The 134,623-nt window shown below is 47.7% G+C and overlaps 4 protein-coding genes and 1 long non-coding RNA gene across 8 annotated transcripts; 1 reads left to right on the forward strand and 4 right to left on the reverse strand.

Annotated features, from left to right (window-relative positions):
- Window positions 1-410: 410 nt before the first annotated feature.
- Window positions 411-21,471, reverse strand: LOC8030408. 2 transcript variants are annotated; one of them, XM_029976407.4, is made up of 7 exons: window positions 21,267-21,470; window positions 19,131-19,285; window positions 17,756-17,829; window positions 15,233-15,344; window positions 7,623-7,685; window positions 5,874-5,983; window positions 411-901 (listed from the first exon to the last, which is right to left on the reverse strand). In XM_029976407.4, exons 1-7 carry the CDS (start codon window positions 21,436-21,438, stop codon window positions 817-819), a joined length of 771 nt encoding a protein of 256 aa, XP_029832267.4. In that variant the 5' UTR covers window positions 21,439-21,470; the 3' UTR covers window positions 411-816. The 2 variants fall into 2 exon arrangements, with proteins under 2 accessions (XP_029832267.4, XP_029832268.4); XM_029976408.4 differs by having other exon boundaries at window positions 594-901; window positions 5,874-5,972; window positions 21,267-21,471.
- Window positions 21,472-21,730: 259 nt separating this feature from the next.
- LOC8030407 (cyclin-dependent kinase 2-like) lies at window positions 21,731-23,454 on the reverse strand. The gene has a single exon (XM_002400976.5). The coding sequence runs from the start codon at window positions 23,213-23,215 to the stop codon at window positions 22,304-22,306; it is 912 nt and encodes a 303-aa protein (XP_002401020.1). The 5' UTR covers window positions 23,216-23,454; the 3' UTR covers window positions 21,731-22,303.
- A 5,928-nt stretch (window positions 23,455-29,382) lies between these two features.
- LOC8030412 (solute carrier family 66 member 2) lies at window positions 29,383-58,252 on the reverse strand. 3 transcript variants are annotated; one of them, XM_042292004.1, is made up of 6 exons: window positions 58,035-58,252; window positions 51,620-51,863; window positions 48,904-49,040; window positions 45,937-46,029; window positions 34,308-34,524; window positions 29,383-33,990 (listed from the first exon to the last, which is right to left on the reverse strand). In XM_042292004.1, the coding sequence occupies exons 2-6, from the start codon at window positions 51,826-51,828 to the stop codon at window positions 33,822-33,824; spliced, it is 825 nt and encodes a 274-aa protein (XP_042147938.1). In that variant the 5' UTR covers window positions 51,829-51,863; window positions 58,035-58,252; the 3' UTR covers window positions 29,383-33,821. The 3 variants fall into 3 exon arrangements, with proteins under 3 accessions (XP_042147938.1, XP_040071590.2, XP_042147939.1); XM_042292005.1 differs by having other exon boundaries at window positions 31,317-33,990; window positions 45,937-45,984; window positions 58,035-58,231; XM_040215656.3 differs by lacking the exon at window positions 45,937-46,029 and having other exon boundaries at window positions 58,035-58,231.
- Window positions 58,201-103,245, forward strand: LOC8030411 (zinc finger protein 64). The gene is made up of 9 exons (XM_040215658.3): window positions 58,201-58,840; window positions 65,162-65,303; window positions 68,185-68,348; window positions 73,054-73,266; window positions 82,168-82,240; window positions 85,727-85,929; window positions 90,948-91,211; window positions 99,954-100,168; window positions 101,344-103,245. Exons 1-9 carry the CDS (start codon window positions 58,822-58,824, stop codon window positions 101,623-101,625), a joined length of 1,575 nt encoding a protein of 524 aa, XP_040071592.2. The 5' UTR covers window positions 58,201-58,821; the 3' UTR covers window positions 101,626-103,245.
- A 1,305-nt stretch (window positions 103,246-104,550) lies between these two features.
- On the reverse strand, window positions 104,551-111,207 carry LOC115330435. Its single transcript, XR_005716323.2, has 3 exons — window positions 111,063-111,207; window positions 108,165-108,307; window positions 104,551-104,911 (listed from the first exon to the last, which is right to left on the reverse strand). It is a non-coding gene; the product is annotated as an uncharacterized LOC115330435 (long non-coding RNA).
- Window positions 111,208-134,623: the final 23,416 nt, after the last annotated feature.

Below are 134,623 nucleotides of genomic sequence, written 5' to 3' on the forward strand. Positions count from 1 at the left end.
CAAGTAGGTAATTGTGATACTAGACAGGATAGACACAAAAACAAACAGCCTAATAACATAATACCCCCTCCCCCATCCTGCTGACACACACCTTGCGAACTTCCCAGACTTTCTAATAAATTCCACTTCATTGCCCACCAGCGCTACTTTTTTTTTTTTTTCACTTCCGTCTGTCTTATGAGTCTATCTTCAACATAGCTGTCGCTAGATCCAGGAAATAACTTCAAGTTCCACTTACGAAGAACACTGGGACAAACACTAAAGGCAACCCGTTGATGACCAGTTGGGATACTGACGAAATTGGGCTGCACCTTGAGAGGTCGGAAATTGACGACGACAATAGAAATGATGAACAGTATGAATGTTGCCACGACGATGGTGCCGGTAACACTGAAACGAGACGAGTTTGTAACAATGATAAATATACCATTTATTTTAAAAGGACCAATAGACCATTTGCTGTACTAGCCAAGCATCAAGGAGAATGCAGGGATAGGTGTTCCACGTGCCACATGCGCACGCCTTCCCAGTATAAAAGATTCGAAGTAAATAATCAAAATAAAGCATTGACGAACGCGCGTGCAAGATGCCATTTGTTTTAGGTTTTCGCTTTAGAAAAGTTACTACTGCTAAGGCCAGCACGTGTGGCACGTGGAACACCAATCCCTGCATTCTCCTTGATGCTTGGGTAATATAGCAATAGGTCTATAGCTAGTTATAAAGACAATAGGTAGTTATCAGCGTGCTTGTGCCACTGGGGCCGTTCTTGTAGTGCAGCTCTCGAATGTTTTGCGCCCCTCGGTAGAGGGGGAGACTTCAGGAGACCTCTTCTTGGACCTTGGACAGGCTTGCGACCAGCGATGAATACAAGCGGAGCTGATCCACGCCTTTGAGCAGGGACCTTGAAAGAGTAGAATACAGTCATACTTCTGTGACTGCTTATGACTGTCTGCCTAAAGGCCAATTCACACTGGGCCATTTTTTGCGTTACTCTACGTACAACGCATTCAAGGCCCGTTCGCACAGGGGCGTCTCCTTACGCTAAGAGCAATTACAATGAGCTATGATGGTGAGTTACCGTGGCAACCGAGGACACGAAGCTCGTCATAACATAACCTAAGGAGTTGAGCTCGGCTAAATTTTTAAAGACTGGTTACGTTGCGTCTAATACCCTAGTTACATGGGCGCTCTCAACTGCCATTGAGTCAATGACAGTTGAGTCAATCGCGATCGGCCAGAGTTGCACGGTGGGACCAACTGTCATCGAGCCGCTAATGACAGTTGAGTTCAACAGAGCTCCCCTACCTCAGTTAAACTGAACAAACTTCCCCAACGGAGGTAAAATGGCGCCTGTCTGCGGGACCGCTGCTGCCGACCATCGTTTGCGAGGTGCTTACTGTTTCGGAATGCAGGGGGAGGGGGAGGTGTCAACAAAGAATCGTAGCAGCAAAATATCCTTAAAGAAATAGGATCATGCATCCGAGCTGCTGCTAAAACGATCCCGGCTAGCCGGCAAGCCACCAAACGAGCGGAGATAACGGAGGGACCAGGTGTATAAAAAGACAATAGTAATGGGTGGACTCATCGTAGCAGGCGGTAGCTTGCACCACCAAGACTAAAATATGCGCAATCTAGCCCTGTATCCGCTTCGGTACTCGTGTAAACGCCGCTAGGAAGCAACAAGGTATTGAACATACTGTATGATATACTTGTAATAAATAAAAGGCAGGTTACGTAAGCTTATGTAACCTAAGGAATCTGGGCTCTGTGAACCAGCCATTACAATTTCTTGTGGTCTCTTGCGACCAGAACATATAGGGGAGAGTTTAGTCAGCTGGCGTGGCCTCATTGGCAGCTCGTCAATTGTATGTCGCTGAGACGACACGTGAATGCCGTGGCCACTCCCATTTCGCCATGTTCGATCCCAATTGATGTTTGAGACCTGCCGTTTTGTTTGGTTCTTGGTTTCCTCCAATGTATTACTGTTTTAAGTCATCTGCTAGCAATATTTGGGCTGTGTCGGGTTTATTCAGGAGACACATATATTAGGTTAGTTCCCGGTTACGTTGTCTATTCTCCCTTCATGTGTGCCGTAACACCAGCCCGTTGGTACGCTTTGCGGACGTTCGGTGCGTCACGCAAATTACGTTTGCATAATTTCGCAATTTTCAGTTCTAGTTGACACCTTATTTTAGCGGTGCACGACAATAACTTCCAGTTCACAGCTAAGGGGCTTTCCGTAGAGCGTTCTGATAAGTGAGCGCAGAGAATGCCATCATTGCCTGTGTTCTCGAAGAAAATTTTAAATTGTAAAGTAAGATGAAGCCTTTCGTCGGAACGTTTCCCAGAGTTTTGTTTCTTCCTAATTCCGTTTGCTCTTGACTACGCATCAGCATGTCAAATGAGATGGCTTGATCGAAGCAATCGCTACTCCTGATATGGGATGGTCACGCCGTGCATGCTTATGCCCGAGTCCCACTAGAGCGACAAACAGATACAACAGACACCGACAAGCCTCAAACCTATGCATCATACACGCAAAAGTGTCTTTGGCAGGCTTGCAACCACTCCTGCTCACTTCACGAGCACCGAGACTGCAAGCCTGCGAAAGGTACCGTCGCGTGCATGCTGCACGTGTTTAAGCTATGGTTTGAGGCTTGTCGGCATTGTTTGTTTCTGTTTGTCGCTCTAGTGGAACTCGGGCAATATCATTTGCCTTCACCAAACTATCTCAGCAATGAAACAGAAATCTTTCTCCGAACATCTAGGAAGCCGGAAGGATTTGAGGAGAGAAATAAAATGAATGCAGATTGTGAGAGTTTGATGTCATTAAAATTGGCGCCGGCACTAACGTCTATTTCGTAACGGAAGGTTAGGAAATAAACATGGAGCGACTCAGCATAGGGCGGCTCTTTGAGAATGGTAAGGTTGCTTGTTCCAACAATATGTTGCCGAGAGCCGCGCAGTGCAAACGCAAGTCCTTTCTGATCTGCTGACTTGCTCGCTTCAACGCGATGCGCTGCTGTCTAACTAAAATGGCGATAGACGCTGCTCTGGCAGCCGTGATTCCGCAATCTTCGCTCATCGCTCGGCTGGACAGCAGCCGGGCTGGCACGCTCTGCGGCACGGGCAGTTTGCGCAACTATGGCGCACAACTCGGCGACGTGTTATAAACAATTGCATGCATTTCCGCATATGCGCCTCGGACACGGCGGTGTGGGGGCTGCACGTTTGCCTCTACCGGACTCCGAGCCACGAGCATTCGCTTCTTGCGCTCCTGACATCGTCATGTGGCAGAGACCCGTGGACGTTTCTTCAGCTGTGGTTGTAGTTTTACAGATATTTATGGCAGCGTAGTAAACCTATGTCCCAACCACTTTTTTTTTCTCAGTTACATTGTACGGACGGCGGAGACGCCGTCAGCTGAGGCTACTCGGGCGCGCGCGATGAGGTCTATATAATGGTCGATCACGCCGCAGCATCCTCCATGCTGTGTGTCATAACCTTATATATCTTGCAATGTGCTCCAGGGTCACCGCATAGATGACGCCAGTATGCCGGAGTGTTGTCTGGTCATAAGAGATCGCAAGAGCTCTGTCCTAAGCAAACTTAAGTGTCTGAACGGGCCTTAAAGGGGCACTGACACATCGAAATCATATTTTTTTTATTATCCGAAACGATTGAAAACGATGCCGGAACATTACCCTCAAAATCTGAAATTTGGGAATTCGGTATTTGTGAAGTAAAAAAACAATTTCCAAATGTCGAATTTGAAGTTCCCGCGCGATCCGCGCCGGTGCGTTGACGTCAAATATTGCGGACTCCTGAGAGTCCACTTTTTTTCACGAGTCCCTGCTATTGCCATGGCGACCCAAAGCAAGGAGGAAAGGAGCGAGCGCCGGCGTTGCGGCGGACCGGTTTTGAGCGGTGTCGCCTGTTTTCCGTGGGGGGATACAAATCCAGGAGACGGCACCACAACGAACTCCCGATTTTTGGTATTTCAAAAAGAAGGGCCGTAGTGCGTTCACAATTGCATTAAAAAACATGTTTTAGGATTGCCGTTATAAAATGTTATAGAGATGTTGCCTACGAAGCTTCTAAATTTCCTGATTTTTGACGTCACCGATCAAAAGAAGCGAGGAGGCGAGAAGCGGGAAAATCAAACGCCAAAAATTAAAAAGGCGCGCGCGCGCGCAAGAAAATGTTTTTTCGAGATGCGTTTTTTTTTGTGTGTCTATGACTGCAACTTGCATTGTTTTAGACAATAAAAAAAAATATGACCTTTGGGGTGTCAGTGCCCCTTTAAAACTGTATGGCACGAGACACCAGGAATGCATAACTGCTATAGAGCATAGTGAACAAGCTTACATCGTATACCATAGTTTTTTTCTAAAGTCCACACAGTTGCATCTCGTTCATATGGACCTTGTTAATATGAACATCCTGCTATATAGAAAAATGTTTTTGGGGACGAAGTAGGTAAATATGTGCACTATTCTCTCATTATTATGGAAAACACGAATTATGTGTGATTTTTGGGGGGAATGCAAGTATCCATATTAACGAGACGTGGCTGTATGACGCATAAGCTTTTCAGGTTCCTACAGACAATAGTATTGCTTGGTGCTTGATTATGGAAGTTTCGAAGAGTAAAGCCACTACACCTAACAGTAAAAACAAGCTGTTCTCAACCAGAAAAATAAACAAAATAACATGTAGGCCGCTGCAGTGAAAAGTTACCATTTCTACTGGGTAGAACGTGAATATTATAAATTTTTTTATTGCAAAAGTAATATTTTCAGATACAAATATTTTACATTTAAGTGGAATTGTTTTCAGATACAAGTATTTTACATTTGACTTGAATCGAGCGTGGATAATTTAAGAAGTCACGGCCAGAGATCTTTCCTAGAAAGCATGCCTATTAAAGGAAACAGTCTATTTCATAAGAAACATTTTAGATAACTCGTATTAGAAGACATGGGTTCTCGTGGAATGAGTTTGGTAAAACATAATATAACATAGTAAGCAAAGCAATTTACAGCTTTTTTTTTTTTTTAAATTGCCAGAGGTTTTCTCTTTTGGTACTGTCCTTTCGAATCGAGTGTCGAAGTATAATGATTCAAGAGTGCTGACGTACAAAAGTGAGCAAAAAATTGTGGTGGCTTAGCTCCGCTATGCCAGGATATACGTAGCGTGAGCTTATGCGCACAAAATGAGAGGCGCTATGAAGCGGCTCTGGTGCAGCGTTAGACTTGGCTACTGTGCAACGGAGGCGCACAGCTGGGCACGTGGCGGCGCCAATGCGTCTGTTGCGGCTATGACGTCGCTCCTCTGGAATGCGCAGACCGGCGAGGCGCGTTTTGCGGCGGCGGCGGCGGCTCTGGCGCGCCAGCTGTGCGCCGTGTGACGTCACTGCTCCTCGCGCATGCGCAGCACGGCTCTTTGGGGGCCACGCGAAACTGCTCAACCTCGGCCAGTGTAGCTCACGCAACAAAAATGCTGGAGACCATTCGGCCAATAGCAATACACCGACACGTCAGTCATTTCTCCTGGTACACCAGTGCATAACAATGAAGCTTCACATGTGCACACAGGTGAAAAATACAGCGAAAGCTGCCATATATATCGTGGCTCCCATGCAAAGTGGTGAAGTTTGATTCGAGAAACTGGAGAATTCTCAAGACATTATAATTGTAATTTTCCAATTTTCTAAAAACGTGAACACTCCTAACTGTACAAATGCCACAAATAAAATAGAATGGGAAATGCTGTTTGCAAATCATTCGAAATTTTGAATATTCACGCACCTCTAGTTCAAGAAACAAAAAGGTAAGTTTCAAATTAGCGCTTCTGTGTGCCCACCAACCTACCTAAGCGACATTTCAGCGTCGTCTGCCGCAGTCCGGAGCTTAGCCGAGATGTCCGTCGTAGCTTGGGACAGGTTGGAATGAGAATCCGTTTCCAGCTGCCTGCAGCGTGCCTGGGACAGTTTGCGCAAATTAGCCGTACAGAGCGACACGACGGAATTGTGTCGAACGCATGTTTAGACGGCGGCTAGCTTTAATAGGCCCCACTGGGTGTCTGGGCTGTAGACCAGAAATTTAGCCAGTGCAACCCTGAGTCTTTAACGTGCACTACACAGCGGCAATGCACGATCGCACACAGGTATGATGCTCGTGACTGAAACGAGCAAGGGTGGGAATTGAACCCAGGATCTCTGGGTTATGTAGCACGAGAGCTTTCGCTCCACTTGCCCCGAGCTGTGGCATGTCAACACGCTCGGCCACTGATACCCCGATTCGAACAGTGCAGTGCCTCCACTGCACTGATGGAAAGCGTTCAAACGCCGAACGGTAGAAGCCGGCATCCTTCATTTCATCGCATTTAACGAGTGAAGAGGACAGTTGAGACGACGGCAGCTAGCTTTGCCTCTAACCATGAACAGTGATGGAAGTGCTGCGCCATTTGCACCAAAGTGCGCCATGAACGAAAGTCCACTACGTCTTGCGCCAAGGTGCCATTTTTGCTAAGAACTGCACCACACCTGCGCTGAAATGGGCTTAAGAGCAAAAAATATAAAATATTTTAATATTGATTGACCCTCATATTTAGTGAAGTAGGACGAAAGAAAAACGGTACAAATATGTAGGTATTTCACAGCACGAAGTCACGAAGAATTATTTCCCAGTGTCTGTAATTCACGGCATCTGGTGTGGCTGGCATGCATTTCACAGAAGTTATATTTACAGGCTAAATAAAATACCGGATGTAAAAGTGGGAGAGAAGGGAGGCTTCATTCCAACTGAAGTGGTGCGCTTCGATTCATTTTTGAACATTTTTATGTACCCATTGCAAATGAAACTTACTCTGTCTGGAGTCTTATTTCTAAAAAAAAGGTTCCGTGTTTCCTGTGTGCTTTTTATCTACTCTTATTACAAAAGGTAATACCTAATATGCTCCAGTATCAAAGAGGAACCCTCATTCATTACCAAAGGTGAACTCGTTTAGCGATGCAATCACTTTTTCGCTTTCGGGCGACCTCTAAACAGATGCTGGCATCTGCTCGAAAAGCATCAGTGGCTGCTCCGAACAAATTTTTTGCCTGCTACAGAACCTGCTACAAATGGTCAAATGCCACTTCCGTCACTGCACAAATAGTTCCAGTCAGAGCTCGGTGTTCTGGCATCCCCGTGCACTCTTGTTTCCTCCTCTTTCTCCGTTCCTGCCCGCGTGGTCGCTGACCCAAAGAGAACAGAAGGGCGTGTCTTTTGAATGCTCGGCCTCCAGCAGAAGGCTCCATGCCTCCCGCCGTGCTTTGGCTGTGCATGTGCTGGAGGCGGGACAGTTGAAGCTCCTCCCTGCCATTCTCACCTTGGCAGTGATTGTAGCTTGGCCTCGCTCTGAGCCAAGCATCGGTGGCATGAGCTACCAAGCCACTCTGCTAACCTGACAGCACTGCAGAAAGCCAGCAAACTATGTGTCGCCACGCTTCGGCACACCAACATTATGCCGCGTAAGCATCCGACGTCGAATTTGCTTGTTCCAGGGTACACCCGCGCGACATCCACGAGGACATCCGTCCTGTCTGGGTCTCGGTTTTACGAGCCACGGGGCATCACCTGGAGTGTCTTGACTTGCTGCTTGAGTCGAGCAGAAGCCAGTTCCGCACTTGAGGCTCGCTCCTGGAAAGAGGCTCAAATCAGGTCGAAGCTCCACCAACAATGGGGTACTTTACGTAAATTACTAAGAAATTATCCGAGGTGGCAGCAGCAAGGGAGACGCCGGCAGCAACGTTGGTAGTTGTGCGTGAGTATGCTGTATATTAGATACAAAAAACAATGAAAGACGTTTACAATTCTCTGTAACGGCGAATTGGAGCGCAGCTCTTGAGGAGAAGAAGGGGAGGGTACGGAAGGGAGGGTATTGCCATCCTCCTCCTCCATACCCTCTCCTCCTCGTCTTCTCCTTCTCCATCCTCTCCTCTCCCCTCCTCCTCCAATTCAGTTTCCACGCTAAATTTAGCGGGAAAAATGACGTCACATGACTTGGTGTCAGGTCACCTATGAACAAATTCAGTTTCTCCGCTAGATTTAGCAGGAAAACTGACGTCACGTGATGTCAATTTTCCCACTAAATTTGGCGCGGTTACCCCGATGCCACTCAACCCATAGCGGGCGCAAGAGCCGCGCTCTAGAAGTGGATAACGGTAGAGAAGGGTTAGCCAAGCTTTGCCTCAAGAGGCGCATGCAGCTCTTTGCGTGTTAAAGTGTGGATGCCAGCTTTCTAGAAAACCTAACCCCCCCCCCCCCCCCCCCCTTTCTTGCCTCCCTCCGGTGACCTGAGCACTTCCCCAAAAAGAGAAATGGAGCACATTTTAAATTCGAAAGCATTAACTGTCCCATGGAGCGAAGCCAGCATTATCTGGTGTCTGTAGCAGCAATAAACAGAACCTAAATACCCGTTGGCTGAGCGAAACGGCACCTTAAGTCCCATTGGCTGAGCAAAATGGCACGTAAACTCCCAGTGGCTGAGCGAAACAGCACATAAATTCCCATTAGCTGTAAAGCGGGCGCGCCTCAGAAAACATAAAACACAAAGAAATGTACAGCAACGCAGATGCTTTGTCACGGAAGCCGGCTGGTGCGCTCAAGTTGAAAGCGAACACGCTTCAAAAATAAAACACAAAGGAAAGCACAGCAACGCAATGCTTCGTCACGGAAGCTGTCGTGAAGCTGGTAGAGTTCGCCGCGCCTGCGCAGTGGGGAAGCGTGATGTCACCGCCGAAGCGCCGTGTGCAATAGAAAGACGAGGTGCACTACTTGTAGGAATGCGCTGCATGTAGGGCGCATTCCTACACGTAAGCAATTTTAAGTGTCTCAGCCAAATTTTTTATGTTGAAAGGCAGGTTGCAGTTTGCTGTGTTTTTTCCACAACCATCTCGGCATGACCCTGGGTGCTACACTCGTATTCACCCTGTTCCCGAGCCCATCGGCTTGGATTCCCCGTTCACCCTCCACGAAGTCGAGGCCGCCCTGGATAGGTCAAACACACACAGTGCACCAGGCCCTGACAACATCACCGTCGGGCAACTTCGCAACCTTCCCACCGCCCTAAAAGAGACCATACTGACGGAGATCAACCTGGTGTGGGATTCTGGGTGCGTCCCTTCCGAGTGGCGTCACTCGACGGTATGTCCTATTCCGAAGCCCGGCAAACCACCTACGTCTCTCACAAATCTACGCCCAGTATCCCTCACATCATGTCTCTGCAAAACGGTTGAGAGCATGCTGAACGCCCGTCTGCAGTGGTGGCTTGAGTCCAACCAGCTGCTCAGCCCATCGCAATACGGGTTCCGCCCTGGACTCTCCACTCAGGACGTCATGAGCCGCCTCCAGCACGATACGCTATCTACATCATCACCGCATCTTCGTATTGTGGCAGGGTTCGACGTGCGCAAGGCGTTTGACAGCGTCCCGCACTCCTCCGTCCTCTCAATGGCACAACAGCTAGGCATCACCGGTCGGGCATACAACTTCATTGCGGCGTTCCTCGAAGATCGCACTTTCATTGTTCACGTCGGCACATCCAACGGAATCACCCATACAAACCGAGTGGGCGTTCCACAAGGGTCCGTTCTTTCTCCAGTACTTTTCAAGATCGTCCTTGCTGGCCTTCCTCCCCGCCTTAGTGAGGTGCCTAACCTCGAACATGCGATCTACGCCGACGATATTACGTTATGGACCCACTCTGGCTCACCCGGTTACCAACAGGATGCCATTCAAGCTGGGCTCGACATCATTCACGACTACATCCAGTCTGTTGGCCTCGCTCCCGCTCCCGACAAGACGGAGTTCGTCGTTATTCATGGCAGTCGTCGCACACCAGCAAAAGAAGCAGAAAAACAGTGCATTCAGCTCACGCTCGCAGGTACTGCCATCTCACGCCGCACGAGCATCCGGATTCTTGGTTTTCACCTCGACCAAGACAGCCGGGCGGCGACTTGGTTTCAGCGTACCATCAGCACCTCGAAACAGCTGAACCACCTGTTATACAGGGTAGCTCACCGCTCCCGCGGGGTGCACGAACATGATCTCCGTATCTTTGCTAGGGCCTTCGTGGTGTCCCGCATTATGTACGGCTACCCGTACTACCACCTTACCCGCACCCAACAACTTCGGCTTGAAATAATTAATCGGGAACTGCAACGAATTGTCACCGGCCTTCCGAGATACACGCGAATCGATGCGCTTACCAGCTGCAGCCAGATGAACAGCCTTGACGACCTGGCCTCCACCCAGATCGCAACTCAAGAAACTCGACTCCGAGCCACTCTAGCGGGGCGCTTCACACTGCGTAAGCTAGGTTACAACATCGACCACCTCCTACCTTTACCCACCCCACCCCCGCCATGGGAGCTCTGCCCTCTCACAGCACCCCGTCCCCTCCCTCGGAACATGGGTAAAAAAGCGCAAGCCCGCCGCAGCGACTTTGCTCGCCGACATCTCCACTCTCTCCTTGTTCGCTCTTCATCGGCTCTAGTTTTCTACGCGGACGCGACTGTGGACAATAACTCCACGCCAATCTTCAGCACGGCATGGTGCGATGTCGACGGTCATCGACACGGTACACAAGTTTTCATGACCCCCTGCTCCTCTAGTCACGCTAAACTTTGTGCTATACTGCACTGCTTAACCTCCGTTAACACTTTCACCCTGGTACCCTCCTCCAGAATCGTAATATATACAGATTCTCAGGAAGCCATCCGTGCTCTCCGCCACTCATCTCCATCATCTGCCATCGCTATTCAGATTCATCGGGCAGCCATTTCTATCCGGACAGCCGGCCACCATCCCCTCATCGACTGGGTGCCTGCCCACAGCGGCATACCCGGCAATGAAAGGGCTCACCGACTTGCGCGCGCTAAACTTCTCTCCGCGCGAGCCGGGGCCCCTACTTTTCCTACGCCACCGGAGCTCACACCTGGCTCCTTTCACGATTCACACGAAGCCCGGCAGGAGCACGCCAGCCAATGGCGTCATTACCTGACTACTCAGTCTAACCCCCTTGACTTCCCCTCTCTTTCCCACCTTCCTCTCACTCGCCACGAGACCTCCCTTCTACAGCAAGCCAGGTCAGGAGCGCTCCTCGCTCCCTCCCTGCTTGCAAAGATGTATCCCCAGGTCCACATCAACCCTCAGTGTACCCACTGCCACATTCCTGCTAGTCTCCCCCATCTTTTGTGGGACTGCCCGCTCCACTCAACAGCCCGCGTTCGCGCGCTCTCAACCCTCTCACCTCCCCCCTCCACTCTTACTGAGTGGCTCAACCCCCCATCCGCTCCTGACCCTGGTCGTGTCCTGGCGGCATTCCAGGCGATCCTCCGATATTTAGAGGACCCGCAGGCGCCCCCACTCGGCTCCAGGCTGCTCAAGCAATACGAGCCAATCATCGCCGCCGCCCGACGTCTCTCTGCCCCTGGTAACACCAGGGACACATAAGACGACGAGATAAAAGACCATCCAGCAGAGCGCATAGGGCGCTCATTCATTTGGTCTGTAAATAAAGACGTTTGAAAGAAGAAGAAGAACAAAAGTTTGCCCCCCCCCCAGTTTCTGCCTTTCCTCTTCCAGTCAGCTCTTGCAAGTTTCGTGGTTTTGTTTGTGGCTCTTAGGCCGGATCAGCCTGGCCACCCTTCCTCTAGAGTATAACTATAACTCATCTGAAACTAGTGTCCAAAACTGAAGATGTCCTGAAATATTAGATGTTACACAGACTTCCACGGACTTAAATGCACAATGTGGCTATATATATTCCCTAGAACATTCCTACCCAAATTGATGAAAAGAAAGCCTCATCAATGGAGAAGGTGCCAAAATATTTTCCAAGGGTGCAACAGCACATGCTGTGTGGAAATCCTTAATTCCTACATGATTTCCATCTGAAAAGACTAATTTCGACTTTAGTACTCAACGTCCCACAACATACACATTTTTTAGAGCCACGGTAACAGCACATTGCAAATGACATGCCCTTGCCCGAAGACAGAAATAGTCACAAATTCTTTCTTCATTTAACCAACCGAAGATTAGAACTGTCTTTTTAATCACACAGTGCAACTGGGAGACTTGGGCCATACCAAAGAAGACATAGCTTCAGAAACCCTTCAGAGCTATTGTCAAATGCCTCATCTCAAGCCCCATTTTCCTTGCAGAAGTAAAATCCAAACAAGCTTTTCCAACATCTTTTTATTATAAACAGGTTCTAGAAACTAATTGCCTTCAATGTGGCTATGGTACTGTAATTACTTGCATAATGAACACACTTTTTTTTTCCAAAAATTTAGACATATTTGAGGGGTGCATTCATTATGCGGAGTAAAATGTTTGCATTTACATACTTTGCGCAAATGTCATATTAGGTGTCAATATGACACGGCAGTTTACTGTGGCATGTCCCCAATGACGGATGTGCACCCATGACTGGTCGTGGGCGTGCCCAAAGTAACCATGTTCTATAAATTGCGAACCTTTTTAGGGTGCTTTCGGCGTGCCTTTTGCTAAATGAAAAGCGCCCAATGAAGCTCACTCAGTATGGAGAACAACGAAACTGTTCTTAGGCCTAACTACTTTCACGATTTCTGTTTGAAAGCAGACCACACACGACGGTGTGTTTGTTGACATCAATGCATCCGATAGGCGAATCATGTCCGGGGCTGGACAATTCCTCGACCCCAGCTTTGTTAGGTCTGCGCGTCGCTCGGTTCCACAATTGATCACTTCTGCAACTACGCACTTAAAGGGGCGGTGCAACGATATTCAATTGGAATGTTTTTTTACTTTACACAAGCTTACTGGCACCAGTGGGGCTCAAGGATACTCGCACGCAATGCTACTGACCAAGAAACTCCTTTGTTGCGCTGTAATTTCGAGGACAAAACCGAGTGTTTTCATTCAACCTCTCCTTCGCAAAACCTGATGACGTAGCTGGGCGGTAGCAGTACCGCCCAGTGACGACATTTGAATGCGGCTCATAGATTGGACACGAGCATTTCGTCGGCACTCGATTTGGGCTCGTGATAATTACTAGCTCGAGAAACATTCGGGTAGTGTCCTGTGTCCAATCGCTGCAATGACGACAACAGCCGAGCCATAACAATGTCTGGAACTCAGCGCGTGTCCTGTGCCTTGCCAACCCCAGCGCAAGGCTATCATCAACTTTGGCGGCATATAATCGGCTCCCGATCACGTGGCCACTTGTTCTGGCTGCGAGTTGAGGGGGCGAACTCTGCTCGTTTTTCTTTATTTTTTTCTGCGACTTCGATTGCGTGTGGTGAAAAACGACCAGGTATTTCACAGGTCATCAAAGTCAGGGATCCGTTCTAAGCGGTATTTGCGCAAAATACAAAAATCGTTGCATTGCCCCTTTAAAGCCATTACGAGAGCGGCTTGGCTTGGCTTGGCTTAGCTTGGCTTGGCCTGGCCTGGCCACTTGGCGGCCAGGCCAGGTCGAGTCAAGCCAGCCAAGTCAAGTCAAGCCAAGCCAAGCCTGGCAACTTGGCGGCAAAAAAGACTTTCAGTCTTTCCACTCGTGTGAAGAAGGAAGACCAGCGAAGCTGTACTATGATGGGACGACCTCAAGCACAACTTCTTAGACGACCTCAAGGATGACGCCTAGAGGACGTCTAGACGACCTCGGGAACGACGTCTAGGACGACGTCAAGGACGACGCCTAGGACGACCTCAGGGACGAAGTCTAGGACGACATCAAGGACAACCTCAAGGACAACTTCTAGGACGACCTCGAGGATAACGTCTACGACGACCTTAGGCACAACTTCTAGGATGACCATAAGGATGACTTCTAGGACGACCTCAAGGAAAAGCTCTTGGACAACCTCAAGGACGACTTCTAGGACGCCCTCAAGGACGGCATCTAAGACGACGCCTAGAGGGATTCAGCCTTTCCACTCTGGTGAAAACCAGAGTGGAAAGGCTCCAAAGTTGCCGCTATCTATGAGCGAGGCTTGCAAGCCGGTTGTCTGGTTGCCGCCGTCGCTCATAGATGGCGGTAGCTGTCCAGAGTTTTATGTCGACATTTCTTTGCGGGGGACATAATCCTCGGGAAACTAGCCCTTAACAGCTCTGCTGTAAAAATTGGCTTGGTGGGCTTGGTGGCTAGCACGAGACTCGCAGAGCCGAAAATTGTAGGTGCGTTCATTACGTGAGGGAAAAAAAAAGTTCAAATATTGATGCCCATTTTGGGGGGTGCGTTCATTATGCAAGCGCGTTTATTGTGCGAGTAGATACGGTATTTGTGCTTTATTTACTTTCAGAAAGGGGTTACAACTTGACATACATACTACTAAGTTTATCTGGATCCACAGTCATTATGAAAGTAAAAAAACAAGTATATGAAAGTAAAAAAGCAGAGCTTGCACCACTTCAAACTCTTTAGAATCTTAATTTATTTTCCCCATCTCTTTCTATAAAGCAGGATACACAACAAGTAAGTTACGAAGAAATGAGCAATGGCACAAGCAACGTAAAGAGTGAATTGGTAACAGAATGATGCAAACCCATATTCCTTTCTCACATACCCAGAAATTCTGGCAAGTCGGAAGCCTTGAGAAAAGCGACAGCATGCCCGAAATTGCCGCCCAAAGAGTTAATCAGCATGAGACCTCACCAGGGGGACCGCATCATTTCGGTGAAAATTGTTTCATAAAAACATGTTTCGAAGACCACATTTCATGGACACACATTTTGTTGACACCGCAATGTTTTGTGGAAAATCATTTCATGGACGCAGGCTCCTGTGACAATTCGTCCTGTAACATATTTATTTTTTTACTACCTACTTAAGTGGATATGATTGAATTACTGGCTTAATTTCGTCCACTAGAAGCATACCAGAACTAAAGCAGGCTCGTCCAGCCGACTCCAGTAGGGTGAAAATAAACTCTCGAGCCCTAATGCTAGGCTTCCAAACGGTTTGTGCCCTGCCCGGGGAAACTTGAATGTAATTTCATGGCCAAACTTGCACCACGCCTCGTCGGAACAGCCAAGGGTTTGCCAAGCTAGGCCACCGTCCGGGTGCCAGCAACTGAGGTAACACGCAGAGAAAGACGCTTTTGACGAAACATTGAAAGGTACCTCGATGAGACTTTGCAGTGTCAACGAAACAATACGTCGATAAGACGTCGTTCTACGAACTGGCTGCCACTGCTCACCAGGGCCGCCTTGAGGCTGCACTCGACCTGCCGCACGACCTGCTCGAGAGCTGCCGTCTCCTCACGCTCCTTGTGCCGCTGGGCCTCCTGCTCCTCCTCCAGGGCCTCCAGCCTGCAGAAATGTCGGTCAACGACAGGGTAAGAACAGCAGGGAGGTCTCTCAGTTGTCCCGCCTCCAGTGCGAGCCTCCCAAGCTTGATAACACCTTTGCGTATTGCAAGCTTTGAGCGTGTATCAGGGGCAAGGTGGACCAAACTGGTTTGGGGAGCATTTTTGGGAGCAGAAAAATCCGGAATTTGGAGCTGCATAAAAGGAAAAAAATTTGTGTGTTTGGAGCAACTTGGGAATAACTGTGACATTATTTTAAGGATAGTCTTAGCCAGCTATACCATGAGTTACAATTCAAGCAAACCAGGCTTGTACTACAAGTGTTAGAAAGTATTGACCGTATTTTCGCGATTCTAAGCACCCTCCCCCCCACTTTCAAACATGAACACCTGAAAAAAAGTTTGCGTGCGAATGTAAGCACCCCCCTCCCACCAAGACATTTGAGATCGGAGACGCCGGTATCGCCGAGCGCCAAAGTCGCAAACGGCCGCTGGCGCTTGGTTTCAACGTCAGTTAATAGATGGCAGCACATACCACCATTTTCCACTTTCGCATCCGTGCAGGTTGAGAAAGCGTTGCCGTACCTTCTATCGAAGATGTTTTGTCTGTTTGCTCTCCTTGCACTTGTTGCAGTCGGTTTTTTAGTCTGTTAAGCCTATTCATCCGCGTTGGCCTCGCAACCGTATTCCGTTCACTGTGTGCAGATGGTTTGTGGAAGTCGTCCATCATGAGTGCGAAGAAAACTTCATACACAATGAAGTTCAAGAGAACGGTTATTACTTACGCTGAAGACAACAGAAATCACGGCGCTGCTGAACAGTTTGAAATGCGGCATTCCGCGCAAGCTGAGGCTTGAGTGGGACGATTTCTCTTTGAGACGTCGCACCACTATCTGCCAGAAGCTACCGGTGGACTTCGAGGACAAGCTTGTCAACTTCCAACTTTATGTGATGAAGCTGCGTCGCGAATCTCGCTACGGACTCGGGCAGATCGGCAATGCCGATGAGACCTCTGTGTACATCGACATGCCAAGGACGTGCACCATAAACGAAGTAAGCGCCCGAGAAGTAAAAGTGCGTACGACTGGCTGTGAGAAGCAAAGGGTGACCATAATGCTGTGCATCACAGCCGACGGTCGGAAACTTGCGCCCTACATGATCCTCAAAAGACTAGTCGCGAGAGCGACTAGTCGACCCTGGTGCAAACTGATGGCGAGCGGGCTACTCTCCAGTCTTTACTTATTTCCTTTAGAACACTTATTCTTTTATTTTGATTATAATAAATTCATACTTCTAATGAAAATTTCGTATTTTCGGGCCATTTTCCGAATCTAAGCACCCCCACCCCCTCTTTGAACATCGTGGGTGTGAAAAAAAGGGGGTGCTTAGAATTGAGTAAATACGGTGAATAGAACTTTACAGTGAAATATCTGAAAATGCACGCCTAAAATAAAAGATATTTTATTTCAGGAACAAATTTCAACAAAAAGTGAAGGGGCACGACTCGGGAACGAGGATGTATGGATGTATACATCAAACCCTTCGGGTAGATGGACGAATTTACAGATCTGGCTGAACCAAGGAATCTGGCGGCGGCTTGCGCCATCTGGCGATGGAATAGCCAAGGTTTTCAACGGAGCTTTAACTTTCTGCTAAATCTAGCATCTCCGTGATCTTTGGCGCAGCGCGGCACAATTTTGGTCGATTTCAGGCTTCTGGCACCGGCGCAGAAATTTGTGAATGCACCAAATTGGCGCAATTGGCGCAGCTGTTTGACCCCTGGTGCATTCGCAGCCAAGGCACTGCAGAAGGTAACAAGCGTCTGCTGGAGTTTAGACATTCCAAAGAGACGCCTCATTGTTCTTATCCTGCCAGTGACTATAAAGGGTCCATATCATTATATAGAAACATGTTTCGTCGAGAGCGTTTCGTCTACATACTTTTAGCCAACACTGACCTTTCGTGGAAGCTTGTTTCGTGAACCTCATTTCGCCCGCCCCGACACAATTCGACACGGCAATAGAATAAATATAAATGTATCTTAATCCCACGAATAGAGTCGCGAGACACATTATACGTATGCAGCGTGTCTTCGGCACTTAGAAAAGCTTGTAGACAGCCAGTGCAACTCGAAACGTGCTGCACAGTCTGTCTCCCAACTTTATCTGTAGGAATAAGTTGCATCTTTTTAAGTAAACTTGAGAAAAACACGTAATTCCTGTGCAGGCATTTCAAGTATACTAATATTGTAAAACTGCCATTAAAGTAAAGCTGTCTTTCTTTGCAAAGTTAACTGGACTACAAAAAAGGTTTACCATCTTAAAAAAAAAAGATTAGTGCAAGATTCGTGATATTCAATTCCATCTCAAAGTTTTTAAAACAGCATTCAGCACATGCTAAAGTGAGTGATCCTTGCCTCGCCAGCTGGAGCCGATTGGTCTCGAGCGCCTCCAGACACTGCCGTTTGAGTCGTGCATTTTCCTCTTCCAGCTGCAAGCAAATGAAGAACCGTTCAAAAACCTGAGGACGAACCAACCACGTGGGGTAACAAGACCAGTGGCATCACTAGAGGGGGGGGGGGGGGGGGTGGCAGACTGCCCAGGGTGCAGTGCTCGGGGGGCGTCGCAGCAGGCCATGAGAGCGAATGTGGGGTGGGAGGGGGTGAGGGGGGGTGTTGCAGGGGGCCACTGCCCCGGGTGTCGCTGACCCTAGTGACGCCACTGAACATGCCTCCAACTTGGCACAATATACGAGGTGCAGCGGCACCTTGAATACACAGCTCAAGCACTGATTCTCAACGGAACTCCATTTGAAAAAGAAAACCTTAGTACAGAGCACAAGTGCACAAACGATAGAATAAAGGCCAGCACATCACTGGTCTGTGAAATAGAGGACGATGAAATCAGAACGGCTGCACAGATGTTAGCCGGTCTGGAGGTTGAGGGTCACCTTCATCCTCGGAGCCTCCTAATCAAAATAGGAAGGGTGCCATATGACCGTTTTTGTACCAAGCTTATCTTTTTTGTGTCTTTGCTTTTGTTCTGATAGATAAATGGATGTTAATGGATATACCCTTTGTAAAGGGTGGTAGCTTGTGCCACCCAGCTTAAGTCTAAACAAACAAACATGATTCCTCTCGCCTTTCTAAGCCAATTTTCTCCCCCTATCACAGTCCACTCTGCAAAAATTATATACTTTGAGGAAGTTGGTAACACCTAGCAGTTGCTTGCTTAGTAAGGATGCTATACAAATGACCAATTATTCGGGAGAAATATTCACTGAACGACTTATGGGTTAAATATAATGAAGCAGTTAGTTCACTGTCAACATTATTGGTCATTTATATAGCTTGCACAATGCCCTACTTTTATTCAGCCTACTAAACATGTGCCAGCAATGATGGACTGCAAAAGATGCATGCATCTTGCAAAAGGTGTGGCAAACTATATAGACATTGCTTGATTCTCCTGACTGTTAAGTTCAAGTGTAAAAAAAATTGTTTTAATTTTTTTACCCTCAATTTTATATTTTATTGATAGAATCCAGAAAGTATGCCGTCCAAGTGCACTTTGTTTCGAGAAAAGTGCTATGGCACTCAAATGAGACATTAGGCAACAGACATGATGGGGTTATGAAGAGCATCCTTCCCTAAAAGGTATGTCATTCCTAGCACATGTTTCTTTGAATTTCTTGTCCGTAAAACTTAAAAATCTCCAGCTTAGCCATGCATAGTCCTACGATAAACCATGCCAAGGGCACTTGAAGTTTCCCAACCGGACGTCGCCACCTACCCTACTGATGGAGCTTCTGTGCTCGCAGGAACATTGCTCCTCTGCGGGGTTCGGAAGCTCGACATCCCTCCGGTCCCAGCAAGGCACTGGTTCTGGGCTGCATTGGCCAATCGCGTCTGGACGCTGCTCTAAGACACGCTCACATTCCACTGTCACTGCAACCAACATGGGGACATGGTCACAGTGAGGTCAAAAACAACTCCACAAGCCCTCACATAAGTGGAGCACGTAGATTGTATGCTAAGCGACATGCTGGACATGATGGAGCATGCACTTTGCATTTGAAAGCAATCGAAAAAATTTGCCCCCGTCTAGCACTATCGGGGCAAAAGCACTGGTAACACAGAATGCATCGTGCATTGATTCATGACGATGTTGCACCGATAGACTTAGAGGAATTTCGTGCCTCGAGTGTGCAGACATTCTTAAGTGCAGCATTCTTCAAAAAAATATCTGTCAAAGCTAGTGCTCTAGCGGGGCTGGAATGCAAAGTTCACGTCTTGTGTAGTCACATTTGCCAACTGTGATCTTGCTATTTCGCTTCTCCCTTCTGAGGCACATGCTTGTTCTCTTCTGCCTTGCCCCCTGCACACTCTCCCATTATATGTGCAAGCACACTCGCTCAACAGCTCCTAGACGACAAGGTCATGGTGCCGGATTGCCTATTTCACTTAGTGGACGCCGGCATGGGGCAGATTGACACGAGTGCCGTCACCAGAAACTGCTAGGAGCCAGTCATAGAACACATTATGTCTTAAAGCTATTCATTTGTTCACTGTTTCATCGAAGCTAGCCATGCACAGTATTGGAGCCTTTGGGAAGGCGACACTTCACTATGAACAAGTGCATAAAGCTTTGGGTGAGTACAAAATCTGAATCAAGGATACCAACCTCACACTCCAAATAATTATACATAGTACAAGCAAATGGTGCCATTGAGATAGCCAATGATATTTGGCAATGTTCTGTAATAAAGAGGTGACAAAATGTTTGCTCCACATGTGGTGCCAACAGCCAGTGCCGTGACGCTGGACACACGCAGTGAATGTCACCGGACAGAATTTGTGGCTTGTTCGTAGCATATTTTCTGCATGGAGGCTAGCCTTTATGCAGTGCAAAAAATGTGTATACCACTCGCACATTTGCAACAGGTACATGGCAGTTAAAATGTAAGAGGTAAAGAAAAGAAGACACAAAAATATTCACCCTGAAATGATTGCTTAATCCTTGCAGGAGGAAGCAGGAAGACCCTGTATAATAAACATACTGTATGAAACTGTGGACGTCGTCTGCAAAGAGTACCGTAATATTCCTAGTGATAGCCCACCTAAAATCGAAAGCAAATAGGGTGAAAATAAGGAGTGGGCTAACCTTCACTGTGCTATAAAGAAGTTAAAAAAATGCTCGTTTTAGATTCTGTGATCTGAAAAACTTGTGATTGCAGGGAAAGGCGATGAACCGAAGACGACTGTCCATCCCAGTCAGAAATGTGTGTTTATCTCCCGTTGTCGCTAAGTAACACCATTTCTGCTGAGGTCACCATTGGCCAGGACACTGCAATTACTAAAAGTGGGCGATCTTTCAATGTTTCTGGCATATCCCGCCAAAAATAGGGACGGGTTATCTTTCGGGGGTGGGGCGTCTTTTGGTACATTACAGTAGTAGTTCTTCCACAATTTCTGTGGTATCGAAGCAAAGTGACAGCGACCAAAAAGGCTTCCAGCAAAGACTCCTGCAATTCGACAGGGCCTTACTGCGACATAGCCACTGTGCAGCTGGAAATTTTGATGCACATTAAGGATCCTCAAGTTGTCTAAATCAATGCTCAATCTTTTGCTATACTCTGTTCACCCTTAAGCTGACCAGCTGCTGGCCCTTCAATAACAAATACCGTAGCAATCTGGCTGGCACTCAGTCCCTATCGGACGAGTTGACAGTGTTTGCCCCCAAGAAGCAAGATCTGAATGCTTGATGCTAGGTTCTGGATTTTTAAACATTGGAGCGGTGTTTTTGCACCCAATCTCCCGACTTTTGCGACCATGTTTGCACCCGGACATGCCCGGGAACTGCATGGTTCATTTCTTCCCGTGCAAAAAAGGCTCCTCGGAGCAGTCCGGGGTGCGTTCCCGTACGGACCTGTGGATGCGTCCATCAGCCGTAGACTGCCCACGGTCGTCGGGGAGAGACGACAGCGTCCCTTCGCAGGTGGCTGGGAGTGGTCGATAGCATTCTGGCCGCTCACGAAGCGTTGGAACGAAAACGGGTTGACGCAGGCATCCTCTTCAACCTCGTCGATGGGAGCCGCCATTGTGAACGCCCATCCCACTAATGCGGCCGCCGAGAGAACAGCCGCATCAGCGTCCTTGTCAAACATAGCATTTTGCAGGTCCCGGAAAGTTATTCCACCGTATATGCTGTTCTATTAAAAAATTATATATATATTATCCACTTTGTCAGAGCACCTGCCACTTGCGGAGAGTGGCAGACTCGCGCCTAAAGCCTGCGAAACCCAACCAAGTGTGGCAGCTCGGCCGACTCATCGTTACCAACTCCAAGATGGCGCGCGTCGAGAAAAAGCAGACGACAACAAAACGGCTGTCAAAATTTCCAAACTCGACTGACAACTTTAATTGGAGACTGCAGAAGCAGAAGCAGAAGCAGCGGCGACAGGGTTCGGTAACCGCCTCAGCTCCCGATGTCGGCACTGTGGACAATGAGCAGCCGCCCCGGATGAAACTCTCAACGTCGTTGGAGCCAACTGTAGCCCCTTCGGAGCTGCCGTCCGCCGCGAGTAAGGAGAATGAACGAGGACTACAGATTGCTACAGATGGGCTGCTGGCGACACGACCGGGTGGCAATTACTCAAAAAATAACTTACCGCGAAAAGGCTGTCACTGGATCTGTCAGAGCTCGCGCAGCGCGTGTTCAACAAACGGCTGACAAAAAAGAGCGAGTTCCCCGCTGTCGTCGCGGGAATCGGTTCGAGCGCATCGCGCACATAAACATAAACCAAATAGCTTGGAAGAGCTCGTCCACAACGGCGGATGCCAGGAGACACGAGCCGTTGCAGCTTTGTACTATTCGGATATCTGTTGCAGGAGGCACTTTGGCTGTGCATGGGGAATAGGTTGTCTTGTCCACGATAACTTAGTAAATTGGCAAGATGGGCTCGTTCACTGGGCAGGTCTCTGCATGGACACGTCTCTGAAGTATCTGTGCTTGAGCGCCTGGATGGCCGGTATCCGAGCCTCAGGGTCGGCGATGAGCAGCTTCAGGATGAGGTCTTCGCCGTCGGGGTCCAGCCCCGGGACCAGCTTGGTCAGGCTCTGGGGCTCCCAGCGCGGGAAGCTGGGCTTGTAGTCCGGCAGCTGGGTGACCCCAGGCCAGGAGTCCTCGTCGGGCGTGCCCAGGGTCCGAAAGATGCGGAACAGCTGGTCGATCTCCGAGTCGCCCGGAAAGAGCGCCTTGAGAGTGTGCATCTCGGCGAAGATGCAGCCGATGCTCCAGACGTCCACGGGCGTGGAGTAGAACTTGGCGCCCAGCAGAATTTCGGGGGCCCTGTACCAGAGCGTGACCACTTCGTGTGTGTACGTGCGCAGCGGGAGTCCGAACGCCCTGGCCAGCCCGAAGTCGGCCAGCTTTATGTTCCCATTCGGGTCAATGAGCAGGTTCTGCGGCTTCAGGTCCCGGTGCAGGATGCGGTGAGCGTGGCAGTACGCGATGCCCTGCAGCAGCTGCCATAAGTAGCTCTTGACCAGTTTGGGCCCCAGGAGGGCCTTGCCGTGGGCCGCCTTGTCCATGTGCTTCTTGAGGTCATCGGTCATGTACTCGAAGACCAAGTAGAGCTTCTTCTCGCACGGCACAACGTCCAGAAGCCGCACAACATTCGGGTGCTGGAGCTCCTTGAGCAGGGCAATCTCCCGGATAGCTGTGCTCGGCACCCCTTCGGACTCGCTCTCGAGCCGGAACTTCTTGAGCGCGATGGGGCGCCCGCTCCCCTTCTCTTTGGCCTTGTACACGACGCCGTACGTGCCTTCGCCGATTTTTTCCAGCTTGTGGAATTTCTCGGTTAACATGCCGGCCATCGAGGGCGATGCACCGCAATTTTCGCGCGAAACCAGCGTCAGGGTGGCCAGCTGGAGATGTGCTTCTGCCCAGAACGACGGAAAGACAGTCACTGGTCACGTGATCGCCCGAAACCGAAACGGCCGTACGAAGCGCGGCACTAAGAAAATAGTTTATTTTCACAACTTTGACTGAATTGCATTATAAAGCAGTCCCGAAGAACACTGTTCCTCGTAAACAGAAATTATAAACGAAGAGACAAAACATTTAACGATTTCTTTCTCGTGGTTGTGCACGTGCACTGAATCACCGGGTCATCAGGTGCAAGTACTGCGTGCACAGGGGATAATGTGATCCGAAAAATGCCGCTCCCGCTTCCTGCCTAGGAATCTAATCCCGCCTCTCCACGAGCTACTTGTAGCCATTCACATAAACTATACTCTATTTCAAGTATTCTAGTACACTGTATTATGATGTACTGCAGGAAAGGCAACAAGCACGAGCTCCTTGTTCTAGGGCACCTCTCGGCGGCACAAGGTCTCGTGCACTAAGGGCTGATGCCAATGCTACGAGCTCGCGCTTCTAGCCTTCGCTGCGGTACAACATAAGGTGAAACGGAGTATAGTAATCTATACAGATGATGAACCTAGGGAGCCTTCATGTGCGCTTTGCTAGGGTGATGCCTCCCTTTGAAATACCACTCGCCTCGCTGACAAACCAGCAGCCATTTTGTTCCTCGGCGATAATCCGTGAGGCTTATAACCCTCCCGGAAACAAGCACCTTATCTCAGAAGTTCGGAGCAGCGTTGTGGAACCCACGGAGGGAGGATTAGCATTTTCCCCCTCGGATGGGATTACCGATGAACACAAAGGCCACTTTCCGGCGCACGGGGTAACAATGAGAGAAACAAAGTGGCGGTGGAAGAGGGTGTGAGAAAGGGAAACAGGCAGTTGGCATCACTCTATGCGAAGCGCACATGAAGGCACTCTAGATGAACCCAGTTGAAGCGCTTTTTCAAAGCGTTCCGATGCACGATAAGTACTCCTTCAGTTTTGTTTTCAAGATATCACCAAATCTTTTAACTGGAACTCTCTTTGCTTTAGCTTATTGGAGGGATACTTTGCCGTGAACACATAAATATTAGGTAAATTTATTTCATCATTCTTGAATGCAACTCCTGCATCACGAAAACGTGGTTTTAAAAAGTTTGCTCGACCAAAAAGGGGGCAAAATGCAAAGTAAAAAAAAAGGCCTCGCGCGAGTTATGCTCTTTAACCAAGTTATACCTCCAGTGAAAAAGATAATTCTCAAATAACCTGATACCCAAGTAAAAATATATGGCAAGCTCGTAGGTCGATGCAAGGAAAACAACTGTGCATGGACACAATGGGATGAGATATGGCAGAGAAATTAAATGGAGTTTCAAAGGGAGTTCGAAGTCATTGCTTCCAACATCAATGGAAGAGCAGGTTTATTTCATTCAGATGACGTGACTAGAAAACAGTACAGGCACTCTAGACTTCAGCTTTCGAGTCGGGTCGAAAGAGCTGCTGTGGGAGAAACATGAGAAGTCATTCAATCGCTGCGCTACTTTGAATGGGTCGATCTTTGGCAAATTCTCACAAATCTCACATCCTCTGCCAAGTTTAAATTTGAATGGGTCCTGTTGCAAGCACATGCACATTCTTTTCGACGAGCGGGTCCCACTGGCTACCGACACGTAAGCTTGAACAGGCTTGCGGTGGTTCTTGAAGCAAAATCCTGCGTGGTTGAAGAGTAGACTTCCGAATGAAGCCCTTCCTTCACGCTTGATGCAAGCCTTCATCAAGAATGAGGAGGTAAAACTATGGCAAGACCCTCAGTGACACGCACTACAACATACTTCACAGCAATGAAGTTAACTGAAAGCACAAACCATGTTTAGTGGGTTACATGTCTGCATCAGTTCTTGATCTAATAAATATAAAGTAAAACACAATTCATGCCACTCAGAGAAAACTGCTACAATGGCATGTCTCACATGTTGAACAAAATAAATGACAGCATCACTCAGAAGGCTGTATAAACTGAAAGACTCGCACAATTAAGGTGTAAAAATAGAATATATTAAAAATTTTGGGGCTTCCAAGCCATACCAACGAAAAACATGCGCATGCCCCAACATATGCCTGCCCCAACAGAAACCACCTGGGGATTGGTTTGAGAAACACTGCACCAACCCTCGCTACGATTTGAACCTGCCGACTGGAAATCCATAGCATAAATAACATGTTCAGAAATTAATCCATCATTCATCTAAGCACCAAATGAACAAAGAGTGATCTCCGTTCAACTTCATAGCAGCATACTTTCAGGAGACTACATACACACCTCATTCATCTGACATTTGGTAAAGCGAAATATCTGGTTAGCCCAACTGCTCGGTTCAAAAAGGAAGGGGCTAAACCATTCTGTCAATCTGGTCAACTAAATATTCGGTCACACGGACAGTCTAAGCAAGAGTTCAGAGCCATCTTTAGTCGCACATTCCTGAAGCAGCAGCAGTTGAAGCGGACATTGTGCATTCAAATGTAACAAGTGGTAAAAGGTGTATACACTCTTAAACATAGTCCCACAATCTGAGACGTCTAGGCACTTTTTCCACGGCGTAGAACAAGCTGGGACCTGAACGTGTACATTCGACAGGGATCTGTCAGGTTGGGTGGAATAATAAAAAGGAGGAGGTCCAACCAAGCCCTAATTGAAAATGTTTCGTGTCCTACTACTCGGCCTCTTCTTCGGGGGCCACTGTCGCTGCACCTTGACGGCCGTCACCAAAGTCGCCCCTTAAGAGACAGGGTTGGAATTAGAAACACTGGGCTTCATATTAGGGCTTGGTTGGACGTCTTCCTTTCTTAACGAACAAGCTGGAAGCGTGCCAAAACTGAGGTCCTTACCCTCTCAGTCTTTTACAGAATCAATAGCTCAAAAGCAGTAATCATTACGACAGACCCTTTTCAGAAGTGCATCGAGCAACATCGATGGTCACCATTTTTTGGGGCACGAAGCACGCGATTGGATCCCAGTCCTCGCCGAATGCCGACGCAGCGCTCGCTTTCAATAAGAGACGAGCCGAGTTCACGCCGAACGCTGACGCAATCCTCGTATCCGATGCATGCTCAGAGTACATGAACAAGCAATTGTGGACAGGCGATGGCACGGACTTTTGAAAAGGGTTCATTGGAGCAGAAAAGAGGGCATTATGGTTCGTTCAACGTACAAGGGAGTGAGCCAAATAAGGAAACACACACTGGGGGATGCACTGGCTCATGACGATCAATTGCGACACACCAATGGGAACGTTGGCAAGTAAAAAATGCAGCCTCCAAGACCTGAGCCAGAAACAGGCAAACGTAGCCAGCCGGGGATTCTCGCGAGAATTCTTTGCGTAGTTAAAGGGGCAGTCAATTGCACAACTCGAGAACAAGGGCCCTGAAACCTCGTCAAACTTAGCATCTTCTTAGATGCTGGCGAATAAATAATGACGCATAAATCGCTACATGTCCCGCCAAAGAAAGCGAGTGCTACTCGACAAGAAGTTATGAACGAGACCCCTACGACGTAATTTCTACGAAATCGGACTGTCGAAGAAATAAGACGGGTATTCAGGTCTGCATTCCCTCGTCAAGTGCATGAGGCACGGCAGGGCGTTCCAAACAATGGTTCAGAAAGAAAGAACACACGGATGGGAAGACCACTGCGAGAGGCTCGTGAGAATTAATGAAACAGGAACCAAAACTTGGGCACGTAGGCACTTGGCAGTGCAATAGGCATGACGGGTGGACTAGGTATGGCACATTCCACTTGCAGCAGTTTCACATACAACGAATTGCCTTCACAGACTATAAAGAAACCGTTAAATATGGAGCAAGCGTGCAAATGATATTTCGCTGAAAACAAATCTAGAGGTATGACACATTTCAAAGAACCTTTCTTATACCGTGGGTTCCACTCTACATTGTTGGCTATAGATGAAACAAGCGTGGGTGGAAGGGTAACATAAAAGAACACTGAAAGTGTTGTCTTCATTTGCACAAATCAATTACACAACAAAAAAACTACTTCCTATACTAGTGGTTGACGGTTCTTTTTGGGTACTGTATCTTGCTCAAAAATATCCCCCTAAAAATTCTGAAAAACACTGGAAAGTACACTGAACCCATTAGAAAGCATAGAGCACAATTTTTTTAAAACCATTTTTCAATAGGCCCTTTTAGTCAGGCATGCCCCCCATCCCTCCAAACATCAACAAAAGAGCTGGTGCAAACACCCAACCAATGCTCTCTCAATCACACTTCAAGAGTACCTAATCCCGTAAACAATGGTAAAAAGCATTAAACCCAGTAATTAAGGCCCTATGTCGCGTCGTTCCACAAAACATGAATTTGCACAGTTGCCTCATTTTGGCCACTAATATATGTTTGTGACAACTGCTTAATTTAACATGAGACCATGCAAACAACAGCAGCGAAAACAGGACAATGCACTCTCGGTGGTCATTGCACTCTCTGGTGTACTAAATAAATTATAAAAACTGCGGCACACCAGGATTGCACATTCACCTTGTGCAACCTTTCTATGGAGAGATGAAAAAAATTACATGTCACAAGCGTAATTTGTTTTTTGGTCTTTGTTAAACTAGTCGGGTACAACTTGAGAGCACCTAAAACAAGCGGCAATGGTGGTGTAGAGAAAAGCGAAAGTCACCTCACTGAACTGTTGGGTTTTCAGCAGAAGCGCAACGTCAAATGGCTATGGAAATAACCGCAATACCTGCAGCTTTTGACGAAGGAATGTGACCGTTAAAATGCAGAACAACAAACAACTGTAAAGCACATTTCTATGGCTGGCCTCCAGAATCTTCGAAATGATGCACTCAAGTAATAACACTTGCCATGTGGTAGCAAGTCCGCCTTTCCTGCCAACAAATGCAAACATCGCTCGTGCAAGTAAGAAAATAAATCTAGGAAAATTGCACCAGATTTTCCATATATTTTGCCCCTTGCTGAAGCTCAGGGCACCAACAAGGTGGCAACTGGCTTGGAATAGAGCCACTAAATAAGCGATGCTTAGACCAGGCCTTCTCAAACTGCCCACCTATGTCTCCTGAACACAGGTGGTCAGTTTGAGAAGGCGTAGGTGGTCAAACTTACCCCCTTCGTGTCTCAAACGCTAGAGGAGGGACCCCTCTCGGCCTTGGCACTGATGCAACGAGGCAGTGCAGAAGGGAACAGCCCTTGTAAACAATGACGTGCATGGTTCTCAAACTGGGCTCCCATATAACGAGGGATTCCACAGAGTGACCTCAAGGCTCCCCCATGCTGCATTCCTGCCCTTGAGTAAAGTTTTCTTTAAATCGTTTAGAAGATTGGAGTCGTGCATTAATGCGTAACTATATATGAGTCAAGCAATTCCTAGTATGTGCACTACGATTTAAGGGGGGACACTGGCTAGAGGTTAAACTTTTGAACTACTCAAGTGATCAAAGTGAAATTTTCAGGGGAGATTTAGCTTCAGATGTAGCTGTACTGTGCAAACTTTCAGCTCCCTAGGACAAATTTACATACCAGCATAAGATGATGTGTCACTTTTCATTAAGAAATCTATGATATTCAAATGAAGCAAATAAGCATCACTTTGACTGCTTGAATATAAAGTGGGGGATATGGGACCTTGGGCTATCTAGTTTTAATAACTTAAATGTAAATATTTCAGGAAGAGTTATTACCTCAAAATATGAGATGCATATCTGTCCTATGTCAATTTTTGAAAACTTAGTTTTTTATCACTGAGGACTTCAACTTAAAACAAAATAAAGTAGATAGCCCGATTCCCCAGTAAATTTCAGTTCAGAAACATCTTGATTGTGGTATCCAAATACTTTTACCTTCGAACAAAAGATTCCTTTGTATGAATTTTGCAGCAAAAAGTGGAACTGAGAAAAATGCATTCAAACATTGAACTCCTTTACTTTGTTACTGCCTCACAATGTGTTGAAAATATTTTATATCAACGTAACTATTTGGCATATAGTTATCAAATTTGGTGTAAGGGTGTATAATAAGTTTATAAAACTGAAAACCTTAAAATTGAAAAATGAATTTTTTCAATAAAATTTAAAATTTAGGCCCATGTCCCCCCTTAAAAAGTCTGTGGGCTTCTGCACTGTATTGTTGCGTCGATGCCCAGACGGGGAGGGGTCCCTTGGCAACCAATGAAGACTGCCGGCCGCGTGCTTGATCAAGCTCGCTTCACTAACCAGACGACGTGCGGGGGGACATGTGGGCTTAGTGCTCTGGTCCGAAGGTGCATTTCCCTTTTTGCTTGCCTGGAACGGAACAAGCTTACAGGAGTGCTTCATTTCATCCCCCCATGGCCGAGGTTTCCTTCTCAACCAATTCAAAACCTGCTTTGTCGGAGTTAAATCGGCAGTGCATCGAGCAATGAACCAGCACCGCACTGTACGTGGGAACAGGCCTCCGAGCACCTCAAGACTCTTGCGCGTGGTCTACCTACCTCGATATTGTCCCTAGGTTATTTCGAGCCTAACTAGAATGCGTGGCAAACACGCATCTGGTTCTTTGGTGATCTGCTGCCATATCTAAAGCTCAGTTTCACTATTTCAAGTTCGGTAAGCAGAGTGCCTGAGCAACTCCTCCGGAAAAATTATGCAAAGCACAAGCCTGTCCAAAAAAAGAGGGGCTCTAAAATAAGGGACCTTGATAGAGCACCAAACTTCCCCTCTCATCTCAGTCTGCTGTCAACAGGTGTCCATTGACTGTAATGGAATCTACAAACGTGTTTAAAAAATATCTCTTCCCAACTTCTCTTTGAAACCCATCTCCCCCACATAAACTACAATAAATCACAACCAGGTAGGCACCCATGAAAAGGAAGTGAGAAACGTTCACAATTAACCCGAGAGAAGAAAACGTAAAACATGGCAAGCACGAGCCATTGCAAGTACCATAAGCAACAATGTTACTGCAGGCTTAATGTCGTCATTAATTCTAAGAAGTACTACCTTTAGAATATTTTACAGGAGCAAGATTTTGAGACGGGTAAATTAGTGTGCCTTCACGTGCACTTTGTTTAGGACAGACCTTTCTTGATACCAGCCGTGGGTATTTCTCTATTTTCGTTGGCCATGATGTTTCATGGCCAGAGTACCCAAAAGTGCCAGGCAATGGCATTGATAACCTTGTCAAAAGATTGTGGGTCGCCAGTCACACGGGCACGTAGCCGACCACTGTAGCCATGCAAGTAGGTAATGTTAGGTTATGTGTTTGTCATTAAAGACACAATATTTTTAAAGCATTTGCTCACTTTGATTCTCATAGCTTGCAAGATGAATGGCCAAAACACAAATGACAGCTAAATAAAAATTCAAAGTATAGTTAATATTACTTGCGTTATGCTAGAAGCTATGATTACCTCTAGCTTTCAACATAAACATATGAGGTAGCAGAGTAATGAAAGTATGAAGCATTGAAATGAACACAACTGTACCCACTGAACTGCCTGAAATCGGTCGATTCTATGGAAACCATAGTAGCCGCGTAGCGTTGCCAGAGCTTACAGGCTGGCACGAACTCAATGTTGCTAATGGCCTCGCGAAAATATCCAAAAAACAAGATGGTGGTGGGAGAAAGGAACGGGCAGTTGGCACCGCCCTAAGCAAGGCCTGCATGAAGGCACCCTGGGGTAAATTACAGTCAAACCCGTTTATAACGAACAGCAGGAAACACTACGATCAGTTCAATATAGCAAGTAGTTCGATATAGCAAAAACCATTAACAACGAACTTCTACGATGCGTTTGCTGTAAGGCGATAGGTTCTTTTTCTTTCTCATCTCTTCGCTTCCGCCTTGTAACAAAATGCTGGAAAATTTGATTTTTTTTTTTTTTTAATGCAAGCAGAGTTTGTTTTTTTAGCTTATATCCACTTTTGAATCGCTTTTCTTCGTGAACAACTGCTTTGGGATGGTGTTTCTAGAGCTTTCTCCCCTTCTAAATCGCTTCTCTTCGCTCAATTTTGTTCGCGGTTAGCTTATAAACTTTTCTTTCTTTCCTACTTTTTTTTTTTTGGGGGGGGGGGGGGGGGAAAGGGGGGGGGGGGGAGGGCCTAGGCTAGAAGACGATTGTTTTGGGGTTTTTGGAAGTCTTCCCGGTAGGTAAAATGTTTGATATAGCCAATATGTTGTTCGTTATAAAAAGTACATTTTACATGCATTTTTATTTAAATTTTCCGTGAGTTCGATATCGACAATAATTCGCTGTACGTGGGTTAGTTCTAAACAGGTTTCACTCTAAAGTCGCTACATCCTGAGAAAGTAGTGCCAAGTTATGGTCGCCGTTTTGATCCATGGAATTAGCTAATTCTGCTCAACAACTCTAGTTTTGGTGAGCCAATCCAAAATTGCGGCATCAGGTCACTTCATGAAGACATTTGTTGCGATTCGATATTTATTTAGGTCTGAAATCAACTGAGTTGTCGAGTCTCCGGTCATTGTGTAATCATCTCTAGTAACCCTAACTCTTTTTTACGTTTTGATCCTCGGTGGCCACGGAACAAGTGCACAGCATTGTGCCGCCACAAAGCGCAATGGCGGTGCTCAGCAGCATTTAAAAATTATTCCACCCTCATAAAATATGCACGAAGGACAATATCGCTTTAAAGGATAGGTGGAGATAACCTAAGTTGATTGCATATATGGTGCAAAAGATGCTGAGATGTGGCCATGAACACTTTCAGTACAATTACACGTCATCCAGATCTAGGCATGGCTGGTTCAGAATGACCACCTCGAAGCTTTGAATTATTGGAAGGGCCAAGATGGCGACCGCCACGGCAACAGATACTGTTTTGCGAGGTTCCTTTTTGTCAGTGTGTATCTGTTTCTGTCCTGGTGGCGGGGGGGAAGGCAGAGTTCAGTGTAAATCAGCTCACATGGCAAGCACATATAGGTACCACATTTGCGGGTATGTTTTGCGATTATCCTCGCTTTACAAAGTTGGAAACTACCGCAGTATATGAGCAATTTTCAGTGTCTTTCTTTCCGTTTCTTTTGTCCCGGGTTCACTGTGGACATTGCTCGCCAGCTCGGCGGTGCTTTATCGCTCATTTGTCTGCCTTGGCGCCCACACTATGGACCAGGGGGTCTCTGTCTGCGCTGGGAGGACTAGGCACAAAGCATGCGGCAGACATTCCAGGGCAGTAGTCGGCTTCTACGCTGCATTATCACTGGCATCGATCGAGGATGACCATATAGCGCACGTCGACGTAACAACCACACAGTTCTCGCAAAAAAAAAAAAAAAGCTTTGTTAGTTCGTTGCAGCTTAGCGCGATTGGAGAAATCTTTCTCTCATAATTTCCCGATGCACTAAGACGGTGCTCCCTAGAAAATAGCGTCCCAACTATAGTAATTCTGCTGGCTCCGAGGTAAGCGTACGAGAACAAAACTTCGCCAATCGCGTGAGCATGCAGTGGCAAACACAAGCGGCTGGGCAATGCAGCGGAGCCGTTCGGTGCGATCGCAGACGCGTTTGCGAGTTTCGTTCGTCCGTGGCTCGGGGTTGGCTCAAGAGTTCACGTTTGAGCGACCCTTAGTGCGTAGAGCCCACTTGCGACCGATATGATGTGCCGGCGCCGTTTATCATGCAGCCCAAGGATGGCACCAGTCCACACATTCATTTTCCAATCTTTCATGCGTCGTCATTTCGCCATGGGCTCCGAGTAACTCGGACGACGCTACGAGCGACCGTTTCTCGCAGATGGTGCGTTGATTTTGTCCTGCAAATGTGCCACGGAACGTTGTTGCCATTTATTTTGGGGCGAAAGGAACGATGGAAGCCGGGACAGGCCTCCGGTCAGGGGCAGGTTGCCGCCTAGTAAGTTACACGCAGGTTGCAAGTGTCCCGGGGCTGCTTGATAGATAGCGCCCGCTGCTACGTCGTACGGCTAGGTGGTGCGCGCCGCCACCTGGTGTGAAGGGTTCAACGGTATTCCTTTATGCATCCGTATTAACCTGCAGTGGCTACGCTCGGTGTGCACCACTGTGTTTGATTTATAAGTGCGGTCTATACCACAATACAACCGAAAGTACATTGCTCCACACTTTTCTGCATCAGTGCAGCGGGTGCAAGTAAATGAATCGAGCCTACATTCACTGACAAAACGAGAATGGCGAGGAGGTCCTTCGATAATCCCACCTCCGGCGCATGCTTCCTACCTTCGACGATGCTGCCGATTCTTGCAAGCCTCCAGCGCGCATGCGCGGCCAAAGTGCTGCGGAGGGTAGCGTGCGCTTGCTGGAGGCATTCTAAAGAGCCACTCCACCGTACTCGCTATGTCGGCGACTACGGTTAGATGCAAATCTAAGAGTTTCAAGGGCTGCTCAATAGATGGCCCCGGCATGACACCGTGTCCTCTCGTCGTAAGCGGCCCAGGGTGGTTCCGACGCTTCCGGTCGAGTGCAAACGTGCGGCAACCGGACGACGACGCAGAGCGGGTCCCCGGGCTCAGTTGCCGGCGACACAGGAGAGAAAGGGTGGCCCTGCCCCTTGCCCCGCCGGGGTGCCGGGTCAGCTGGTGCTGCACTTGCGCCAGTACCAGACGACCTGCAGCAGGATGGCGACGTCCAGCGCCACCTGGAGGCCGCCGCACACCCAGAACTGTGTCGGGGCGGAGCGCACCACGAAGTAGACCGTCTTGAACACGTCCCCCAGGGTCCACAGGAGCACCATCTGGTTGCTGAGTGGTCCGCGGAAGAGGGAAGGCACGCGTTTTTGACTGGGGGCTCTCAAATTCTCGAATGTAGAGTTTAAGAAGCAATTTCTAAATTTGTTTAGAAAACATTAAACAGTTTTTTTATGGAGCGAAAAACAGCCCATATTTTCGTTAATTTCCCTCCTAAATTTAGCGGGTAAACTAAATTTGTTATGGGTCATGTGACGCCAATTTACTTTAGAGGGAAAGGGACAGACAGACGGACAAAGTTCTGGGATTAGGGGGGTTTCATTAAAAAGCATTCGATGCTTCAATACACAAAAGGCAGAAACAAAAGGCACCTCATGCCCCGTGTGGAGCGGTTGCGCAGGTTCCTCCAGAACTGGGGCAGCCCCAGCAGGGCCTCGGTGAGCAGGGCCAGGAAGCCCAGGGCCTCCACCAGAGGGGCGCAGTCCAGGAACAGGTACAGAAGGGCCCCCGTGCACAGGGCAAAGCTGGCCATGAACTCCAGGTAGCTCAGGAAGTCCGTCCAGGCCCAGAACTGCCGCCAGGGGTGCTCTGCCGGGCACGTTGGGCAGACGAACCACGCAAACCCTCACGGAGTCAGGACGGGCGTCGGCTACCACGCTTTCCGACTACGAACACGGCTCGACCGACTCCGTTTATTGTCGCCGACGAGGTAACAAAAACGGAGAGTGCCTTCGGACATCCCGCCTCCAGCGCGAGCTTGCTACCTTTGACGACGCTTCAACGTCTCGTGCAGCTCGAGTGTGAGTACCCGGCCAAAGCACGGCTGGAAGGCACGGAGATCGTGCTGGAGGCTGGGCGTTCGAAAGTCGCGCCCTGCCCTTCTCACTCTGTCAGCGATCATAAAATGACCGATGCCCATGAACTAGAATTTCAATGTCGTCTCAGCGAGTGCGCGTGCAGACTCGACACGAGTGCTGCGCCAGTGCTCGGCCGGGCCTCGTGTTCGGTCAGCGCGTTCGAGGACGCTTGGCGTCGGGCCTGATTGCTGAGTTGGCACGGATGACGTTACATGGAGGAGGCTGTTCACAGGATTTGATTATTATGCGGAGCGCAAATTTGTCCGCCTCTTGCGCAGGGTCGCAGCGCTGTCAGTATGCAGAGCTCAGATTGGCTCCGATTGGAAGGCTAGTGGGTAGAATTTGAGGCAGCTAGCATTGAGGTCTACCCACTGCTCTTCCAACAGAGCCAATCCGGGCTTGGCGTCCTGATGGCACTGCAACCCCTGTGCAAGAAGCTGACGAACTTGCACTCCGCAGAGGCAGTGTTGGCTCAGTTAAGGGCAAGCAAATACTGTTTTCATCATTTATATGTTTTACTCTCAAAGCCAAAACAACTACAGAGGGGAGCGGTAAAAAAAAATGATAACAATGGTTAGTACAATGTGTCCCAAAAAAATTTACAGCCTTTTTTTCTTTTGTTTGGCCAAAATAAATAATGCATCACCGAACACTCATTCTTCGGCCAAATGTAGGCCTAGCGGTCTAAACCTGCCAAGGTGTCAGAACTAACCGTTATCCTTGTGGCCGACAGGGCCGGCCTTAGAGCAGCAAGCGCCCTGGGCAAACTGCGGCCGTGGCGCCCCCCCCCCCCCTCCCCTTATTTTCGCACCCAACAGAAGTAAACATGCCAGAGTGACCCAGCGCGAATGGTCGCGATTTTTTTTGTTGTCAATCGAGAACCATATTCTAAAAACAAACGACGTTCGTGAGTATTGAGAGTTTTGTCGGCACCGTGATCAAATGGTTCAAAATACATTTATTTCTCAGATTAACCAAATTTCAGCTGTGGGTCTCCCACAGCAAGCTAACGTCTGATAGAAAGAGAAAACAAAAGCACAAATTAACCATGTCAAATACCCTAGAAAGCAACCTTCCGAGCCTTCAACATCGCAAATTGGGCGACGGCAAATTGGGCGACATATCCAGGCTAGACGCTATCCTGTTATCAATGGACAAAATTCCCAGTGACGATAACCTGTCATCTTCCATGGTTGATCTTAGGTATGTCTTTGTAAGCTTTAATTTTGAGAAACTCCTCTCAGCGGTGGCCACTGAATTAAAATTAACTGTTGGGCTAGTTGGTCACACACCTTTATTACAAAAGCGCTTGGCGCTTTTGTAATTAAGGTGGCCACTGACACAGGCAAAGTGAGGAGGATCCTCAATGACATAAGGGAAGTTGCCACGTAGATGGTTGTGCAGAATGAAGTAGAGGATGTCCTGGGGATCACTGCATCCAGTGGGCAGCAGGCTGCATGGGTAGATCAGCTCTTCGCAGAGATCTGTACCGTCGATGTCTGCACTTTTTAGGTGTCTCAGTGCATGGTCAAGGTCTTGGCACAGTTTAAGAAGTTCTGCTTTGTCGGGAAGTCGGGTGAGTTCCTAAAGAAACCTCCAGAGGCTCACGTGCTGCTCCATCCGCGTGAAGCCCTCTTCAATCGATATCTTTACGGTGCCAATCATCTCTTAGAAGAACTCCCGTTTGAATTTTGTCTCGACATCATCAACCTCCTCTTGGCACTCATAACTGAATAGACCGATCTCACCAGGTAGTTTGAGAACGCCACCGCTGCCGCCAAGCATCCTGGGAGCTGTAGTCTTTCTGCACGCGCGACAACCCCACTGGCGGTCTGCGCGCGCAGAGCACGAGGCGGCATGAGCTCTCTCGTGAACTGGCATGTGACTCCTATGAACTACAGTTATGGTGGCGTCGCGCATGCGTGGAACGCTTGGTGAGATCGGTATATTGGCGCTTTTTACGTCGCAGTCAAGGGGCCGGTTTCATCACTCTGTCAACACCCATGCTCTCGGCAAGACCGTTCGCAGTTGCCAGTGCAGTTTCGTACCCGACTTCGGGATGATTGTCGATGTAATCGCTGCATGCTTTCAGCAGCTGGGTGGTTGCTACGTATAAGGTCCGTGGGCTGCCCTGCAAGAGTTCAAGCTTCATGTTGGACGCCAGGGTCTGCCTGCGGTGATTCGGCCACTCCTATGCAACATTATTCATTTAGCGGTTTTCGGGATTCTTGCGGCGTGTTTCTGAATTTTTGAGTTGGCAACACTAATCGGCATTGCGAGTCCGGGGTCGTCACTGGTCGCTCACACAAAAAAGAGAGAGCTGCGGATCCAAAGTTCTTCACACATTATTTTCAGTCGGGTTGAAGCCTCTGGGCACAGAGGCTCACCGGATGCCGAGGAGGCATTGGTTCGTTTATAGCCTACTTCCAAAGACTCCAGAGCGAGTGTTGCCCAAAGCGCAGCTCGAATGCTGGGAGAAATCGGGTTCAATTTACCCCCGGTCAGACCTCCTGAGCGAAGGCATGCTTCAGCTCAGAATAACTTGGCAAAGGGGCGAAGCTTACATTTTCTGCGAGCCAATCAGAGCCTCTGAGCGAAGCACGGGATAACTAAGAGCAAAAATCCGTTCCAATAGTATTTTGTCACGTGACACGGGACGTTTCTTTTTTTTATTTTTTTTTATTTTATGTTGGATTAAACCTGTTATACCGTCGGGTGGTGCAGGTGGAGAGGAACAGTTTATTTCCTTTTCTTTTAGCTTCCACTTAAAAATTGAGTATTTTGTCACGTGACTCGCTCCGACACACTGATTTGCTCGCCGATGAGCTTGGCGCCACCGTTTGGTAAGTATCGCTAAGATTGCGGCATGCTGGCTCCATCGCTTTTTTCGAGTCAGGTTTTGCTCCGCTCGTAATTCGAGAGCTGTGCGGAGGTGATCGCTTGCCGTTCACGATTCATTCCCTGACGCTTTGAATCTCACGGAGGAGAGGTTCTCTATAGTAAAACATCTGCAAGTGGCTGTGAGTCGATGGACGCCAGTTATAACAATAGCCTATACTTGGTTACAGCTTAGGTCCGAGCGTGGCCGTTGTTATGAGCCGAAGGTCCAATCAAAGAGCGCAAAAAGTTCAACGTCATGGCGTTCTTCGCTCTTGACAGGATGAGCTGGTGGAGGAGCACGATCTGAAAGACCGCGAACACCACTGGTCCTATCAACTGCGGAGAGCACGCCATGACGGTGTGCCTTTTTCGACGTTAGATTGGCCCTTCCGCTCGTAACATCGGCCACGCTCGGAGCTAAGGTGAAACAAAGTATAGTCGCTGGTTTTGCGGCCGCAATGCCAAAGAGCGAGCGCCAACAACTTTTTCTACATGTAGGGGGGAGGGGGCGCACTCAGCGAACCGATCGTGTTTTTTGTTTTTTTATCCCCTCGAGATACGGGTCCTGCATGAGCTGGCGGCCCTTTCCGCGCCCCCCTATGAATGGCGCCCTGTGCGGCTGCGCAGGTCGCCCACCCCAAAGGCCGGCCCTGGTGGCCGATGAACCTCTTATAATACATGCAGGTGAATGGCACCAGTTACCAAAACAATCCCCATTTTCCAATTGAAATTTTCAGAAAATCACCTGTAACTTTTGACTGAGATAACGGTTAGTTCTGAAAGTTTAGCATCCAATTCGGACCGCTAGGGCTACATTTCGGCAGAGAATGAGCGTTCAATGATGCATAGAATATTTTTGCACTAAAAAAATGTCCGTAAATATTTTTGGGGACACCTTTTACATAATGACTAAACAATAGAAAAAAAGGGTTTGAAACACTGAACGGAAGAAAGCGCAATCAACATTCCATGCAAGTGGTGCAGGCAGGTGGTTCCGCAAGCTCTAGGGATAAATGATTAAACAAATTTAACGGCAAAATGGGATGCCTGCTTTGGGACCATGGTTTAGACTTGAAGAAACAAATCATGGTGGGGCTATTAGCTGATTTCTTAGTTGTGTTGTGTGTGAAATATTTTTAATTGAATGGCGCGGTGCTTTGACACCGATAAAAGCCCTTGGCTTCAATGCTGTTAAAAATCTTGCCTCTATCACTCCAATAAACCCAGAACCTGCAGGATGCGTCTCGTGTGTGTTAGGCGTGTGTTACGATTTGCTATGCTTGGTTGCAGGAAGGTTTGGATGGGTTCAGATGCACTGCACATTCGACACTCTTACGACCTCCGGGTTCACCTGAACTATAAAGAAAAGTTTAAATTCCTCCAAAAGTAGAGTGTGTCACGAACATACATTGCTGATGAGTTTTCCACGGGTCTACTCCTTTGGCAAGTGTGTGTAGGGCCTCGATTTCTTAGTGCCCTTCAATTGTAAGGAGCCCCTTTGTTGTAACTGAAGTAATCGCGAGGGGAGGAGGCCGTTGCACACCTTACTTCATAAATTGATTGCGACGTAAAACGCCCGCTGTGCCCTCCCTCAGTACGGTACGATTAAGGCCGCGATGTCACGAGCCCATGTGGCGAGCTGCAGTTTGTCCGGAATCAGCTGGGCACGCCGACGGTCGCCTGCGGTTCATACCTGGTTCCGCTTCAAGTCCGAACGCTTCCGACGCTACGATTCGAGGAAGCCAATCAAGCAGTGACAAAAGTGCATCGTCACTGCGCTCGTCGTCTTTGCAAGTTTGCCATCGCCACCTGAACTAATCACACACAATAAAGGTGCCGCGATCCTGCGCTCTTTCATTGCACGAGAGGTCCAGTCAGTGATAGCAAATCTAAAAAAAACGAGCGCCGTGATGACGCCCTCTTTGCACTGCTTAATTCACTTTATGGGATCGTGGCAACGGCTGTGATCGGGTTTCAGTATACACCTTTCCAAAAAACGCTCCTAGGCTGCCGCCATGTTGCTGATGATGATGCAACTGGTGCGACTCTCTTGCACCTTATCAGCCAGAAATTTTCTGCCACTCTCGTAGACTGTTCAAACCTGCTCGGCGAGATTTTCCAACCGTGTTTTGCGGTTCTGCATTTCAAGTTTTCCAGTTTCTCTTGAAAGTTTTCACTTTCGTTTTCTTACGCGTGCTTCATACCCCTTTTAGCATTGTCTTCCGCAGTGCGGACAAGGGCTGGTAGGCCCCAAGCGCTTGCCGGTCTGGTCGACGTTCGCGGAAAACCAAGGCATGGAAGAAGGCCAAACGGCCCTCTACGCGATTTTGCAAACAACAACTGTTCTCCCCACTTCCAGAGATACTCCTGGAAAGTTCTTCCCCATGTTTGCCCAAAATAGACGTTCGGGTGGAGAATGAATCAGCTGCGCCCATTCTTTTGCCTCGGTGCTGCGAAAAAAAGGAGCTCTCTCCAAAATGAAGTCCTCTTTGATTCTGTCCGATTGTCGAGAAGTGACTGATGTTGATGCTGTGGATCAGATACGCTGTTATTTGAGGCCTTTCTCAAATAAAGCCTTTCCGGACAATGCTGCACCATGTGGTACATACAATTCATGTTAGAATGTTGACACTCGCTGAATCTTATGTCCGAGTCCCGTAACCACATTACTTGCCTTTATCTCCTGTTGTAAATTATTTTCGAAAGCAAAGTGCTTTGTCGATTGACACAGCTGAGCAGGCGGCGTTGTCAAGACTTATTGTAAAATGAAACAAACATTAGTCTCATTAGTTGCTGCAGACACATTAACAAAAATGGTAGTGTGCGAATAATCAAAATTTTGAATGTAGTTTCGAATAATACACTATTCAATATTCGTTTCAAAATGAACTGCAATATTCTTATTTCTTGAAGTGTCCATCGTGGCAGGTTAGCCCTGTTTAGCGTCTTTCTTACCGAGCACGGGTGCACTGCAGATGAGCAACACCTGCGCAAGCGGGCTCTGGGGGTGTCGCTTTTCTGCAGTGCACCGGTGCTCGGTAAGAAGTGCACTTAACGGGGTAACCCGCCGCAAACAACACTTGAAAAGGTATGAATATCGCAATTGCGTGCTTGGGGGATTGGTGGTTGAGTGGTCTAGCGCATGCCAGCTTGGAGCACTTGGAGTGAAAGCTTGCGCTGCTGAACTTAGGGATCCTGGGATCAATCCCCACCCCTGCCCGTTTTGATCTGGATGAGCATCGTACCGACATGTGGTTGTGTATTACTACTGCGTGGTGCACATTAAAGACCCCAGACTAGCAGTTGTACTGCACTGGCTAAATTGCTCATCTACATCTGAGACATCAGACGTCCATTTGGGCTGACTAACTGCTGGCTGTATAAACATTACACACATCACAATTAATTATTTGCGTGCTTGGGAGAAAAACACACTTTCAAAGTGCGATGATGCGTGCGCGTGCCAGGTGTATTTCGAAAGGAACTAACAGTTTGTGAATGTTGAAATCTACACTGCAGTAAAATTTTCACAATTAAACTGTGGTTGTTATGCAAGAGAATATGTTAGGCAGAGGTGCCCCAACAACCTGCGTTCATCATTCGAAATTCTTTTTGTGTTTCATTTGAGATTGAAGAAAGAATATTTGAATATAGCAAGGTTTGTAAATTCACTCAATTAGGTATAGCTGGGCACTTCCAAAGACTTCCAAAGACTTCCAAAGGTCACAGTCCATAAATATAGTTTGATTAAAATTAGCTTACAAATGGACAAGTGGAAGCTTGGAAACGACCTTCACGAGTTTAGCTGGGTTTTCGTTAAAGCATGGTGCAATAGTGTAAGGCTTGGAGAGAAAGGCGAGAGTGTTAGTTTAGTAGTAGTGGATCAACAAATTAATAACCTGTGTTTAGACCTGCACAAAGTGGGAAATAAAATTGATCAACCCCAATAAAACCAAAGCACTATCAACGCATAGAAGACGGAAGGTGATTTAAATGACTACATTTTTGGTTCCGCTCCTATTTTATGTGTGTCTGTAGTTTGCAACCTTGGTTTTTATTTGTAGAGTAATCTTTCTTTTTCCTACCATGTCTCTCAAATTGCTGGCCCAACTGTAAGATTGCTGGGCACGATTTGCAGTCTGACCCAGGAATTTTCAAATCTATAGTGTATTATTCGCTTATTTTACAGTCTGATTCGTCCCAACTGATGACTTGCAAAATAAAGATATGAAGCACGAGGACGCTTCAAATCAGGAGTTCGGTTGTTCTGAAGCACTAATTAATTAATTAATTAACCCCTTAAGTGCCTTCGACGAGCTAAGCTCGTCGGCCACTTTCTGGCTAAAAATGTCGTGGACGAGCTCAGCTCGTACAGTGGTTTTTTCGGTAGCCCTCAATTCCACGGACGAGCTAGGCCTGTCCATGTAGTTTTACGGCGCTGATCATAGATGGCAGCACTCGTTTTAGTTGGCAAATATTTTTTTTTGCCTCCGCTCATTTTTGCGTAATAAACTTTTCAAATGTTATGTGTAATACTAGAGGAATAACAATTCAAAATAAAAATATATGGCACTTTTAGGTTACTTTTGGAAAAACAAATTTGGCACTTAAGGGGTTAAAGGACACATGCAAAGGAAAAAAAACATTTTTTTGAGACAGCTTAGATGGAAAAAGGATGTCATAAAACAATTTTACAACGAAGAAAAAAAAAATTTTAGAGCTATATTTACGGCGCTATACGAATTTGTAGTTGGCGCTCGCGGGAGCCGCCGCTGGTCACGTGGTAGGCCCGCGCGCCGCCGCGCTGCGTCGTTGCCGCACGCTGAGCGTTGTGCGAACGCCGCTTCAATGCGTTTCTTCATGGCGGTGTTCAGGGGCTACCCAACAGGTGGCGTCCGTGTGTTCTCTCGTCGTAATCACCCAATTCACCCCTGTTGCCCTCACGATTAGACGAGTGTGTCGAAGAATTGCGATGGAATTGTTTATAAATTAACAGATACAAGTTTGTCTGCTTCGGAAAGCCGCCGCCGTCGTCTGGCCGGCGCACAGGTCTATATCTTGTCTGCTTGCGCTTTTTCAGGAGTTTCCTTTGGGCTCTAAAAGTTACTTATTCATCTTAGTTTTTGTTATACTTCAAACAGAGATGAATAAGTTACTTTTAGAGGCCATAGGAAGCTTCCGAAAGAACGCAAGCACCACGTGATAAATAAGGACCAGTCACGTGATAAATACGGACCACATTTCCGCGGTGCCCGCGGGCGCCAGCTACAAATTCGTTTTGCGCCGTAAATATAGCTCTAAAAATTTTTTTTTCTTCGTTGTAAAATCGTTTTATGGCGTCCTTTTTCCATCTAAGCCGTTTTAAAAAAATGTTTTTTTCCTTTGCATGTGTCCTTTAAAGGGACCATGAAATGATTTTAAAATCGAGTTTCATCCACCGCACGTCGTAAAAGGTGTGAAAAGAAACACAAAAACACAAAAATAGGGAGCCCAAAAAAATCATTTGCTATAGAACTTTTAAAAGAAAACTGGACTCTTTTGCGCCTTCCTTCCTTCGCCTGTTCACTACGATGCATACGCAGAATCGGTGCACGTCAGCCGAATCCACATCGCCTATTGGGTAAGAGCCTACCTCACCAGCACCGCGATCGTAAACAATGAATAGCCGGCGAATGTTTCCTAAAAGTTTTGTTAAATAATATTCAGATCCACATTTTGTAGCATAATTAGAGATGTGTGGCGAAAATTGCCAAATTTGATAGGATGGATGGATGGATGAATACGGCTGAGCCCTTTGGATCGGGCGGTAGCTTACGCCACCTAGCCATTTTGTTTTACCATTTAAGCTTAGAATATTTAAATGTGAAATCTATATTCACTCCGCAGTGCAAAGAAAGTGAGGCTATGAAACCCCCTTGCCATCAGTGATTAAGAAAATACCTAGTTTTCTCTCGATTTCTGCCACCATTCACTTAATCTTTGCTTGGTAATCTCTACAGTCTTGAAATCCACTCTCCCTTCGCTGTCTCTAAAACCCAATGACTTTATTAAATCTATGTTGTCTTCGGTAGGCATAGGGTGAAGCCCTTTACAGTAGAGTATCAAGTGCTCAGCCGTCTCGTCCTCCTCTCCACAAGCAGTGCACACTGTATCAATTTCCTGGTACTTCACTCTGTATGTTCTGGTTCGCAGAACACCCGTTCTTGCCTCAAACAGCAATGAGCTTCCCCTAGAATTGTCATAAATGCTTTCTTTGGCAATAACTCTTTTGTTTAATCTATAGCTTTCCAGAGCAGTCTTTGTCTGCATTCCCTCTAGCCACCGATCTCTTTCTGTGGCCTTAACTTTCTTCTTAACTGAGACTTGCTCTTCCGTATCTTCGCTATAGCCCAAAAACCTTCCTCTTAATTTCCTAGTGCGCTGTCTCCACTTTGTGTCTACACTCCTCATGCATGATAATGCTGAGAGCCAAGCGCCATCTATCGTGTGGTAAACGAAGCAACTACTGCGCGTGCGCAGTAGGGCAGGGCCGCCAGTTACTTGGGTGACGGCGACCGACGAACATTTATTTTCTTTGTTTTCCTTCCCCTCAAAACTCTGACTGACTGAACGTTTATTTTTCTACGTGTTCTTCCCGCGCGTGCCGACTTCAAGCAGCAAAAAAACAGTACTTAAAACAGACCACGACGAACAAGAACGCTGGATTCACCGACTCCGACGAAGCGTATAGGCCTAGCAGGCATTCCGACTCGGCGCTGCGTTGCTTCGTCGCAAGACCGTCTGCCTACGACCGGCTGGCGTGCTAAATGGAATATGCCCGCGCGACCCTTGTGGACCCTTCCCGTATTATAGTTTGATCACTGACCTCAATTCTAGATTAAGAGGTGAGGAGGTCAATCTCTTCCCCTTGTTTTCCGAGGCAGTGTTGACGAACACTCGTCGAAAAGGGACTCTCGTCGATTCTATCTTCTTGTTTTGTGTGATATAGAGCTGAAATAAACGCCGTATGGATTGCCTTCGTAACACGGTATGTACACTTTGTTATTGGTATGCCATTTTTATTCTGACAGACTGCACGTGTCGACCCCGGTCCAACCTTTCTTTGCCGAGTGTCGCGTCAGTATCGAGTTGCAATCGTAAAAGAACGGTCCCGAAGCGCTTACCAACAGCGCGAATACAAGACTTCCATCAAGCGCGCGCGTCCGCTCCGAGTGTAAGCAGGTATTTACGTGGCTCTTGCTGACACTCGTAGTTCAAACGTATCTTTTTTAACGTCGGCTCGCTCCTGCATCTCCGAGGCCGCGAAAAACGCCATCTACGTCGCTTTGCAAACGACTGACACGGGCCGGCCCTTCTGCCAACAATGACGGGGTGGTGACAAGACTCGCTGCACTTCCCAACAGGCATACCGGCGTATGGGACTAGTCCCATGCTGTCGCTGTAGCGCAACATATCTCATTGAATTTCGCTCAGCTGCGATGCGGCGATGAGAGGCGCCGATTCAGGAAATACGTCGGTGACATCAGCGCAGTAAAACCTACCGGCGCACCCCAACTCGTTGCCGCTAACACTCCCATTCTCCTACTGCCGAGAGAACTTCCGGTTCCGGAAACGGTCTACGTCACGGCTTCTTTTGCGGTCAGTTGGAGAGAATGAAAAAGTCGATATTTCAATAATTTTTTGTGTAAAAGTTAATAAACCGAGACGAAAACGGATGCCTGTTCGGCATTCAGTGAACATTGACGGTTTAATGTAAAAGTTATCTGGAAAAAGTAAAAAGGTCATTTCATGGTCCCTTTAATAATAAGTATTATCACTATAATAAAACATATGGGGGGTTTATGTTCCAAACCAACGAAGGGTACAGCCTGACCTTTCCAGTCTGCCAAGGAAGCAGCATACAGATTCCCCTTCACTGCTATTCGACAATTCAGCGAGATGATTTGGCCAGTGCCAGGGAAGTATGACTACTAACGCAGAGTGTGCAGTCAGCATCGCCGGAACAACGTCCGTCCAGATTAACGAGCAAGAATCATACGTCTACGGTGGCTTAAAACGCAGAGGCACCAGTTGCGAATTGCTCGCCAGCAAAACAAAAAGGGTCCCAATTCCGGCAGACAGAAATCTCGGCAAGACGTTAGTTCCCAAGCCGTGCACAGCCAGAGGAGAGGGGGGAGAGAGAAGGCGGAAGAGAGCGACTTGCCGTCGAGGCGGGCAGCAGAGAGAGAGGGGGAGGATGCAAAGCGAGGAGGTCATGACCTACCCCACAGGGTTCCCGTCGGGAGAGGAGACCTCTGGCAGGAGACGCCATCTGAGCCACCCGCAGGTACAACCAGGGTTAGAAACGGGCGCCCGCCTGCCGATTGGCACCGTTGGAGACGCATGCACCGACCAAAAAGATTCGGCACGGGCGAGGAACCACCACCCTTGTGGCAGGGGCACAGAAAACCGACGACCCTCGAGGCCGGTTTGCACATTTGCGTCTGAGCACGACTGAGTGCGTCGCAACCACCCACGACGGGCAAACACGCCGCCATTTTTATTGGGTAGACCCGAAACTCTTCTGATCTTTGCGGCAGCAACCACGAAAGTAGTCGAGGGCTTTCGCATGCCGGATAATGTATGAGGCAAATGTTTGCAATAAAGGCTTTTATTATTATTATTATTATTGGTGAGATCAAATCTATGCACCATCTAGGAGGAATGGTTGCCATAATATCATTGGAATTATTTCGAGCAGACTGTGAAAGAACAAGGAGTAAAATGTAGGGAGATTGGCGGTGCTCAGGGGCTACCCAACAGGTGGCGTCCGTGTGTTCTCTCGTCGTAATCACCCAATTCACCCCTGTTGCCCTCACGATTAGACGAGTGTGTCGAAGAATTGCGATGGAATTGTTTACAAATTAACAGATACATGTTCCTGCTACTGGCAGATGCAAGTTGCTGCGACACAGTCGACGACACTCGAGGGGAAATGTGCGAACCAGTCCCGACGCGCACTTTGGTGCATAAAAAGGGATGGCGCCACAGGACTACCACGAGACACAAGGAGAGGCTGTGGTTAGTGCCAAACATGTAAAATTCATAAATGGAAAAAAGAAAAAAAAAAAAGAAGGGCCACAATTTACTTAGAAGTGGAAAAGAAAAAGAGATAGATAGACAGGTTTATAAAGGAAAGAAGAAGACGTTAACCCGAACATCGGTTGGCTACTTTGTACTGGGGACAAGACAAGAGGGAGAGAGGGGAAATTTAAAGGGGCGGTACAATGAATCCCCGACGTTTATAACCTATGAAACCGGCGATAGTTTCCCTTCTCGTGCAAAGATAGTTGGGGAAAAAATTAAATAAAAAAGAGCGGCATTCTCTTTCTCAATTCGCAGCCAGAACAAGAACAGAATGTGGTATGGAGCCAATTATATGCCGCCAATGTTTATCGCAGCCACGTGCTGGGGTTGGCAACGCACAGAACGCACAACGAGTTCCAGACATTGTTAGTGCTAGGCAATTGTCGTCGTTGCAGAGATTGGACACGAGCCACACTCCGAATGCTCGTCGAGCTATTAATTGTCGCGAGCCCAAGTCGAGTGCTTGCGCAATGCTCGGGTCTAATCCACAAGCCGCATTCAGATGTCGCAATGCTCGGGGGATAGGCCAAGACCGCAACCACCGAGCTATGTCGTCAAGTTTTGCGAAGGAGAAATTGAAAGAAAATGCTCGCCTTATCCTTGAAATTAGAATGCAACGAAGTTTCTTGGTCAGTGGCATGGCATGCGAGTATACTTGGGTCCCAATAGTGCCAGTAAGCTCGTGTAAAGTGAAACTTTCTAACTGAATATTGCTGCATTGCCTCTTTAACCCTAGATGCACAAATGACTCGACGGCGCTCCCGAGTCAAAACATTGGCGCGACAGGGAGCAAGAATGAATACTGTAAATGACTTCATTTTTGCGGGCTCAATATTTCACAAATTTTCTACAGTGTGGTTTTGGAGATATTTCGCAGGCACAAAATTCTGCAATTTAGGGTGATATATGCTATGTACTCACTATCATGGGCTTGCGAAAATTAAGTAGTTTACAGTATAGTTACAGAATTAAATATAGTAGAAGTGGCTAGACTGACATAACCCAAAAGCCACAAAAGATATCGTTGTTTTCCACAGGGCTACCCGAAAGGCTCGTTCACACACTTGCGTCGACTGCGTTGCGACATGCTGCATGCTGCCTCCTCATTGGCTTGTCGCAAGAATCGCCGTAGCAACAGCTCGATGCAAGCAGTCTTATTGAGGCAGAACTGGTTGCAGTCACATTCGAACGCAACTGTGTGAACAAGCCTTAAGGAAGGATAACTAAATTTTTACGACAGTTGTTTTACTAGTGCTAGAAATGCTAGGTATATCACCCCTGCATGCGTTCTGTGCGTGCATTACCATTCTTTACACAACCCTGACTAAACTATCTTTGTTATGGTTGCACAGCGCCTTGGCTAATGGCATAGTGACCGTCAGTCAAAAGCAGATGCACAGCCAGAGTTTCAAGAGACCAGACAGCATGGGTTCTCAAACTGGATTCTAAGGAACCATGGGGTTTCCTAGAGTACCCTCAAGAGCTCCCCAGGGTACCCTCAAGAATTCCACAGTGTACCCTCAAGGCTTCCTCAAAGTGCCCTCAAGGCTTCCCCAGAGTACCCTCAAGAGTTTCCAAGGGTTTCCCGGTGTACCCTCAAGGGTCTCCCACAAAGTTCCTCATAATATTCTCAGGGGTTCCCCAGAGTAGCCTCAAGAGTCCCCCACTTACCCCCAGGAGTTCCCCAAGGATCCCCAGAGTACCATAAAAAATTCCCCAGAGTGCACTCGCAAATTTATTAAGGTTCCCCAGGTACCCTCGAGAGTTCCCTAGAGTGCTCGCATGAGCTCCCTCAGCTCCCAATTTTCTCGACTGCTCCCCAACCGTAAGTATTTTTCCAGATTATGCAATATTTTAGGCAGATATGGGCCATCCATTGATGCATAACTATGAGATAACATTCCCTAGTTATAGATTATTAATTAAAAAGGTCCATGGACTTTTTCGCTACTTTATCGTATGAATGCCGAGACCAGGAGGAGTTCCTCGGCTTTCAGACAGGACGCACACAGGTTCCTCAAGATTAAAGCATCTGAGAACCACTGCCATCGAGAGCCAGCACAGAACAATGAGAGAGGGAGAGGGAAGAGGGAGAGGGGAGCACCTGTGAAGGTGTGGCTGGGCTGCGGCAGGACGAGGCTCTGGCTGCGGGTGTGCACGCACAGCCTCAGCATGGCCAGCATGCAGGCAGTCATCACTAGGCTCTGGGCCAGCAGGGGCAGCTCAAACGGGTGGCCGAACCTGGGCACGCACCGGAAGCAGCCTCTGGTTGGTGCACGCCGATTAATGACAGCGACACTACGTTGTGTTTACGAGCTCTATTCGGTCGCAAAAAGCTTTTATAAATAAACCGAGGAACCAAGTGCAACAAAACTTTTATTGAGGGCGTCTACAGGGCATGCATTTATCGTACAGTCGTGCCTCGTCAATACGGACCCCTTATACGAATACCCCATTATATGGACAAAGCTTTCAGGGACGAATTGGGTGACTATGCACATTTTTGTCTCGTATATACAAACAACTCACAGCATGCATAATTTGTTTCGAAGCGGAGGTGTCTGTATTACCGAGACATCGGTGTACTCAAATTCTGCGAGCATAGATTTTAAAGAAAAAAAATCTCTGAGCCTAAAAATGTTTGCTTTTTCCTATGGAAAATGGTAAAAAAATTGTCTGGTTGACGCTGCCACTTGCAGATGACAGAGCATAATGCAAAAACGCGAAAGCTTCTTTGAGACGAACACCTTAAAGGGGCCCTGCAATGACTTTTTTACTAATTTTTAATTTGCACCGAACCTGAGCGCACTGAACGTAGTAACTTAGTGAAACTTTTCTTTTCTCAAAATTCCCTTTATTTTAAAAGTTATAGGCAAATTAAAATTACAAAAACAAGCAAAAAATAACCTCCCTCATGACGTCCTTGGTTGCTTGAGAGTGGCCGTGAACTAGATGAGGGGTAGTGAGCTTATCGAGCACTCACGGCTGCCGCACTCCGAGTCGACGGCGCGAGAGGGCGCCATTGAAGCGTGTTCTGGATAGGCTGTATGCAGCGGGCAGCCACAGCAGCTCTCATTGCATTTGTTGCGCGATTAAATACTAATTCGGCATGACACTTCATTGGCCACAAACGACAGCAAACACGGGGTAAAGATCAGTTCAGAATGGGAGCTACTCTGCGCTGCCATACCGCGAAACGGCCAAACCGCAAGACAAAGCTTCTCGTCGAAGGCCTTCGGAACGCTCGGAGCCGCTCGGATCCTCCTGCCCAAATGACCGAGCGCCGCCGCGTACATCCGTGACCTTCCCGTGTCGGCGCCTGATCCCACTACTCCTTTCTAGTGTGCGCCGCCTTTTCCACCGCTTGGTGGCGGGTATGTCGACGAGTCATTTCTTGTTTCCGTACTTTATGAACTGCATTCGTTTCTTTTTTTATCTAAAATACTGAACAAAAACTACTTTTATAAAAAATTGAAACGGTTCGCGCCACTTATATTTTGTATTTCGACTAAAAAGAAGCTTTTAGCGGCTCTAACCAGTAGTAAGCCCAGGACCAAAGACGTCACATTTTGCGCGCTTTCGGTACCGCGGGTCGCCCTCGTTGGTGGAGGAGGTTTCCGCATCGTCCGGTTAAAATATGACGCACTGATATTAAGTTACTCTCTCCGTGCCCGCTGGTTTGCCTGAACCCCAAGAGACGTGGAAACCGCAAAAAAGGTGGACTCTTAAATATGATTGCAGGGCCCCTTTAAAGCAGATACAGGAGATTCGAGCAAATGTGGTAGCATCAGTGAGCAGCAGTGTCAACCAGTTGGTCTTTACCGTTTTCTTCCCTTTGCATAGGAAAAAAACCAAGAATTTTGGGCTTCAGTTTTTTTTTCTTAAACCCACACTCACGAAACTTGAGTATGATAAATGCACCACCCAAAGACACCTTTCTGAAGCCTTAATGTACTCCATTCATTTTTCTATTTATTCATATCATATTTTTTTCATGCCCGAATACTCTCGGACACGCCTTGTAGGTACACTCGGCTCCTGGACCATACAACAGAGGACATCCAAAGCTATATTCTTTATTTTTTGCGGGAACATTAGCACATCTTCTGGAGCTGCGCGGACATTAGAATGATTTGCAAAGAGAGTTTGCAATTTGATTCGATTTGTACGAAACTTTTGCAATCTAAATTAGTACTAGGAGTCTTTTTAGTATTTAAAAACAATAAGTAATGTCTGCAGAGTTCCCTGATTTCTTGCGCCAAGCACCGGTGCTAAAAGGAGAAGTTCACACTACACCGGCACTCCGGCATTAAATTTCACCGCACGGCGTTTCGGTCACCTTCGCCATGGTACCGGAACAGGTCTTCCTTCAACTGGCGCGTTTAGCCAATGCCGCCTGAAAGACGGAGACTGCAGTTTTTCTCCTCTACCACTGCTGAAAGTGAATCCTCGCAGGACCTCACAACACAGCGACGCCAGGCCGCCTGTGTCTGCCGCTCGGGCAGGTGGATCCACTAACGACGTCGTACGCAGGTCTTAGGACCAACCACGATTTCAGCGGTTAGTCGCAAAGTTTCAGCAACGAAGGAGAGCAAACGAGAGTGTCGCCATCGTCGCATTGTCCCAGCTGCTGGCTGAACGCGTTTCCGAGAACTGTCGGGCAGGAGGGCGACCTACGGTGGAACGGATGTCTGCCACATTCAGCTCCGCCGCAACGTCACCACCAAAATCGTGGCGGGCGATGGAAGGACGCGAGTGTGACGTCCTAGGGCGGAAACCAAGAGACCACAAATGAGGACGCGGTAAATACAGGGCCTCACCAGAACAGGATCCGGAGAGTGTTGGCAACGAGCAGCGCCAGGCACACGAAGGGCGAGAAGCCTTCGGCATTGTTGGTCCGCCGGATCTCCCGGTATTGCGGGACGTAGGGCACCACCCCGCCGAATATGATGGCCGTGGACGCCCCCCACGACACTAGCTGGGCGGGGCTCACCGCACCCTCCTCTGCCAGCTCCAGCCAGGTGGACATCTCTCGAGCGTCAGGCCGGGGACGCCCACTGGCCTCTGTACAGATGCCGCCACCTCGTCAACGTCACACGTGAGCAATTTGTACCTGCAAATTACGGCGCACAAAAGCAGATGCACAGTTGCGCGGGAATGCAAAAAGAGACACTCACGCAGCGCCAACTAGCAACTTAAGACTGCTTGAGTGTCTTCCTGTTTGTGTGCCTGCGAAATGCCGTGTCTGCTTTTGCGCAATGTAATTCGGAGGTATCAACGACAAACTCGATTAAACTGCGGTCTTAACAAGCTGCCTGCTTTGCCTTCGCAAGGATGCTCCGACCGGTTGGAAACTAACCAGCGAGAAAACACGTTCTCGACTACAGTCGCCGACAGAAGTGAAAATGACAGGGTGTCTCTCGAATGCCCGGCCTTCAGAATGCTCTAAATGCCTTTTGACGTGCTTTGGCCGTGCATGCATGCTCAAGGTGCTTGAGAAGCCGAAGTGTTATCGAAAGTAGAAAGCTCGCATTGGAGGTCAGACAACTGAAGCTCCTCCCTGCCGCTCTCAACTTTTCAGTGACTACGCGACGAGAAACTAAGGGAGAGTAGGGGACAAGAGTGCACGGGGACATCAGGACGCCAAGCTGAGGTTGGAAGGATTAGTGGCTTGTACATGCCTTTGTACATGCTCACTTCTAATGCGCTGGACTGTCAAACACCAGTGTACAACGTTCCGCGTTCGAACAGTTTCAAAGAGTGAATAGACACAAACACCGGTGTTACGAATTCGAAGAGTGAGTAGAGGCAAAGGAGACTAGCTTTACATCTCCCCACTAATCAGTCCAGTAAGAGCTCGGTGTTCTGACGTCCCCGCGCGCCTTTCTCTCCTGCTCTTCCTCAGTTCCTCGGAGCATGGCTTGTCATAAGCTCTCCAGCTTACTGTCACTTTGGCTAGACTAATTTCCTCTGCTCCACTACGCTCAACCTCTACCAATAACATACCTGCAGAGATGCGACGTCATGTATTCTTTAAACATGGGACTGGGCCCAGCCTTTTTTTTTTTTTTTTAGGTAAACTCTTAAAGAATAGATGACCCAGTCTCAGAGACTAACAAGCTAGCTCTCTTGACCAACCGGAGTGCGGTTCAGTTATTGATGATCTCGCGGCGACTATTTTTGTTATTTCACCATCGACTGCACGGGTGCATGGAAACATCAATTTAGGCCAGGGGCTGCACAAATTTCATCCTTGGAGATTTAAGATGCAAGTTAGGCCTTGGAAAATATGTAACTAAAAACATACTTTCCTACTTTTTTGTAAGACTATAGTTATGTAGGAGGAACTCTCTCTCCCCCTTATGTGCACTAATTTGATTACACACCGTAAAGCGACTAAACCAAGCCGCTGGTAATGTTCAGAACTTGGTGCTTTAGTTAAGTACCACCAGGTGACATGCCAACAATCATTAGCCAGACTGATGTGTGAGACATATACTGGTGAGGTTAGGTCTGGAAATCAGCAATGACAAATTGGCAACCATGATTTTTACTGTGAGACATGGTTCAAGATACAATATCATATGGTCGAGAGAGTGGATAAGCAGGAATATTCAGATGTATGAATTCATGAGGGTATTCAGATGTATGAATTCACAAGGGCACAAGTCCCCTTAGTGAACCTAAAAATGAAGTATAACTTATAAAAACAACAAAAATGCAGATGAAACAAAAGGCACTGGCGACCATAGCTGCGCACTTTCCGGGTAAGAGCATGCTCAAATAAAGCTTTCACTAAATTTGTTTCGCACCCTCAAAGATTCTGCTCATGGCAAACGATAAGTGCAGTTCTATGTGTGAAATCGGACACTCAAGCAAGGTTAGGAATAAAGCGGTGCAGGGGGTAAACAAACTGAATCCCGGACAAAAGCTCATTCATCTTTTCACAGACCCGGACAAAAGCTCACCAGGAAAAAATTTCATGTTGGTCTTAACACGTGTGCGGGCAACTTACGTGCATGCGTGCGACACTAAAATGCAACGATAAATTAAATCTGACAGGTGCATGGTTTGTTGCTTAGAGTAGAAACAAGTTTATTTATTGATTGGCTAGAAGCGAATGCAGTCCCCCACTAGGTCCAGCAGTCATGGTAGATCTGGGTGTACTTGTAATCCCTCGAAAATATTTTTCACATGATTCTGCAGGCGCAGAGTGGTCTTTCGCACCCGCTTCTCTGGGGGTTCACCTCTGCGGGCTTGTGCCAATGTCGTGGCAACGAACACCGGATTTTCCTGTGGGCATTCAATCAGCATCCAGACGCTTAGATGGGCGTGGCCAAAAAGCTTCTGGAACCCGGTGTTCCATCCTTCGCAGCTGTATGTCCGGCCTTTATCTTGATGAGTGGCATCGTACATATTCCACCATTTCGGGGGAAACTCCGGTCGTCATCGGCAAATAGTCAGCCAAAGGGAAGAATTCGCACTGAGTGCCACCGCAGAAGGAGCAGAGGCATAACGGAAGGGGCCGTTGACATACGTGCAATCGAAGTCGTCCAGCAGGTCGCCGCTGTCACCGGTAGACTTTTCCCTGATGTAGGTAAGTCATTCGGGTACAAGCTTTGGTGGAAGGAACGCGAGCCTGTCCGAAATCCCGCACAGCTTTCTAAATTGGTCATATATACAAAAAGGCCACACTCCCATTCATTGATAATATTTTTAAAACTTCGCAACTCAATAGTTTGTATCTTACAGTTTTGCTTCAGTTTTCTTTTTACAACACCCTGAGATAATCCTTAATTTCAAATACATTTACGACGCTCAATGACGAAATGAATTTAATTTTCCCAGCCATTTGCTTTAAATATTGACCTGAACCCCAAGAAAATCCATGCATTAGTAATGAAGAGACATTGTGCCTAACCTTTATGTGCGCGTTTAGCATGACATAAGCACAAAGAAAAAGCGAGGTCGACAAAGGGTGACTTCACTTCTTTGGTCACTCTTTGGGTTCAAAAACTTCGGTTCACGAAGTTTCAGGGGCGTGGCACAAGGGTGCTCCGGCATACCTTGAGTCAAGCAAGCCTGATCTTATCAGCTCCCCTCAGTTTTAGTGACCTAAATTTTAGACCCAAATCGTTGCTTCTGTGCCTGTTATGTCTTATCTGCAACAAATTTGCATGGGATGGGATGCCAGTTCTCCTAAAAATGGTGCAATGTCCATCGCATCCAAACTTTATCTCAGCACATATTTCGTCCGGGGTAGCAAAAAAAATAAAAAATAAAATGAGGTGAGTTTTTGTCTGGGTCTGTGTAAAAAACGGGTGAGCTTTTGTCTGGTAAGATGTTTTGAGAAATGTCTCAAATAATGTTTCTCAAGGTGCTATAGTACTTTCCAATTGACAACTTGGCCCTTAAATGCTTACCTAGAAAGTTAGCTAATTAGTCTTAATTACCTATCAATTAGACTCAATAAAAAAAAATAATGTCACTTTTGCAAAATGCAAACAAGAACATACAGTTGGTTTAAGCCACTTCAGGCTCCGAGGAAAGGCGCCAGCTTATAGATTCAAGAAGGAGGGTTTGAATCCCGGCCAAAGTGCCCACAATTTGACAGAGGATTATTGTGGAGAAGGCGCCGTGCACCCGAGCTCTTGGTTGCACAACAAAACATACTGGTCAAAATTAGCAAGTCTTAGAATAGCGTATGCGAAAAGTAATGTCGTCGTCAATGCACATGTGCCAAGCCCAAACCGTGTTTCAAATTGGCATATGGCGACAACGTTATTTCTTTGCAGTACGCTGTTCTAGAACTCAATATTAATCCTCAGTCCCCTGCTGGGGCGTGCCAGATGCCCATTGTTGGTTTGGTACGTAAAATCGCCAAATTTAACTTCATTCGTGTAGTGCAAAGGTTCTCAAACTTTTTTTGTCCCACGAAACCCCAGGAAGCCTCAAAAATTGCTGTGGAACCCCCCCCTCCCACCATATTTGCCGACCGAGAAGCGACATAAGTAGTACAATTGAGGCAATTTTGCTTGTATTGCTTCTCATATATCCCCACCATATCAATTGTGATGTCAGTACAAAGTGAGATAAAGGTGCTTCGCAGGATCCTGCTGTGCAGCCCGCAGCAGGGGGGGGGGGGGGGGGGGGGGGGGTGCAATTTGGGTATTCGCAGAATTCATGAGACCAGCTCGCGGAACCCAGTTTGAGAAACTCTTGGTGTAGTGCATTATATCTTTTCTTTGAGCTTGGTGCAAGTTTTTTTCCAGAAAACCCTGTACACGTGATTGAAATTGAATAGGTGGTGCAAGTTGTCACCCAACATAAATAGTTCTGCTACCCTGTTGAATTAACCTGAGACTGGGGTAGAGAAGAAACATCAAAACGTGGAAGGGAAAGAAAATAGACAGGACGACGTCTTGCAGGTTAATTCAACATGGTTAATATTCACCAGCTCGCCTGCACCCTTAGGATTTTTTCTATCAGTATAGCTACATCCAGCCATCCCTCAGGGACAACACCCTGATCATGTAGCAGCTCCTTGACTCTCTTCAGTCAAGGGGCTGGGCCAATGCTAACTAGAAGACAGGTCCTGCACATGACATCATTGTTACTGGATCTCCAACCCACTCAACATGTTAAAGCTCAACGAGTACACCGTCTGGCATCGCCGCAGGCTGCAGTCGGATACAAGTTAAGGATTTGTCAAACAAACTGCACCACATACCGGCCACGGCATCGAAATGCTCCGCAAACCATAGAGAAAGGCAGTAGTTCTGACGAGATATGTGACGTGGTGGCACGTGGAAGAGAAAGACGGCAGTCTAGTGGACACGATGGGGGAGCCCTTGACTAGTCGGCCTGTTTAGAGAAAAGTACATTTTTTTCTGCGTTCAGCCCGTCTTGTCCTTCTTGCGAGTGAGCATTATGGATCGAGCCCCACAAATGTCGGCGAGATGTGTGCCTTGGCGGCAAACTATTTGCACCTTGCGGAGGAACATTGACTTGCAGTAATTAGGGTGTGGGAGGAGCTTGAGGCACATTTTCAACTTGTGTTTGACTACGGCCCTGCGCTCGTTGCGAGATGCCGCAAGATGTGCTGGTGGCGACACGGAGGTAAGCCAGGTGGCACTGCATGGATCCACTAATGACGACGTATATGGGGGGAAGGCGCAGGTCTTCTGGGTGCTATTGGCTGGGCACTAGGATTGTAATCCCGCGAGAAAAAAACTGGACGTCAAGCGTCTAGGCAGTGTGACGTCGGTCTGCCTTTGAGATCGGCGACACTGGTTTGCGCTATAGATGAGAAATCGAGCCAGTGCCGTACGACCGCCAGCTTGGGTTGTTTATGTGCATCGAGTGGTAGTGATTACGCGAACGCTCGCCAGTACGATGCTCATTCAGGGTGAAATGGGCAGGGATCGAACTCAGAATCCCTCCAAGGCCATATGCTCCTAGCTGCAGTGCGAGAATGTGTCACAGAGATCAGCGACCTACACAGAGAACCTACGCCTGCCACCTTTCGGACAACAATAAACTGCGCTAAAAAGAAAAGGAATAAAAAAAAAAAGAAAGTAATGTGATAGTGTTGGTGTAAAAGACCGCTCAGATTCATTGAAGATGAGCAGTCTTTATTCAAGCTGTGCCATCCATGCACACTTGTTGTCTGCAACTCACACCTGCCAGAACGCAAACGCCTGATCAAAAGCAGATAACCGTGCAACACGCGTCCGATTCGTTCAAGTGTCGGGAATGTGCTACGTTGCGAAGTTGAGATTTCGACATCTTGATGGGTTTGTAACTCTGAGGCGCCTGGCATTTCGTCCACAAAATCGACAGCAATGTAAAGGTGACTGCATGTTGAGATACGTGACAGGGTTGTAAGTGATCACGTAAGTCGGGCTCCGAAATAAATCGGACAACGTTCCCACAAATGTTCGAAGTGCGAATCAACAACTTAACTGCAAAGGTGACGAAAAATAAAAAAAAAAAAAAAAAAAAAATTGGCATTGACGATTTAGGTGTTGACGAAGCGATCCTGTGAAGGGGAGGTCAGTGTCACAGCATGCTCAACACACTCGACGTTGTGCGTCAGAAAGAAAGGGGACTTGTATCTTCGCGATGATTCACAAGTTTTCACGTGTGACGCACACGTCTGAACCATCAGGCAGCACATCGAGCGACGGCAAAGTATGACAGCTGTTCCCTGCGAGTGGGTGCCGACTTACTTACAGCCTCGACTTGATCGGAGATCCCCACAACCGCATCAAACCACGTTCCATACGTTGGCACGAAGATCTTCCCGAAGGAAAACGTCGGGACCACTGTGTTGAGGACGTCGTGATTCTGCGGACTGCTGGCACTGCTGGCTGCTGTTGCTGCCGCTGCTGCTGTGGGGAACAACACGGGATTCACGCCAGAGTTGACGGTTGACGGCTTTCAAGAAAGGCGGAAGACGGCGCAAAGTCCCAAAACGCTCTCACAGGCGTCGCCAGCGTCGCGCGTCACCGCATCGCTTTCCGCTTCCGTCCACACGTCGCTCTGTCGGTGGCGTCGCCGGACTCTGCGTCGGGTCATCGTTGTCGTTGTGGGAAGTCGTCTCAAGAAGATTCGTAGTGCCTTTTGCCACCGTGTCATGTCCACTGTAGTCGTGTCTGGAATGCACAGCAGTCCGATTGCTGTTGTGAATGAATTTAATGCGTGTGACTCCTCAACCGAAGTCGTGTGGTCGGTGTGGTCCTCTCTGGCCAATATCACGTCCGCGTGTGTGATTAATGGGCTTGAAGTCCGAAAGTGTTTACTGTGACCAAGGTAGTTGTGACGCAAGGTGATGTGACCCGCTGGTTGCTGGAGTGATATCTGTCTTGGGCATCTTTGTGTCGATACAGCGCGCGCCTGGTGACAGTGGCACAGGGGCAATCGCGTGTCAACGTCACGGGACAAGACAGTGTCCGCTACCTCGAAGGAAAAGTTGTCAGCGGTGCCAGCCATCCCCGAACAACAATCGTCAGCGCCCATCATGATGATCGAGAAAAGAGGTGATAGGGTTCAGAAGCTCTCTATATTCTATACTTTACCTGAAACTATGCTCGTGCTTGCCTCCCGTTTCAGCTTGCGCTAAAAGAGAAGGAAAAAAAACAGGCCGTTCAGTTGGTGTACTGTGTCTCAGATCACGGAGACGTATCTTGCCGTTAAAAAATCGTTTATTCTGAGGACAACGTTCCGACACACTTGTGAACGACGAAAATAATCCCTGGAGAAGGGGAACAAGAGGGATTATTTTCGTCATTCTTGTCCAGCTCGCTTGCACCTTTGCATTTAATTGCATTATAATCATAACACTTGTGAACCTCCTGACTAAGTCGGCAACAATTCAGATTTCTTTTTTGCCATGTTAGCTGCCTACCACAGAGTGTGCAGCCTCGCATTTAGCTAGCACATCAGAATGGATACCTCCAAAATGATTAATTTGGAGGTTTACTTTTTCAACCACTTAAAGATGTTCGGAGAATGTTTCTGAGATCGCCTAAATAGGGCGAAAACTGCTGGCTCTAAGCATCCTAGAAATCCCTAAATTATGACAATACGTCGCCTATTTCCCTGTTAAAAAAGCAATCAAAGATTGCAACAGACTGAGGTCATCTCCAGTGATGAAAGGAGCATGTTCCAAGCTAGAACCGCTGTTGGCCAATAGCAAGCGAAGGAGCCTCCGACCGAGCGATATCTCAAATGCGCTCGGCTCGTTGCCCATACAGTAGGTGTGACAATTGCTCGCTTCGTCCAGAGGGAGAATATGGCAAGGATGTTCAGCATGCAGCGTGTGGGGAACAGGAAGTATGCATACCTTTACGTCCGGGGATTGGCGCTCAAAGGGGAATCCGATGCCCGTCCCACCGCGCAGCCGATGGCTTCCAGATGCCGCACTGGGTTCGTCGAACGCCATGCCAACAGCAATGATCCCAATATCCAGCAGCGTTTATTGAGTACCAGGGGTCCCCAACAGGACACTGCGGTCAAGCGAGCCGTGGACACCGTGTGCCCGCAGCGCCCGCCGACCTGAGAGCCAATGGGGTAATTGTGAGCGAAGTCATCGCCGGTGGTCTGAGCTCACGCCGCTACCCCTCGTCACAGGAGTTCGGGGCCAGGGCTCTTGGCAGACGGACATCCACTAGGGAGAGAGGACACCGACTGTCAGAGTAAGGGAAAACGCTAGCGTTGAATCATCGCCGGTCGGACGAGCTCGTACGCCACGACTCGACCTGTCGCCCGGAGTCCAATGCAGGACTCCCCGACCAAACCGCCATCCACTCGGAGGGCAGGCCCGACTCTCCCGTGCGATCTCCCTCGTCTCCGAAAATGGGAGACGCGCAAAGGAGTGCGAAAGAGTAGGCCAGCATGTTGACATACTCTCCCCGACAAAATACGGAGCGACCAGTCTCGAAGTCGGACGGCTTCGCCCGGAATGTCCGCAGCTTACGTCTGTTGGGGGAGGGAAACCAGTGGCTCCCACAAGCATTAGCATCGATATGCCCACAGCAGCGCCGCAACGGCACTCCACCGTGCTGTGAACACTAAAGAAGAAAATGTCTTCACTCTAACTCACAATCGTGAAGTGCCGCTCAATGAATTCTTAGCCATAACGAAATTGGGCACGGCACTTTGAGTTCGATGCAATGAAGACAAACTGCAGTGAAGCTATTGTGGGCTTCTGAAGCTCCTCAATGTGCTTCTTTTACCTTCTATTTCTTGCAGTGCAGGGTGGCGCTGCTATCCACTTACCAATGACTCTCTGCCCTGCTATAACCCACCACGGCTCTGCATGCTGAATCCCTAAGTCGCTTTCGCAAGCGTGATTATCGGAGCTTCCTTCTAGCCCACCATAACCCGGACTATGATTTAACCCAGCAAGCGTGCGCTCGGGAGTTGACGATCGGACACCACTCCTACAGAAGACAAAAAACAACATTGTGCGCCGTTTTTGAGACGATTATTGCAGTATTTCTCTTTGTGTAATATTAGCATTTTTTGACTACCATAAAGTTCCGAGAGAACGCCCCCGCCCGAAACCTCGCCCACCCACCTTTTTGGACGAAATATATATTTTAATAAAGTTCCCAAACATCGCCCACCCCCTAAAAATCGCAGTAGCTTCGACGCATTCGAAAGCCCGGGAAGCCCCCGCCGCGAACATACCTCTGGAAAAACCGATGACTCGTCCGCAAACACCGCCAGTGACCCGATTTCTAACAAAAGAGAAGATCTTTTCCGGTTAGATTGATAAGATAAGGGCGAACTAGAAGTGAATCATTCAAGACGTCCGGGTACAAAGGAAAAGAAGAAACAGCTCAAGCAAACAAACTCCACACTAGTAGACAGTCATTCCTCTGCGTGCCCCGCAGCTGTTCACCTGCCCTCGCTTCCAGCATCGACCATGAGGAATAGCTACACCATCCAGAGAAAGGTGGAAGTTGTCCAGTGGCACAAGAAGAATGGAGACAACGTAAGCAAAACTGCAAGACATTTTGAGCTGGACAGGAAACGTGTTCGCGAATGGAGCGCCAACTACCAGTCCCTTCTGCAGCAGTGCCACGGCAAAAACAAATTCAAGAGAGCCATCAACAACGGACGGCCGGTCTTCAGCGAAGAGCTCGATGAAGCACTCATGGACTTCTTGGATACCGAGCGGGCGGCGGGGCGAGCGGTGAGCAACCGCGTCCTTCAAGAGCACGCACGCAAGTTGGCGGTTCAGATGAACCTGGGCAACTTCGAAGCTTCGAACCACTACCTGGCCCGCTGGAAAGCCCGCTTCAATGTGTCGATGCGAGTGGGGACGAACGAGAGTCAGAAGCTGCCGGCTGACTACGCTGACGCAATCTCCGTCTTCCGGAGGGCTGTGGGAAGCCTGCGCCTGGAGCACAGTTACTCCAACTTTAGTATAGCCAACATGGACCAAACCATGGTACGCATGGACTGCCCAGCCAAGCGGACAAACAACGTTGCCGGCGAATCAAGCATCCGCATCGTGAACACAGGCTGTGCGCGTCGTGGACTGACGGTTGCACTCTGTGCAACAGCTGCGGGCATCAAACTCCCGGCTCTCATCGTGCTCAAGGAACCGACGGGCCGGATCCCGCCAAGGGCACTGTTCGCACTTCAAATCCCAGGTATTGTCTCAATTTCCGCGTGCGGCCAATGTTACTTCTGGTTTGCCCAAACAAATTTCAGCATAAAAATAAGTTGAAAACATGCACTCACGCCTTTCGCATAAAAAAAAAAAAAAAGTTTTAGGACAGCGTTGTTTTGTGAACGATATAAAAAGCGCCTTCCACATGTATTTGTGCATTTCTAGTAGAGGGCGCTGCATGGGTTCGTCACAAGTTTTGTTTTTTCATCAATACCGTCAATACTACGCAGCGATGCGGCGATGCTTTCGTGTTTGCGGCTGCTCCGGTTGTTGGTGGTTGGCTTTGCCGGAGTTTGGAATGAAACCGAATCTCGGCTCCTTTCAGAAAATGTGAGAGTGACCTGTTCAAGGAACGGATGGATGACTACGCCGGTCTTCCTCGAATGGGTGCGGAGGGTGTGGGGTGCCAACAAAGACGACGTGAGGCGGCTGCTCGTCTTGGACCAGGCGCCCATTCACAAGACAGAGGCAGCGCGGGAGGCCCTCGACGGGAAGGAAACCGACGTTGTCTTCATTCCTGGCGGGTGCACGTCTATTCTCCAGCCAGCAGACGTGTGCTGGATGAAGCCCTTCAAAGATGCTCTCAGGAATCGTTGGTCCTCCTTCTTGCGGGAAGGGGCTGTCACCGCCAAAGGGAACCTCAAGAAGCCGTCGCGTCAGGATGTCGTCAGCTTCGTGTCCGAGGCTTGGGCATCTCTATCGGAGGAGGCCGTCCTGACGTCGTTCAAGCGCTGCGGCATCTCAACACGCCTCGACGGCTCAGAAGACGGGGAGTTGAACCACCGCCTGGCCTCTGTAAGCGACGAACCAGCGATGGGGCCCGAAGCTCGGGAGAGCATAGTGGACGAAGTAGTGCAACTCGTCTTTGACAGCGACAGCGATGAGTCGTTCGATGGATTTAGCGATGACGAGTGAGCAATAAATGCGTATGCACCGCTGATCTGTCAAATGCAGCCATTTTTTTTGTAGCTTTTGGCCCTTGGCCCGAAACTTCGCCCACCCCATGTTTTTCACCATTTATCTCTTAATTTTGGGTGGGCGTTCTTTCGGAACTTTACGGTACTCTTATTTGCTTTTATCATCTACAAAAGCATACACATTTTGTAATAACAGCATTTGCAATCTCAACGAAATGTTGCGTTTTCATTGGTCACGTGTCATCCTGGCTGCCGGAACAATGCTCTTCCCGTCGTCGGAGATGATTTTGGTGCGCAATCCTTGATTGTTTTTTAATAGGGAAATCGGTTATGCATTGTTATGATATATGGATTTCTAGGATGCTTAGAGCCCGCAGAGTGAGCTGTCCCCAAATTTAGGCGATCTCAGAAACCTCCTCAAGGCACCTTTAAAGAGGCCGTGCGACGATATTCGCTTGGAATGTTTTTCACTTTACATGAGCTTACTGGCACTAGTGGGACCCAAGTATACACGCACTCAACTCCACTGACAAAGGAACTCCTTTTTGTGTAATTTCAAGGACAAAAACGAGTGTATTCTTTCAGTCTCTTCGTTTAACTGGACGACGTAGCTGGGTGATTGTAGTACCCTCCTCAGTGACGATATTTGAATGAGGCTCATAGATTGGACCAGAGCATTGCGTGAGTACTTGATTTGGGCTCGTGATAATCAATAGCTCAACAAGCATTGGGGTAGTGACCCATGTCCATTGGCTGCAATGACGTCAACAGCCAAATGATAATGTCGGGAACTTGGCGCGTGTCCTCTGCTTTGGCAACCCCAGCGCGTGGCTATGATCAACATTGGCTGCATATAATCGGCTCCAGATCACGTGGCTGCCTGATCTGGGTGAGAGTTGAGGGTTTGAACGCTGCTTGTTTTTCTTTAATTTTTCTGCGACTTCTATTGCGTGTGGTAAAAAACAAACGTGCTTCGTAGGTCAATAACGTTGGGAATTCTGTCTAAACGGTATTTGTGCAAAGTAAAAAAAATTGTTTCATTGCCCCTTTAAGAGCATTGTCATGCCCTAATGAACAGCCAAAAATTAATTAACTGCGTGCAGTATAGGTGATGGCAACGCCAGGCGAGTGGAGAAAGGGCAAGCACTAGAAAGGCTGGGGCAGAAGAGAGAAACCTCCTCTCCTGCCTAACGTTCCTAGTGCTCTCCCTTTCTCCCCTCACCCTCCTCTCCTATTCCACCTTCTTAGTGCTCGCCCTTCCACTCTTTGCCTGGCGTTGCCTTCGCTTGCACTGCACACAACTAGTGACACGGTGTGCACTGCGCCGTTACAGCCAGTGTTTGAATCTGCTGATTGAGGATCTGTAAGCCAGTAATAATTGGAAATGTTGAGATTATAGATGGAAAAGCTTTATTGAGGTGGCACAGCCTGGTGTAGTACTCGCAGATGAGTCGAACTTCGGGTGTCTCTGAACTTAGCAACTTTGATGCCATTAGGCTCTCTTTACCCTCAAGGCCTTGGACATTGGAGGCCTTCAAATAAGCCCAAATTCACTCCTTTTATACTCGAAAATCTTTTTAAAGATCGACGACCTATTTGCTTTCTACTTTTCCCCCGCTTCCTCCTCTCCCCCTTCTACCCTGTCCACCATTGCCTGTTTCCTCCTCCCCCATGGTGAAGAGGATTTTCTGCCTTGCAGAAGCTTGGGTCTGGTTGTCGGCCTTTAAAGTTTGTAGAAAGACCAGGAGTCCTAGTTGTGACCCTGTTTTAGACGGTGCTTATACATATGCATTGGAACAAAAATTTACATTTGGGCTGTTTTTTTGTTGTGTTTTTTACCTTGTCCCAGTTACAGGTTTCGTATATCCAATAAGCAAGACAAAAAAAAAAAAAAAAATCAAGGCATTTCAGTTTGGAAGAAGTAAAATATATTAGAAGAGGCAAAACAAATATGAATGACAGTTGCAATTAAACGTAAACTCCTTCCAGTGGTGTGGCAAGAGCAAAACTATGCTTTTCCACATGCTGGAAGTTCTGCCATTCAAGACGACGATGGCGAGCATAAAAAAGGTCTGGAGTCGTTGGATGAGTTTTCGAAAGGAAACCGAAATTACTAACATGCCGTTCAAGTGGCGCAACCCAAGGGGTAATGGTTAAGCGAAAGTCCGTGCAGAATCATAGTAACTCCTTCGGCTAACGACCAGTGGCGCCAACTGCCGGAGTCGGGAGCGGATTTCTGAGAAGGACGTCCCATGCAGGTCTGTCGGGGGACGTGCACATCTGCGGAGGATGCCGGGCCGCTTTTTCCGACGTGGACAGCTTCGTTGCGCACAAGAGGCAGCAAGGCACCACCTGTGGGGAGAGCAGGCAGCACGACAGCCTCGGCCCCTTCCAAGCAGGGTGGGGAGCAGTTTGGGCAAACTCTAGCCATAAAGAACAAATTATTACTCTGTAATCCCGCGCATATCGCCTTGAGAGTACCGGATGTCTGGGGAAAACATTTACGCTAGCGTTTTCACTGGAAAAACAAACTAAGCGTCTCCGAATGCTCGGTCTCTGCCCAGGTGTGGCGCTATTGGTCCAAACAAAATGCCAAAGCTTCAGAGCTTGCCGTTGTCCAATTCAAAAGTTGTAAGCGATTTTGAAATTTTCAATTAGAAAATGGCAGCCAACGAAGCCCGTGGCCGCACGTGTTGAATGGCGTCGGCTGCTGGGAATGGGCCCCATTTTTTCAATGAAAACTTAAGAAAATAGCTCAACCCTTTCCATACAATGAAGAAAGGTAGTAATTTTTGAGAATTGGACAAAACATTTTTTTTAATTTTAACAACTAGTCAGCGTGTGGCTAATTATGATACAGCAAAACGAAGCCAATAAACTTTTTTCTAGAAGAAAAAAAGGTTTATTATGAAAATATGTTGACCAACCAATTCCTAAATCAGGGGCCCAACGTTTTGAAACCTGTTTGGCTTCTTCTTCAGGGGCGACTAGGAAGGAAAGGAGCTGCATCTTCTTTTTTCCTTATGGTGGAGGTGTATGACCACTTTCCCTTGTTCTTCCTCTTTGACCGTTTTTCGATGACACATGGTTGAGCCTGTTCACATATGCGGATGGCAGTGCGCCAAGAGACCTATTAATGTTTGTTGGCGTGATCTGAATGTGCCAAGATTCAAAGAAGAGCCTCCGGCGAGGATTAGTTTCTATGTCCAGGAGTGCCTGTCCTCATACATCGGCGAAGCAAAGAACTATCATGAACGGATTCGTCAACACAAGGCTGATGTGTGCAACTGCGATCAAGAGCGCAGCGCGTTTGCTGAACACTGTGAAAAAAATGACCACCGCATTGACTTTCTAAACAAGCGCATCCTGGACATCGAAACTAATCCTTGCCGGAGGCTCTTCCTTGAATCTTGGCACATTCAGACCACGCCAACAAACATTAACAGGTCTCTTGGCACACTGCCATCCGTGTATGTGAACGGGCTCCACCATGTGTCAATAGTTCCAGGCTTCCTTTCTTTTCAACACTTCTCTCTCTCTCATCAAAAAACGGTCAAAGAGGAAGAAGAGGGGTTGTGCGCATTCGCTTCCGCCATAGAGGAAAAAGAAGGTTGCAGCTCCTTTTCTCCATAGTCACCCTTGAAAAAGAAGCCAAACAGGTTTTGAAATGTTGGGCCCCTGATGTAGGGATTGGTTGGTTATCATATTTTAATAATTATTTCCCCAACCAGACAGACTTCTGTATAATGTTTACTTTTAAATAAAAAAAAAGGTTTGGACTAGTGTGTGAAGATAGTTAGCCAGATTTAAATGCTGAACTTTGAATTTGTGCAAAAATGAGAACAAAAAGCTTAAACATTTGTGGCTATACCAAATCATACTTTGATTTTAAAAAAGTCCTGTGTACAAAGTGTGCCCCATATTGACCGCTATCACTTATGGAAGTTAAGAGAGCTTTAGCTGCTTTCAAACACTTTTTTGTTTTTGCACTTGGCCGTGGGTTGAGACAGCACTGCTTCTCTGCTGCTGTTTTTATGGCTTGCAGCAGACATAAAATGTGTGCCCCGGCTTGGGACAGCCTGAATGCTAGAACGAAGCTCGCCGACAAGCACCCATCGATATTTTGCGCTTGGGGGGTGAAACATTGCTGCTGGAGCTCATTTCAAATGATCCAACATCATCCACAATCCTCACTGCTGCTGTCGTTAAAAAAAAAAAGATAAATAAATAAAAGACAAGCTACTTTATGCTTTGTTTTATACTTAGTAGTGTGCAACGCTGTCAAAGCTACTGGCATGAGCATGTGGCTTCATCTATGCTTTTTTTTGCACAAGAACGTGTGCAAATGATCAACAAGATCAAGCCCCATGCTTGCGCCAGTAGCTTTGACAGCGTTGCACACTAAGTATGAAACAGAGTATAGTCAGTTACAAATTAAGAAAAGTTTTCGAGGGAAAGGAGGCAGGGGAGGAGGAAGCAGACGGAATGCTTCAGAGGAGAGGGGGAAACCTCCTCCTCTCTTCAGCATTTCGTCTGCTTCCTCCTCCCCTACCAGAAAACTTTTCTTAACCTGTCGCTGACTATAGAGGGTGCGATTGAGGCTGTCTTTTTAGAGGTGACCAAAGCCAGCAGGACACCGTGTTTGACACGTGCCACTGCCGAGCAGAGTTTTATTCCTGATAGCTCACCAGCTTGGGAGAAAGCGCAAAACAAAATCAAAATTGAAAATGTATTTTTTCGGCTATCTGTGAGATGACGCGAAGTGTTCCTGCATGGCAAGGTGAAATTTTGGCGGTGCATGGAAGCCATTGATCATGGGTGATTGATGGCTTATGGCCAGGGTACAGAAAGAGTTAACTGGGCCGAGAAACATGTTCTGAGCATGCACACTAGCTCTCTCCTGCAAAACACTGTCGTGGATAGAAAAGGATTGACGAGCGTCAAGCCTAAAATAAAGGTTGAATCGGCGAACTTGCACGATAAACAAAAGAAAGAATGAGCATCGAAGGCGGCAGCAGCGAGCATCGAGGTGTTGGCATGACTGCCAGATAGTGCGAGAGTGGGTCTGCAAGGTCATGCTGGCCTCCTTACCTATTACACTCGGGGTAAGAGTAAACACGAATCTTTTAGAAATATGAAGAAGCATTCCCTCTGAGCCATGCGCGCAGCAATATCGGACGACAATCGTGCATGCGTTGCCCGTTGACTCTGTGCTTTTCGTCCGTTTGATAACTGCTGGAAAGGAGCGTGGTACACTGACTTACGAGGGCTTTCTTCGTAGGCCCGCTGTGGAACAGGTGTTTCCCAGCATTGTGGTGCTGTCCGAGCTTTCGGCACAAAAGCCAGCAGCAGAGTCCTGGGTGCAACCGGATGGTGCACCTCCCATCAACCCTGACCCCGCGTCGTCTGCAGCCACGGCAACGGCCGCCACCCATCAGCGCAGTAGTGAGTGTGCGGCCCAAGGGCCCTGACTTTCCTGTCTGGGCAGCGTTGCGTCCGCTTAAACAGTTCACTCCAAAAACCTAGCAACCCCCCCCCCCCCCACCCTTTGTGGATACGGTATGCTACTCGGCATTGCACTATCGCATCCGCTTAAACATTTGTGCTAAAATAAATGACATTACTTTGACACCGAAATAGGGTTCTCATTGGCATGTCTTATTGCATCCCACCCTCGATGCACGGTCTAGTAAGTTGCCTGTACCTTATTTCAGAACATTTTGACATATACTTTCCTGGATGGATAAGGGCAGTTCAGAGTGGGAAGGAACGGCTCATTAATTTATTCAGTATCCCCTTAGGCTGGCAAGGCATAAGGGAGGAGAGTGGTAGGAATCAATAGACAAAGAAGCAAGGTGTAGTCGTTACACCAGTAACACAATTACTGCAAACAACTTAATTTTGCGACTAGACAAATGTTGAGAAAAATTTATCCTGCGAATATTTCGTCACATAGTATGAATCATAGCATAGCGCTCTAAACAGCAAAATTTTGTACCCGCGAGATATTCCCAAAACTCGCACTTGACAAAATATGCGAAATTGAGGTAATTTATGGTATTAGAATTGCCCCTGGTTGAGCAATAGCATTTTTGAATTCCAACCACGATAGCCTTTCAAAGGCATTCTTAGATGGTTATTCGGCGGAATTTTCAGCAGTCACGGGTTGGTATGTCGCGACAACAGCAACCCTTCGCCCGCTCACCTTTTATGCCGGAATCCCTGCGTCCAGCCTTCAGGACTGTGCCCTTCCGCAACACAACATGCCGGTTCCTGTGGCATGACTCGCTGCCACCCGGGATCACTTTTGTCGCGTGGGTGGTATAGGATGCCAGATGCATGTCTCTATAGTCTGTTGCTTCTAGGGATGTCGCGAACCACCCCAGGTTCGATTTCGAAAGGTTTCGATATTTGCGAAGCGAACTGAGGTTCGATTTCGAAAAATTTCGATATTTTCGTACCGACCGAGGTTCGAATTCGAAAAATTCGCAACTTTCGATCACAGTGGAGTTTCGAATTCGAAAAGTTCGAAGCTTTCACGGTTTCTAAAATTTTTGATTCGAATATTTCGAATATTTTTTTACTTCGGGTTCGAAATTTTCGAAAATTTCGAAATTCTTTGGAAATAAAATTTGAAAACTTCGAACGCTTCGAATTTGTATAGACATGAAGTTCGAACAATTCGAAGATTTCGAATTTCTTTCTGCATAAAGCTCGAAAAGTTCAAAGGTTTCGATTCTTGTTACGCTAAAGTCAAAAAAAAAAAAAAAAAACATTTCGAAGATTTTGAATTTCTTTCTTGTCCAAGTTTTCAAAGTTCGAAGTCCGGTTTTCAAGTTCCTCCACAGTTTCAGTTTCAAATAACGTTTTCACGAGTCATTGGTCTTCACAAAATCAAGTTTAGAAAAGTTAGGGTGTCTAGACTCTGCGAAGTTGGTCAGGCAATTAAATGAGACGACGAGTGTCCCGGATGTGCTGGAATATTTGCCAGTGCAGAGTGACGTGTGACCATAGATCAGTAATTGTGACCGCCAGCCCGGGGGGGTCTTTAACCTGCATCACGCAGTAGTGATCACACGAACACACTGTTTTACGAGACTCATCCAGTTCGAAACGGCCAGGGGCGAGCAGGAGGTTGAGGCTCAGAAAAACCTTGAAGCGACCTGGCAAACTACCTCGCCACCCCTTGCACGCTGGTAGTAGTCCGATCGAACGCCGCCCGAGTGACGCTGGCATATAGTAAGTTAAGTTTATAATAGTCCTGGAGGTTTATTTTCTGGGACGGAGGAATCGCCTCGCAAAAAGCCGACACAACTCGAGGTCGAGGAGCGTTATACCATACAAGTGGCGTCGGAAGAGGAAAAACGGGGGGAAAGAGGGTAGTGGGGGGCTTCAGTTCCCTCCACCCCCCCCCCCCCCCCCTTCCAGATATTTCGGACTGTTAAAGAAAACAATACGGGGAAAGAGGGCGTGGTCGAGCTTATTTTAATCTGAAATTATTTATGCATATGTATAGCTACTGTCGCTCTTCACTGCATAAAAGATTGCGTATACGGTCATTGTTAGAAACTCGTTCTCAGAAGTCACTACTCGTCACATGCTTAGTGTTTGGAAGTTCAAAGCTATGTCTTTTCGACCTAAATACCTGTGCCAATAGTAAAAAAAAAAAAAAGGAAAAAAAGAAAGGAAAAAAATTGCGGGGATAAAAAGCTGAAGAAAAAAAAAAACTGTAAAGAATTCGGCGGAAGTGTTGTATTCTTGCATATTCAGAGGTTCAGAACTTCGAAACAAGTTTCTTTTACCAAAATGCTACAGGCTAAAAGAAACACGTCCCAGGAACGTGAAGTGAAAAAAAAAAAAAAAAAGTTTTCTTTTAATGACGTGCTGAACTTGAGCACTATTAGAAATCTTCTCCCATGAGTTAATTTATTCCTTAACATTAAAAAACAATAAATACATTATTTTGTATTCTGCAGATGGCAATGATATGTACTGTCTGTGGTGTTAATTTAAATGCGATACCTCAAACAACTTAGACGAAAATAAATATCAAGTTCAGGGCATAATTGAATGTAGATACATGTTTGGACATTTCTTCGAAACTCACGTTGAATAACAATAATCACATCTTAAGACGGCACTCATTCTTAAAAAAAGTATAACATCTCTACCATAAATAGCTTCGGCTACAGCGCGCTTCAAATCTGGCACAAACGATAATCGTTAAAAACCCGTCGTCCTTCCTCGCCCCTTCGGGATTTTATTTCTTTCAAACTAAGCATGCCAGAACATTAAAACAAACGGCATTGTCTTTCGTAAGGAACGCAGCACCGCGTGTAAAAGTTCGAGAAAACAAATTACGAATGTACCTCACTACTTGAATTCAAATGAAACCGTCCGCCGGTCTTTCGAAGTTCGACGAACGTCGAACTTTATCCCTAAAAGTTCGAAGTTCGTCGAACTTCTGACTTTTCAGGATTCGAAAGTTCGAAACTTTTCGATTTCTCTTGATAAATAAGTTCGAAAGTTCGAAATTCATCGAATTTTTTGGTCAGTCAAGTTCGGAAGTTCGACAAGCATCGAACTTTGCAGAGCAATAAGTTCGAAAGTTCGAAAAAGATCGAATTATTTGGCGTAATAAGTTCGACGGTTCGAAAAGCGTCGAACTTCTCAGCTTAACAAGTTCGAAAATTCGACTTCTGTCGAATTTCACGATATAGACAATTCGAAAAATCGAAATCTTTCGAACCTTTCGAACCGCTTGATTCGATCATCGAAACTTCGATTCGAAAAAAGTTCGCGGCATCCCTAGTTGCTTCATAAGAAGGTGAAGAGAAGCCCCCACACCCACAAAGCTCTCAGTTATTGGCACTTTCCTGCTCTCTAACATTTGCTCCTCTAAGGTGCAACGAGGGGAGGGCTTTGTGGGAGGGGCTCGTAGTGCTACTCTTATCCCGTTTACTGTCAATGACGAGATATCTCATCACGTCGACTCCTGGCGGCAACTGCCGGGGACGAAATGACTCGTCTTGGCACTTCCTGTCGGATAAAGAGCGTGTCTGCAAAGTTCTTTTCGGGAGCTCATCAATTCACCTGGTATTCGGTGCTCTGCGCATGCTACTCTGAAACATTTCTAGCTTTTTTCTGGTTTAATCAATGCAATGCGGTGTTATTTTATCTGTTGGAAAGCAATGTTGCATTTTAAAAATGTATTATTTCCCACGTCCAACCACAACGAGGGTGAATGAAGAGCAATGTCTTGTTCACAACAAGTGCGGTGCCGATGCACTTTTAGTGCTGCTTAATTGACTCCGTCGGATGTAGGGCGAATAAGCAGGACAACATTTTTCCGTTTGATTCTAAGTGACGATAAATGGCTCCTATACGACGACAGTGAAGATGACCTTGGCTTGACTGAGTGCTCCAGTAATGAAAGTGCAACGGACCCTGTGAAACGGGCTCAAAGCTAAACTGGTTATGAACAATCTAGCCTGTAGCTTGAGATTGAAATTTTGGGTGCCCATTTGCACCCGAGGCGGCCTATCCACGGCTCAGGAGCCTCATACGGCCCTTTGGGGGTTCAAGTGTGGCTCGTGGCTCCCTAGTAGACCTACGCTCCTGCCGTGGATAGATCAAGATCAAAACTAAAGACGGAAAGAAATAAAGGCAGCTTGCGTTTTGTCCGCTTTGTGCCATCGTGCGCACGTCGGACAAGGTTTTACAAATGGGGACTCGCAACGAGGAAACACACCGGGCAATCGCTTTACTTGCAGAATTCATTGTGGTCACTGAGCAGAAAAAAAAACATTTTTCAACAGAGCCACACTTCCCTTTTAGTTGCAGCTCTTCACTTAAAATATTTACTTTTTATGGCTCGTTGAATAAGTCTGTCTGGCCACCTCTCGTTCGGACGAAGAATCAGCATAACACCTCGTATACGTAATGCAATCATTTTTGGGGCTGCCTGAAAATCAAAATATGGGTTGCCAGGACTGTTTTGATCGGAAAAAAATGCCCTTAGGCGATATGTGATGACATAAAGTTCCTCTGTTTTGAAGCATTTTCTGTAAAATCAGCCGGCAGCTGGTGGATTGACCTGCAACAGACTATACAGTCCACCATTTTTTGCGGCCATCCGTCATTCCTGCAGAGTCAAGGGACCAGCAGCCGCTGCTGCGGTGCCCCGAGCCGGGCTGCCCGTTTGGGAGCCGCTATGCCAAGGACCTGGTGCGACACGGCCGCACCCACAGCGGGGAGCGCCCCTTTCGGTGCCACCAGTGCGCCCGCTCTTTCGGCCGCTCGGACAAGCTCAGGGCACACCTGCGCAGGCACTCGGGGGAGCGGCCCTTCCGCTGCGACCAGTGTGAGTACCCCCTGTTTGTCTCCAGACCGCTTGGCCCCGCTTGATGTAACAGCCGCGTTCCAGAATTTACTCAGTCTCTACCCAGAGTAAAGGTTTTGTACCATTCGAAAACCTACTTGTGTCCAGCGTCGATCTACCTGTGTTATCATGTGATTTGATATCATGTGATGTATCATGTGATTTTATGTGATGCAGGGTCTGTCCAAAAAGTATTGTGACTACACTAATAAAGGGCATGATTGCAGATATACGTAAAATGAGTTAAAATTCCTCAAAAGGAGATCCTTCTGCGTCCACGCACCATTGCCAGCACTTCTTCCATGCATGGTACGCCCCCTAGAAGTCTGCAACCGGAGAATCTCATTTGGGCACTGCGTCAAAGCCATTTGCACTCTTTTCACCGTCCCATGCTGGTGTCTTTTCTGGCGTTCTTTCATCCGAGGGAAGTGGAAGAAGTCGGGCGGAGCCAGGTCTGGACTGTGGGGAGGCTGAGGCAGCATTGCCACGTTGTGCTTTGCCAGAAACTCCCTTACGCAAAGTGACGCGTGGCTTGGTGCATTTGGCCGATTCGGCACACACTTTCCTCTGCTGCAAGTCATCTGAAACAATCGAATGCACACTGAATTTCAGTAAATTCAACTTTTCCGCAGTCATTCTCGCACTCGCACGTCGACCAGAGTTCAAAAGTTGTTTCGCTTTTGCCACATTTTCCTCATTTCGGCTTGTCGACCGACGTCTTCCGCTTTGTTCCTCCTCGACATCCTCCCTTTTTTCTACTTTTTGTGCCAGTTGAAAACTTGTTTTTTTTTATGTGGAACCCTCCCCATAAGCTTCACACATCGTGGCTAGTGTCTCAGCATCGGATTTTATCGGTTTCGCAGAAAGCTTGACCGCATACTGCCATTCGATCGTGCACCGCATCGTGATTCTCGACGATGCAACAAAACAACTGCTTACTCTGGGCACAATCCGCACTCGAGAAAGGCTCAGAGGCAACTGAGCCGCATCGTGTCGTGTGCCTGGAATCCCCCATCAATGTCCCTGCCTAGGGAGGCCACCCTGCACCCAGTCCCCTTCGCTAGCAAAAATCAGTCCCAAACACTTTACGGACAGACCCTGTATATCATGTGGCAGTAACTTAGATCTACTCAAGTAAGATTTGGAGCACAGCCAACATTACCATGCTCAGTTTCAGCTCATGGTGTACGATAGTGAACACAGCTGGCTAGCTGACATTGGCTGACACAGCTCACATTGGCGAGCTCTGTGGTGTCGTCTGCTTCGCTCCTGGCAGTTGACCAAATGGCGGTGCGTCATAAACTGGAAGAATCGGTGGACCTCCAAGAGGAATCACAAAGTTTGATTCCTCTTGGAGAGCATGTGGCACTTGGAGTGTGGAACGGCCATTGCTCCCATGTTATTGATAACTGTGTCTGTGGCAGCACCAAAACGGACGCCGCGAGCCATCGGAGCCAACGCATGGGTCGGAGCGTGTCACGTGACCCACCGGTTTGGTGGAGTTAGGCGCAGAACTTGAAGTCACGTGGCACGTGCGGAGTGCTGGATTGGCTAACGTGGCTTGTACTAGCGCATTACATTTTTTAACATTTCGGAAATATGGGTTCAAAAGGTTCGACCCGTTCTCGAATGGTCGCAGATCGAAACATTGAGCATCGTATCTTGGAAATTTGTTCTTGGACTTGAAAATAGATTATTGAAAATGTTGCAGGTGACATGTATTCACCATAAAAACTAACTGTTTAACAGACCTTTTTGCTGTTATTTGCATCCAAACCACATCTTTGTTCCTCTCATTGTACAGCATACGAGAGTGATGTCTAAAAACATTAAAAAAGACAAGCAAATCTGGCACGGAAACGAATACCCTATTTTATTACAAACTCCGGGAATCTCATTGAATCCTGCTAAAGCGTGATACCAACAAACAACAGTGAAAGAGTAATGCATCAGCTATCAGTGAAGTGGGGCATTGCCCTGAGCGACATTGTAAGGCAGGCATTTTGCTTTCTGCGAGTAGCTGCATGTACGGAAATACCTGGAACATACAATTCCACCAAAGTATATAGCAGTGTTACGGCATTTTTCATTCTGTAGGTCGCTTTTTCTATAAACAGCTGTTTTAACAAAAAAGTTTTACGGAAGTCACACCTTTGTGTATGTGCACATCTTTGTACTGCCGGCGGGGTCGCTGCAGCTGCAAGCTTATGCCGCCATGCTTCAAGCTATCTTCAAACTGCTGAAAGAGCAGGCCATTAAAGGGTGCTTCACTGTTTCTCGTTTGTTTTGAATGTTCATACTGCTAATGTCTCGCACAGTTAACCCCTTGCCTGCTCATTTTTTCTTTAAGGAATGTACTGCAAAACTTTATTTTAAACGGGCAATTTGCATCAAAATAAGACAAGCATATCCTCGACTTCCAGGTGTGGTATCTTGCTCTAAATCAGGAGTTATAATCTTCTGATCCTCTTCAGTAGTTATTGACAGTGTGATAGCACTGAAAACAATAAGGAAGGTGGAGTGCCACCCTAATGGGAGTGATAAAGACAATTTGCATCGCTTTCACCACTCCCATCTCCGTCTGTCGAACTATCTCATTCCGAGTAATCAAAAAGGCTGCAAGATTTGTCGTCAGATATGCCTGAGCATTCACTAATTCACAAAGAAGTTTTTGGATCTTTTTGTCGTCTAAAGTGGTCCTCCGTGCCGAAACCATGTTTTGGTGCAAAGGCTTACCCAGCGTGTGCTATCTTTTTTTGGGGGGGGGCTCATTGGAGAGTTTTTTTTTTGTCAAACAGCAGCACAAACGAGCAAAGAAGCCAAGGTAAGTAGAGCAACAAGGGTGGTGCTGTCATCTGCCGGAGAGCGCACTAAACAAGCGCCGAAAGCTAAACACGAGTCACACTCATTATTACTAGGCAAGGGGTTAAAGGGGTGATGCAACTATTGTAACTTCAGAAGAATTTGCAGTTTTTAATTTTGACATTGTTTATCTTGCCAAAAGGGATGGAGAAACCGCCTCATTCTTTTAAAATATGGCGATTCTGTTGTGTAATAGCGAAACAAAGAACGGGAATATTTCGCAAATTGCACCCATGGGGTGGCAGCTGTGGGAACTAAGGCTGCCACCCCATGGCTTTTAGAGCGCAGCTCTTAGGCGCCCATTTCCGGCTTGAGCGGCGTCGCCGTCATCAAGGTCATCAAAAGGTCACGGGACCCCCAAGCTCACGTGACCCCTCCAGGTCACCCCAAGGTCATGTGACCTGGAGGGGTCACGTGACCCCTCCAAGTCACGTGGCCCCTCCAGGCCACGTGACCCACTGAGGTAACGTGACCCCTCCCAAGGTCACCTCAAGGTCACGTGACCCCCAAGGTGACCTCCACGTGACCCCCTGAAGGTCACGTGACCCCCAGGTCACGCCTCCCCGAGGTCACGTGACCCCCCCCCCCGAAGTCACGTGACCCCCCCCTTCCCAAGGTCACGTGACCCTCCGGAGCATATTAAAGAATGAGGGGAGGAGGAGAAGGAGGAGGGGTCTACTCTCCCCTCAGTACCCTTCCCTCCTCCTCCTCAAGAGCTGCGCTCCAATTCGGTGTTACAGGGAGTTGTAAACGGCTTTCACTTTTTAGAGCGCAGCTCTTAGGCGCCCGTTTCCGGCTTAAGCGGCGTCGCCGTCGGCGTAATCAAGGTCACGTGACCCCCAGGTCGTGACCCCCCCCCCCAAGGTCGTGTGACCCCCGAGGTCACGTGGCCCCCCCCCCTTCCCCTCTCCCCGAGGTCACGTGACCCCCTCCCTCAAGGTCAGGTGACCCCCCGGAGCATATTAAAGAATGGGGGGAGGAGGAGGAGGTAGGGGTCTACCCTCCCCTCAGTACCCTTCCCTCCTCCTCCTCAAGAGCTGTGCTCCATTTCGGCGTTACAGGGAGTTGTAAACGGCTTTCACTTTTTATTTTATAAATTTATAAAATGCCACCCCATGGCATTATATAAATTTTGTCGTTTCAACATTAGTAAATGCATCAAAAAGCTCATATCATCGACAAAGTTGTACTAGTATGTTCAGTTTTAGTGGTGCCATTTCCCCGAGGTGAAAAAAACTATTCCACCCTTGAGCCTCATCTTGTTGCTACTACGTCAGTCTAACTTCCCTACAATGAAGCAAGCACTTTCTCCCCCTTCCCTTCCCCCTTTCTCTCCCTCTCCACATTGCTCAGACCAATCTTTAAAGGGGTACTCCACCAATCTTATGGTAGACTTCAATTTGGCTGGAAATTTGCAGACCACATCAATAACCCTTTGTCAACTGATAACCAAAATATTTTATAAAATAAAAATTTTCCGTGAAGTTATTGAATTTTCAAGTAACGTCGGCCGGGAAGGTTCCAGGAGGCGACTGTCTACTGGCAATAATGAAAAATCCCTACTTTTCCCTACCCGCGTACGTCACGGGTGGGCAGGCAGACGAGCGACTCGGGCAGCTGCGAAGTGGCTTTCTGAACTCCAGCGATCGAGATTATTTTTTCGCAGCTTCAAGGTTGAGAGTTCCTTTGCATTAGGTAGCAATCTGTGGTCCGTTATAGATTGTAGAAACAGTGCCGGGAAAAAGCTTCTTTTTTACCCTTGTTTTTGTGCACGCGAGAAACAAAATGTGCTCCCAGGCAGCAATGGAGGCCAGCCACGTCAAGGTGCTTTAGCGCGAGCTGTGTGTCGAGAGAACTAGAGTGTCACGCGAAACATTTTCACTTTTGCTCGGAATGCTTTATAGCCGCGTGCTGCGAGTTGAGTATACTTCAGCAGCTGGAACAGCTTCAAGAGCGGCAAACGCAAACTCAAACTCAAGCCGGCTGTGACCACTACGACAGACATCTAAAGAAGAGCGCTGATAATATAGAGAAAAATAGTAGATAATCTAACTCTATTGTCGACATTTTGCACAGTCACATTTGTTGTTCACAATTGCTTCAGTGATTTTTTAAAATTTTTTATAAACACTTTCTGTTTTGGATGTCAAATCTAGCTCGGGCTACTCTCGGAGTTCCACTCACGCGGCCGATTCGTTGAAGACGAGAAGTGAAACGTCTAAACAAAGTTCAAGTCTGAATTTAGACACGACTTTCGACATATTGCTATTTCTGTCTGCTATTACAGAGGTCTACGGAGCAGGTGTTGAACTCCATTAATATACGATATAGCCTTTGCCTGGTTTGTCAAACGGTTGGCGTGCAATATTCTCTGCAGAAGGAGTGATGAAAACGTCCTTAATTTATTCTATTGCAAAGAAATTTTATACAGGGCTGAAAAGGTTTTTTTTAAACCAGGAAAATATTAATGTCGTTGAGGGGCAGCATGCAAATTTACAGCTGATGGAAACTGTGCTAAACCAAAACTTAATTTTAAAAAGAAAAAATCTTGTATAGAATTACCCCCTTCCTATGTGCGCTCGTGGATGGGTGCTTGAACGTGTTGCATTCTACTCCAAAAGTTAATTAAAAAAAAAAAAAAAAATGTGTGCACATTTTTTTTAGTAACATTTGTTAACTTATTTTGAATTAAAAGTTTTATGATGTCTTTCTGTACCTTACGCATTATTGTATCTTCAAGCAAATATTCTTTATTTGAAGATGAACAGTGTATTTGTGCATTTTATACATATTGTAAAATCCCGAGAGTTGCCCCACCACCGAAAAGTAACCCACCCCAATTCTTGGCTTGGTTTGCTATTTTCTTTTAAACACTGAAAGATAGCTCACTCCTTGTAATCAGTGTTGGGATCAATGATGACCTTGGCATAAATGTGTCTAGTTAGCTATGGCGGGATATAAGCAAACATTGATGACTGGGAAGTTCAGAAGTCTTTGCTTAATTGCCCCTTGCCGAGATAGCAAGCTTGACAAAAGCATGATCTAAAAATATTTTTTTTTCAGCTTTCCTTGATTGTACACCAAAAGTTGGCCCACTCCTTATTTTCACCCAATTTTTCCTCGATTTTAGGTGGGCTATCTCACGGGATTTTACGCTATTCCATTGCACCTTGATGTTTGGCTTGGTGGTTGCAGAGTTCTTTTAATTGTCGTTTTAACACAATCTTCATGACCAGTAACCTGCCATCTGATCTACACGAAAGCAGTTCATTCCATTCTATACATTTCATTGTTTACGAGAATCACGGTCTACATGTGTTAGGTCCCAGCCCAGCACGCACACGTTCGTCGCTTTGGAAGGCGAGCAATGTACGCACCACACGCACGACTGCTGGAAATGGCATTGGCCAGAAGTGCTTTTCAGAAATGGTCTATATTATTTATGCCACAAGAGTTGTTACACGTGCTGGCACTTGCAGCGGTAACTTTTCTAAAGAATATCTAAACCAGATGGCACGTTCCCTCTGGTTATACGAGCGTGGGACTTCTGTACCCACATTCCGAGCATTTTCCGTGGTGCTTTGGCAATTTGTCATAAAATGTATTTCATGACTCTTCGACCTTTCTTCGCCAGCCGTCTTCTAAAAGAGAACCGATTTACTAGCGATATCGCGAAACTAGCGGGCCGCAGCTTGGGCATGCCGAGTTGCAAAGACAGTGTTATCAAAATTCCAATTGTTCCCTTCTTTTTTTTTACTTTCTTATAGTTCAGCACGTAGGCCAAGGTCATACTTTGTGTAAATATAGATAATTATCAACTTCAAATAGCACGAACGCTCAGGTCTTCTTGCTGTTTGACGCGAGAAAGGCGGGCGCAAGTGTACCCGATCGCCGGCCGCGCGCCTGGCTGCCCGCTTGTGACGTCACGCTTTTGTGGTGGGGAAAACTGGGGGAAAACTAGGGAGAACAATGTTTCAGTTTCGGCAGCAAACAAAGAATCACTTTTTTTTATTTAACTAGAGTGAATATTGGAGGACAAGATAGCATTTCGGAATCAGGAAGCCATATATATATCCGCATTCAGATTATGCCTTTGAATTAAATAGCTCGAAAAATCGGCGGAGTTCCCCTTTAAGGGGGAACACTGGCTAGAGGTCGAACTTCTGAACTACTCAAGTGACAGGTATGAAATTTGCAGGGGAGATTTAACTTCAGATGAAGCTGTACTGTACAAACTTTCAGCTCTCTAGATTAACTCCACCTACCTCCATAAGATGTGTCACTCTTTGTTAAAGGGATACTGAACCGAAATTTGGATTTCGCAAAGTAAGGCTGCAGAAGTGCTGAACGGGTCGCTACAAACCCCAAAACATCACTCGTACATCGATATCTCAAACGGATGGCCGTACTTTTGGAAAAGAAGGGCGCGATCAAGCGAGTTCTTTGACATAACTGTCCTCCGGGAGAATTTAAAAATGAGGAGAAGCAGCCTCGCTTCTCTCCTCCTCGCTTCGGTTCACCAGCTTGACGGGACGTAGCGAATAGGAGAGAGAATGGGAATCGTGATGTGCCTTGTTTCGTCGGCCTCGTAGGCCGGGTTTAATCGCACACTTTTTTTCCAAGAAATACGGCGATCCGTTAGATATATTGCCGTATGAGTAATATTTTTTGGTTTCGCAGCTTCCCAGCTATCCGCCCGGTCTTGTTTAGTGAGCTCAAAATTTCGGTTCAGTATCCCTTTAAGAAATCTATGATGTGCAAACGAAGCCACTAAGCATCATTTTAACTGGTTGAATATTAAGTGGGGGATATGGGACTTCGGGCTATCTAGTTTTTATAACTCAAATGTAAATATTTCGGGAAGAGTGATTACCTCAAAATATGAGATGCATATCTGGCCTATGTAAATTTTTGAAAACATAGCTTTTTCTCAATGAGGACTCTAACCTAAAACAAAATAAAGTAGATAGCCCGATTCCCCAGTAAATTTCAGTTCGGAAACATCTTGATTGTGGTATCAGAATAAGTTTACCTTTGAACAAAAGATTCCTTCGTATGAAATTTACAGCAAAAGGTGGAACTGAAGAAACTGCATTCAAACATTGAACTCCTTTACTTCGTTACTGCCTCACAATGTGTTAAAAATATTTCATATCAACTTAACTATTTGGCACATGAATATGAAATTAAATGTAAGGGTGTATAATTAGTTTCTAAAACTAAAAACCTCAAAATTGAAAAATGAACTTTTTCAAAACATTTTGAAACTTAGGCCCATGTCGCCCCTTAAGGTCACCATGTGAATCGCAAGCAGAAGCCGCGTGCGCTGGAGGCTTTGAAAGAGCAGCCACCCGGTTTCTTTGTGTCCCCAGTGCACCCGGTAACATGTCACTGTGCACGTGACTCGGGAGACGTTGTAAGAGTTTAGAGAGGTTCGGAGGCACCCAAAAATTCAATTGTTTGACAGTTTTTAGGAAAGAACTAACACATGCGGAAAACATTGGCTTTTAATCCTTTAATCCAGACGTGACACGGAACAACTACCACAATTATTTGACCAAAGTCCAAACATTGTTGCACAGCCTCTTTAAGGCCCATTCTTACATATAAAATAAAGTCGCACCTTTCTGTAATACGCTTTGACGGAAATTCTTGAAAAACACCATGACACTGGGAAATAAAGTATGCATCCTAGACAAATAAAAAGCAGGCAGCTTGATGGCAGGCACCAACCATTCATTTTATCTAAACTTTCCTTAGCTGGAAAAAGACATAGCAATCAGAAAGCCAATCGATAAAGAGAATATGCATAATCACACCTCATACTTATAATAAGTGGGGTTTTTGACTGCTTTATATAGGAATGTCCCATTAAATCATAATTTAGTTGAAATTAAGTTTGCAGGCATCTCTCGATTGTCTCTCTTTTTTTATGTCTTCACGAATTTGCTTGTTTCTGAATGTTTTCAAGTGGCACTGTTTGGATGGCCTGTCTCTAACCGTGACTGCTGGTGTTTGCAGGTGACTATGCAGCCACGGACAATGGGATGCTAAAGATCCACCAACGGATCCACAGTGGAGAGAAACCCTTCAAGTGAGTTTTACTGAGATCAACAATAACTGCCGACTCACAGCTTGATGGATTTTGGTAGCCAAGGGTGCATATTAGTTAGCAATTGTCCCCAGAGAAAAGTCTTTCAGACATTTCCGATGTCCCTCTAGTGTAGTTAACCCCTTGACTGGGGAGCGCGTCTTTAGACACGCCCGATGTCCTCTCCAGCGTAGTTAACCCCTTAACTGCACAGTGTGTCTATAGACGTGCTACGCTTCTTTTGAACAGAGGAAGCGTGCAGTGAAATGCGTGGCAATCTTTGCCGGAGGATATACGTGTTGCCATCTATGGAACATGATGCCAAACACACTTAGGTTTCTTTGCGTTTGCCGGCTAGCAAAATAATTTAATTGCTTTGGTGGAAATATGTGTTCTGTTCTTGTTCTTGGTTAGGGATGGTCGGAAGCGGCACAAAACTTTGACGGATGTGAAAATGACGGCATTGTTCTAGCAACATGACCACAGTGACTTGAACACAGGTACATGCTCGGTGACAGTGAAACAGGGTTGGGCAGAAATACTCAAAAATGTATTTGGAGATACAAATACTGGGATACTTTAAAATAGTACCTAAAATACTGATACTGAAATATATCTGTAAAAGTGTATCGGCGATACATATCGGAAATACATTTTAAATAGAGGCAAAAAGTATTTGGAAATACAAATACAGGAATACATTTTAGGGAGGGCAGAAATACAAATACAGAAATACTGGTACTGCAATACATTTTTAAAATTTATTTGAGATCAAATTAGATGAAGCTTGGAGTTGGAAGTGGAAGTTTTTGATCCTGAAATTACTTTCCCGTAGGCTTGGCACTTTGCCTTGAAGGTAGTGATTTTGGACGACGAGGAGTCCTCAATGGGCTCGGAAGAACGTTCCATCAAGGACTGACCGTGGTCCCTTCCCTGACATCCTGTCTGTCTTACGAGGGATGCGGAAAGACTTCGCCCTCTAAATAAATTCTCTGTCATCCTAAATCCCATCAAAACGTCACCACGCCCCTGTCAACATTTATCACATGACGTCACGGTGGAATGAACTGGTATTCTTTATCTGTAGGTGTGGCCTTGAACAGGAAACTTGACCACGCTGCTGTATGAAACGACAATACATACTTCCGTTGTAGGTTACGTCGTTGAATATCGTGCGGGATTTTTGAGAATGGTGGACCACCTGAAGCATCCTGGAACTCATGTCTTATCTTCTGTTACGGTTGAAAAAACGATACGGTGGCATCCCTGTTGTGAAGGTCCTTCCTGCTGACCCTCCGCCACTAACGCATGGATGGCAGTCATCAAGTTTTTCCTTGCATACTCCAAATAGAGACCTCGTGGATTGCGACCTGATATTGCCGGCAGAGGTGCGAGCTCTCCAAGAGACAGCGCGCTCAAGACGAGTCGCAGGTGTACGAGTCGCAGGTGACCTCCTTCCTGGGTTTCGGATCACCAGAGCAGTGGATCACTTTCACGTCGGCAGATGACATACCCTTGAGCCATGCAATGTTACTCGCGCAGCCGCAGGCGCATTCGGATATGCGTTGAACTTCACTGCGTGAGTCATCCTACTATCTCAAGTCAACCACCGCCAGGCTCGTGCTGCAACGGACTGTGACTCAGCTTTGCCGGATGGGTGTACTGTGTACGCTATGGCAAGAGAGACGGTTAACAGCGGGCTATGGATGCCCGCAAACAATGACTCAAGAAACCCCTACCTAAGGACCTGTGGCACAAGGTGCTCTGACTCCACTCCTGGCACGCCACCTGGTTCGAGTCCCCGCCGCTGTGCAACAGTTCTCAGAAGAGAGAAGAGAACGCATAGAAAAAGAGTTTGGAGAATCGAAAGGAACCTTGGTCAGCATGGTAACAATGTCTAGCATCTACTTGACCCTGGTGCCCTCAAAAGTTAAAAAAAAAAAGCGTTCAGATTTTTTTTTTTTGAGGGGGGGCGGGGGGGAGTATTTCTAAAGAAATGTAACGAAATACATTTCACCGTGATTGTATCGCGATACAAAGGAACATTCAAAATGTATTTCGATACAGAAATACAGATACTGGTGAAAAAAACGTATCGCGATACAGAAATACAGATACGAAATGTATTCCTGAAAAACTATCGCGATACATTTGTATCGCGATACTGCCCAACCCTGCAGTGAAACTTCGGGAGTATTCAGTAGCCAAGCCTGGAAATATATTTTTCTCCAGATTCACTTACAAAAACATCCGTATTCATGACACATCAAAAGAAAAATAAACATTTAAGAATGAAAAGCGTCCCCCTTTCTCTGTACTTCAACACAAAAAAAAATACATGTTATACCTTCGCATTAAAAAAAATCATAATTTTAGCGAAAACAACTTTCAAGCTTTTGTAGTGAAAAAACTGCCCTAGGCATGGTCACACACCCAGAAATGACTTCCCAGTTAAAGGGATAATGTTTTTGCAGACTCCTCAGCTCCAACCCAGGGTAGCAAAGGGCTCCCCAAGGGCAGTAGGAAACATGCAGTGCATGTCGCACTGTGTTACGCACTGTTACCACTGCTTTTGCTACGATGGTGCGGGAAAGGGACTAATTGTTTGGGTGTGGTACCATCTTGGAAGGCCCACCGACAGGTCATGTTGGAAACTACAAGTTAGTGTTTGGCATTCTTTCAAGCTAGCCTAGTTAGTCCACTGACAGATTGACACGAATGAGAAAAGTAGATAAATGTGAAACAAGAAATAAATGTTTAGTAGGCAAACTTATGCTTAAAACTAAAACAAGAGAGGTACCACACGTCTTGTGTCGGCGACGAAAGGGTGACACTCTCGAGGTAGCGTGTGATCGCTTCTTTTTGTACGCGTGGGACATTCAGGAAGGTTTTGGACCAGAACACAACGAGAGCCAAGGATGGACTAGAACTTTCCAGAAGAGCAAAGAGGGATAAAAAAAATTTATGGCAAATTGCCAGGCAATTGTGTTGCATACATGAAATATTCTAGTATTACAAACAATTAGCGATACTCTGAGTTTCCGGACGCCTATGTTCACGACGCTTTTCATCGGATATAGTTGAACGCATACTGCGTGCAGACTTAATAGCTGTTCCTAGAATGAAGCGATACTACCACCAACCAGGCCAATAAACCTGTCATCTTACAGAGTCCTCCATACTCTCAAACTTCTCTCCCTCCGTGCTCACAGGCGGTCGAGCCCCTCCTCGCCTACCTCTCTGGTCACGTGACCTCCCGTCAACCAGTCGGTATCGAGCCTCGCGGCCATGCTTTTATTCGGGCTTCACTTTTGTCTGGGCTTTACGAAATGCCTAACACCTATCCATTCAACGTTTCACGTTCGAAAGAACCAGGGTGAAGGAGGTTCGGTCCCCGTTCCAGCATGTGGCAACATCGACAGGTGTTCATTGAACGCCCTTCTTTGAAACTCCTGATGATGTCACGCTGGCTTCCTCGTGCTCCTGCAGGTGCCAGCTGTGCTCTTTCGCCGGCCGCAACTCGAGCCAGCTGTCGGTGCACCTGCGCAGCCACACGGGGGATGCCCCCTTTGCGTGCCCCCTGTGCCCGGCACGCTTCAAGATCAGCTGCGACCTCAAGCGCCACCGGCGGCTACACACGGGGGAGAAGCCCTTCGCCTGCTCGCAGTGCTCCTACCGCTCGGCCGTGCGCAGTGAGTGCCCCGTTGGGATGTAGAACAAGGGTCTTGAACATGCGACTTGCGGACATCGCTGGAATGCGGCCCGCAATGGTCCTGCTGCTGCTAGCCCCGTTCCCATGTCTCGAGCGCTACGTGCGCCATAATAGTTTCATTTCGTCGATTTATTTTCCCTCAAAAGTAGCTCTGCTCTTGTAAGGTATTCACATATTTGCCACAACTCTGCTTTCCTTTATATTGAGTATCGTTTCGTCTTAATTTTTATTTCCTGTATTTTTTTTCATCTTAATCCACCCGTATGACAGCCCTGCTTCTAAGCTATAAGCATGAGCTCTTTGCTAAAAGACACACCTCGGCTGCACAAACTCTTGCTCAGCAGTAGCAACTGCCAGAGGTAAACCTATGATGTCTGGCTTCTAGTCTTCAAGATATACCATTAAAGTACAAGTATTCTAGAAATAAAATTTTTGTACGAAGAGGATGACCCGCTCGCTGACGATGCATTTTTGGCGCCAGTTCATTGGCTCACTCGGATAGTGGCGTCGGCTGTAGTCTTGGTGATAGCGAACCTCCGAAGACAGCACGCACTCTGACGACGCACTTTTGGTGTTTTTTGTCGTTTTCGTGTAGTCGGCGTTGACTCACGAAGGGACCCTAATAATTTGTACGACTTATCAGAGGTTTGCCTTAACAGAAGTGCCCTAATTATCATGCTGAGCATGTCTAAATTGCTCTTGACCAATAAACACAGGATGAAAAGGCCTACAATGAAGAGATACTTAAAAAGGGACATTTATTTGGCTTACCATGCCAAAAGAAGAAAAAAAAATAATGTTTCTCACACCACTAGTGGAGGAACCGATCCATTCGGTGATTTTTGACTGCCTCCTCTGTGCAAATCGGTGTCTGGCGATGAAAGACGACATATGGCCCATGTTCCTGAGAAAACATGGGTCACATGTCATAATTGAACCTTAATCACTGTCGTCACGTCCATCAGACTCCTTGTGCCGTCAAGTGCATTTGAAATTCCGCACTTCTTGAAAGAGCGAGCAACGAGCTTGCGCTGACGCAGTGAAAACCCAGCGCAGCGCATAAAGCGAGTAACCCAATGTCGGCTCGCCAAAGTTCCCATGCTGCAGCTCGATGCTTACGGCAAGGTGCAGTTCACGCCGCTCTTTTACAAAGTTACAGCAAAATGCCGTTCACGTTGCTGTTTTACAAAGTCGCTGAGACTTGCCTCGACGTCGGCGAAGACGCCATTCTTTGGGCTCCTAAAGCTTCTTCTCGTTTTGTTGCTCGTGAACAGAGCTTGCTTTTGTCGTTTCCATCCGCGGATGCTGCCCTCATTTACGGCGAATTGTCGTCTGGCAACACTGTTACCGATGTCTCCTGCAACCAAAAGAACTTTTCTTTCGTAGGCGACCGATGATTGTTTTAACGCCGACGCCATTGCCGAGCCTGACCCTGACTGTGTATGAATGATGGCGCCTTGTACATTGCGATTTTAGTGATGATGATAGCTGTTTTGAGCGCCACATTGCTTCGAAACCAAAACTATGTTAAACAGCGTTAGATCGCACCTCATCGAAGCTGAAAATTTGAAAAAAAATAACTCTTATTATATGCGGGTTTTTACGGTACATCTCACATACACCTCGGCCGGCGCAATTCGCAGCGTCGCCGTCGGTGCAGTGCCATCAAGAAGGGGTCCTACGGAAGTTCGAGCTAACCGAAATGCGCGCGCAAAGCGGTTCGTGTTAAACAGGTTTTTTTTTTGCATTGCGTCTATGGGAAATTAACCAAATGTCAAATACGATATAGCTTCGCCAATACTGGAAACTCCTCCGAAAACCCATAGGAGCGGCGGCGAACGTGACAGTGGCGCCTCTAGCAGACTCGGAGTCTACGGAAACAGTCGACGCAATGGAAAAGTATAGGCTCCGCGACGTCGTCGAGCTTTACGAGCCCCGTTTCGTCACCATAACAGCAGAAACAATTTATTACGGTCAGCCCGCTCGCAAAGCGGAATCCAGTGATCGCAACTGCAACGACAATCGAATAACAACACGCGCATAAACGAAGATAGAGCAGTTTATTTAGCGGTCTCAAACGCCTCTCGGGGGATCACACGCGGTTGAAACGCGTCTGGGAAGCGGAAAAAAGGCGTTTAGCTACTCGAACTACGTCGTAATCATTAAAACATGCAAAAACGACATGTTAATATTACCAGAGCAACCGCACGAGCTGCTGGAGCATAAAAACAAAACAAAAAGTAAGGATAAAAATGTCCGTGCAAACACTTACCGAACTTTGCAGAAAAGATGGTGTCGCCATTCCCGACGAAAATAAAAAGAAACGGGAAAGAGAAGTGAAAAACGGCGAAGAAAACAAAGAAGCTAGCAAAAAACTATTTCAACGACGACGGTCGTTGCGGCGCTTATAGAAAAAAAGACAGAAAAAGAGAAAGCAGCAAATGAATAGCTGGTGGTCGCCACCGGTGTTGCGTTCACTACAAACAAAGCGGAAGCAACAGACGAAACTAATGAAAAAAGAAGAAAGCGTCCCTTTTCTTTTCAGCTGCTTGTTGTACGTTTGTTTATTTGCTTTCGCGGCGTAGGTACGAACTAAAAACAAAGCAGGGGAAATAAATAACGTAGTGCAGCTCACACTGCCCGGTAAAAAAGAGTCGCAGAAATGTTTTGGTCGCAGGCAGCAATCTTCTATACGTGCTAGCAGTGAGTCCCCTTTTTTTTGGTTTCGAATTTCTTTTTCCAGTGACTTTGGCGGGTTGTTCGTTCGGTCGCTTGACGAAGCAGTTTAAAAGTACATTCAAGTACTTGTTGACGTAGGTGTCCGTAGGTTGACGTAGGAAGCAGAAGAAAGATTTTCCACCACATCGCACAAACTTGTTCTTGCAATGGTAGGCAGCACATAGCATGTTTGCCATCTCTAAGTATGCTCTGGTGTATGCTGGAATGCAGCCGGTTGATCAACAAAGGATGACCCGTAGCAGACGTGCCGGTCGGAGTACACAAATAAAATTCGAGTAAAAATGGATAACGAGCTTACACTTCTTTATATATATCTAATAAATATCAAAAAGCACGTATGACGATTTTGGATTAGAAACTCAATCGAAGGCGAAAATAGGAGCTTATCGCAGACGACAGTGGAAGAAAACAACAACAGCAAAGTTGCAGACGGCCCTCAAAATGCCCGGGCCTAGCGTAGCAGACGAACCGGGGGTAGTAAGCGCCGAAGCGAAGGAAAGAAAGCGAAAGAAAACAAAAAATATACACAGCAACATATAAGCAGGAGGAAGAAAGAACGCGGCAGAGTAGCGTCGCCTCAAAGATATAAAAGAAAGAAGACTCAAAAATGGGAACAGTGGAGACGGTTCAACGGGTGTCGGCCTTTATCGTAGAAGTAAAGAAACAGCGAAGCAGAAGATGTTGGTCGTCCCCGCGCTAACAATCGGAATTTGTGCACTGTAAATAACGTGACTGAAATCACCTTTTTTCGCGGGGCTACGACGCTCTCCCCTTCTTTCTTTGCAAGCGTGAGAAGTCTGCTTTTTTCGTAACTCCGCTTTTGTTAATCTATAATCGCGTCAGATTTGCATATGCACAACGACTTCTTTCGGAGCATACTGACATCGCCGTAACGTACGTGGTTCGAAATTGACTTCTGCTTCTTCATCCGGAGACAATCTTAACGGGATTAGCCAGCTCGCCTGTTCAACGAAACGGTTATAAGCAAGACATTCATGAGAAATGAGAATTGCAACAACAAAAGGAATTGACTGATAAGAACAATAAAGTTGAAACGAAGCTATGTTCTGAAATGTTTGTACATTGCCCTTTTTCACGAAACAGCGCGAAGGCATACATTCGTGTTTTGCTTGCCTTACATAAGTTGTGACAGAATGCTTTCTTCGGGAGAACTCCGAAATTGCACCCAGAATGCTGTAACATCTTTCCCACGCGAAGAGAATGTCCTTCACTCATGAGCTGGCACCCACTTTTTTAACTTTCAAAGCAGCGAATGTCCGTGACAATTTTTTTTCGTTGGTCACCTCGCACGGAGATAGGTAAAACCAATGTATTTTGGAGAATTTGTCTGCTAGCGGAGACTCCGAGCTCGCCAGGGGCGCTGCAATCACTTTTCGCCCGTTTTCCGCGGGAGTTGCCAGTATTGGTTTCCACGGTATTTGCAAATGTTCTTACTTTGTTCGGCATATCCGAGAATTCCGCTTAAACGAGTTCGCCTTAACGGGAGTCTGCTGTATAAGGCGAGACATGGCCAAGGGATCGGGCAACCGGGAAGTCACATTCAACCTTTTTGCGTTCCAATGAGCTGCTGTGTGCATAGAACTCTTAAGTGCTCTTCAGAGACTATCCAGACAACCCTTGGGCATATCTCAAGGTAATGCTGCCCATGTTCGTGGGTTCTCAAGCTGGGTTCCCAGGAAGGTTCCCCAGAGCATCCTCGTGGGTTCCCCAACTTCCCAATTTTCTCGACCACCCCCGCTTTTAATTTAAGTGTTTTCTCAGTTCTAGCATTGTTTTAGCAGATCGAAGCCACCCCTTGATGCATAACTAGCGTAAAATACTGGGGGAGTGCCCACCCAACTTTCACTGCAAACTGGGTTAATCTGGACATGGGTGCTTGTCCGGTCAAATCTGTCGTTTAATGTATATTTTGCAGAATTCTCAAGTTTGGGAAATGTCAACAGTGGGGGCGCGGTATTTTACAGTATGTGCCAAGCATACCCTAGTACGCAGGTTACTGTTTACAGACTGTAGGCTTCTACGCCGCTTTAATGCATCAATTGCAAAACCAAGGAGGGTTCCCCGAGATTGAAAAGATTGAGAAGCTCCGTTATAGGAGAGACCTTGCAGAATTGCCTCGAAGAATAAAATTTTTGTGTAAGGCTCGTTGCTCGAAAAGATGGAATGTCTTCTCTTTTTTAATTATTGCACGCGATAATTATTCGAGAAAGAAACAATTGGTGGGCACCCTTTGCGCAGGCAACCTGGCGTCCCATGCGCGGCTGATGCACTCGGAGGCGGGGGTCCAGTGTGCCGAGTGCCCCTTCAGGGGCTCCTCGAGGAGGGAGCTGCGGCTACACGTGGGGCAGCAGCACCGGAGGGGAGGCGGAGCCACACTGCTGCGCTGCCCGCACTGCCCCTACGCCTGCGACAAGCGGCAGGCCCTACAGAGTCACCTGCGCTGCCACAGCGAGGAGCGGCCCTTCCGCTGCCCCGCCTGCCCCTATGCTTCCAAGCACCCAGGTAAGTGTCCTCTCCGGCATCGCGTCGGTTCCTTCGTTTCGGGCAAACTGCGGGCTGTGCTCGGTAGATGCTCTACAGGCACCTGGCCAACGATCGGCCCGCGTCCAGCCAATTATCAGCCCGCTTCCGTGACTTTCCTGCAGTCTGTTGCTCCGAACTAGAGCGACTACTTTTTGGAGCCTTTCAATCGGATAATGGGCTGTCATTCTCTGAATTAGATTTTTAGAAGTGTTAAAAGACAAAAATAATCCCTGGAGAAGGGGAACAAGAGGGACAAAGGACAAAGACAAATCTCCAAACACAGCTAGGTGACTGGTGCGCGACCGAAAAAATCCGCCTGGTCCGGGTATCGAACCCGGGACCTCTCCATTTCCAGTGGAGAGCATTATAATCATAGCGTTAAAAGGTTGAATCGGAAGAACTGGTGCTCGGATTGCGACTACCGTGAGAGTGGTCGGTGCACGAAGCGACTGTCTCGCGTTTATCTCCTAGCACGGAGCATCTAATTTTGAAATCATAACAGCCCAACAAGGCAAAACAAGGTTCGAATGCAATGTTTCTAGCAACAGTTCACAACGAGCGCGTGGTTTCACATTTAGGCGGGAACTTTCAACTTTAAAAGAACATGCTTAATTAATGTGGGTCAGGTGACTTAGAATTCGGATGTTCCATCTGGAGTCCTGCTCAAATAACCTTCATTCACAAACTAGAAATGAGTTGAGGTAGGGCTGCTAGGTTTGTCCTTGGAAGGTTTAAGTGGAAAGACAGCTGGACTAGCATGAAAAAATCTGATGATACCTAAGCACTTCTTATGAGTTGTGAATGCGAAAGTATGAATGTCCGACGATGTGGATGCTAGAGGCAGCGCCATGTTCGTCGGCAACGAGACGTGCAGAAGCATTGCTGACGATGTGGATGATGGAGATGACGGCACGTTGGTCGGCGGCGAGACGAGCAGAAGCCTCCAAATATGCGCCAACATGTCCGTTTTAACCAGCGCGGGGCCCGTAGTGGCATGGGGTTGCGGCGGTTAGTTTTATGGGTGCGCTGGTGACACGGACACGCAGTGCCATCTGGTGGCGATCGTTGAAACTGACGCGCGCAGTGGCCGATAGAAGCCTCGTTGCTGCGCGCCAGCCAACAGGACCTTTGTGATCAGGGAAACTAGGTGCCGTTTTCGCGCTTCAAACTGATTACGTCTGCTCGCTCCATGGGACAGTTAATGCTTTATCATTAAAACAAACTTAACTTACTTTCCGCTCACCGGAAAAAATTGTGATTAAAGCTTTTATTTTAAATATTAAAAAAGAAAACTGGAATATACTTACCTAAAAGAATGCGCTATGTTTCTACATGGAACAACCACACTTCTAAACTCTGGAAGTGGCGGGGCGGGACAAACACGTATGCCGATTTTGTTTTTGTTAAAATCATTAGAGAGTGGAACAGGTTACTGCAAGTGCAAGTGTGCTGCCCTAACAACATAGAGTTAAAGGGATACTGCAACAAAATTTTCGCACCTATTTTACTCGCGGCGAGAAGTTTCGGCGTTGCCATCTAGCGGAAGCCCGGCACAACCCAAAGTGAGGATTCTCGCTATGCTCTCGACGCCGCTTCTTAGAGCTGAATGGGCCTTCGTTCAGCCTCGCAGTCTCACTAGTAGCTTTTCATTTTATCTTTGCTTTTTTCTATAACATATTTTTGCATTCGTCGCGGACGATTACGAATTGGTGCGTCTGGCAGGTCCTCACCCCAGGCTTCAATGCTGCTAACTAGAGTGTTCTTTTTTTTTCTTGGGCAAAGCACAGTAAAGACATTCCTTTTTAGCTCACTAATGTTTTGAATTTTAATCTACAGTTGAACCTCGATTTAACAAAACCTGATTTTACAAATTTCCCGATTTAACAAACAAATTCTGATTCCCTGCATAGCCTATGTGCAAAGTCCCCCTTCCTCGATTTTACGAAGTTCCCGATTTAACAAAATAATTAGTGGGATCTTGGTGACTTCATTAAATCGAGGTTCAACAATATTTTCATTGTCAGTGTCAGAAAAATTCCTTGTCCCACTTTCTGACATGACACGGTTTCCTCTCTTGAGAAAAACAGTTATCTGTCCCGATTCTTGCATCTCTAAAATGTCAGAGGCAGTCCTGCACGTGTTTGCTTTTATACACATCCTGGATTTTACCAAACTTAATAAAATCATTGGCAGCACCATGTTTACTATTTTGGTAATTACATTGATGAAATGAATGCTCTTAGCATATAAAGATCGGATGAATATAAGTCTCTGCAGATTGAATACAAAGATGAATGTTGCATTTTGAAGAAGCACACAGCTTAAAAGCCTAACTTGAATTTAAAAACAAAACTGAAACAAAAACAAATAATTTTTATGTACATAACAGATAAAAATAAACAGGCAAGCTTCTATAGTCCGTTGCAACTCGAGAAGGTAGGGCGAAGGTAAGACGGGGCCAGTGCGGCAAAAGCAGACGAAACGCTGGAGAAGAGAGGGGGAACCTCCCTCTCTTTTGCGTGCCGTCTGCTTCCTCCTTCCCGGCCCGCCTTATCCTCGACCTACCTTCTTAGTTGCTACGGACTATAGTGTGAACCATTTTGCCTACGTATCTTTAACGAGTCATTCTGTTAAGATTGTGCATTTAAATTGACAAATGATTTGATGGACAGCTACAATGACAGCCATTTGAGACACTGAGCTGGCGTAGATGATATATGCGATGACCGTAATGACAGTATAATTAAAAAGAGAGGAGATGCAGGATTATTTTATATCTGATCTGCGAGTGAAGGAAATACTTTTCCGGTCCGGTAATAATATTACTGTTAACAAAATGCAACATACCCTACCATCACAGCCATTATTTTTGAACCTTACCTGACATTTTGCCCCGCTCACCATAAGCCATCTAATAATAATAATAATAAATCTTCAACTTAGAAACTCTAACCAAGCTTTATTAAAAAGCAAAAATCCCGACGTTTCGGAACCAACTCGGTCCCTTGATCACGGGTGACTGTTTTTGTCCCGCGGAACGGCCTGCCCACGAACCCGAACACCCCCGGGTGTTTTCCGGATTATCCCTCTTAACCCCGAAACGTAGCTGCTGGGAAGGGTCCCCGTCGACCGGTTTATGTTGCCACGTGTGCATTGAATGTGCCACGACTCCAACAGGAGGCGCCTCCGCCAGTTTTTCTCCGTTCCGAGGATGGAGCTGTTGTCAAGGTCGATGGAGTGGTTCGTCTTCTCGACGTGTTCGGCCAGCGCGCTTCCCTCCACATTTTTCTTCGCGATGTCGTAGCGGTGGCGCCGCAGGCGCTCTGGATAGTTTTTCGTTTCCCCAACGTACGACGCGGGGCAGTCACCGCAGGGAATTTTATAAACCAGTCCCTGTGCCCTCTCCCTCGGGGGGCGATCCTTTGGCAGGGGGAGAAGGCCGCCGATGGTCGAGGCTGGCTTGTGCGATACCGCTATGCCGTACTGTCGCAGTACTCGGGCGAGAACCTCGCTTGTGCCCTTGATGTAGGGTACACACACGCGGGTGGAGGGAGGGGGGGCGTCTTGGGTTGAAGGGGTGCGTCGAATTTTTTTGATCGTGCTTTTTACAAATCCAGCTGGGTAGCCATTCTTCCGCAGGTCTTGTTTTATCGTTTCGATCTCTTTTCGAAGGGTCTCCTCTGATGTGCAGACCGTGATCGCCCGTCTGACGAGTGCCGAAGCCACGGAAGACTTATGTGTCCTAGGGTGGCTTGAGGAAAAGTCCAGGTATCGGCCTGTGTGTGTCGGCTTCCTATACACACGGAAGTCCAGGTGGCCGGACTTTCTCACTGCACAGACGTCTAGGAAAGGGAGACAGCCATCTGATTCGTGCTCAATCGTGAATTGAATCGCTGGCTCGATGGAGTTGAGACGTGTGTGGAGACGGTCGATCTCACTGGTCTTTACAACACAAAAGCAGTCATCTACATACCGCAGGAAACACACGGGTGCTGGGGAGAAAGTGTCCAGGGCTTTTCTCTCGATCGCCTCCATTACAAGGTTTGCCACAGTTACGGAGACCGCAGCACCCATAGCCGTACCACTGGTTTGTCTGTAGAAGCGGCCAGCAAAAGAAAAATAAGTGCTGGATAGGCAGAATTCCAGTAGACGGCAAATCTCGTCCACCTCAAGGCACGTTCTTTCGGAGAGTTTCGTGTCAGACGAGAGGGCCTCCCGCGTCACAGACACTGCGAGAGGCACAGGCACACTTGTGAAAAGCGACACGACGTCGAAGGAGACAAGGCTCTCGTCGTCCCGCAGTTCGAGGCCCGATGTGAGCTCGATGAAGTGTCCAGAATTTTGGACGTACGTGTCGGTCTTCCCGGTTAAAGGCGACAGCAGTCGGTGGAGATGGTTGGACAACGCACGTAACGGAGACGTGGTGAAATCCACTATGGGTCGGAGGGGGACATCTGGCTTGTGCACCTTCGGCAGGCCATAAAAGGCCGGCGCTGAACCGTTCCGGCAAATGAGACCCAAGTAAAGGCCTCGGGACTCGGGATACCCATCAAAAATCGTAGAGAGCATTTTGTTTAGACTTGCCTGAATCTTGGCAGTCGGGTCCTTTGGCAGAATCATGTATGCGTCGGTGTTGAGAAGCTGAAGCGCCTTCTCATCGTAGTCCGCGCGGTCGAGTAGCACGGTTGCGTTCCCCTTGTCGGCAGGGAGGACGACGATGCTCTTGTCTTCTCTCAAGTTCTGAATGGCTGCTTTCTCTTCCGGCGTGTAATTTAACTGCTCCCGTTGGTGCGCCTTGGACAGCACGCCGATGGCCTTGAGGCGAGCTTCTTCACGGATGCAGGGGTCTAACTCACGCAGGCCATATTCGACAGCAGCTGCCATCGAAGCAATAGGCGGCGTTGTTGTGGTTAGGTTGAACTTCTTTCCCTTTGCCAGAACACGCGTCTCGGTCTCAGAGAGCACTCTCGAAGACAGATTCTTCACGAACCTCTTGTTGGTCTCTTGGGAGACGGCGGGACGCAATTGGAGAGATACGAGCTTCTTCTGGTGGTCCGAACTCCTTCTCTCAGCGGCCGACGTGGCAGCAGATCTGGCAAAGTCGTCGATGGCAGGAAAATGCTCCGGAGCACGGTATTCCAGTTGTCTCCGCAAAAAGAAGAGATCCAAGTCCCTTTTCCTGAGAGTTTCCCGGCATTCTTGAATCCTGGAGTCGAGCAGACGACGTTCGGCCTGTTCGACGATCCTGTGACCCTCGGTGCTGTGGACCAGGCGCTTCAGGCGGAGACTCTTCGGGATTAGCCGCAGTTCCTTGCAAGTCTTGTTGAACGTGAGGTGGGTTTTGACGGTAGAGATGGAGTTGTAGAGGTGAACATATCGCTTGGCAAGCCGCACCACCACAGGACCGTAGTCATTGCAAAGAGACTTAAATGTAAACATTTTCGACGGACATCCGTCTGGTTAGGAATGATTAATAAATCTTCAACTTAGAAACTCTAACCAAGCTTTATTAAAAAGCAAAAATCCCGACGTTTCGGAACCAACTCGGTCCCTTGATCACGGGTGACTGTTTTTGTCCCGCGGAACGGCCTGCCCACGAACCCGAACACCCCCGGGTGTTTTCCGGATTATCCCTCTTAACCCCGAAACGTAGCTGCTGGGAAGGGTCCCCGTCGACCGGTTTATGTTGCCACGTGTGCATTGAATGTGCCACGACTCCAACAGGAGGCGCCTCCGCCAGTTTTTCTCCGTTCCGAGGATGGAGCTGTTGTCAAGGTCGATGGAGTGGTTCGTCTTCTCGACGTGTTCGGCCAGCGCGCTTCCCTCCACATTTTTCTTCGCGATGTCGTAGCGGTGGCGCCGCAGGCGCTCTGGATAGTTTTTCGTTTCCCCAACGTACGACGCGGGGCAGTCACCGCAGGGAATTTTATAAACCAGTCCCTGTGCCCTCTCCCTCGGGGGGCGATCCTTTGGCAGGGGGAGAAGGCCGCCGATGGTCGAGACTGGCTTGTGCGATACCGCTATGCCGTACTGTCGCAGTACTCGGGCGAGAACCTCGCTTGTGCCCTTGATGTAGGGTACACACACGCGGGTGGAGGGAGGGGGGGCGTCTTGGGTTGAAGGGGTGCGTCGAATTTTTTTGATCGTGCTTTTTACAAATCCAGCTGGGTAGCCATTCTTCCGCAGGTCTTGTTTTATCGTTTCGATCTCTTTTCGAAGGGTCTCCTCTGATGTGCAGACCGTGATCGCCCGTCTGACGAGTGCCGAAGCCACGGAAGACTTATGTGTCCTAGGGTGGCTTGAGGAAAAGTCCAGGTATCGGCCTGTGTGTGTCGGCTTCCTATACACACGGAAGTCCAGGTGGCCGGACTTTCTCACTGCACAGACGTCTAGGAAAGGGAGACAGCCATCTGATTCGTGCTCAATCGTGAATTGAATCGCTGGCTCGATGGAGTTGAGACGTGTGTGGAGACGGTCGATCTCACTGGTCTTTACAACACAAAAGCAGTCATCTACATACCGCAGGAAACACACGGGTGCTGGGGAGAAAGTGTCCAGGGCTTTTCTCTCGATCGCCTCCATTACAAGGTTTGCCACAGTTACGGAGACCGCAGCACCCATAGCCGTACCACTGGTTTGTCTGTAGAAGCGGCCAGCCAGTAATTAACACTCGTAGTACTTAGCATAAAAGTTTTCAGCAATGCCCGTTTTAACGCACGGAAAAAAAAAGATAATTCCATTGGTGTCTACATATAGGCAAAAGCAAAAAAGTAAAACATCCTGCATAAATTGCTTTTTTTTTTTTTTTTTTTTTCTTTGATCCCAACACTGCGTTGCAGCTACTGCACTATAAAAAAAAAAAAGCGAGACTCGCTTGAATGTGGTATTTTCGGGACTTCGCTTTGTTGAACGAGCAAGAACGTTCTTTCGTTTTGGACAACATAGAAAAGACCATTAATTCTTTCAAATTCGCAGCACAACGGGTGACACGGACAACACGCAGAAGGTAATTCAGGTGCGGGAGAAAAGGAAGCGGATTATCGTATTATAGTTGGTGCCGAGTCCCACCAGTGGAATCTGCATTGGGGACGAAACAGACATTTGTAAAGAAAAGCAAAACATAACACAAAATACAATATGATTAATGGTGAAAGCATCTACTAAGTGGTTTGAGCATGTCATTGTGCTCGCCGGTACCTTTTTGCGCTGTTGTTATCTCGTTACTACTTTTCCAGTTGTTTCTCTTTTGGACAACATGCAGTCGCGTATGTTGTGTCAATGCTGGGAGAACAATAACAAACCAGTGTACCACCTCCGAAAGCAAGCGATCAGGTCGTACCGCTACGGCCTGAACAATGTAAACAAACCCGACATCTTCACATTCTGGGCATCACGTGACATTCATGTGCTGCTCAATGACGCTCCCTAAGGTAGTTCTCACCGCGAATTGTCGAAATGACGACCACGTTCTGGCCACACAATGAAGACACCAGTTTTTTTTTTTTTTTTGCTCGAAAATTTAATGTTTGGTTTATTTAAAAGGAATAAACGGAATTTCATTACATCACTCTGGATTCAAAGGCAGTGCCACCCTGCGGATGTATGGCGACAAGCTGCCTGCACGCGAGGCGTCAAACTTGGCCGAACCGGATTTTCTTTCTCTCTCTCGGCCTGTTCGACTCCTGCGGGGAGGGGCAACTGAAATGGCCAGGTTTTAATGCGTCGACGCCACCAAGTGGCAAAGCTCCCTACTTAGACAGGGCTCGGGGTTCGCACGCACGCGGCTCAAAACCAAACTTCCGTATAGCGGCGCCGCTTTTAAAGGCCGATGTACACTTTATGCTTTCCAGTCTTGCCTGCCTCCTCCTTTCCTACATCCTCTCCACTTTTTACCTTGCTCCAACTTGGCTCCCCTTTGCAGCTTAGGAGAGAGGAGCGATAAGAGGATTACCTTCCCTGCAGAAAACCGAGGTTAGTACGTCGGCCTTTAAGCTCAAAGTGGTGTAACGACATTCGGTTTATTCCTTTCAAATAATGTTTCGGAGTCTTTTTGAGCAGAAAATTGGCATCTCTGTGGTGTGGCCAGACCGTAGTTGACATTTAGACGTTAGAGTAGGCGCTAGAAATTTGTTGCAGTATACCGTTTAATATAATAATCTCGAAGGAAAGGTCTCGTGCATTTCGGCTGCTTCAGAACAGTGGGGCTGGGACGTGGACATCGGTCTCAACAAAAGCATATTGCCAACTGCGATTTAATATACACAAAGAAGCAGTAAAATAATGCATCTGGTGGTCTGTATTTAGTGTTTCTCTAGCTTGATTTTGTACAAAAATGCCAACGTTGCGTGTCGTCTAAAATTAAACAAAGTCCATGGGCCCTCAAACAACTTAAAACTCATCGTGGCAAAACCAACATGCCTAACCTATCGTCTGCTTTTCTTTTTTTCCGCTTTTCCGTCATTCTTTTTCTTATTCTTTCTCCAGGGACCACCGATATCTGGGCTTACGATTTGCTGCGTTCTGCTCTTGTCTTTAACCCCCCCCCCCCCCCCCCCCCCCTCCCCAATTAACAAAGACACGCTTTTTTCAACTTTGAAACCCTCCTGCCACGACACCCTCGAGCGCCATGGGGTAATCTTTGATTAAAGGAAGCGTAATCGGCGCCGTACGTCTTCACCAACGACCGTCAAAGGGCTAAGGAGTCTGTGGGGCTCCCTGCAGGCAACCTGCGCAGCCACGTGCGCAGCAAGCACCCTGCAGACGGAGGGGCCAAGCGGGAGGCTCGCCAGGCTGCCCGCTGCCAGGCTTCCCTGCGCTGCACCCTCTGCCCTGAGACCTTCGTGCGGGAGGACTCGCTGCGGTCGCACTGGCGTCTTCACCGGGACGGCGTCCTGCCAACCACTACGGCGAGCGAGCAAGCGCCGCCGGAGCATCCTGTGCGTTGCGCACCTTGCGCCCCATTCGTTTTTGTTTGTAGCGACCGTTCGACCATCCCCGAGTAAAGTGCCCTTACGGTTTAAACACTACCTTGAAAAATTTTAACGATCTCTCAATGCGTTACAATGCGCCACAATGCTACTAGTGTGCCCATAATAGGTCCAAAGGTTTCTGTGCTGCCTTGTTATGCCAAAGCTGAAACTGGCGAGGGTAACTTACTACGAGTAGAAGATGGACGAGTGTTCCTCGTGATTGAAAAGTTTTAGAAGGCCCGAGGCACCGTGCGCAAGGTGGGCTCAACGGCCTTTTGAAGAGACTGCATAAATGGGCTTCTTCATAGGTTGATACGTAATTTCGCGCAAAGAGGGGTGGACTTATCGTTTCGCCACCCTAGGAGACAAAATGCCCTGCCCCCTCAGGTTATAAGAAACATATGCGTGTACACATTTCTGCACCCCAGTTTCTGGGGGAATTTCGGAGGAGGTTACCAATATCGTCAGTTCCGCAACATATTGTGCGAGCTCAAAGTGACAACGGTCTTCGCTGCTGCTGGGGGGCGGCAAGTGCGGAAGTTTAGATTGCAAGGAGTGTAAGGCAGCTGAACTGGCTCTCCGTCACCCCAAAAAGCATTAGCAGTTGCTAGGTTTTACGAGATCACAAGTTTTCTCATTCTGGTTCCCCGCAAAAAAGTTATGAATGAGGTTCTACCGTAGTTTCATAGGTTGAACGAGGTATGAAAGAGGTTCTATCATAGTCTACCATAGCGCCCTGTCCTGTTGTCTTTCTGTTTCTGTGTGTATATTTCGGCGCTATTCCACCGTAGATATGTACCAACTGGCCCATATAAGTACCTTGCTCTACCATAGTTTCGCTTTTAATTAATAAATGTGCCAATAGAAACCACGACTGTCGTAAATCATAGCACAACACGTTTGGAAACTGATTCAGGCAGTTTCCTCGACGAGCCAACGTGTTATCGAGTCCGCATAGGCCGTGTTCCAAATTTTACTTGAAAGAATCTGAGTTATACCCTCACCGTCTGTTAATATTTAATGTCGGTTTCGTCGACTGATATCGGGCGACGGGCGGCGACGACACGGCTGACGCTAGGGGCATTTCGATGGAACGCAAGTACCCGGGTTTCCGAAGCAAACGTTTCCCGTCACTCCATCAGGCAAACACCGGAGCGAGCCCCGTCGTCGCCGCCACCGAGGAGGCCCCGCCGCAGCCTCCGCGTGCGGAGGAGGTTCCCGCTGCGCAGGAGGCGGTGACGGCTGAGGGCGCCACCCTGGAGTGCCTGCTCTCGGAGCCCGCCCGGATGACGCTGGAGTTGCTGTCGGACAAGCAGCTGCTCCTGCTCACGGGGGTTGGGCAGGACGCTGGAGGCCCCCTGCTGCTCACGCCCCTGCAGCCGGCGGACCTCGCGCTGCTCACCTCCCCGGAGATGGAGGGCTGAGGCACTCTCCGGACCACAGTGCCTGGAACGAGCCTCGGGCCGGCGCGTTTGGAGTCCCCGTATTACCCACGTAACACAAAGAAGCAATTGCGTCGTGCGTGTGTTTGAGCGGGGGGAAGTCAGACGGCCGGCACTATGGGTACCTGACAGACTCATACAGTACTCATTACAAGTAATCAAGCTACTTTCGATGAATTACTTTTTGGAGCTGTTTTGTAATCGTTTGACTACGTTAATAAGGAAGTGATTGCAGGAGTAATCCGATTACCTTTGGAATTACTAAAATATCTCGTAGTCGTTACTATTTTTCCCTCCCCTTTCTAATGGCACCCTTTGTTTGTACAAATTTTCTACCTAGAAATCCTCTGACCAAGTCTCTGACTGGAAGATGGTATACCATCATTAGCGGATTAACAAGATGAGTAGGTTATAATTGGGTAATTGTAATCCAATAGCAGACAATGTGAAAGAGCCTTTTCCAAACCGGCGGAAAAATTGTTGTTTTGAAAATCTGAAGTAATCAGAAAAGTGACGGTTACTTTCTAGACTTTTCTTCTCGAGTAATCTAATTAAGCACTCAATAACTGAGTGCAGTTGTTGTTGTAATCGATTACTTTTGTCAAGCACTGTGTGCAAAACTGACATCTAATGACTCCGCCGTAGATGAGAAATTTCCTCTACGGTGGACAAAAACCGCCAGCCTGGAACCCTAAGGTGCACCACACAGCAGCAACGGATGACCGCACGCCGGTACGACGCGCGTCCAGATCGGAGTGGGCAAAGGGGAGGGTGCCGAACCCATGCCGGGCTCTGGAGCACAAGTTCTCGCTCCACGTGCTTCGAGCCGCGGGGCGCTGGCGCACTCGGCCACCGATCCCCCTTCCCCCGCCACGGAAGCTGCGCCGAAGCGACATGAAGTTGCGTCCCTAGTGGTTAGTCGTGGAAGTTCCGGCATACAACAAGGGCGAGTGTCACCGTCGTCATGACATCTCGACTCGTGTCTGCCGAAGCTCTCGTGCAGCTTCGAGTTGAAGAGCAGTTCATGCCAGAGCGGGTGCCTGCTGCATCCACTTCTGCTGTTGTGCCACCACCGGGATCACAGCGGGCGAGAGAGCGGCACGAGTGCAACATCCTTGGGCGGAGATTGGGGGACTAAAGATGGGGACGTGGTGAACGCCCTGGTCGGGGAAACATTCCGGGCACTGTACCCCGACAAGCTGCTGCCTTGGATGAAACGTTTCTCTGGACCGAGTGCCTTGAAGACTCCTTGCGTCGAACTCTCAAAGTCCTTCCACATTACTCCCAAAGGCCTGTTTGTGCAAGGTCAGAAACAAAGAAAGTTTTGTACTAGGTGGCACGTACGTATGCAAACTCCTTAAAAAAGGGTCGTAAAAAAAAATTAAAATTTCTCGTTAAAATTTTTTTTTTTTTTGCCTCTTTAGCCATTAGGCACGCGATTTTCGAGGGATTTTGGCAAGCTGTCTTGTCAATATTTTGCTATTCACCTTTCATGAGCATGTTGTCCAAGCACCCCTACTCTATGAGATTATAGGCAAGCACGTAGAGTGCACAAAACAATTTATTTTGTGTTTGAATAAAAAGATTTAAGGGACAGAGTCACCCTGTGAGTTGTACACCTTTTTGTATCGAGGTGGCTCGTGTGGTTGGTCACGATCAGTATCTATTTCATACATGCGAGTCTTGGTTTGGTTTCGGTTTCAAACCCACGGGGTTGAGCAGGTAAGTATTGTCTAAAGAAGACAAAGCCGGCAAGCCTTAGTTTTTCTTTTAATGCGTGGGAGACACCCAACCGAGTAATTTTAGAGCGCAGCTCTTAGGCGCTCGTTTCTGGCTTGAGCGGCGTCGGCGTAACCAAGGTCACGTGACCCCCCAGGTCATGTGACCCCCAGGTCATGTGACCCCCCAAGGTAACGTGACCCCGAGGTCACGTGCCCCCCCCCCCCCCCTCCCCCCCCCTGAGGTCACGTGACCCCCTCCCCCCGAGGTCAGGTGACCCCCCCGGAGCATATTAAAGAATGAGGGGATGAGGAGGAGGAGGCATCTACCCTCCCCACAGTGCCCTTCCCTCCTCCTCCTCAAGAGCTGCACTCCAATTCGGCGTTACAGCTTGTAAACGGCTTTCACTTTTTAGAGCGCAGCTCTTAAGTGCCCGTTTCCGGCTTGAGCAGCGTCGGCGTAACCAAGGTCACATGACCCCCCAGGTCATGTGACCCCTCCCAAAGTCACGTGACCCCCCGAGGCCACGTGACCCCCTCCCCCCGAGGTCAGGTGACTCCCTCCCCCCGAGGTCAGGTGACTCCCCCCAGAGCATATTAAAGAATGAGGAGAAGGAGGAGGAGAGGTCTACCCTCCCCTCAGTACCCTTCACTCCTCCTCCTCAAGAGCTGCGCTCCAATTCGGCATTACAGGGAGTTGTAAACGGCTTTCACTTTTTTTTTAGAGCGCAGCTCTTAGGCGGCCGTTTCCGGCTTGAGCGGCGTCGCCGTTGGCGTAACCGTGCGGTGCATTATGGGTAAATTTCCCCGCTAAATCTAGCGGAAAAATTTCCCCGCTAAATTTAGCTGAAAAATTCCTCCGCTAAATTTAGCAAAAAAATTTCCCCGCTAAATCTAGCGAAAAAATTTCCCCGCTAAATCTAGCGAAAAAATTTCCCCGCTAAATCTAGCGGAAAAATTTCCCCGCTAAATCTAGCGGGGAAATTTTGGTCACGTGACCGGGGGGGGGGGTCACGTGACCTGGGGAGTCGCGTGACCCCTCCCCCTAGGTCGCGTGACCCCCTCCCGAGGTCACGTGACCTCGGAGAGGGGTCACGTGACCCTTTCCCCTATGTCACGTGACCCCCCCCCCCCCCCGAGAGGGTACCTCGGTACCCTTCCCTCCTAATCCTCAAGAGCTGCGCTCCAATTCGGCGTTACAGGGAGTTGTAAACGGCTTTCACTTTTTTTATCTAGATTTTACAATTTGTGTTGTTAATCATGTTTCTTAAGTTCAAATGGCCGTGGTTGATGATGCCACCACCTCTTCGTCATGTTGCTCACAACTCGAGCCATGCCAGATCTCTGAAGACAGATAATTGGTGCAGGCCTGCTACCTTTCTCCGGCTCAGTGTTCAGGTTTCTTTGTATTAGTAGGCAAGGCATCGGTATTCTCGTAAACTGAGCCGCCAACTTTGGTCGCTCTTTTGGATTTCTGTTCATGTGCTCTTGGAGCGAGCATGCCAACAGTCAATGTTGAAATTCTTGGCGCCCTCTCTGAGGTTGTCGGGCTGAAAATGTAAGCAAGCAGACGGTAAGGCTCGTTTGTGACTGCCGACTTGCTGCTTGTTGCATCTGATTTGTGCAACAATGTAGAACTGCGTTCTACATTATTTTAGAACTATGCATAGCTTGCCGGTAGATATGGTGCCCTCTAAAGATTGAATGAAAGCCTTGTACCCACATCTTAGTTATAGGAGTCTGTTTCCAGCTCATTCATGTTTCAATATTATCTACTCCATGGTCCTGTCTTTCAGACACGCTTCGCAATAATTCTATGCAGCGAGCAAGTCGAGCAAATTCTCTCTTTGCACGTGAGAGGAGGCACAAATGAGGTGAGAGAGATTGGTTCTATGCTTGACCTGGCTCCACCCCAGCAGTCAAAATTCCTTAACCATGAGCTCTTTGTTTAATGTAGCACCTCTGGTAGTTCTTGGTCAACTGAAACAGCGAAGTATTTCCTCTGCTCTGTCCTAAGGGCCAAATCCTCGTTCGTAAAGAACCAAACAGCCCCAGAAAAGATTGGACAGTCATTGCCTTCTCTAGCAACCGACGCCACCACAGTGCTGTAGTTGCCAGCACTTCCCCAGAGCAATCCTTCAATGAGAGCTTGGCTTTGTACACTCCATTTCATTTTAACTGTAAGCGTGGCAGAAGCTACAAGAGCGAGCTTTCGGGGTCGTACCCAGGGGGGAGGTTTCAATGTTCGAAGCCCCCCCCCCCCCCCCCCCCCCCTTTCACTGTCGGCTGGGGAAGAGAGGAGAGATGGGGCGCATTTCGAAAGAGGCCCGGGGTGGTATCGATTTCACTATAGTCACTGGATCGGGAGACCCATTGAGGAACTCGTTGGAGTTCTAGGAATGCTGTTAGGGGTGCATGTGTGCTTGTATATACAGTGCAGCACTCTTACTATGCGGAGGGCAAGTTCGTCTGCTTCTTGCGCAGGGGGTAGCGGTGACGTCAGAACGCCGAGATCTGATTGGCTGATCGCTACCCCCTATCTGAGCGTCGTCTGCTCCTTTGCAACGTCGTCTGCGTCTGTCTTACCTTTCCTGCGACTTTCGGAAGTGCAGAGGCCAGATTCACGAAACGATCTTACGCCAAAAATGTGCGTAAGACAAAACTTAAGAACAAATTCGTATTCACGAAACGAAATTTTCGTAAGTTTTGCGCAGGTTACGACGAAATCCTACGACAGCTCCGAAGCTGTCTTACGCACTTCTTACGATCAAATCAGCATGGCCGACAGCGTCGCGGTCGCGACGACCCACGGACGTTTATTTTTCTATGTACGCTTCACACGCGTCCCGACTTCAAGCAGCAAGAAAAAAGTAAAAAGTACTTGAAACAGACCACAACGAACAAGAACGCTGGATCCACAAACACCCGGGAAAAGCTCCAACGGCCACGATTCCATCGAACGCGACCAAGCGAACACGGCAGTTAGGCCTAGCAGGCACTCCGCGACTAGGCGACCGTTTGCCCACGACCGGCTGGCGTGCTGAACGGAATATGCCCGCGCGACCCTTGTGAACCCTTCCCGTATTATACTTTGATCGCTGACCTCAATTTTAGACTGAGGGGTCAATTTCTTCCTCTTGTTATCTCCTTGTTTCCCGAGGCAACGGTGACTCTCGCCGGTGAAAAAGCGGAGAATCTCCGGCAGACGCAGGAAAGGTAAAGCAGCCATCGCTTGGACTAGCAGACGACGTTAACTGCGCCAACCCGCCGACGCCGTTAAAGAATGATGGGTCTCGCCGCACACGAAAGGAGGGAAAAAGTATTTGGGAGGGAACTTGGGGACACTAACACCCTCACTCTCGGTTCTTAGCAAACAAACCTCGGCGCCTCGGCACACCTCGCCAGTGAGTCCTTTGACTTATTTCCTTGATGCGCGTCTGCTAGTTGTTAACAAAAACAACGTACCGCTCGAGTTATTTCGTCTGCCCACTCTGAAAGGCGAAGTCGAGCTCGCTCGTAAAGACCTGCACTTCCGAAATTCGCAGGAAAGGTAAGACAGACGCAGACGACGTTGCGAGCAGACGACGTTGCAAAGGAGCAGACGACGCTCAGATAGGGGGTCGCGATCAGCCAATCAGGGCTCGGCGTTCTGACGTCACCGCTACTTCCTTTCTCATGCGCAGAAGACGAAAATGAGCCCACTTGCGAGGCGTATTAGTTGATAAGGATAGATAGCTGGGCGAGTTGGTGTGTGTTCATGTTGAAAAACAGTGCGACTGGGACGAGGACACAAAGAGACGAACACAACAGCGCTGTGTCTTGTGTTCTCTTCGTCTCGTTGTGTCCTCGTCCCAGTCGCGCTGTTTTTCAACATTGCTATTAGTGCTAACCAGAGCCACATGAATTCCAGCACGTCTTCTCCGTACCCCAAAAACCGCAACACATCCGGCCACAACCGGCCTTTTCAAAACCACTCCGATAGTGCCCTCCTGTTTTCCCCTCTCAGCCAAGTGCCTGGGTGCCATCCCCCTCGGCAGAGGATCCCCGGACGCCTCGCTTCCGCATCCTCGTACCACGCTCCGTTTCATTGCATAATGGTCCATAGTGGATGCTAGAGGCCGTCTTCGCCAATTGAGCGCTGAGAGAGAATCGCATGACCTTGAGCTTCGCATAGCACACCGCAGAAGTAAGGTGACACACACTCAGAGCTGGATTGGCTGGAATGGCTCGTTACGCCCTCTGCGGTCCATTATAAGGTGACACAGAGGAGATGTTTGCTCGAGCAATAAACACATACGTTTGAGGGAAGCCCGTGTCGGTTCTCTGTTCGTTAGTTGACTTCCCAGACCACCGCGAGGGTGCGACGCCTGAGAGGCTTTGAGGGGCCCTCCGGGGGTATGGGGCGTTTGGCGCGCAAGAGCGTGGTGAAAAGTGGATGGAAAGAGAATGACGAAGATTCTTTCAGAGCTGTGTCTATAGTGGCAGAAGTTCTGAGTGTCACCGGACCCTGCGGAGGATGCGCAGAACTGTGGTTAGGGAGCTGGGTCAAGTATGTCTGTACATACTTGTCTTACTCTCTTACCCCCGATTCCCTCTCACTGAAATGAAGTTTTACTGGGGCGGAGTTTGGGCAAATAAATTTTGTTGTAAACTGAAAGCGTGTGTCTGTCTGTTGTAGTCCCCCTATGTTATTCTTCCTGCCGCATCTCGGAGACCCCTGTTCTTACTTCATCCCTTTTCTCCCTGTTTCCTTTTCTTCCTGATTGTTCCCCACAGAGCCCCCAAGACGCCCCCACCACTAACCTTGTCAGCGCATGCAACGATGTGCATGTGTCGAGTGACACGCTGCAGGCTGACCGCCTGATGTGCAGCCAGTGTGCTAGACCATTTTTCTTGTTCTCTGGCCTCCTCTTCTTGCCTCGTCTTGGTCTAGCGAGGCAGCAACCCTATATGGTGCGGGAGAGAACGAGGCTCTTAATCAGTCTAGACCAAGTCTGTACTTTGCTAATTCTGTACTTTGCAAAGAGTTTTATAGAAATTTATAAATTCTATTTAGGTTTAATATATTTATAAATTATATAACGTGAGAAGATCATGAAAAGGCACAATGCAAGAGTAAAGCAAACAAACATTTCGTCTTCAAGAAGAAAGCCAGATCTAGCCCTGTTGAGAGTGACGAAGAGCTACAGACAGAAAAAGCAGTGAGTGATGCACCCTCTCCCTCTGAGGAACCTAAAACCCAACCATGTAAGGATAATCATATTGAGTTGTTGGTGTTTGAAGACCAAGTTTTTTCGGTTACGACTGACTTGGAACGAAGCCCAGCCAGCGATGACCATGAAGACCTCATTCAAGTGGCAAGTACGTAGTTGCGACTTGAGTGCATCTGTGGCTGACTTCCCTTCTGCAACTTATGTCGAAGAAAGCAAAGGCGCCGACGACCTTCAACCCCAGAGAGTTGTGAAAGGAAGTGAATTGTGTGCTTTTCCTGGACACTCGAGCACTTCTGAAGCCAACGAATGTGTGCTAATGAGGCGAGACACAAACGAGGAAGGTGATGCAGCCTCCACATGCTCCGATTCACGCACCTCAGGTGCAATCACTGTTAATCCTCTCGGTCTAGGACTTTTTGTCTGGAAAAGTGCATGAAACAGTTTTGAAGGAGAAGTTGATGCGAAATCCCTGGACTCCTCCTGGTAACTACAACTATCCAGCCACAACAAAACAAAACCTCGCTGGGTGGCTAGTTAGTTACCCAAGGCTCATTTATTCAGAGCACTTAGAAGGAGCACTATGCAAGTATTGTGTAGTGTTTGTGCATGAATGTGCTGGCAAAGGGGAACACCAACACTTAGGTTTCTTTGTAACAAACACCTTTGTAAATTACAAGAACGCTATGGAGGCCTTCAAAAGCCACGCTGCATGCGGTTACCACCTGAAGTCCACATCGCTGGCGGAGAGCTTTTTGGCAATCCAGTCGGGCGCTCACTGTGACATTGTAAGTCAACTTGATCAAGGTGTGAGAAAGCAGGCTGAAGAGAACCGCAAGAATCTGCTCCCAATTAAAGAGACTGTGATTTTCTGTGGTAGGCAGGAGCTGTCGCTTCGCAGCACGGATGATTGTGGACCTCTCGATTTATCTCAAGTGCTTGTCAAAAATGAAGGAAATTTCTGTGTTTCCTTAGGATGAGATCTACGTGTGGGGATGCTTCCCTGAAGAAGCGTATTGAAACGTCTGCAGCCAACGCCATTTACACCAGCCCAAAAATTCAGAACGAATTAATCACACTTTTTGGCAAAATCATTAAAAAAAAATTGTGGGCAGAGTGAACGCGTCAGAATGCTACTCAGTTATTGCTGACAAAGCAACGGACATACCCCGTGCTGACCAACTATCACTGTGTGCAAGATGCAATGTGTGCCAGATGCAACATGCAATATTAAGAGAGAGTTTTGTGGACTTCATTGCGGTCTACGACCTTGCCAGTAAGGCGCTAGCAGGTAGTATTCTGAGTAGTCCCCAGTGACATGGCTTTAACGTAGATATGCTTTGTGGGCAGGGATACGATGGCGCGGGTTCCATGAGCGGCCATCTGAATGGGGTTCAGGCTGTCATCCATGAAACAGTTCCAAGGGCCTTATACGCACTGTAGCGCTCACTCCTTGAACCTCTTGGTTGCTCCATTCATGCAAACTTCTTAGTATTCGAAACTGCCCGGGAACAGTGTCTTCCATCTGTACATAAGTGAGGGCTTCTCTGCAGAAGACAAACCAGCTACAAAATAAGGTATTACATGAAACACAAAAAAAAAAAAAAAAATCGTCCTCTCTGCTAAACAAGATGGGTAGAGAGCCACGATGCACTTCAGTGTTTTCTGGAACTATACACGCCTATCATTCGGCTTTTGGGAGATTTGGAGGAAGGCATGCATTCTGATGCATCGTTGATAAGCTGCTTAGTGCAATCACAAAGCCCGATTTTGTGGCTTCGCTTCAGGTGGCTAGCTAGCTATTTTCCTTCACTCTGCCACTTTGCAAGTTTCTGCAAAAAATCGACTGTGACTTGTCACAGGTATGTGATTACATTGATGACATTATCAACATCCTCTCCTGTCCATATCTCCATACACTCGACACTCGTAGAAAAAACTTACAGCTCTCTTTTATGCACAGACTATACTACAACCCATGGTAACCAAAAACATTTCTTTTCCCGGCTCATCATATTTCCCCTCTCCTAGATCATGTAAAGTCGAACCCATTTTCTCTAGAACTAACGCCTACAAATACTCACCTCTCCCTCTATGCATTTCTGAATGGAATAGCATGCCCTCAAACCTGGCGACGATACGTGACCATAACCATTTTACGCAGGAGCTTGTTAAGTTGTTTGAGTAATCTCTGTATAATGATGCTTTCTCATTGTTCTCATTCAATGTTTTTCCCAATTTTTGTGAATTTGATGTACCCCCCTTATGTAATGCCTCACATAGAGGCCTTTAAAGTAATAAAATGAAATGAAATGAAAAAGGAAGGAATTCAGAAACAGAATTTAAGAAGATTTTTGGGCAGTCGTGCTCTCTGTTGCATGATGTAAATGTGGAGATGACACTACCATGTATTGTTGGGAGGCAAAGCCAGAGGAGCAATGCGCCTTCTGTTACTCGCGGAGAGCGATTATCGGAGAATATGTATTTATACCTTTGTTGGCAGGCTTGGAAAACCAATTGAAAGAACGTTTTGAGAGCCATAAAAAAGTTGTGGTTGGGCTTCACATGCTGCTCCCGAAGTTCTGCGCGTCAGCCAGTCTTTCTGGTATTCACGAAGCTGTTGAGTTTTATTTTAGCGACATTGCGTCGTCTCCCATGCTCACCGTAGAATTAGCGCTATGGATGAGCAAATGTTCCAGAATCGTTGAGGCAGACCCGGCCTGCGCTTTGCAAGCACTAAGCATTTGCAACTCCGAGTTTTTCCCGAATATACAGGGTTACAATATACAATATACAAATGAAAATTTACACGGTCTTTTTTACCGCAAAAATAAACTAGGCATCGCCGAACGCTCATTTTCCGCCCAAAGGTAAAGCTAGAGGTCACAACCAGATGCCGAAGTTTCAGCCTGATCCGATAACTTAATCAAAAGTTATAAGTGATTTTCTGAAAATTTTAATGGGAAAATGGACCCCATTTTCGCTCGTTTTCGGTTTCTGGTGCCATAGAGCCCCATGTGTTTGAAAACTCCGTCGGCCGCCATTTTTCCATTGAAATTTTCAGAAAATCATTTATAACTTTTGATTAAGTTATCGGATCGGGTTAAAACTTTGGCATCTGGTTGTGCACCTCCAGCTCTACATTTGGGCGGAGAATGAGCGTTCGGCGACGCCTAGTTTATTTTTGCGGTAAAAAAGACCGTGTAAATTTTCTTTTGTGACACCCTGTATATATTGTCTGCTCTGCGTCCTAGCAACTCTTCCCGTGTCAACTTCAACACCAGAATGAACGTTTTGAACAATGAGAAGACTCAAAACTAAGGGTGTCGCGAACCGGCCGCGGTTCAAGTTCGTCGACTTTTTCGAACTTTTAGGGGAAAAATCGACGAACCTTGTATTGAGGTTCGACTCATGTGCGCATGTGCGACAGGTTGGCCTATTGGCTTCGGAGTGGATGGTAATGGCTAAGAGATGAATTAAGTGCAGTGCTGATTGGCTTTTTTAGTTAATACAGTACTAAAAATTAAGTTATTAACTTATTCAGTGATTAGAATTAGTTTCTTTTAATTGCAGCTGTTCACAAAATAAAATAACCCTTTGCGTAAAAAAAAAGTGAAAGTCGTTTACAAATCCCTGTAACGCCGAATTGGAGCGCAGCTCTTCAGGAGGAGTAGGGAAGGGTACTGAGGGGGGTCACGTCACCTGCTGGTAGTCACGTGACCCCGGGGGGGTCACGTGACCTCGGGGGAGGGGGGTCACATGACCTCGGGGGTCACGTGACCCCCCCCCCCCCCCCCCCCCCCCGGTTACACCGACGCCGACGCCGCTCAGGCTGGAAACGGGCCCCTAAGAGCTGCGCTCTAAAAATGAAATTCTCCAAACCTTAGACATGCTTGTATCAAAGTCTGGCCACACTGTCCGCAAAGTCCAACGAGGTAGAGGTAGACCTGTGCGCCGGTCAGAAATCGCCGGCGGCGGCGCGCCGGTGTTTGTACCTCCGGCGGCGGCGTGTTGACGGCGCGGGGATCAACGGATCGGCGGCGGCGTGGCGCGGAAGAGGGAAGGGAGGGGAGGGATGTAAATTAGAGTGAGGGGGAGAGAGAAAAGAGTCGTTTGAATTTGGAAAACAAGATGAAAATACCATAAAAAGGAGCACACTTTTTTATTTTATTTTTTTCTGGAGAGCCTTCGCTTTCTGGATATTGCCTTCGCTGTGAAGAGTACATCCGTTAGAAGAATCAGGTACTTCGGCATCTTATTTACCCTCGTTTGTAAGAGAATATGTTGCCGGCTGGCAGCCGCGGCCCAAGATCCTCCGCAAGACGAGGACCGACGACAACAGGTATTTTATCACCGCGTCCCACCTCACCACGCGCTTGTCGCGCGCCCCGTCGATCAAGCACGCGGTACGCCGCAAGCCGTCATCACCGACAACGACAGGGTCCTAACCTCTCGTTCGGCTTCGCGGTACTTCGCCGACAGGCACATTCAGAGCATCCCTGACAGTACTTTACGCTCCCGAAGCTAACGGCTTTGTCGAACGCGCCAACGGAAAAATTCTTTCATGTCTGCGCGAAAGAACGTCAACGGCGACATCAACCATTGGAGCGATTACCTCCAGGCAACCAGCTTTCAAGTGAACCAGCAGCCGTACGCCGGACTCCAGACATCACCGTTCGAACTCCTGTTCAACTTTGTCCCACGCTGACCAATGGAATTTTCCCCGCTTCCCGACGAGGTCGGCGACGTCCGCGCGAACTGCAACGCTGCAAACGCGAACCTCGCTTACCTTCACGGCATGAAGCGTTCCTCCTACGATGCAAAACATCGACCAGCTCCACACAGCGTCAGGGACAGGGTATGGTACACGAACGGCCTTCCTACCTCAAAACTTGGCCTGCTTTTCCACGGACGGTACGTTGTCACTTAATTAAGTCATCACCAACGTGAACAATCAAACCTACACCATTTCCGGGTTTACCCCGCAAGGCACACCGGATTGCCGCCAAGCTCCCGCACGATAGCACTTTTTTTTTTTTTTTTCCACGAACAACTTGCAGTGATTGACGTCGATTTCAACCAACTCGCCTTGCACCGCGGCAGATCCTCCGATTACAAGCGCATCACGCCGACGCCGCCCTCCACGATGGCTAGACGCAGAACGAGAGGATCATGACAACATTAACAAAATGTGCGAGGGCGCAAGGATTTTGAGCTCGGGAGTGTAAGCAAATACGCTGGCGGCAAAGACCCGTAAGGAGAGCCTCCCCGACTCGACCGGATGGGGGCTCGACTTCGACCCCCGATGCTGGATCTCCGCGTGAAAACGAGAAAGGAGGACCCCTAGAAACACGATGTGTCAGGAACAAGCCAGGCGTGTGGATCAAAATAAAATACGTTTGAAAGAAGCCTAAAAACGGGCGCGAATATAGCCCGGCTTGCATCAAATTATTTCACAAAGTTTTCATTAAATCGTTTTGCAGTCTACAAAACCGTTCATTCCGTTTAATTCGTTATAACACTTTAAAAACACAGGCGAGCTGGTGAAGAACTTCCATAGTAACGGGAGACACGGAACGATAAAAATAACGGACAAGACAAGTCTCAAACACAACTTTTATACCCGTTTTCACGTCAAGAACTTTAGTAAAAAGAGTCTGAATCCTCACGAACCATTACTAATTTCCACCTTTATGTGGAGAATTAAGATATATGATGCTGGACTCTAATATATATATATATATATTATCAAGACGTGCATGCACGTTCCAGCGCCAAAATCATCACTTTTTTCTCCGACAACCAAATCTCGTAAGACTTTGCGTCGCGTATACGAACATCTTTGTTTCATGTATGTGCTTTCCCCCTCTGTAATGCTTTTGGGCCCTGAGGGTACTTTATTAAATAAATAAATAAAAAAATGCTCAAAACTTTCTCTTTTTTTTTCTTGAAAAAAAACGGGTATAGTTTACTTGAACAACGAACGCTCTTATATATACGTCAAGAGTCAAAACCCTCACCATCAAAAAATAACTCTTTAAATAAAGGGTATCTTCGACGCAGAGCGCACAGACGGCAATACATTTTACGAGGGGCTTGATAATGGAGCGATGTAACTTATTAAATAGCTGAAGTACGTATCAAAGACCACAGAAAGAAAACACTTAGGTTTTGCAGTAGGGCCAAGAAAACCCCGATTATTATTATTATTATATTTTTTTTGTAGTCAGTAAAACGTACATTAGCTATTTTAATAAGTTGTACCACACGGCTTTTAAGCCTCTTGTGAAAGTTAGTACTGTCAGATCGACGTCTGAAGTTTTGGGGTGTCTTATATGGGACAAAGGGTGTGAGAATACACCCTTTTTTTAGAGTGTAGTTCACTGAAAGCCGGACACTCAGACAGATCCAAATGATTCATAGTCACACCAACCTGCCGCCCAGATGACCCCGCTCGATGACTGACCAGCCACATACGATAACAGGCAACTCCATCAGAACCCTTACTAATATGATACACGCGTGACGAGATGTCCCTACAGCGTGCAATTCGCTTAACGAGTGCCGATGAAACGATCGTGTCGACAAAACGTGTGTCCGTGAAACGTGTGCCCATGAAAAGTTGTCTGGGATGCGTAATTCCACGAAACGAGTTTCGACGAAATGAGAGGGTCCCGTACACCACTCCTACGTGACAAGTTACATCTGGGTTTTTATGTTTTTTTCTGACACCACTGAGGAGCCCCAGGAAGGGGCTAACCTTTATAATTTGTGCTGAGTTTTGAAACCTAAATTTACACCAAACCTCTTTGCCACTGACATAAAGTTATAAAAGATTGCATGGTAGTAAGGCACACACACAACATTCTTCACAACCGCCTTTTCAACGGGAGCCGGATTAAACCTTCAGCACCTTGAGCACAGCTCTAACAATTACATCGTGGTGATGGCCCGCTTCCAAACGACGCATCTTTTGCAACTCAACTGCCTCACCAACCCAAAACATACGGGATTGTTTATAGGCGTAATCCATCGCAGACGCAATTACACCACTCGTAACTATTTTCAAGTGACAGCTGTCAGCTGCCAACAGAGGCTTGGCTGATTCCTTGCCGTACCCAGCACAGGCCCTTTTCCGTGTGCAGAAGTAGGTCTATAAATACTTAATTCGACTGTTGCGATGGCAGGGCTGTGCGGTCCAATCGACAAGGACCGCACAACCATGTCAACGTAAACATAAGTCTCGTTTAAAAAAAAATAAAAAAATCTCGGACAACACTGGAGCAATTCACGACCGGATACACACACCCTAGCTGTTTTTGAATAAAAAGAGAACCACCAAAGTCTACGGCAGTGGACTCTAAATGAAACTCCAGAATGCTGATAAAACTATCTACATCAATCCCAGTGGCAGACTGCAACTTTACTAGATTATCATCACACCACCTCCTGACCCTTATTAAGAGCTCCGACTTATCCATAAAGTAGTCCTTGATGCCTACAATTGTCACATCGCACCTTCTTCCATGATGCGGATTCAATATTTCAATGAATTGCTCAGAGCTTTTGAGTGACAATGGACTCTTGCTCCACTTCTGTCAGGCATTTCTGGATAAAAACCGTCAAGACCTTTTGCCAAACTCAATTTTCGTTCACAACCATTTTAACAATTACACCAGGATGGGATTGTCACAGTTGCTCAAGGTGTAAGGAGGAACGTACGTTTAATCCGGCTCCTGTGGGGAAAAAAGCCGGTTGTAAAGAATGTTGTGTGTGTGTCCAACTACCTTGGAATCTCTCAAAACTTTATATCAGTGGCAAAGAGGATCTGTGCAAATTTAGTTTTCAAAGCTCAGCACAAATTAGAAAGGTTAACCTCCTTTTCGGGTGGTCCTCAGGGGTGCCAGAAAAAAACACGTGCGCAGCACGTGCCGGTGATGGCGTCCGCCTCAATTATCTCTCTAAAAGTCTTATCTTTGTGCCTAGCGAGAACAGTGGAAGAAGCAAATAATGGTTTTCACATGCAGTCATGCGTGGCTTCAATTGACTTTGCAGAAAAAGAGATAGTGTATTTGCGGTCCGCGGCGGGGCCACGGATTGGTTGAGATGTGGTGCAGTGACGCAGTGTGTATCTACGCTGATGCTCTTGGATTAAATCAGTTTAAAGTAAGCGCTCTGTGGTGTTCTTCCTCTGTCTATGTCTTAAAGCGCAATCATGTTTTCTCACGCACAATACCAACTCGCCCAACAATCAGCAGTGGTAGGAGAGTTCTGAGGGAGACCATGCGTATTTTGACCTTTGGTAATTATGTAAGCACACCGTCCTTGGCACTGGACAGTGATATGATGCGTTTTTTTGTGTCTCTATAAGGTCTTGTTTTATGGGTTTTCTAAGAATTGTAAGGGTTGTGGTGGAGCTGGAGTTGCCTGTTATCGCATGTGGCTGGTCAGCCCTCAAGCGAGGTCATCAGGGTGGGCGATTGGTGTGAATTATTTAGATATGTCTGAATCATGCATCATATGGGTTCTGTCTGAATGTACGTCTCTCGGTGACCTAGTGAAGAGGAGGTGTTTCTTTTTTGGTGGTGAGGGTCTCGAGGTATATGTAACAACGTTCGTTGTTTAAATAAACTACAAACTGTGTTTGAGTCTTGTTGTTTTGTCCGTTTTTTTATCGTTCCGTGTCTCCGTTTTCTATGGAACTTCTACATTTATTGATATATTTACAGGAGTAAAAATGAAAGGGAAAAAAGCATACAGACACAGCAGAAAAAAAAACACCAATACCACCCCCCCCCCCCCCCCCCCCTCAAAAAAAAAAAAAAAAAGATGGCGGCGCCGGCGGCGCGCCGAATTTATTGTGCGGCGGCGGCGGCGGCGTGCTGGCTCTGGGGATTCCGGCGGCGGCGCAGGGCGGCGAGAGCAAAACAGGCGGCGGCGGCGGCGCGGCGCGGCGGCGCACAGGTCTAGGTAGAGGGGCTTAGAGTGATAAACCGGAAGTTCGGAAGTGGCACCCCCCCGGTCGCCGCCATATTTTACGCAAATGTGACCACTTGTCACGTGACCTCCCAAGAGCCGTGACGTCACAGGTAAGATGGCAGCGCCCAGAGCTGGCGGATGCGTGTTTGTTCGGTGCGCGGTAGGCGTGATGTGCAGCTGCTTTCCGACGACTTCGGGCTTCTTCGTGCTCGCTGACGCAGGTATAATGTGAAAATATGAAGGAATGGTACTTTATACCGTTTTTGCGCAAGATCGCTCTGGATCATCTGGATATTAACGCCTGTGAGACAGCATCAGCTCTGCATCGCCGTACCGGTGTTCGGATTCCGGGGTGTGTCCGAGGACCGATAGAACTTTGAGTGCTTTTAACATGAAATTTTCGCATTCTCTTAGCTTTGTTTGAACGTTGAAATATCTGAGAATCTACGCGAAATGTATACGTCGCGTTAGGGCCTAAGGGAAGTTGTTTCAGCCCTCCGTCACCGAACAACCATAGCAACTTTTAGCGAGGAAGCTCCAGCGGTTCTTTTGTGCTAATCCACGATTCTACATTCGATCGCTTTTCTTCCTTTTTGTGTGTGTGTGTGAGTGCGAAGTGCACCCTTATTTTCAGCTACGAGGATGGCGTTTTATTGAGTATGGGGAAGAATAAATCCTTGCAGGCACCTGCTTCAAAGCTATTTGAGTTGCTATAAGAACAACTGTTTTGGTGCATGCATAGATCAACTGCGCATTTTTTCTGTTTTGTAAGATTTATTGCAGCTATACCCTTTTCCATCAAGAGTGCATTGTATTAGTCGGTCAATTATTTAATTGTTCTAATTACCTGGAAAAGATGATTCATATTTGTGTTCATCCCTTGCCTGGAGAGCAGTCTTGTTGAAAAATGTTGACTACCATTCCTTTCGGTCTCTTCAATAGACTCTTTTTAAAAGTGTGGGCTGTCTATACTTCGCATCACTGTAACTTGGAAAAGGCCAACCGCCACAGCCGCCTCGAGCCAATCAGAGAGACGGAGCGAAGGTGTGTGACAAATCTGTGCAGACGAGCACTCTGGTGATATGTTGTCATGTGCCTCTCTCCAATGTGTGTATTTACTCACCGAGACCGTAGCCTTTGCCGTCTGCCAAATTCTGATGAAGCAAATTACAGTAGCTACTACTGTAATTACCCCAGGCTTTCAGACTTTGGGCATTTGTTCGACAAGAATGTTATGTCCGCCATCCCTGTGAATTCGGCTCAGCACCTATTGGACTCGAATGCTGCATTAGCGTTCGACGTGAACTGGGGCCCATTCGTGTGCTTTACGCCGAAAAAAATGGTGACAGTTCTGTTGCTTGATAAGGTCTGCAAAGGGTCTATTGTGTCATACATATAGGAAGTGTCATGCTATATAACAGTGCATCAACACATACTATTAAACTATATGCTCAGAGGTGTGTTTGTTTGTCCAATTAACAAGTTACAGCACTGGGCTTTAACGCTATTATCATGTGTGTAGTTCTAAGTATCCTCTCTGCAATGCCTACGAAGGCCCCTGGTAGGAATAAATTAATAAATAACATTTTCACATCACTGGAGTTGGTCTTCGGATGCACCACATGTTCAGGAAAGGTTGAACTAGTGCAGCCCCTTGCAAGAAGTCTGCCAGTATGGTATGACCCCTTAATTAATATTGAAGGGTCAGAGATGCAAGTGTCCTCGTAAGGTCCAGAGCGTGCAGTGGACACAATTCTCGGTGTATAGACTCAAGGCATGAAGGTAAGCGGAAATATGTTTATCTGGTTAGTGTATCAAATATGTTTATTTCCACTTGATTACATAATTATTGATTCTTAGGAAATGGTTCCATAACGAGTTCTGTCTGCGACAGTCTCGTGTCAGGCGTTCAGTCGTAGTACCTGTGGACCTTGTTGTCGGATGACACTCCTGGCACGTCGGTGTTCAGTTTGGTCGAGTGGCAACTTTAACCGACTGATGCTGTCTTGTAATCATACGTAATGTGCGGCCACTGACATCTGATGCACTGAAGCTGCAGGGCTGGCTTCCAATCCGAAAATTTTCCTGGTAGTTTTCGGCATCAATGCAGCAAGCTCGGGCATGTATTGCTTGCGTGTCTGTGCCTTTTGCTGTACCGTTGACTTGATAGCTGGCAACAATTTTTGTTTGCTATCCAAGTCTGGTGATGCTTGCAGTTCACTTTTGAGATCAAGCAACCATTCTATTCCTTCAAGTAACTCAGGGGCATTCTCCCTCAAAGTTGGAAATTGTCTGCTTCGTGGAGTGGACACAGAAAATTGGTGTCAGCAAATTTTTAGGTATTGTCCTTGGACGACAACCGACACCAAATCCACTGTCACTGCATCGCCGCTCACCTGCTTTGTCGTGCTTACCTCTCGTTGAGGTGATGGACATGAGGAGCTTCGGGGTAATCAGGGATTCAGAATCTTCGATTCAGCACCTTCGGCATCAGGGACAAAGGTCGCCGAAGGTAATCCTTAATCTCCCGTGGTCGCTCCTCGAGACGTAATCGAGGGTCGTTTGGCACGAACCCTGCAGACCAATTCATTGGTACGGGCTGCTTTGGTAGACATGGTCGGCTTCATGCAGTGGTAGCAAAGTGGTTTTCGGTCGCACATTCGCATCACCTACGTTTTCCTCGGTGTACTTTGTTGAGCACAGACCTACACACAATGTCGGGAATGCTTCGGCGTTAGAGTGTCTCATTGAATTGCCATTGAATACTAAGGGGCAGCCGGTGGCGGTCGTCGTGCCATTGTGGCGTAAGTTGCCCTTGGTTTGTCAGATGCCGCTTCGCTCGCAGAAGTCTCGGATGAAATACCTGTCAAACTTGTTCCGAAACAATCTCGGCAATCAAAATAAAAGCCAGGCAACTGATGGCAGGAAGTAGCTTCCTGCTCTCCTCCCAGACAACGTCGTGGATGCCTGGGAGGTTGGCGTCGAAGTAGTAGCTGGACAACTCGAGTGTCGAGATGCCGGGAAGTTGTTCATAGTGGCAGGCTCGGGCATGCAGTGCACATTCCATGTTGGAAGCCTCGGTGATATGAACACTTCGACTGTTGTTGGGGGTTGCGGACAAGGCTGCCGAAGGTGTTCTCCCTCACGTAAGGGGCATGGGATTCTTAGGTTCTTGTCTTCTGTAGCATCAAGGTCGGCGTGGGCGTGGGCGCTCGATCAAGCGCAAAACATCCTCCACGAGTGCGGTGGCGCTCTCGTTGGGGCAGTGTCCTGGACAGAACCAAGAATGCGGCTCTCTCGTTGATGTTGGCTGACGAATGCGCGCTTCAGCTCGATCTTGCAAACTTCCCATGACGTTAAGGAGGATCCATGGTTCTCAGACCAGCGCCGGCAGTTTTTCCACGAGAAGTATAGGTTCTGCAGGAGCTGGTTGTCTGTCCACCCAATGTGGCGGGCGACACTGTCATATTGTTCAATCCAGTCCTTGACGTCTTCATACAGCTTGCGTGAAAAAGCGTCGGAGTGTGATTTGCGACGGGCATGCAAACAATGATGGGAGGGGACACGGTTTGCTGCTACAGGTTTGTCATTGTTGGCTTAGTCAGCTTCGGATTTTCTGACAGGAGACCGAATTCCGGTGGTTTTTCCCGGTAGCAGCAACTGGCTCGGATTTCAGGTGCTTCGTGGTGTACTTCCGAGGTTACTGCTTGTGGTATTCGGTCGTCTTGCGGTTGTTCTGCCAGGCTCGGGTCAGGACTTTGCTTACGGCTCGACGGGGGTATAAGACGCAAAATAGTCCGCCAGCAGTGTCCCATTATCGGGTAATTCGGCTGAAGAGCCGCCGGGTTCACACAGAGTGAAGGGCTATGGGTGCCCAGCACCTCCACCAGAACATACGATTACAGCTAAGCATGACCTGCAGTGTCCGAGAATAGTGAATACTGATAGAAGATAGGACTGGAACAAGGATCCGTGACAGTATAACAAAACTCGCAGAAGAGAATCTATCCTGACCACTGAAGAAGCTGCATTGCTTTAGTGGCATTCTGTCCGAATAAATCCTCTCCTTCGGGGTTTGGCGACTGCCATGGACGAACTGAACTGAAATGGATGTGGGACCACTTTTCTGGTAATGAGCCACTGCAGACTGTTGCCACAAAGCGGCGTGAGCTGGGTACGTAACACGCTCGATGGAATGTCCGGACAGCTTGCAATTCGCGTAACGAGTGCGGATGAAACGTTTGTGTTAACGAAACGTGCGACAGACCAGCGGGATCAATGCCAACTGCAACACCTGTGCTCCGTGAAAGTGCACGTCTACGCCGGAACAATTTCGGAAGCAGCACAGCATCACCTAAAGCATGGCACAGGAACTACCAGCTTGAAGGCAGCTCTTCGGTGCGCCGCACACCTGTGCTCCGTGAAAGTGCACTTCTACGCCGGGACAATTTGTAAGCAGCACAGCATCATTCAGCACGGCACGGGAACTACCAGCTTCAAGGCAGCCTTCCGGTGCGCCGCACAACCGAAGTCAGCCCTCGGTCATTTGATCGAAGCTGCACCACGATTGCACACCGCCAAGCACGACTCACGCAATTTCCGTCGCTAAACTGTGTATCCAAATATATTGCACACGCTTCACTGCAAACCTCAAAGATTCCGATAGTCAACGAGAGCACAGAAACGTCGCCTTAAATTTTATCCTAGCGGTATCTGAATCAATCCGAGGTCCGAGCAACGTAGGTCAGATTGTCACTTCCGTGGCAATATCCCGGTGGGTCACCAGCGAAATGCACACCGTTCCTCCGTATTTGCACGTTATACCTACGTCAAACACCACGCTGACCTCTGAACTCGCTTTCGACCGGCCTCATATGACGGCTTCCGCGTCTGAAATCAACTCGCCGAGACGAACGACAACCAACAAAGCATCCGACAAGCTCCGGCCCAGCTGGGGCCAGCCGCTGCATGGGCGCTGCCATCTTTCCTGTGACGTCACGTATTTGGTTTGGTCATGTGACGTGTGGTCAAATTTGCGTACAATGGCAGCCGCCTTAGGGGGGTCACTTTCGAGTGCAGACCGGAACCCCGGTTTATCGCTCTAAGCCCCTCTACCTCGTTGGCAAAGTCGAACCAACGAGGTAGAGGGGCTTAGAGTGATAAACCGGAAGTTCCGAAGTGGCACCCCCCCGGTTGCCGCCATGTTTTACGCAAATATGACCACTCGTCACGTGACCTCACAAGAGCCGTGACGTCGCAGGTAAGATGGCAGCGCCCAGAGCTGGCGGATGCGAGTTTGTTCGGTGCGCGGCAGCCGTGATGTGCAGCGGCTTTCCGACGATTTCGGGCTTTTTCGTGCTCGCTGACGCAAGTATATTGCGAAAATATGAAGGAACGAGACTTTATACTCTTTTTGCGCAAGATCGCTCTGGATCATATGGATATTAACACCTGTGAGACAGCATCAGCCGTATCGCCGTACCGGTGCTCGGATTCCGGGATGTGTTCGAGGATCGAAAGAACTTTGAGTGCTTTTAGCATGAAATTTTCGCGTTCTCTTAGCTTTGTTTGAACATTGAAATGGCTATGAATCGACGCGAAAGGTACACGTCGCGTTAGGGCCTAGGAGAAGTTGTTTCAGGCCTGCGTCACCTAACAACCATAGCAACTTTTAGCGAGGAAGCTCCTGCGATTTTAACCTTTTGTGCTAATCCACGATTCTACATTCGATCGCTTTTCTTCCTTTTTGTGTGTGTGTGTGTGTTTGAGTGTGAAGTGCACCCTTATTTTCAGGTACGTGGTTGGCGTTTTATTGAGTATGGGGAAGAATAAATCGTTGCAGGCACCTACTTCAAAGCTATTCGACTTGCTATAAGAACAACTGTCTTGGTGCATGCATAGGTTAACTGCGCATTTTTTCTGTTTTGTAGGATTTATTTCAGCTATACTCTTTTCCATCAAGAGTGCGTTGTATTAGTTGGTCAATTTAATTGTTCTAATTACCTGGATAAGATGATTCATATTTGTGTTCATCCCTTGCCTGGACAGCAGTCTTGTTGAAAAATGTTGACTACAATTCCTTTCGGTCTCTTCAATAGACTCTTTTTAAAAGTGTGGGCTGTCTATACTTCGCATCACCGTAACTTGGAAAAGGCCAACCGCCACAGCCCCCTCGAGCCAATCAGAGAGATGGAGCAAAGGCGTGTGACAAATCTGTGCAGACGAGCACTCTGGTGATATGCTGTCATGTGCCTCTCTCCAATGTGTGTATTGACTCACCGAGACCGTAGCCTTTGCCGTCTGCCAAATTCTGATGAAACAAATTACAGTAGCTACTACTGTAATTACCCCAGGCTTTCATACTTTGGGTGTTTGTTCGACAAAAATGTTATGTCCGCCATCCCTGTGAATTCGGCTCAGCACCTATTGGACTCGAATGCTGCATTGGCGTTCGACGTGAACTGGGGCCCATTCGTGTGCTTAGCGCCGAAAAAAATGGTGACGGTTGTGTTGCTTGATAAGGTTCTGCAAAGGGTCTATTGTGTCATACATATAGGAAGTGTCATGCTATATAAAAATGCATCAACACATACTATTAAACTATATGCTCAGAGGTGTGTTTGTTTTTCCAATTAACAAGTTACAGCAGTGTGCTTTAATGCTATTATCATGTGTGTAGCTTTAAGTATCCTCTCTGCAATGCCTACGAAGGCCCCTGGAAGGAATAAATTAATAAATAACATTTTCACATCACTGGAGTTGGTTTTCGGATGCACCACATGTATGTTCAGGAAAGGTTGAACAAGTGGAGTCCCTTGCAAGAAGTCTGCCAGTCTGGTATGACCCCTTAATTAATATTGAAGGGTCAGAGAAGAGAGTGTCCTCGTAAGGTCCAGAGCGTGCAATGGACACAATTCTCGGTGTGTAGACTCTCAAGGCATGAAGGCAAGCGGAAATATGTTTATCTGGTTAGTGTATCAAATATGTTTATTTCCACTTGATTACATAATTATTGATTCTTAGTAAATAGTTCCATAACGAGTTCTTTCTGCGACAGTCTCGTGTCAGGCGTTCAGTCGTAGTACCTGTGGACCTTGTTGTCGGATGACGCTCCTGGCACGTCGGTGTTCAGTTTGGTCGAGTGGCAACTTTGACCGACTGATGCTGTCTTATAATCATACGTCATGTGCACTGAAGCTGCAGGGCTTGCTTCTAATCCGAAAATTTTCCTGGTAGTTTTCGGCATCAATGTCGCAAGCTCGGGCATGTATTGCTTACGTGACTGTGCCTTTTGCTGCACCGTTGACTTGAAAGCTGGCAACAATTTTTGTTTGCTATCCAAGTCTGGTGATGCTTGCAGTTCACTTTTGAGAGCAACCAACCATTCTATTCCTTCAAGTCACTCAGGGGCATTCTCCCTCAAAGTTGGAAATTGTGTGCTTCGTGGAGTGGACACAGAAAATTGGTGTCAGCAAATTTTTAGGTATTGTCTTTGGACGACAACCGACACCAAATCCACTGTCACTGCATCGCCGCTCACCTGCTTTGTCGTGCTTACCTCTTGTTGAGGTGATGGACATGAGGAGCTTTGGGGTAATCAGGGATTCAGAATCTTCGATTCAGCACCTTCGGCATCAGGGACAAAGGTCGCCGAAGGTAATCCTTAATCTCCCGTGGTCGCTCCTCGAGACGTAATTGAAGGTCGTTTGGCACAAACCCTCGCCGACCAATTCATTGGTACGGGCTGCTTTGGTAGATATGGTCGGCTTCATGCAGTGGTAGCAAAGTGGTTTTCGGTCGCACATTCGCATCACATACGTTTTCCTCAGTGTACTTTGTTGAGCACAGTCCTACACACGATGTCGGGAATGCTTCGGCGTTAGAGTGTCTCATTGAATTGGCATTGAATACTAAGGGGCAGCCGGTGGCGGTCGTCGTGCCATTGTGGCGTAAGTTGCCCTTGGTTTGTCAGATGCCGCTTCGCTCGCAGAAGTCTCGGTTGAAATACCTGTCGAACTTCTTCCGAAACAATCTCGGCAATCAAAATAAAAGCCGGGCAACTGATGGCAGGAAGTAGCTTCCTGATCTCCTCCCAGACAACGTCGTGGGTGATGTCGTGGATGCCTGGGAGGCTGGCGTCGAAGTAGTAGCTGGACAACTCGAGTGTCGAGACGCCGGGAAGTTGTTCATAGTGGCAGGCTCGGGCTTGCAGTGCACATCCCATGTTGGAAGCCTCAGTGATATGAACACTTCGACTGTTGTTGGGGGGTTGCGGACAAGGCTGCCGAAGGTGTTGTCCCTCACGTGAGGCGCATGGGATTCTTAGGTTCTTGTCTTCTGTAGCATCAAGGTCGGCGTGGGCGTGGGTGTGGGCGCTCGATCAAGCGCAAAACATCCTCCACGAGTTCGGTGGCGCTCTCATTGGGGCAGTGTCCTGGCAGAATCAAGAATGCGGCTCTCTTTCGTTGACGTTGGCTGACGGATGCGCGCTTCAGCTTGATCTTGCAAACTTCCCATGACGTTAAGGAGGATCTATGGTTCTCAGACCAGCGCCGGCAGTTTCTTCCTCGAGAAGTATAGGTTCTGCAGGAGCTGGTTGTCTGTCCACCCAATGTGGCGGGCGACACTGTCATATTGTTCAATCCAGTCCTTGACGTCTTCATACAGCTTGCGTGAAAAAGCGTCGGAGTGTGATTTGCGACGGGCATGCAAACAATGGTGGGAGGGGACACAATTTGCTGCTACAGGTTTGTCATTGTTGGCTTAGTCAGGTTCGGATTTTCTGACAGGAGACTGAATTCCGGTGGTTTTTCCTGGTAGCAGCAACTGGCTCGGATTTCAGGTGCTTCGTGGTGTATTTCCGAGGTTACTCCTTGTGGTACTCGGTCGTCTTGCGGTTGTTCTGCCAGGCTCGGGTCAGGACTTTGCCTGCGGCTCGACAGGGGTATAAGACGCAGAATAGTCCGTCAGCCGTGTCCCATTATCGGGTAACTCGGCTGAAGAGCCGCCGGGTTCACACAGAGTGAAGGGCTACGGGTAAAGTGCCCAGCACCTCCACCTGAACATACGATTACAGCTGAGCATGACCTGCAGTGTCCCAGAATAGTGAATATTGATAGAAGATAGGACTGGAACAAGGGTCCGTGACAGTATAACAAAACTAGCAGAAGAGAATCTATCCTGACCACTGAAGAAGCTGCATTGCTTTAGTGGCATTCTGTCCGAATAAATCCTATCCTTCGGGGTTTGGCGACTGCCGTGGACGAACTGAACTGAAATGGATGTGGGACCACTTTTCTGGTAATGAGCCACTGCAGACAGTTGCTACAAAGCGGCGTGAGCTGGGTACGCAACACGCTCGGCGAAATGTCCGGACAGCTTGCAATTCACGTAACGAGTGTGGATGAAACGTTTGTGTTGACGGAACGTGCGACTGACCAGCGGGATCAATACCAACTGCAACACCTGTGCTCCGTGAAAGTGCACGTCTACGCCGGAACAATTTCGGAAGCAGCACAGTATCACCTAAAGCATGGCACAGGAACTACCAGCTTGAAGGCAGCTCTTCGGTGCGCCGCACACCTGTGCTCCGTGAAAGTGCACTTCTACGCCGGAACAATTTGTAAGCAGCACAGCATCATTCAGCACGGCACGGGAACTACCAGCTTCAAGGCAGCCTTCCGGTGCGCCGCACAACCGAAGTGAGCCCTCGGTCATTTGATCGAAGCTGCACCACGATTGCACACCGCCAAGCACGACTCACGCAATTTCCGTCGCTAAACTGTGTATCCAAATATATTGCACACGCTTCACTGCAAACCTCGAAGATTCCGATGGTCAACGAGAGCACAGAAACGTCGCCTTAAATTTTATCCTAGCGGTATCCGAATCAATCCGAGGTCCGAGCAACGTAGGTCAGATTGTCTCTTCCGTGGCAATATCCCGGTCGGTCACCAGCGAAATGCACACAGTTTCTCCGTATTTTCACGTTATACCTACGTCAAACACCACGCTGAACTCTGAACTCGCTTTCGACCGGCCTCATATGACGGCTTCCGCGTCTGAAATCAACTCGCCGAGACGAACGACAACCAACAAAGCATCCGACAAGCTCCGGCCCAGCTGGGGCCAGCCGCTGCATGGGCGCTGCCATCTTTCCTGTGACGTCACGTATTTGGTTTGGTCATGTGACGTGTGGTCAAATTTCCGTACAATGGCAGCCTCCTTATGGGGGTCACTTTCGAGTGCAGACCGGAACCCCGGTTTATCGCTCTAAGCCCCTCTACCTCGTTGAGTCGAACCCACAAGTAGGGGTGTCGCGAACCGGCCGCGGTTCGAGTTCGACCAGGTTCGACTTTTTCGAACTTTTAGTGGAAAGGTCGACGAACCTTGTATTGAGGTTCGACTCGTGTGCGCATGCGCGACAGGCTGGCCAGTTGGCTTCGGATTGGATGGTAATGGCTAAGATATGAATTAATTACAGCGCTGATTGGCTATTTCAGTTAATACAATACTAAAAATTAGGTTATTAACTTCTTCAGTGATTAGAATTAGTTTCTTTTAATTGCAGCTGTTCACAAAATAAAATAACCCTTTGCATAAAAAAAAAAATTCTCCGAACCTAGACATGCTTGTATCAAGGGCTGGCCACACTGTCCATAAAGTCGAACCGGTCGAATCTGGTGAAAAGTTCGAAGGTTCGTCGAACCGGTTCGACCCAGTCGAACCCCGAAAATTCGACCAAAAAATCTGGTTCGACAAAAGTTCGCGACACCCCTACCCACAAGTTGAACCGGTCGAATGTGGTGAAAAGTCAAAGGTTCGTCGAACCGGTCCGACCCAGTCGAACCCCGAAAGGTCGAACAAAAAACCTGGTTCGACAAAAGTTCGCAACACCCCCTCAGGAATCCCATGAAACAAGAAAGGTCAACAGGGCTGGCACCTCTAAGTGTGCATCGGGAAATTGAAGTGACGCCGGCAGAGGTTCTTGCAGACTTTTGCAAGCTCCCAAGAAAGAATTTCATCGTCTAAAATTATGTCAGTGATTGCGCTATAATTAGTGAGTCCTACACCGCTTTTAGCTATTTTGTGTGCATTTGTGTTGAACATTGTTTAGTGACATGATGGCATCTGTAAGATATGATTGTGTATGTATTGTATGCTGCGTAAGATATGCTTGTGTATATATCTTGGCCGAGTCTACATCCACGCGCGGGGACGTAGCCAAGTCGGGAGGAGATAAGGCTCCATCCACGCAAAAGGTCACGTGACTTATAATTTAAGGACATAATTTGTTTTTATTTACATATTATGCTTTCTTACAAGTAAATATAGGATCTAAAAAAAAGAGGTTACATTTTATTGTTGTTTTAAAGTTAATATATCACGTGACCTTACAAACGCTTAGACAATTTATCAATGTTTCACTGGTTTCTAAATTCTAACACTGATAGGAAATATCATGTGTCATAAAAATAGTATCCGTAGATGTCTTTATATATATGTTGTCCAGGAGTCACACACATGTGTGGGCAGCGTGCGTGCCATCCGTGCGTGTGGGCGTGCAGCCTGCAGCCATGTGGTGTGGGCTTGGTTGGCTTGGCGCGGCTGCGGCCTTTGGGGCCTTCGCCCATGTGCACATCGCTGCTGAGGCGAGGCGGCGAGGCTTCGCCGTGTATGTGATTGGCTTAATTCGTCTAAGGCGTTGTGGTGTGAGCTTATGTGCATCGAAGGGGACAAGTGCGAGCACACGCTTCGTATGTTCTTGACTTGAGCGCACGCTCGATATCTCACAAAGATTGTGCGAGAAGGGAAAGCATGCATTAGACTCAGTAATAACAAACCTATTGAGAGCATTCAATCGAGAAAACTGGGTAAAAGATTCCAGAAACAGTTTATTTCATGACAAATAAAACAGTAGCCGATGCACAAATGCCACTCGTCCACGAGATCACAGATGAACACGAAGCCCTTCTTGCGGCGCAGAACTCCTGCAGGAGCCCGTTCACTTCTCTGTGGCGATCATTCAACGCCTGGATCACTGCACTCTGCCTACGCTGACACTCCAACGAAAAGAAGCTGTTCTCCCAACTCGGAAGAAAAAAACGATCTGCGTCGTCGGATTGCGTTCCAAGATCTGAGCGGCCAGCCGACGGTACTTGTCAACGTAAGCGCAGGCACAAACGCTGGTGTTGTTTGTGCCAAAATCGAGCAGGGCGTCAGACACTTTGAGAAGCAAAGCCTTGATCCTAATATTACTAAACACCCGCACTTCGACAGCCACCCGGTTATTCGATGTGAAATACTGGGACAAGTATTTCACCATCGAATCCCCGGCAACCAAAACTGGAGGCATATCAGAAGCGCGACCGTGTGAATACACAAAGTTTTCTTGACCAAGAAAACAATAAAAAAAAAACAAAAAAACACTTCAGATAAACCCGCTTGTGGAAGACCAGGCAGGAACAGCAGTCCGCGCACGGCAGGAACGCAATGAGCAATGGCCACCGAGCACAAGGCAAAACAATGGGAGACAAGACCGTAGGTTGATTGCTGCGTGGACAGAGAGAACGGAAAAGAACTGCTTCCGTCCACGCAAAAAAAGTGACGTGGGCGCCGGAAGTGACGTGTGCGTGGATGGAGCCTTATCTCCTCCCGACATGGCTACATCCCCGCGTGTGGATGTAGACACTTCCATATATCTTGCTTTGCAATGCATACTTATGTATAGATACTAGTTGATAACTTTTGAGCTCCGTTAAAAACCAGTAAAAAAGTCCTGCAAGGACTTTTTTACTGGTTTTTAATTTGCACCGAACCTGAGCGCACTGAACGTAGTAACTTAGTGAAACTTTTCTCGAAATTCACTATATTTTAGAAGTTATAGGCAAATTAAGATTACAAAAACAAGCAAAACAACCTCCCTCATGACGTCCTTGGTTGCTTGAGTGGCCGTGAACTAGAGGAGGGGTAGTCAGCTCATAGAGCGCTCACGGCTGCCGCACTCCGTGTCGGCGGCTCAAGAGGGCGCCACTAAAGCATGTTCTGGATAGGCTGTATGCACCGGGCAGCCAGAACGGCTCTCATTGCATTTTCTGCACGATTAAACACTAATTCGAAATGACACTTCATTGGCCACAAACGACAGCAAACACGGGGTAAAGGTCAGTTCAGAATGGGAGCCACTTCGCGCTGCCATACCGCGAAACGGCCCAACCGCAAGACAATGCTTATCGCCGAAAGCCTTCGGAAAGCTCGGAGCCGGTCGGGTCCTCCTGTCCATACGACCGCAGCGCCGCCGCGTGCATCCGGGACCTTTCCATGTCGGCACCTGATCCCACTACTCTTTTCTAGTATGCGCCGCCTTTTCCACCGCTTGGTGGCGGGTATGTCGACAGTTTCTTTTCTCATCTAAAATACTCAACAAAAAATACTTTGATAGATAATTGAAACGGTTCGGGGGGCGCCTCTTGTATTTCGACTAAAAAGAAGCTTTTAGTGGCTCTGGCCAGTAGTAAGCCCAGGACCAAAGACGTCACATTTTGAACGCTTTCGGTACCGCGGGTCGCCCTCGTCGGTGGAGGAGGTTTCCGCATCGTCCGGTTAAAATATGACGCACTGATATTTAGTTACCCTCTCCGTGCCCGCTGGCTTGCCGGAACCCAAAAAGACGTGGAAACCACAAAAAAGGTAGACGCTTAAATATGATTGCAGGGCCCCTTTAAGAAGCCTGGTAGTCGTGCTGCCAATCGGAGTTTGTTTTGCTGTTGGGTATGACTGGTGCATACTATTCATGATTTGTTATTAAAAATGTGTTCATCGCCACAATTAAGCATACATAGTATATGTTCTCAAGACAAATAACGCTAGGGGTGTCGCGAACCGGTCGAGGTTCGAGTTCGACCAGGTTCGACTTTTTCGAACTCTTGGTGAAAAGTTCGACGAACGTTGTATTGAGGTTTGACTCGTGTGCGCATGCGCGACAGGCTGGCCAGTTGGCTTCGGACTGGATGGTGATGGCTAAGGGATGAATTAAGGGTAGCGCTGATTGGTTATTTCAGTTAATACAGCGCAAAAAAATTAAGTTATTAACTTCTTCGGTGATTAGAATTGGTGTTTCTTAATTGCAACTGTTCATAAAATAAAATAACCCTTTGCATAAAAAAAAACTCCAAACCTAGACATGCTTGTATCAAGGCCTGGCCACTGTCCACAAAGTCGAACCCACTGATCAGTGGTCGAACTGGTCGAACCGGTCGATTCTGGTGAAAAGTTAGAAAGTCAAACCCCGAAAGTTCGACCTAAAAATTCGGTTCGACAAAAGTTTGTGACACTCCTAATTAATGCATCTCTAAAAATAAGAAAACACAGCGATTTTCCTACGGCATATGTGATTAAAGGACACATGCAAAGGAGAAATAATTTTTTTCTAAACAGCCTGGTTGGGAATGGGAAGTCATAAAACGAATTTACAACGAAAAAAACACATTTTAGAGCCATATTTACGGCGCTATACGAATTTGTAGTTAGCGCCCGCGGAAAAGCCGCTGTTTGTCACGTGACTGGTCACTATTATTCACGTGATACTTTCGCTCTTTCGGAAGCTTCCTATGGCCTCTAAAAGTTGACGGTGACAGCGCAGGAAAAATCAATCTCACACCAGACACTCAGGAAGACAGGCACACGCGCTGTCTTCCTGAGGGTCTGGTGTGAGATTGATTTTTCCTGCGCTGTCACCGTCAAGTATGGTTCACCAACTCGGCCAAGCTTCCATCGTATCAAGTTAGATCTCTAAAAGTTACTTATTAATCTTTGTTTCAAGTACGAAAAAAAAAAAAACACGAAGATTAATAAGTAACTTTTAGAGCCTAAAAGAAGCTCCTGAAAAAATTGCGATGGCTTAGGTATACTAGCGTGAGCTTATGCGCACAAAATGAGAGGCGCTATCAAGCGGCTCCGGTGCAGCGTCAGACCTGGCTACTGCGCAACGGAGGTGCACAGCTGGGCACGCGGCGGCGCTAGTGCGTCTGCCGCGGCTATGACGTCAGTCCTCTGGAATGCGCAGACCGGCTAAGCGCGCGCGGTGGCGGCGGCTCCGGCGTGCCAGCTGTGCGCCGTGTGACGTCACTGCTCCTCGCGCATGCGCAGACCAGCGAGGCGCGCGCGGCGGCGGCTCCGGCCCCGGCACGCCAGCTGTGCGCCGTGTGACGTCACTGCTCCTCGCGCTTGCGCAGCACGGCTCTTTGACAGCCATGCGAAACTGCTCAACCTCGGCAAGTTTAGCTCACGCTACAAAAGAGCAAGCAGACATGACCTCTGCGCAGGTCAGATGACGGCGGCGGCGCCGCGGAGCAGACAAACTTGCGCGGCGGCGGCGGCGTGGAGAAACGCGTCGAAACGGCGGCGCACCACGCTCAGCGTGCGGCGGCGGCGTGACTTTAAAGCAGGGTCTCAAACACGCGGCCCGCAGGCCACCGGCAAAGAGACCCGGTTCCCATGTCTTGAGGACTAGAAATGGCATGCGCCATCGTCATCTCACCTCGCCGATTCATTTTCGCTGGAAAAGTAGCTCCGCTCCTTTTACGTATTCACATAGTTTTTACTTGTCTGTGTTCATTTGCCGTTTGTTTCGCTTTATGTTTTGCTTCCCAGTTTTTTGTAACGTACAACAATTCTGCTACTAGGCTGCAAGCTCGAACTCTCGATCAGCAGGAGCAACTGTCGAAGATAAAACTACGACCTCGGGATTCTCGCCTTTAAAAATAAATGTAACTATTAAAAGACAAGTATGGGTGCTGTATCGTCAGAAAAATACAAAACTGCCAAATTAACTAATTGTTTTTAGAGACATGTTGAGCTTGGTTAATTCCTGGGTGAATTGAACAACGGGAACGACAGCGTACTCGCTCTCTTGTTCTATTCAAGATGCGAGCACGTTGGCCAGGAGGTGTCATTGTAACTATTGTTATCCCATCAAGTCAAGGTCCAGAGTAGTCATATAAACAAATCAAATCTAAAAATGTCCCCGGAAAAACTGAGTTTACAAAAATCATATAGAGCACGAAGTTTCTTCTCCTTTAAATCGTTTGGCCCCCTCCCTCCCTCCTCCCCCCCCCCCCCCCCCCCCCCCCCCCCCCCCCCTTTTCCGTCTAACGTTGGCCCTCGGTTTTCCCGGTGTGGGATATCTGGCCCCCACGCTGAAGTGAGTTTGAGACCACTGCTTTAAAGGGATACTACAACGAAATTTCGGCGTTCATTTTTTGGTCTCTGTATGTTCAAAGGAGCAGTATCGCATCGAACACACCAATATCTTGTTAAAGAAGTCATGGAAATTTGAAAACGAATTAAACGATTAGCAAAGAGCACCTGGTTGATGTCGCTAACGCCTCGTTTGTAATGCCCGTCAAGGAACCTTGACAGCTAGTGACGGTGAGTGTTTCGGGTGAGTGTCTCGTTTCCGGCCATGACGAGAGAAGAGGGGGAGGATGAACTCCCGTCTTTCCAAGAATCCCTTTTGTGTGTTCCAGAAGTAGCTATTGTCCCCCTACAAGATAATAAAAGATTAACCCGTCACTCAAAATTCGTACAAAAGCAGCCACTTCGGTGGCTGGAACGACTAGGTCATCCTAGGGTGCCTTCATGTGCGCTTCGCATAGGGTGATGCCAACTGCCTGTTTCCCTTTCCCACACCCTCGTCCACCGCCATTTTGTTCCTCTCATTGTTTTCCCGTGCGCCGGAAAGTGGTCTTTGTGTCCATCGGTAATCCCATCCGAGGGGGAACCTCCCTCCGTGGGTTCCACAACGCTGCTCCGAACTTCTGAGATAAGGTGCTTGTTTCCGGGAGGGTTATAAGCCCCACGGATTATCGCCGAGGAACAAAATGGCTGCTGGTTTGTCGGCGAGTGGTATTACAAAGGATGGCATCACCCTAGCAAAGCGCACATGAAGGCTCCCTGGGTCATCCCCTCGACGTCAGCCTCGCCGTAGCTTTGCTCGTCCCGAGACGACCTACGTCACGATTGCGTTGGATGTCACGTGGTCTCCGCTGGGCCTTCTCCGAGCGCTTGCCAGAG

This window comes from Ixodes scapularis, unplaced genomic scaffold (genome assembly GCF_016920785.2).
Source record: "Ixodes scapularis isolate PalLabHiFi unplaced genomic scaffold, ASM1692078v2 PGA_scaffold2__306_contigs__length_199485367, whole genome shotgun sequence".
NCBI lineage: Eukaryota > Metazoa > Arthropoda > Arachnida > Ixodida > Ixodidae > Ixodes > Ixodes scapularis.

What these genes read in the sequence shown, in the direction of transcription:
- LOC8030407 (XM_002400976.5), bottom strand. Translation starts at nt 23,215, where the DNA reads ATGGCCGGCATGTTAACCGAGAAATTCCACAAGCTGGAAAAAATCGGC.
- LOC8030412 (XM_042292004.1), bottom strand. Translation starts at nt 51,828, where the DNA reads ATGTCCACCTGGCTGGAGCTGGCAGAGGAGGGTGCGGTGAGCCCCGCC. An exon ending in GCCCAGCCACACCTTCACAG is followed by an intron (nt 46,030 to 48,903) that starts GTGCTCCCCTCT and finishes GCCAATCGGCAG; the next exon opens with GCGGGCGCCCGTTTCTAACC. An exon ending in CGCTCCACACGGGGCATGAG is followed by an intron (nt 33,991 to 34,307) that starts GTGCCTTTTGTT and finishes CGGACCACTCAG; the next exon opens with CAACCAGATGGTGCTCCTGT.
- LOC8030411 (XM_040215658.3), top strand. An exon ending in CGCCACCCATCAGCGCAGTA is followed by an intron (nt 68,349 to 73,053) that starts GTGAGTGTGCGG and finishes TCATTCCTGCAG; the next exon opens with AGTCAAGGGACCAGCAGCCG. An exon ending in GCCCTTCCGCTGCGACCAGT is followed by an intron (nt 73,267 to 82,167) that starts GTGAGTACCCCC and finishes TGGTGTTTGCAG; the next exon opens with GTGACTATGCAGCCACGGAC.
- LOC8030408 (XM_029976407.4), bottom strand. Translation starts at nt 21,438, where the DNA reads ATGGCGGCTCCCATCGACGAGGTTGAAGAGGATGCCTGCGTCAACCCG. An exon ending in AGCAAGTCAAGACACTCCAG is followed by an intron (nt 5,984 to 7,622) that starts GTGATGCCCCGT and finishes AAACTGTCCCAG; the next exon opens with GCACGCTGCAGGCAGCTGGA. An exon ending in GACGCTGAAATGTCGCTTAG is followed by an intron (nt 902 to 5,873) that starts GTAGGTTGGTGG and finishes TACTCTTTCAAG; the next exon opens with GTCCCTGCTCAAAGGCGTGG.